The sequence below is a fragment of the Rosa rugosa genome, chromosome 6 (genome assembly GCF_958449725.1).
Source record: "Rosa rugosa chromosome 6, drRosRugo1.1, whole genome shotgun sequence".
NCBI lineage: Eukaryota > Viridiplantae > Streptophyta > Magnoliopsida > Rosales > Rosaceae > Rosa > Rosa rugosa.
In genome coordinates this window covers 50,595,630-50,737,190 of record NC_084825.1, presented here as the reverse complement: position 1 = coordinate 50,737,190, position 141,561 = coordinate 50,595,630, and the positions used below count along the sequence as shown (strand labels likewise).

The following is a 141,561-nucleotide window of genomic DNA, read 5'->3' as shown; positions in this document are numbered from 1 at the left end:
ACGGCTCGTGTAGGCAGCATATCGTGGACTGGTCAAACATCACAGGCGCCACCCTTGATCCGGCCAGTTGGTGAAACAATATTTCACGACCCTCCTCTGCCCCCGGATCCAGGATACATAAGGAGAGAAGAGGTAGAGGAGATGATTAGGGCCGCGAACCAGAGGCCCAACTTGGAAGAGACCTATCAGGGTCCCTTCCCACCACATATCTTGCAAACTCCTTACCCCAGAGGATACAAGACTATCAAGTTTTCTACCTTCTCAGGAGAAGATGTCGAAAGCGTCGCGACGCATCTGATAAGGTTTCGGGTATAGTGTGGCCAACACCAGAATGATGACATCTTGAAGTGCAAGATATTTGTGACTTCTTTGTCAGGGACCGCCTTCACTTGGTACACCAGATTGCAGCCAGGGTCTATCGCGGACTAGCAGGCGATGGAGAAGCTGTTCAGAGAAACTTTCGGGACCATCGAACTCGAGGTAGACCTAGCTTCACTCACTCAGATGGCTCAGCAGCCAACTGAATCTGTCGTCGTATATCTCCAATGCTTCCAGATCCAAAAAGGGAAGCTGAACATGGTTTTGCCGGAAAGAGAGTTGGTGAAACTGGCAATCAAGGGCTTAGAACCTCGCCAGCGTAAAAAGCAACATGGCTGTACGTTCAACTCTATGGGAGAATTAATCACAGAGGTGGGAAGCTTTGAGCATCTGCTCAGGGAAATGGACACCATGAGGAACTCCTCCAAAGGAACATACATGCCTGGGAAGCGTAGGACAGTGGCGGCGCTGAGCCAATACTTAAGTTTCTATGACCCTTACTTTAGGGGGGAGGAACCTGGCGCGGCAAAAGCTGAGGAGTCAGAAGAAGATGAAGTAGCAACGCTGGAACTTACAAGGAAAAAAGCTTCAACGCTAAAGCAACTGAAGTTGTGCAAAAAGCCGATGAAGCTCAAGTTGGTGGTTTTCACCAAACCAGAGTTCGCGAGTTATACTTACGAGTTACGACGCGAACAAAGCGCATGAAATCTTGGATGAAATGATCGCCGCTAAGATGGTGAAAACCGACTTCGGCCCATTTCCCAAACCAGAGCAGCTAAGGGGGAAGAAATACTGCAAACTCCATAATATGTGGAATCATAATACAACCGATTGTGTTAAGCTGAAGGATTAGATTCAAATCTGGTTAAATAACGGTAGTTTGCAAGTAGAGGCGCCGACAACAGCAGCAACGTTGGTGGACCTAGATCCCTTCCCAGATACCGGCATCAACGTGGTGGATGTGGCATAGGGTGCAAAAGATCAGCAGAATCAAAGTCCAGACCACGCGGCTAAGGATTTGAAAAAGGGCAGGAGACAAAGCCGCGAAGCAGGAATCCAAGACTCGTTTACCCATCGTCCTATGCTCGCGGTGCAAGGAAGAATATGACACTCAAGTGCTGCATGAGGAAACATCCCAGACCAGTGGCGGATCCAGGAATGAAACTTCGGGAGGGCTTGAGTTTCTTAATAGAAAAAAAAAAAAAAAAATTACGGAGAATCTCGACGGTTGAAACCATGTAGTAATGAATTTTGACTGCTTCAATTTTGGCTCATGATTTGACATTTTGGCTTAACCTATAATTAAGAAACTAACTTTCAAAAACCAAAATAAAAGCCACAATATTACATGCGCGCACTGCAATAAGAGAAAAGAAAAAGAAAGAGAATACCTTGAAAGCAGTAGCTTTGCTCAATTACTAAGTTGATTTCAGCCTTTAAACAATGCTCTCCAAATAGGCTTCGACGACATCATCAAGATAGCTATAGCTCTCTGCATCTCTGACAAAAAAAAAACATAAGTAAAATCTAGATAACTATAGCTCTCCGCCCGTGAGATCATCATAGATTCATAGTGTGAGCTATTTGCAAAATTAACAACGAAGATCCATTCCTTCCAACCAAAACTAACAGGAATATTAATTAAAGACTTGCAACGACAAGTCAACAACCTCGAAAAGTCGAAATAGATGCAGCATATCAGTGATATCACCATGACAATAACAACTATCACTCATTTACTTTATTAGGATTAGAAATAAGCCTTCTTCTGAACCACTGTTCCTCACACTAAATTGGAAGGAAGAAGCCATACCACTTTCTTCCTTTCGTAAGCAAGTTTGTTAGCATTGAAGCCACCCTCAAGTGCAAGAGGTACAAGTTATAGAATAGGGGATTAAGTAAGGATGTCGAACCCACGAGGATTGGTAAATCCTTTCCTAGCTAGGGAAAACCTAAGGAAAAACTAGAAGAATATGCAAATGTACAATCACAAACAAAGGCTCACAAGTGAACCAAAGTTCATGGTGAGTATCTGCAAGATGGTGTGTAGAGATTTGATTTTGATTTTGAGATTGGTTTCTATTCAAATTGAAACAATGAAAGCAAGTAACATAAACTAAGCTAAACTAAACAAGTTGTTATCAAATGGATGGGAGTTAGGGCATCGGGTTTCACCTTTTGTCCCCCTTGCAAGCATCAAAGCAATTGAATATGAATGATGCAAAGCTAATTGTCCAACTACCCTCTTAGCATCCGGATAGGACTACTAAGGCTTAAACCCCTTTCATTTTATTAACTCTAACCGGATAAGTCTAGAGCTAACTACCTAGAGACAAATTCAATTACCGGATAGGTCTCAATCCTTTGTTCCTAAATGCATAAAGCTTAGAGTTTAGGTAACCAAGCAAGCAAACCAATCCTATCTCTAGGTGATTTTAGCTCACTACCCTCACATGCACACATGGTGTGCTTTCATGCTCCCTTTTTGCCTAAAGGTAATCAATCTCTAGGAAAAACTTCATGTCATGGCAAACACATAACTCAAATTGATTAGGTCTAAGTAATGCATTCAACTATTGACTTAGCATGTGAGAATGACAACATGAATTTGCATCAATTTAGAAATAAAAGCATCAATACAAGCAAGTTTGGCTAGGGCTTTCAACCCTAGCCCCAACTAGTTCACTACTCACACATAGCTAGATACACAAGCTTTAACATTCTATTAAACATCAAATACATAAAGAGATAGGGAGTAAATGGTGACTATTGATGATGCCGGAAGAGGTGGTGGAGATGGGTCTCCAAGAACATGATGTGGTGGTAGTCACCTCCTTCTCCTTGCTCCAAGCTCTTGATATTGGTAAGAATAGTGAAATTTGGAATCTCTAAGGTGAGTTGTGGTGTTGAGTGGTGGAGGAAATGGAGATTGTAGTGATGGAAATGGTACGTAGTTTTTGTGGTGGAAATGGTGGTGTCTTCTCTAGAGAGAAAATGGATCTTGGATAGGATGAAGATGATTGAATGGAGTCAAGAATGCTGAAGAATTGGTCTTTGTCATCTCTTTGATCAACTATGTATGTCCTCTTTTGTCCCAAAGTGTGCAAGAGATGCTCTTACACCATTGTCCCCCAAATGGTCCCAAATTGGCAAGGTGACAAAAGGACAAGGTGTAGGGAGATATTTGAATTTCAAGTGATGGGATATTCTCACCACCATGGTCCTCCTTTTCTGGAGAAAAGACCCTCCATGAGTGGCGGCTCGCCGGAAAAGTCGCCAGAAAAGTTCGCCGGAAAAGTCGATTTGCAATTTTCTTCCAATCTCCGTGTCTTCTTCCCCCAGCTTCAAATATCTGCATTTCAAGCCTCAAATAGTCATTTTATTCTCAATGCAAGGTTTCCTACAAATAAAAGGAAATGGATTAAAAAGGGTAAAATAGCATGGAAGACAAATCAATTTTCATAATTATGGGGCATAATTGCATAAGTAATTTGTGACTCAACAAAGTTCTAGTGTTCCACACTTCCACAGTTCCACAACAAAGCACATAAAACAATCTTCAATCCACTGCTAAATGCCTAAAGCAAAACCCACAAAATTGAAATTGACATCAATTCTTAACCCTAAAAATTGCCCCAAATTGAATTGAATAAATAGAACAAAATTGAATCCTACTTACATTCAAGGGGAAATGATCATTTACCCAATTTCAGCTTAAAAATTGCCTACTTGCCCGACTAAGAGTTTAAAAACCCCATTTACCCAAAACACTCTAAGGGATTATTTCCCTATTACCCAATTAATTCTTTTTTTATTCTTTTTATTTATTTTTAGGACTTTTTTGCCCTCTCCTTCTTTCTCACTTAGAGAGAGAAGTCGTTGGATACCTTGCTGGACTCCGGTGACTAGTGGCCGGCCGCGGACTCCGGTGACCGGTGACCGGAATCCGGCGACCTGTGACTGGAATCCGGCGACCGGTGACCGAAATCAGACGACCGGTGACCGGAATCCAGCGACCGGTCCCTAATAATACTCATTAACCATATTATTGCCCCTAGTAATCATATTATTTCCCCCCAATAATCATATTACTGCCTCCCAAAAATCATATTATTACCTCCAATAATCCTATTATTGTCGTCCAGTGAATTGTATGAACTCCCAAAACACAAATGAATACACTACAGGCACAATTGATCAATTTATAATCATATTATTGGCTCCCAATAATCATATTAGTGCCTCCCAATAATCATATTATTGCCCCACAATACAAAGTCCAATGTCTCTACTGCCTCCCAATAGACCACCAAAAATGCACCATTTTGTAGGATTCATAGATAATTTGACTTTAATACACAGAAAACAACATGTAATTTATCAAAACACCACACTATAGTGATCCCTGTCCCTCGTATCAAAGTCTACTGGTGGCCAATAATGTGTCTACTGCCCCCCAGTAGACCATCAAACAAACCCTACAGTTACATTGCAATCTCAAGATACCGAAAAAAAAAAATGCTATGGGCACCCATCAACGTGTGAGGCCGGCTGTTTTTTTCGCCGGTGCTTCCCTGCGGCGGGTTGGGGTCTCTTTGTTTCGGGTTGGGCTTCCCCTGTGGACACCCATGCTTCTCTAGCCTGATTCCGGCACGATTCCGACCGGACTCTTCTCCAGTCTCTCACCTGCTGCCCTTCTTCGACCGGTCCCAGCCCCAACGCAGCCCATCTCCAGTCGCTCACCTGCAGCCCATCACCGCAGCGCATCTCCGACCGGTCCCATCTCCGCCTTTGTCTTCCCCAGGTCCTCTTCTCCAGTCTCTCACCTGCAGCCCATCTCCTACCGGCCTCAGATCGGTGATCCGTGATTGAGGATGGTCGGCACCAGACCAGTGATCGGCACTAGAACGGTGTTCGGTGATTGGCAGAGGTCGACGAAGATGGGGATTGGGATGTGCTAGCCGGCGCCGAGATCGAGGTCGACGAAGAAGGTGTTGAAGGCGTGGTCGCCACTGCCGGCTGGAGAGAGAGAGAGGAGGTGGAGATCGGGGGGAGAGCGAGAGAGTTTGGGAAGGAGAGAGAGACTGAGAGGAGATGGATGGGTTTAAATTTAATTAATAGGGGCAAAACTGTCACTAGAGGTTAGATTGGGTAAATGGGGTTAAAAAACTGGTGCGGGAGTAAGTGGGCAATGTTTAGTCTAAAATTGGGTAAGTGGTCACGGCCCCTACATTCAATTGATTGATTGCCCAAATTGAAGAAGAAGAGTAGAAGAGAAACTGACTTTGATCTCTGAGAGAAGAAGAGAAGGTGACACTGTCTGACTGTGAGAAACTGAGAAGGACTGAAGGAGTGAAGCTGCGAAGCAACGAAAGGAACGCAGCAGAGAGACGATCGTGGTCGGGACTCGGGAGTACTTGGATGGGCTTCACTATGGACTACCCTCAATTAAAAAATCAAAAAAGAAGCATACATCTATTTTTTTTTTTAAACCCAAAAATCTCGGACGGGCTTGAGCCCGCCCCACCCTCTACCTAGATCTGCCGGTGTCCCAGACTGTCCGCTTGGGATCTCTGCCGCCAATAAGGTTAGTATCATCTTCTAGAAACTTCCAACCATGCAGCCCAAGAGTGCACAGTGGTTCAGAAACTCCTTCTCCAAGGGACTCAAACTTATTCAAAAAGTTGAAAGCCGCGAGGGAAGAAGGGCAGGAGGATAAGCGGCAAGGGGTTTTAACCAGACCTTACATTCCGCCGGTGTCGACGTCCTCCATCAAAGAATGGAGATGGTATACACAGGAGAAAGGCAAAGCTGTGGAAATTAGCTCCTCGAGGAAGAGAAAGCTCCAGCGGAGATTTGGAGAAGCTAAACGAACCTTGGAAGCACTAGATCAAGGAATAATTAAACCATCACAGAGATCCCCAGAGGAGTACCAGAGATAGTTAGAGGCACTGACCTCCAAAAGATTCATTGCCCCGCGGGTTTCCCTGCGGAATCCTAAAATGTCGCGGCAAGCGCCAAAACCCACTGCCCCCAAGAGCAGCGTTCAGGAGAAGTCCCTAGTTCCGGCAAGGCGAGAACCACCGTCGGCTCGGAAAATTAGTGTTTGGCGAAGAATATCGCGCGCAGAAAGGGTCAGCGAACCTTCTATCTTCAAGAGACTGGGGGGCAAAGAGAATCCTCAGACGTTCATGCAGTGGAGGCCCAAGAAAGTTTGGGACATAGCGTCTACGAGCCTAGGAGAAACTTCTGAGGACCTACAAAGAAACGAATCTCCCCGTGCAGCAGATGAACAGGAAAAGGCTATGATCCAAGAAGAGGGATCATCAATCGAGTCTGTCGTAAAGAGATGCGTTGAACAAGTAAATTCGGACTTTACAGGGAAAGAAGCAGTAGAGACTGAGATGACGGAGATTGCATGCAGCATGGTATACGTACTATCAGCGAAATACGCACTGCCAGTAGCAGCTCAAGAATGTCAGACAGTAGAAGGGGAAGTGCTAGACAAGCAATCACGCGAGATAACCTCAGCAGCTTCAGCGTTCCCGAAAGTGGTTACATCAAGAAAGCTCTAGGGAACAAACACGGAGAACGCTGCGAATAGAAGCCATGATATGGGTTTCAGTAAGCCAACGCCAGCAATGGTGCAGCACATGAGGCCATTGTACGTCACCGCAGACATGAGCGGCACTAAGGTGAGCAAGATCATGGTGAATACCGGCGCCGCGGTAAATGTCTTGACCACCAGAACTATGCAGCTGCTAGGGATCGAAAGAGAGAAGATCCAATCTACCTCCTTGACTCTAAAAAACTTCGCGGGAACAGTAACCAAAACACTCGGTTTGATTTTCCTACGAGTCAAAGTGGGTCCAGTCGAAGGGGTGTACTCTTTCTTCGTTACAGACTGCTACGCGGCTTATAGTGCGATCTTGGGCCGCGATTGGATCCATAGGAGTTACTGTGTCCCATCCACCCTCCATAAAGAGTTGATGGTGTGGGACAGAGTCGCAGATAAGGCGGAGGTGATCAAGGCAAACCCTCGACCTTTCCCAGTATCCGCCAGCTATGTAGATGTGAGGTACTACCTGGAACCAATTTCTCCTTTACAAGTTGTTGATATTGATAACAAGGGCCGCCCCACAAGGGTGACGGCCTCCGAATTGGCACAATGGGGGCTCGCAGTCGCGAATGACGACCTCGTGAGGCCCGGACATGCAGTGCCATCCTCAAACATCGATTAATGGATCGCAACCTCTCAGAGGAAGAGGTAAAGGCCTTTCGCTCTTTATACGAAAGATTCTCTTCATATTTGATCGAAAAAGAGGCCTATGCACAAGTAGCGACATTGGAATACATCGACGAAGAATTCTTCGATCAGGAGGAGGAAGAAGAGCCTATCCGATTGGCTCCAGCAGCATACACCGCCAAAGGTTAGAGATCCTACATAAAAGGTAAATTTGGGCAGTGAGGCGAAGCCAATGGAAGTGGCAATAAGCGCAAAATTAGAGCCTGATGAAAAACAGGGGCTCATCAATTTATTGCGGGAATATAAGGATTGTTTCGCGGAGAAATATGAAGATATGCCCTGATTATCTCCTGACTTGGTCTGCCATAAACTGCTGACTATCCCATATCAAAATCCGATGAAGCAGGAGTCCAGGCGAATGAACTCAGAAACCCAGGTGTTGGTTAAGGAGGAAGTCGAGAAGATGCATAAGTCAGGAATCATCAGGGTAGCCAAGTATAATCAGTGGCTATCCAATGTTGTTCCAATTTGAAAGAAGAATGGCAAAATGAGGGTGTGTGTCGACTACAACGATCTCAATAAGGCCACTCCTAAAGACGTTTACCCCATGCCGGTAGCAGACATGTTGGTGGACACAGTAGCTAGTCATGAACTTCTCTCCTTTATGGACGGAACTGCCGGTTACCATCAGATTCCAGTCGCGGAAGAAGATAGACACAAAACTGCTTTTAGATGCCTAGGTTTCGCAGGAGTTTTCGAATACATGGTCATGCCTTTTGGTTTGAAGAACACAGGAGCCACGTACCAGCGAGCAATGAACCTAATCTTCCATGACATCTTAGGGAAGATTCTAGAGGTTTATATAAATGACGTAGTCATTAAATCCAAGCAGCGGTGTAATGACATTGCGGATTTGCGAAAAGTTTCCGAACGTATGCGGCGTCACAAGCTAAAGATGAACCCTGCGAAATGTGTGTTTGGGGTTCAAGCAGGTGATTTTTTGGGATTCATTGTACATCAGAGAGGCATTGAGGTATCAGAAGATAAAGCTAAAGCAGTTAGCAATGCCTCGCCGCCGCTAACAAAGAAGGAGTTGCAAAGGTTGTTGGGAAAAATCAATTTCCTACGACGGTTTATTTCCAATTCCGCCTGCAAGATTCAGCCTTTTTCTGCTCTACTAAATCTGCAAGGACAAACAAAATTTGTGTGGGAAGTGAAGCATCAAGAGGCCTTTGATAGCATAAAGGCCTACCTAACCAATCCACCAGTTCTCGTTCCTCCGAAACCAAACCAACCGCTCAAACTCTACATCTCAGCGGCGGAAGCTTCAATAGGCAACCTGCTGGCACAAAACGAAGAAGTGGGAGTGGAGCATGCCATCTTCTACCTTAGCAGAACGTTAACAGATTGCGAAACCAGGTACACACCAATGGAAAAGCTATGTTTAACGTTCTTCTCTGCATGTAAGCTGCGCCACTACATGTTGTCATTTACTACATGCATAATCGCTCAGACTGATCTGGTCAAATATATGTTATCGCGGCCCATCCTTAGGGGCCGGGTTGGCAAGTGGGTTCTGGCCCTTTCAGAATTCTCTTTGCAGTATGTGCCTCAAAAGGCTGTTGATGGAATTCCTGCAAGTATACAGGGTGGATGTAGTATAGTAATGGAAGAGAATGGGTTGTCGTTCCCACGAGGATATTAAGTCAATTCACAATATGAAAACCTAAATTAGTTAAAACCAAAAACACACAAAACAAGAAACACAAATCGACTAAGACACACACAATGACTCAAACGAAGACTTATGATTTTCACTGTTTTGAAAGAGTTTATGATAATGGGAAAATAACTTGAAAACAGAAACTTAATTAAAAAGTAAATCTAAATAAATTGAAATTGAAAAGAGTCTATAATATGATAAGAATATGATGATGATGAGCCTAGGGTGTCGGAATCAACCACAAGCAATCTTATCTACGTTTTGAACCAACCAATGAATTCTTTCGTTTATTTAGATAACAATTCCGGTATCTAAGTTCAGGTACGACACTTAGACCATAGTTTTCCTTAAGTGTATGATTCTCTCCAGGTACGGCATATGTCGTATATCCTAACATGCAATTTATCCAGGTACGGCATAAATTTAACACACAAGACTCATTATGTTCTAGAAAACAAGGGAATCATGCAAACCATTACTTCATGTACGACAATAATGTAATTCACAATTCTTTATCTCATGAAGCTAATTTGAATTATATTGCAGGTACGCCTCAAATTCATCTTCTGATAACTAGATGCAAAGCCCTAAAGGTCGCGAATCAATAGAAGCTTAACATAAGCAACAATTCAAGCAGAGATTAAGAATTTATCAAAAAGAAACTATTAATCCAACAATTGAATATCAAAACATGTAAACAATCATGCTAGGGCCTCATCCTAGCCCTAGAAAAGAGGTTTAGAAAAATAAAACTAAATAAAACATAGGAAAAACATGAAAAGAATGGAAAGGGAAAAGAAGGGGAAGATGGGTGAGTCGTCTCCACTCCTTAGGAATCTTCAATGTGCTCCCGAGACTCCTTTCTCATGTAAATTCGTGCTCCCTTATATAGGGAAGATTTCTGCTCATCTTTGGCTTCATGTTTTCTTGTAAAACTTGGGTTTAGATTCCTTTCTTCATTTGGAATGGGAAAACCTTGAAATATCTCTTGTAGAAGTAGGAATAAGTTCATCATTTAATCCTCATCTGAATTAACTTCCTTGAAACATTAGGATTGACAATCTTGTGCCATGGAACTTGAGTTCTCCACGAATGGTTGTAAATTCCCGAGCAGATTTCCTGTCCGACCTATCTTCACTCAAATAATCATAACTTTCTCCAGAAATATCGAAATCAAGATCCGTAAAATTCTACAGAAAGTAGACATCCGTAGATTTCCAATGATATAAGGCTCATTGTATGATTCGATCTGGATAAGTCCCAGTAATTCGGCGAAGTTGGATGTTCTGCACAGGCAGATTCTGGGACCTAGGCGTCTTTCAATCCTAGTTAGCTCATTTTAGCTTCTTTTCTTTTTTCTATAGAACAAACCTACAAAAACACTAAAAGATGTAAATGAATCATAAATAACGAGAACTAAACATAAAAACCAAGATTACGAGACATAGAAATATAGGATAATATGAGCACATCAGCTGTAAAGGGCCAAGCCATCGCGGATTTTCTAGCACATCACCTAATGCTAGACGCTCCAGAGATTCGCAAGATAGAAGTTGCAACAAACTCATGGGGAAAGCCTTGCCATATACCCCGTCCCGAGTCCTTCATATGAGATTAGGCGGCAATCATGTTACACCCATGGGTGTTATACTTTGATGGTTCCAGAACTGATACCATGGCCGGAGCCGGAATCGCACTGGAGAACCCGGCTGGAGATCACTTTTCATACTCATTCCAGTTGGAGTTTCAATGTACCAACAACCAGGCTGAATATGAGGCCTTAATCATAGGCCTAGAAGTACTGCTGGAAATGGGAGTCAGAGATGTACAAATACTTGGAGATTCTCTCCTGGTCATCAATCAGCTGCGCGAAAAGTTCAGATGAGTTAGCTTTGCGCTGGTCCCTTATTTAAACAGGACACTAGAATTGTTGGACCAGTTTGATGACGTGGATCTTGAGCACATTCCTCGCAAACGAGTTGGCCCAGCTGGCAACAGGGGTTACGCTGAGATATGGCGTGCGCGAGAGAATGTTGAAAATAGAGTGTCGAACGCTTCCTTCTTGGATGGCGAGAAAAGATCCTCCTGACAACACGTCAGTAGCGACTTTGGAGCCCATTGATGTGGATTGGCGCATCCCTTTGATCAATTATATCAAACATCCTGATCAGACCACGGATAGAAGGATTCGCTACCTTGCCCTCAACTATTTCCTCAGAAATAATGAGCTGCGTAGAAGAGGAGAAGATGGCATAGATTTCAGGTGAGTTTATGGCAGCGAGGTGAAACAGCTCATGCGAGAAGCTCACTCCGGCATATGCGGCGCTCACCAGGCAGGTCCAAAGATGCGTTGGTTAATCAGACGACATGGATATTTTTGGCCCAGTATCTTGAAGGATTGTATCGCGTTCGCTAAAGGTTGTTTGGACTGCCAAGCTCATGGGCCGGTCCAACATGTCCCTAATATTCCAATGCAGCCCATTATAAAGCCTTGGCCCGCAAGTGGATGGGCGCTGGATTTAATTGGAATGATTCACCCACATTCATCACTTCAACACAAGTTCATTATCGTCGCGACTGATTTCTTTACAAAGTGGGTTGAAGCAGAACCTTTGAAGGAAGCATCTGGCGGCACGTTGTGACAATTCCTGTTCAGAAACGTCATCTGCAGATTTGGTATCCCAGAAGTTTTTGTTTCGGACCGGGGGGCAGCTTTCATGGGTGGTGAAGTTGATAAACTGGCAAGAGAATGGGGAATACAGTTCGTCCATTCCAGTCCTTATTATGCTCAGTCTAACGGTCAAGCAGAGGCCAGCAACAAGATCATTATCGATTTGCTGAAGAAAATGTTGGAAGCTAATCCGCGACAATGGCATGAGACACTTTATGAGACTCTTTGGGCCTACCGCACATCTAAGCGGAATCCCACCGCGACAACACCTTATGCTTTGATGTATGGCCATGATGCAGTCCTGCCTTTGGAAGTCAACGTCTAATCATTACGAGTTCAAGAGCAACATCATCTCATTGGAGAAGACTATGTTCAGGCTATGTGGCAGGAACATGAAGACCATAGCGAAAAGCGCTTGGAGGCTTTAGATAGTTTGGTCATGGAAAAGCAACGAGTCAAGCAGACGCGGGGAAGGAGTTACAGCGAAGGAGAGTTGGTTTGGAAAGCAGTCCTCCCGCTTGGCGAAAAGTTAGACGGTCGCAGCAAATGGACTCCAAGATGGGAAGGCCCGTACATCATCTATAAAATCTTAGCGAAAGGAGCTTTTCATCTCAAGGACTTGGATGGAGATGTCCATCATAACCCTATCAATGGCAGATACTTGAAGAAATACTTTCCCAATGTCTAGGTCTCAATCCTTTGCCCCTAAATGCATAAAGCTTAGAGTTTAGGTAACCAAGCAAGCAAACCAATCCTATCTCTAGGTGATTTTAGCTCACTACCCTCACATGCACACATGGCGTGCTTTCATGCTCCCTTTTTGCCTAAAGGTAATCAATTTCGAGGAAAAACTTCATGTCATGGCAAACACATAACTCAAATTGATTAGGTCTAAGTAATGCATTCAACTATTGACTTAGCATGTGAGAATGACAACATGAATTTGCATCAATTTATAAACAAAAGCATCAATTCAAGCAAGTTTGGCTAGGGCTTTCAACCCTAGCCCCAACTAGTTCACTACTCACACATAGCTAGATACACAAGCTTCAACATTCTATTAAACATCAAATACATAAAGAGATAGGGAGTAAAGGGTGACTATTGATGATGCCGGAAAAGGTGGTGGAGATGGGTCTCCAAGAACATGATGTGGTGGTAGTCACCTCCTTCTCCTTGCTCCAAGCTCTTGATATTGGTAAGAAAAGTGAAATTTGGAATCCCTAAGGTGAGTTGTGGTGTTAAATGGTGGAGGAAATGGAGGTTATAGTGGTGGAAATGGAGGTTTTAGAGGTGGAGATGGTGGTTTTAGTGGTGGAAATGGTGGTGTCTTCTCTAGAGAGAAAATTGATCTTGGATAGGATGAAGATGACTGAATGGAATCAAGAATGCCGAAGAATTGGTCTTTGGTCTCTCTTTGATCAGCTATGTGTGTCCTCTTTGGTCCCAAAGTGTGCAAGAGATGCTCTTACACCTTTGTCCCCCAAATGGTCCCAAATTGGCAAGGTGACAAAAGGACAAGGTGTAGGGAGATATTTGAATTTCAAGTGATGGAATATTCTCACAACCATGGTCCTCCTTTGCTGGAGAAAAGGCCCTCCATGAGTGGCGTCTCGCCAGAAAAGTTTTCCAGAAAAGTCGATTTGCAATTTTCTTCCAATCTCCGTGTCTTCTTCCCCTAGCTTCAAATCTCCTCATTTCAAGCCTCAAATAGTCATTTTATTCTCAATGCAAGGTTTCCAACAAATAAAAGGAAATGGATTAAAAAGTGCAAAATAGCATGGAAAACAAATCAATTTTCATAATTATGGGGCACAATTGCATAAGTAATTTGTGACTCAACACGCATCACTAGTGGTCCTTCATTTTTCATCACAAACTGTCACGCCCCGAATTTTGAATAACACATTCAAAATCCGAAACATGAATTAAACAACTTAAACAAATAAACGTTCTGAATTCTTTTCTCAGAAACAACTCCACCACTTACACAAAATTTCCAAATCGGTAAACTTCGAGTTAATTATTACAATTCCCTCTTACAAAGTAAAATTGTAAAACTCTAAACGAGCATAACGAACCTCACAACATAAAATCAGAGTATCACAAGCAGCTACTCTACACAGCTCGATCACCTTCCTGATTCTCCTGTCCTGTAGGATTACCCGCTACACCGTTTGAATAGTGTACCGGGAATTGCAACAACACAAAACCCGGTAAGCTTTTTGCAAAGCTCGTATGAGTAAACAAGAAAGAACTGTTGATTTATTAAATTACAATTCAAGTAAAATTCAACAGTATTACGTCTGCAAAGAGACATCAAACCACTCATGGAAAACCACAAGGAATACATTTTCACAATCCTCAAATCACAATACACCACACTGGTCCTGCAAACACCCAACCCACATAACACCACTCTGGTCCATCCCAATAACACGTTAGAGCTCTAACTGCCTCGTTACCTCTGACACCTTGGCCTAGGGTCAAGCAACGGCAAAAATACTTCGGTTAACACTATAACCGTCGCGCTTTGGACATCCCCGTCCTCAGCACCATATACTTCGGTTAATAATAAACCGTCGCGCTTTGGACATCCCCGTCCTCAGCACACAACTTCGGTTAATAATAAACCGTCGCACCTTGGACATCCCCGTCCTCAGCACACAAACACTCCGGTTATCCTTAACCGTCGAACTTCGGACACCTCATCCTCAGAACCCTACATTCTCTAACTCTATACATACTCCAATGTAAATCATGAATATTAACAAGAACTCATCAATCATGATCATCACATATAAATATGATAAGTCAAATTTCAATTCATAGTATTTTAATCATCCCAAATTCCACACTCATCAATGTCACACCATTCCACATATAATCACGTAAATATATATATACGTAATTATCCGCTCAGGGATAATCACTATTACCAACTATAGTTCACATGCAATAAAACCGAGAAATTCATTTGTATAGTAAAAATCATTTTACTTATCCATGGACCGTAGTTGATCAAGTCCATATGATTTTAAAACAAATATTTATTCCATAAATATTTTCACGCAATTACGACAAAATAAGGTAATTAAATTTATTCGGTTCGTAATATGAACCACGTGAGGTTTACTCACCTCTAAATTCCCGCTGCGTCTTCTTAACAGCTCAAAATACAATTTCACGAATCGTCCGCCAAATCAAACCGTCGATCACCTAATCAAACATGACCTTAACTTAGCCAATAACTCAAAAACATAATCAAACGACAATCCAACGGTCGGATTGAAATTAAATGATGATCCAACGGTCGGATCCTCACGGATCGCCTTCCTAATCACTGTTTTGCATTTATACGAAGATCCAACGGTCGGATCTTCGCCCATGACCACACAAAGCCAATGGGACAGTCATAAGATCATCATATCAAAACTACAAGTCCATCTGACGGTCCTAACTTCACATATCATGAATCAAACGATCAAAATCGATCGAAACGTAAAAATTCATAACTTAATCATATGATATCCAAAAATTGCGTATAATATATCAAAATGATCGTATTGAAATATAGAATCTGAAAATGTACAGAAACCATATTTTTGATCCCCGGAGGTGGCCGGAAAGGGCCGCCGGAGTTAGTGGCAGAGCCGCCGCCGACCACCACCAATGGTGTCGGGGCCGGGCTGCTCTTCTTCCTCTCATCATGCTTAACAACTTTCATAACTAGCACGAAGTCTGAAAATGACCGGAAGGGGTCGAAAATTACCTTGAACAGTATGAAGGTGGCCGGAATTTTCCAGAAACCGGCGAGAAACTGCAGAAAACGGCGAGCTCTAATTCGACGTAAAAACGTCAATTTAAGGCTTCGATTCCTTCTGAAGAGTTGTTAAGAAACTCAAGAAGAACTCACTGGTTCAAGAATCACAGAAAAATATGGTCTGTAGCTCGAGATATCTTGATCGAAAGCGTCGGTGGCCGGAAAATTTCCAGAATCCGGCGAGCTTGAATTCCGACGTAAAAACTTCAATTTCTCGCTTCGATCCCTTCATGAAAGTTGTTCAGAACTTCAATCTGAGTTCACCAGCTCAAGAAACACTCAAAACGACGTCCTATAGCGCGAGATATATCGATCGAAAGCCTCGGTTTTCGATTTTGATCGGGTCTGGCTTCCAGCCGCCACCACGAGTAGCGCCGCCGTGCAAGGCCACTTCTGGGAGCTTCAGGACGTTGAGGCGAGCTCGAGGATGAAGTTTGGGGGGAATTGGTGGCCGGAAACACGAGGAGGATGAGTTAGTTCGGTTTCGGGTGCAACCGGGTTCGAGCTGGTTTGCCAAACCTTGAGGCCGTGCCGGGGAAAAAGACGACGTCCAGTAGGTAGAGTAGCCTCAGGCGAAGCCAAAGGGAGTGATCCGACGTCTGGAGGTGGTTGATGGAGGAAGAACAGAGTTAGAGAACTAATGCTCTGTTGTTTTTTTGAAGTGAAACAGAGTGAGTGAGAGAGAGATGCTAGTCTGCTTGCTAGCTCTCATCAATTATGCATAAACAGGAAAATAAACAAGTCTCCGAGCTTTACTCCCTAAAATCAGAAAGTTGTCTGCCACCCTTTTTCTTTTATTAACAGTAATTCCACTAAAAGTTGTCAAAACAGGTTATTACAATCTACCCCCCTTAAAGGAATTTCGTCCCGAAATTCAAGCGCAAGTTAATTGCTCTCGATTACGGTTAACCTAACCGTCGAATCTCCATCTTTCCCAAAACTGTAGTAATCTACAAAGTCTCAGCTCTTTGTATAAAAATACATTCCTATGGCCACTAAATCCTTTCATCACAAACGTAAACTCACACAACAACTGCTCAACAACACTCCACATCACATACACAAAATCGTCACATGGATCATCTCATAGATCATCACATAGATCTTCACTTAGATCATCACTCTGTACTGGCATACAAGCACAGTAAACACTCCCACAAAGTGTTTCGCTACTCAATTAGCATCACGGTAAATCTCCATAGTAAAACTTAAGCATGCACCACTCTTCACAACCATAGAGATGCATCACTCAAAACAAATCATCCCCAAAAGCACGCCAATAAATTATGTCACCCAGTGATGATGACTTGAGCTTGCTCAATCCTTGGGCTAAGCACTAGGGCTGGCCATTTGGGCTAAAGAAACCAAACCATCCACATTTCGAACCGGCCCGTACCAATTTGGGTAACATTTGGGCCTACCAATCGGCCCACCAACTTCCAGCTCGGTTACGGTATGAAATTGTACATACCGTATATACGTATGCATACCGTACAGACCGTATATACGTATGCATACCGTACAAACCGTATATACGTATGCATACCGTACATACCGTATATGCGTCCGTATATCAAGCATATACGGGATCCAAAAATATTTGTAAGAGGTAAGGTTCGAACTCCAGACCCCCTAAACCAATGCTTCTCTCCCAACCACTGAAGCAAGAGCTGCTTTCATTAATAGAAGCACACGCGTTATATTTATTATGTCCTAAGCGAACATAAATAAAATATATCGGGAGGCAAGTCTCGAACTCCCGACCCCTTAAACCAATGCCTCGCTCCCAACCACTGGAGCACAAGTTGTGCTTAATATAATGTGTACAAATTTTATACTTATTATGTCATAAACAAACATAATAAAAATAAACGAGAGGCAAGGTTCGAACCTCTGACCTCTTGTACAAGAGCTTTGCTCTTCAACCACTAGAGCACCAGCTGCTCTCGTTACTATCCATGCAACTACTTTTATTTATTCTATCATAAGCGATAGAATAAAAACAAACTGTCGGTACACTCCACGTGCCACGACACGTCTCTTCCGTGATTTACGGAAAGCAGATCACTTTCGGCGAAAGCTGTCTGCCACAGCGCCTCGAGATTCGGCCTGTCCTCTTACGCGCTCAACACGCGCCAACAGCTTTTCCGGGTTTCGGGGCGACTTTAATCCAACGCGTGGATTCAAATTCTGAGATCGTTCATCCAACGGTGGAGATCTGCTCACCTTGTTCTATAAATAGGTGCATTCTGGAGACACGACTGTTCACTCCAAAGGAAAAGAAATTTTCTTCCGAGCTCAAGCCTTTCTCTCTCAACTCATCAGCCTTTCTCTTCTCAAATCCCCAGTTTTTCACTCTCAGATCTTCAATCTTTTCCTCCAAATCTTCAATCCTTCTTTCTCAGATCTTTTCTTCCATTTGAAGATTCGATCTCTTCTTTCCTCTGAACTTTCAGATCTCCAACACCCCTTCATCGACCTTAATCCTTCTAAGGTCAATCTCCCACCAACACTCAACAACTTCGTTCTTCAATTTACACTTCCTCTCAACTCATCACCATGGAACCACGAACTCTGCAACTAATGGAGCTACAAACCCAGCAACAAATCGAGGATGGAGGAAACAACCAAGCAGCCGGGAGTAGTGCCAACATAGATTTCTGGCGAAGCCGTGCCAGGTGGGTTCCTACTCCAGATCAGATAAGGATCCTCAAGGATCTTTACTACGACAAGGGAATTAAGTGCCCAACTACAGAGCACATTCACGAGATCTGTCTCCAGCTGAACCAGTATGGATATGTTGAGGGTAAGAACATTTATTTTTGGTTCCAGAACGTCAGGGCTCGAGAGAAGCAGATGAAGAGGTGCAATCAGGCTGCTCAAGTGCCCATGGGAACTAGTTCTCCTGGTACAGGTGGATCCATCGATCTCAATTTTGGGTCCACTGGTTCTACTGGTGCTGGTGGATCCATCGACATCAATTTTGGGCCAACTGGTGGATCCATTGACATCAATTTTGGGTCCACTAGTTCTACTGATGATGGTAGATCCATTAATCTCAACTTTGGTTCCACCGATTCTACTGGTAATGAAGGATTTCTTGATTTAAATTTTGTTTCATATTCTTCCTCACACTTCAACACTAATACCAGTACAACTCTTTTGGCACAACAGGAGGACAAACATCCCTGCAACAACGAGGAGGAGATCACCAGGAGGTTGAAACTCTTCCTCTGTTCCCCGTGCACGGCGAGGACGTCTTTGGTAACCCGAAGACTACTTCCGAGGAAGGTAGCGCATTTGGTTACTATTCTGGTGGCTCAGGCGGTTACCACAGTGGCTCAAACGTTTCTCTTGAGCTCAGCCTCAACCCATCCGGAGCTGCTGACTAGGCTTAGTATAGCATAGTCCTCGTTTCCCTTTTTGTAATATAAAATCAATAAGATAATTGTGTGCATGTTTTCTTTTCTTTTTGTTTAACCAACAACAACACCAAGGATTGAACCTTGGTCACTCAATACTCTTTTCAAAACCATCGAGAACTCTGCTGCACACATCTTTCAAAATGATTTATCACAAACAAACATTCAACCTAGCAATCAATTAAGTCACACAGAGGTCAAGCTAGTATCCTCTGAGTCAAACCAAACACAATACTTTCGTCGCTAGAATTAGGGATTAATAAAGCTAAACACTTCCTGAGTTAGCTAGGAAAAACCCACGTCTTTAGAGTTACTCTTACAACTCTTATAGAATCTCGATAATTCCATCTATCAATCGCTTCAACAAAAACTCACCACAATTCAATCCCTAACATTTAGCGATTCAGAAATCGAATCAAACTCCATATCACATAGTAATTCACTTGAACCACTATGGATACCTAACAAAGTCACTAAAATCAATATCTGAAATTGCGTTTAACTATATCACTTAAAATCAATCACCAAAGGCACACACTCTCATCCAACATCATTCACAAGAACTGATTCAAACTCTCCCAATTAATTACACCAAAATCAACTCCATTGCAAAACTTTAAGTGTCCCGCCTACTTAAACTTAAAACACACAACAACTTCAAATTCACTGCAGTCCATCTCCATACTACGATCCAAAACTTAAGAAAACTAGTTCACCACACAAAGGCCACAAAATTCAATTTCATTCACTTGAACAAAACTATATTCACAAGTCACGGTCAGGTCATCAACCCATGGTGTTCAAATGAATAAATTTCAAATCCAGTTTTCCTTGTGAATCGTAACGTATCGTTCCAAAATGATGCAAGCAACATCAACCACGTATATAAGACACATCTCGCGAACTCAATTCAAATTCCGAATCATCAAAACTACTACTAATTCCAATTCTACCAACAATCCTGATTCTGAAGGAATTATAGTACTCAACGACAACCCAAAACAATGGTCTCTCATCTCTAACCATCGAGCACAAAATAAAATTCTTGTCTCGCACCTTAAATCCTGCTTAACAACTTACAAGCACAAGGAAGAAGTAACCACAATAATTTCTTCCCTAACCTCAACCCTACTAACAAACTCCACAAGGACATCTCATTACAAAACAAGGTATTTAATCCTTGATACGTACATCCCATCCAAACATCTGTACGTCCAACTTAAGAAGACAAAATTTATAACAATTCATACCCGTATCCACACTAGGTACGTGCATAGGTCAACATCATGCCTTCAACCAACACTTCAACATCCAAAAGGACCTCACTTCCATAAAACAAATCTCACCGACTCATCAGAGTTAAATCTAGAGGTCTCTATTCCTCGAAGATTACAACCTGCGGAAACTAAACTTATTCTAATACGAACTTAGAAGACAACTCTACCGTCCTACAGACATACACGCTGTCTAGACCCCATACTAAGACATACCCAATGATTATACCAGTACCGAAGAGTATATGATGGGGATCCGCTGCAGACGGGCCATCACTCGGGGAGTACTGATTATCACCAAATATGTACCTTACGCTCTGATACCAAACTGTCACGCCCCGAATTTTGAATAACACATTCAAAATCCGAAACATGAATTAAACAACTTAAACAAATAAACGTTCTGAATTCTTTTCTCAGAAACAACTCCACCACTTACACAAAATTTCCAAATCGGTAAACTTCGAGTTAATTATTACAATTCCCTCTTACAAAGTAAAATTGTAAAACTCTAAACGAGCATAACGAACCTCACAACATAAAATCAGAGTATCACAAGCAGCTACTCTACACAGCTCGATCACCTTCCTGATTCTCCTGTCCTGTAGGATTACCCGCTACACCGTTTGAATAGTGTACCGGGAATTGCAACAACACAAAACCCGGTAAGCTTTTTGCAAAGCTCGTATGAGTAAACAAGAAAGAACTGTTGATTTATTAAATTACAATTCAAGTAAAATTCAACAGTATTACGTCTGCAAAGAGACATCAAACCACTCATGGAAAACCACAAGGAATACATTTTCACAATCCTCAAATCACAATACACCACACTGGTCCTGCAAACACCCAACCCACATAACACCACTCTGGTCCATCCCAATAACACGTTAGAGCTCTAACTGCCTCGTTACCTCTGACACCTTGGCCTAGGGTCAAGCAACGGCAAAAATACTTCGGTTAACACTATAACCGTCGCGCTTTGGACATCCCCGTCCTCAGCACCATATACTTCGGTTAATAATAAACCGTCGCGCTTTGGACATCCCCGTCCTCAGCACACAACTTCGGTTAATAATAAACCGTCGCACCTTGGACATCCCCGTCCTCAGCACACAAACACTCCGGTTATCCTTAACCGTCGAACTTCGGACACCTCATCCTCAGAACCCTACATTCTCTAACTCTATACATACTCCAATGTAAATCATGAATATTAACAAGAACTCATCAATCATGATCATCACATATAAATATGATAAGTCAAATTTCAATTCATAGTATTTTAATCATCCCAAATTCCACACTCATCAATGTCACACCATTCCACATATAATCACGTAAATATATATATACGTAATTATCCGCTCAGGGATAATCACTATTACCAACTATAGTTCACATGCAATAAAACCGAGAAATTCATTTGTATAGTAAAAATCATTTTACTTATCCATGGACCGTAGTTGATCAAGTCCATATGATTTTAAAACAAATATTTATTCCATAAATATTTTCACGCAATTACGACAAAATAAGGTAATTAAATTTATTCGGTTCGTAATATGAACCACGTGAGGTTTACTCACCTCTAAATTCCCGCTGCGTCTTCTTAACAGCTCAAAATACAATTTCACGAATCGTCCGCCAAATCAAACCGTCGATCACCTAATCAAACATGACCTTAACTTAGCCAATAACTCAAAAACATAATCAAACGACAATCCAACGGTCGGATTGAAATTAAATGATGATCCAACGGTCGGATCCTCACGGATCGCCTTCCTAATCACTGTTTTGCATTTATACGAAGATCCAACGGTCGGATCTTCGCCCATGACCACACAAAGCCAATGGGACAGTCATAAGATCATCATATCAAAACTACAAGTCCATCTGACGGTCCTAACTTCACATATCATGAATCAAACGATCAAAATCGATCGAAACGTAAAAATTCATAACTTAACCATATGATATCCAAAAATTGCGTATAATATATCAAAATGATCGTATTGAAATATAGAATCTGAAAATGTACAGAAACCATATTTTTGATCCCCGGAGGTGGCCGGAAAGGGCCGCCGGAGTTAGTGGCAGAGCCGCCGCCGACCACCACCAATGGTGTCGGGGTCGGGCTGCTCTTCTTCCTCTCATCATGCTTAACAACTTTCATAACTAGCACGAAGTCTGAAAATGACCGGAAGGGGTCGAAAATTACCTTGAACAGTATGAAGGTGGCCGGAATTTTCCAGAAACCGGCGAGAAACTGCAGAAAACGGCGAGCTCCAATTCGACGTAAAAACGTCAATTTAAGGCTTCGATTCCTTCTGAAGAGTTGTTAAGAAACTCAAGAAGAACTCACTGGTTCAAGAATCACAGAAAAATATGGTCTGTAGCTCGAGATATCTTGATCGAAAGCGTCGTTGGCCGGAAAATTTCCAGAATCCGGCGAGCTTGAATTCCGACGTAAAAACTTCAATTTCTCGCTTCGATCCCTTCATGAAAGTTGTTCAGAACTTCAATCTGAGTTCACCAGCTCAAGAAACACTCAAAACGACGTCCTGTAGCGCGAGATATATCGATCGAAAGCCTCGGTTTTCGATTTTGATCGGGTCTGGCTTCCAGCCGCCACCACGAGTAGCGCCGCCGTGCAAGGCCACTTCTGGGAGCTTCAGGACGTTGAGGCGAGCTCGAGGATGAAGTTTGGGGGGAATTGGTGGCCGGAAACACGAGGAGGATGAGTTAGTTCGGTTTCGGGTGCAACCGGGTTCGAGCTGGTTTGCCAAACCTTGAGGCCGTGCCGGGGAAAAAGACGACGTCCAGTAGGTAGAGCAGCCTCAGGCGAATCCAAAGGGAGTGATCCGACGTCTGGAGGTGGTTGATGGAGGAAGAACAGAGTTAGAGAACTAATGCTCTGTTTTTTTTTTGAAGTGAAATAGAGTGAATGAGAGAGAGATGCTAGTCTGCTTGCTAGCTCTCATCAATTATGCATAAACAGGAAAATAAACAAGTCTCCGAGCTTTACTCCCTAAAATCAGAAAGTTGTCTGCCACCCTTTTTCTTTTATTAACAGTAATTCCACTAAAAGTTGTCAAAACAGGTTATTACACAAACGCTACCCCATTCTCTAGCTTCGTGATTGATCATTATTATTTATGTCTTTGTTAAAAGTGATTGATCATTATTCTATTAATATCTTTGTATTTAAAATGTCTTTTTTTTTTTTAAACGAAGAGGTCAACTCGGTTTTATAGTTCAACAAGCAGTACCAAACGATACACTCCTATGGGGTCGAAAAAAAGAGTCGTTCTTTAGGACATACAGACATCTTATTCTACATACAAATAGAAACCTGCATACCCAGAGTACGCCCATCTTTTAGGAAATACATGCACCATTTTTCTAACAAAAACCTAAGTACTCAGAAGAAATAAAATAATGGAACCAACAGAGTATCGATTTTTGCGACCACACTATTGGAAGAGGATGCAAGTGTACCATCCGCTCCGTCTTCATCCATCAAAGCCACTCAAATTGAAGACAAACTTGCGGCCCAGCCAAACCGGAATCCACCAGTCTCTGCCCCCAGCCTCTAGCTTCCAATCCACACCAGGTGCTGTCGGCCAAGCTAGCCTCTGGCTTCCAAGCCACCCCAAAGGTTACCAATCACGATCTCAGCTGCGATCGAAAACTTGATGACGTAGAGGAACTCTGCGAAGAAGAAAGCACGGCATAAGCCGGTCTTGATTTATCCGACTCCGATAAAGATGTCGGAGCAATACCTCATCGAAGATGAAGCAAGGTGCAGAGACGCCGGCGCGCTCCCTGTATTTAAATGCTTAAATTATCTTAAATGTGTGGACTTTAAAAGATTCAATTTTTGGAGAGAAAATTACCTAAAAGTTTCAGGCCTAGATGATTCCACTTGATAGTGAGAGTGTCTCCTTATAATTGGAGTGAATCCAAATACATAATATCTTTTTTTATTAGAACCAAATACATAATATTTAATGTACAAAATTTGATGCCAACATAAATACGTGAAACTATTTTTTTTTTTGGGCAATGAAAGTACATTTTCTTTAATAACATTAATCGATGAAAATTTTGTAGTCAAATACATCCTGAACTATAGTTAGCATTCCTTCAAAGAAAAGAGCCTACATTGTCCCTGATAAAGCTCTGGCTATGATGTTTGCGGAGACGTACACCGTTGGGTCTTTAGGTGTTAATGCTTCGTTATAGTTGCTTTGTTTCGGGTTGTGTAGGTTTGTAATTTTTTCTTTGTTTTCTTTCGTTTTTGTTTTTGCAGTTTGCTTCCTAAGTCTATACTTTTCTTGAATGAATTCCATTCTTGACTGGTACGAGGTTAGGGAGGTTTATTTTTCCTTGCAGTTCCTTTAGGTTTTTAGTCTTTTGGTTAGGAGGTTTTGGCTGCTTTGTGCAGTCTGTATTGTGCTTGATCTTGTACTATGAGTGGTTTCTTGAAACCCTCTAGCTTGATGCAGTGACGTCGTTTATTTATTGGAACATGATTCTTTCCCCTCAAAAAAAAAGAAAAAAAAAGCATACATTCGATTTTTTTTTTTAAATGTCGAAATAAAACATTCAAGACCATTTCTCGCTATATTACTAGGACAGCCGTGATCATTATGCTAATGCAAGGTGTTTGTTGGAGTCCAAAACAAGGTTGATACTACCAATCTATCAAGCTTCTTATAATTGTTCGTATCAAATTTCTGAAAGAACAAAACTTTATTTCTACCACAATGCATAGAGAAGAGACCTGCTAAATCGGTGCATCATTAATTAAACTCTTAATGGAATTTAGATAGGTAGGAATTATATTCGTGGATGTCAATTCGGTGCACAATCTTCGTGTCACCATGCGTACCATTGGGTTCGAATGAGTTGGGTTCTCAAAATACGAAACTTTGAGACGGAAAACTTTTGCCTACTCCATCTTTTGAAAACATTGCTCAAAGTGGGAATAATTCTTAGGATAAGGTCTTATACAATTATATCTCATTCAGTCGAATAATATGTGTGGATGGATAAAAGGCATGATCGACCATCTGAATCATATTGTAGAACATATCCTCACGTTTTGGCTTTCCACTGTAACAAAGTTCTTGGACAGAATGCTAAAAACTGAGACAAACTCGAATGACCCAAGTCACCTAACCTAGCTAGGTCATGAGCATCCAATGAAATCCAATAATATATCATTTCTTGTTTACAATTTTTTTTTTCTGGACTAGTTTACGAATTATTAAGTGCCTTATAATCCCCTATATACTGATTTGACCCTACTCAAAAAGGCCAGGAAGCCACATTGATTAAATTACACATTATATATATACCTGCATGCAACTTAATTGCTGTAAGATACAATACATGAATAATTTCAGGGATGCCAAATTGCCAAGGCCCTAATTGGTTGCAGCTGCTGAATCACGCCCGAACTGTTCATGTTTGAAAATGAATCAATGTTTAGGGTTAGGGTTTCTGCACTGTGTTAACTAAGGTGAGAAGTTTCAAATTCATATACAGGAGATCTTTACCATATTCATAAGTGTAAGGTGGGCTCTTGCTGATTAGCATTTGCGCGCAGAGCGCGTTTTAGTAGAAATGTTTTCATGAGAAGCTCTAGAAGCTATAGTAGGCTCTCCTCCTGGACGACCTTGAATTAATGCTTCATCATTATCATTGTCGCTATGTTTTTCCCTTTCTTCAAGCTGACAAATTCCATAAACCCAAAATTTCATATACCAGAAGCTATTATCACACATGGCTCAATGACACACACACTAAAGTAAGAGTACCGTACCTCAGATTTTAGCTGATTATGTATCTCTTCAAGATCATTCTCCTGCCATTTTATTTATGATAATAATATTAAATGTGGTCAAAATTAGAAAACGAGAGATCTATATGTAAAATTCCATTTCTAATATATTCAGGTGTAGTAGAAATCTTCAACCGATTCTGTATTTACCAAACATGGAGATATGAAATATTTTCCGGTTTTCAAACATCTGATCCAAAATGTCTCATTGTACTTATAGCATCAGTACTCTTTGAAGAACTATATGCAAAAAGTTTTAATTGGCCAAATTTCCAAAAGATAAAAATAAAAATAAAAGAAGAAACAATAGGATATTTAACTTGATTTGGAAAACTAGATAGCATGCTAGAATATGTTTGCATGTAGTTATGTACTGAGCTGCTAGCTAGAGAATCAATATTATATCTCATTCTCAAGTCTGTTAGAAAGCTGCTGATGACTGGTTTTCTTTTCTTATTAGAACAACCAAAGGGAAATTCTACGATACCTACATGTATGTCATACACGTTTACTAATATGAGTACAAATTTGTTGTCATTGTGGTAATAATAATCATTGTTTGTGTAATTTTAGTTCTATCAAAGGTAACTACTCCACCCATGATATTTCTACAAGTTTATGAACAAATTGTTGTCAATGTGGTAACTTGGTTCAATTATATGTAAATAGTGTAAAACAAATGTGGTAATTTTGTTGTCAATGTGGTAAATTTGGTTCAATTAGATTGTAATTTTGGTTCAACTTATATAAAATGAGTATATAATAAACATCTCTGTATCATTGACAACCCCACAACTTAAGCTTGGTGATTTTGTATAAAGCTCGATCATGGAAATTATAGATGGAATGTCTCATACCAATATGTGTGTGTGTGTGTAAGTATAGCAAGACATATACTGTTGATTAAATTTATTGATAATATATGGTAATGATATTAACATTTACCTTTCTGCGTAGTGCTTCTAATTGATCTAACATCATCTGCATCTGCATATATAAACCAGGAAATGTCTGCTGATCATATATATATATGTCGTGCTGTCATGGTTTAATTACCATTGAAACAATCATACTATAGTGAAGACTGTTCATGATATTCTTACAGCTTAATTTCCCTAATATCCCACCGCGAAAGATAACTAACAACCTAACAACGTGGTGAACAAGAGGCGAAACAAATTCATATATTGTGGCACTTGCCTTAACCTCCATGAAATGTAAAAGCAATTGAGCAGGTTGCTTATTGTTTCTTTTATTCTGGAAACTGTTGATTTTTGCTCACGGTTGCTTTTGCTAGTGATCATTCTACTGTACAAAGCTATTTGCATCTGTACATGGACTTTCACATATATAGCATGAAAATCAATGTTATTTGTGAACTTTTAACTCTACAGGGCCTTCAAATTAAAAGAATTGAAAAGCATGAAAATCAATGTCATTTGTGAACTTTTAACTCTACAGGGCCTTCAAATTAAAAGAACTGAAAAGCATGAAAATCAATGTCATTTGTGAACTTTTAACTCTACAGGGCCTTCAAATTAAAAGAATTTAAAAGCATGAAAATCAATGTCATTTGTGAACTTTTAACTCTACAGGGCCTTCAAATTGAAAGAATTGAAAAGCAATATTCCAAACTGTCCAAGTTTCCTCCATCTCCCCTGTACTAATCTAAGTCTTAATCTATTCAACATGTACTGATCACAGATAGTTCCTCCTTTCTTATCTCCATTTGGCCAGCTAGCCAAATAAGACTCCGACCAATTATATAATGTAAATTAGCTAGACATTTTAGCAATTCAACATGGGGGTTTTCTACCGTACTTGAATGTTTACCATACACTCATTTACATCTAATTGAACTAAAATTACAATTTATTTGAACCAAATTTACAACATTGACAACAAAGTTATCACATTTGTTTTACACATTTACATATAATTGAACAAAGTTACCACATCGACAACAATTTGTTCATAAACTTATAAAAATATCATAGGTGGAGTAATTACCTCTAATATAACTAAAATTACCAAAAAAATAACTCTATTTACCTCAATGACAACAAAATTGTTATTAAATCTGTAAATGAGTGTATCACATACATACAGGTACTGTAGAATTTCCCTTCAACATGTTAGAATGTTGTAAAAATGTCAAGCATAGATCACTTTATATGCACGCACATATGTAAACTATATACATATACATGATATAGTAATGTTAATACCTTCCTTTGTCTAGCTTGTGAAAGAGTTCTGTCAAGCTGTTTCTCAAGATTTTCCAATTCTTTCAGACGAAGTTTTTCAAGATCTTCTCCAAGAAAATGCCTAAACATGTTCAACTAAAAAATTGATTAATATACTAAAAGAGGCAAAGCGCTATATTTGCATCATTGATTACCAAACTGAAACATCAATGTATGGTATTCACACACACCTTTGCGAACGCTGAAGAGATTCATATTTGACTTTCAATTTTGAGACTTCTTGATATAAGTTCTGCACAATGAAATGTTTTATGAAATTTTGAATAACAATTCTCACAGTTAATAACAAAGAACTGGAATACAAATGAATTAGAGCATAGCCAAATTCGCAGCTATTTTTGGGACAAATTTCAAGTGATTAGCAATCAAAGCTCAACTAATTATCATCGATGTATTAGTTACTACGGATTATAGCCAATCAATTCGATCATTTTCAGCACACTTTAAACATAGATTCCCATGATTTTTGCTGCATCATCCTGCTCCGTCATCATTTATTTCATGATTCAGCTGCGATAGATCCACTAGCATACCTCTCTAACTCTCGCTCAATCATGGAAAACTAAATATCCATATATATGACGGTCCATGGTAGAATATTGTTACTGTACATACTATACTAATTTGAATAGCCATATATGAAACAAGTGCATGCAACTACGAAAACTGAGAAAATAGATGTATGCATATAGAACTGATATCTAGATTAACAAGTAGATTAAAAAATTGCATTAGGATTTTGAGAGAGATAACTATTCAACAACCTGTGTTTCATTCTCAGCAACATTGTCTTGTGAGGAATAGCAGCTTTGTTGGTACCGGTTGAGAATTTCGTTTACACTAGCAAAAGGATGACAGCCGGTCAATCTTAATTCGTATTGTTGACAATTTAAAGTTGATGAATAGAGAGACTAGAGTGAGAGAAGAGAGAGGAAACTAAGAATTGCGCCCACACACACATATATATCCATTAATCAATTGTATGTCTTAATTCATCAATAAGAAGAAGAAAAAAAACATTGTTAAAATACGAAGTTAATATAAACATATATAACAGCTTCATAGCTCCATCCTTCTTTACAAGTGTTACTGTAATAGGTACAGCAGTTGAGTCATATGAAAGATGAAATTACAGATCACAAAAATCCTAATATATGTATAGCAAATAACACACACACACCCCCCGGTCCCCATTTAGGGATGACAATAATCCCCATCAGGTATTCGACCCTAACAGGGAAAAATTCGGGGATAATCGGGTAATAGGGATGGGGATCCCCAGTATTAGAATTCTGAAATCGAATGCAGAATTCAAATACTGGGATCCCCATATCCACCCAATTAGAATTATCTGAAATATATATATATATATATATATATATATTATTTATTATATATATTTTTGATATTATTTATAAATAAATATTTATGTAAATTTCATCTTTTTGTCAATATTTAAATTCTGTCAATATATCACCTTGTTGGAGTAAATGAGCAAGTTGTTAGGTTACACTAAGTAGTTGATTGTGGAATTTTTTTGTCGGATGCAGACTTTTATTGTTCTTTTCTAAGCAAGACTTGTATTTTTTTTTTGTTTGATTGAAATAAAAAATTTATTTTATTTTAGTGTTTGATTTTAACTTCATGCTCTACAATTCATAATTATCTATATGAATTTTTATATAATAGATAAGTAATATTGTTAACGGGAATTGGGGCGGGTAAGGAGATGGGGATTGAAGTCGGATATGGGGATGGTAATTTAATCCCCTTCCTCCCCATTGCCATCCCTATCCTCATTCCATGCCCAATATTTAGTTTGTCAAATCATCTAACGTGCGAGTTGTACTATTTATGTATTTATACAGGATTAACGTAGAGAAAACTAAGTAAGTATATATATTGCATTAAACTCCTTTGATCTAATTTAAAATCCCTCCTTAACACTTAATTAACCACTCTTCGATTTGATTGTTCTTGTTTATAGTAATAAAGGAAATCTACAATGAAATATCTCAGATATATAACTGATCTTCATATACAGCAGTCTACAATTCTACAGAAACCGAAAACTGGACATAGAAGATTCATGGCAAGAGCTCGTAATTCATTTCTAGTTTTCTACCGTACCTTATTAAATTCTTTTGTGTATGTAGTTTTTCTTATAATAAGAAGGATCTGAAAGGAACTTAATCAAAGAAAAAAAAGTAAACTCTGAAGGAAAATAAAACTGCATATCGAGTTGAGTTTATCGATGAAAATTAATTGGGAGACCTATATATGTACTTTTCTGATCATAAAATGATGGTGAATGAGAGAGATAGAGAGAGGGGTCAAAAACCCAGAAGTCATTCAAACCAAAGCTGCAGATAGATACTAAAGAGAGACAGAAACCCTAGCTAATTCTAAAGCCACGTACGGACGTACACACCATATATATCATCATTCAAAGGAAGAAAAAGCAATCCAGAAAATCTATTAACAATTAAAAATAAAAGAAGAAGATGATCAGATATATGTACTCGTTGGTGCTGGCAAAGTCGAAGACCTTGCCGCGGCTGCAGGAGACGATAAGGGCAACTTGGGCATCGCAGAGCACAGAGAGCTCCTGAGCTTTCTTGAACAGACCGAGCCGTCGTTTCGAAAAGGTCACTTGCCGGTTTATCTTTGTTGAAAAACATATCTGATGGAGCAAGCTTTTCTTCTTTTTGATATGATTCAATTAACATGATCTTTTACAAGGAGAAAACATATATACGGAAGGGAAGGGAAAAGGAAGACAACAAAAGGTTAAAGGGGAACAGCAAAAGGAGAAAGGAGAAAGACAAAAAAAACGGAAAAGAAGGAAAAGAAGAGACAGCAAAAAGAAAGTGAAAAAGAAGAGAACAACAGACAAAAAACAATTGCTGGCAATATGCCAAACTAATTGCTGGTAATATGCTAAACTCCAATACTCCCCCTCAAGCTGGATCAAGGGGATTCATTGATCCAAGCTTGCCCAAAATACTGTGAAATTGAGCAGTGGAAAGGGATTTGGTGAAAATATCAGCCAATTGATCATGGCTTCGAGTGTAGTGAGTATCAATGATCTTGGACTGAACTTGAGCTCGAATGTAGTGACAATCAACTTCTATGTGTTTGGTTCTTTCATGAAAAACCGGATTAGAAGCTATGTGCATTGCAGCTTGATTGTCACAGAAAAGAGACATTGGTTGACTACTAGGGAACCCCAAATCAGAGAGGAGACATTTTAGCCAAATAAGCTCACAAGCAGTGGAGGCCATAGCTCTGTATTCTGCTTCTGCACTAGAACGAGCAACAACAGTTTGCTTCTTGCTCTTCCAAGTAACCAGATTACCACCAACAAATGTGCAGAAGCCAGTAGTGGATTTACGATCAAGAGAGTTGCCTGCCCAATCAGCATCAGTGTATCCCATTATGTGAGTGTTTCCATTGTTTTTCATCAAAATGCCTCTACCAACAGAACCTTTGAGATAACGAAGGATTCGCTTTATAATGTGAAGATGAGCCAAAGTTGGAGCATGCATGAATTGGCTGACAATGCTTACAGCGTAAGCAATGTCAGGTCTAGTGATCGTGAGATAAATAAGCTTACCAACTAATCTTTGATAGGAAGTTAGATTAGAGAGAGGCTCACTCAATACATCAAGTTGCAGCTTACTATCAAGAGGAGTGCGAGCTGGTTTGCAATCCTTCATATCTGTATCTTGCAACAAATCAAGAACATACTTTCTTTGGTTAAGAAAGAGGCCTTTATGAGAAGTAGCCATTTCTATACCAAGAAAGTACTTAAGAATCCCCAAATCTTTGATAGCAAACCTGCTTCGAAGTGATTGTTTGAGCAACTCAATCTCTTCAACATTGTCACCTGTTACGATCAAATCATCAACATAGATAAGTACCAGCAGTTTGCTGGTTGAACCAATTCGAATGAACAATGAAGAATCTGCATTGCTTCTGTGGAAACCGACTTCTTCAAGTACCGAACTAAGTTTGGCATACCAAGCACGTGGAGATTGTTTTAAGCCATAGATGGCTTTGTGAAGCTTGCACACTATATTAGGATCATGAGACTGAGAATGACCAGGAGGTAACTTCATATAGACCTCCTCTTCAAGATCACCATGTAAGAAAGCGTTCTTCACATCCATTTGGTAAAGAGGCCATGCATGATTAACTGCAACTGATAACAAAACTCTAACTGTGTTCATTTTAGCAACAGGAGCAAAAGTTTCCTTGTAATCTACCCCATAAGTTTGAGTAAAACCACGAGCCACTAAACGAGCTTTATGTCTCTCCACAGTGCCATCAGAGTGAAACTTGGTCTTGTAAATCCATCTGCAACCTACAGCCTTCTTCCCTTTTGGAATTCGAACAATACTCCAAGTATTATTATCATTAAGAGCTTGAAGTTCATCTGCCATAGCCTGCTTCCATTCAGCAAGATGATTGGCTTCCTCAAAACTTTGAGGTTCATGAGTATTATCAAGGACACTCAGAAATGCAGAATGAGCAGATGAAAAATTCTTATAAGAGATGAAGTGTGACATCGGGTACCTTGCATTGTAGGTTACATAGTCCTTGAGCTTTGATGGAGGACCTCGTTCTCGTGGAGGGTTTCTACGAAGAACAACTACAGGTGGAGCAGGAGGCTCGACAACATATTGCACGTTATGAGGTTCAGCAACAGATTGCATATCAATCTCTGGATCAGAAAGAACAGCTGGAACTTCTTGAACTGGAACAGCAGGATTGATAGACGGATTGCAATCCTCAACAGTAGGGAGAGCTGGAGCTTCTTGAACTGGAACAGCAGGATTTATAGAAGGATTGCAATCCTCAACAATAGGGAGATTTGGACTTGGGAACAGATCAGATAGGAACTCCCCCTGTCCAGTATCACATGATTTCCTTGTGAAATAAGGAGTAACTTCATCAAATCTTACATCCCTGGAGACAATGAGTTTCCTAGTAGCAAGATTGTAGCATTTATACCCTTTTTGAGTAGATGAATATCCTAGGAAAACACATTTATCAGCTCTAGGATCAAGTTTATCACGTTGATGAGCTTGAATATGAATGAAGCATGTGCAGCCAAAGACTTTCAAGTGAGACAGATCAATCTTTCTACCTTTCAACACTTCAAGAGGAGATTTGAAAGCAAGCACTCTGCTAGGTAATCTATTGATGAGATATGTGGCAGTGAGAACACCTTGAGACCAAAATTTTTTGGGAACATTCATTTGAAACATAAGAGCTCTGGTTTTTTCAAGAATGTCTCGATTTTTCCTCTCGGCAATCCCATTCTGTTGAGAAGTACCAACACAGCTAGTCTGATGCACAATGCCTTGTGAGCTCAAGTATTGTGACATGTTATTGGACATATACTCAGAACCATTATCAGATCGTAAAATATGAACAGATGATGAAAATTGAGTGATGATAAGTTTATGAAAATCCTTAAAAACATCCACAACTTCACTTTTTAGTTTCAAAAGATACAACCAAGTAATCTCGTAAAATCATCTACAAATGTTACAAAATACTTAAATCCATCATAGGACTCAAGAACTGGACCCCAAATGTCTGAATGCACGATTTCAAAGGGATTACTAGCCCTAGATGAAGAAGAAGTAAATGGTAATCTAGAGGATTTTGATAAATGGCAGACATCACATTGATTAGCTACTTTGTGCATATTTGGGAACAAAAAAGACAACACTTTCTCAGATGGATGAGCCAAACGTTGATGCCAAAGATGATGATCTTGAGCTAAATTTGAACTAGCTTGAAAAACCTTGGAGGCAAATGAGTTTTTTGACAAATAATAAAGTCCATTTAAGAAAAAACCTTCACCAATAGTTTTCTTGGTGATAAGATCCTGAAATATAACATTATAAGGAGAGAAAATGACAAGACATTTTAAGGTATGTATAATTCTTCCAACAGACAGAAGTTGAAAAGGAAAGGAAGGAACATAAAGAGCAACTGAATCAATGAGACTGGAAAGTAATTTTAGTTTTCCTTTCCCTAAAACAGAAACACTTTGGCCATTTGCTACTGATACTTTAGAAGGGGTGGACAATTTTTCAAAATCATGCAAGTTTTTAAGCTTATTTGTCATGTGATCTGAAGCTCCTGAGTCTATAATCCAATAATCATCCACATCACAAACATTTAGAGCAGTTGAGAAGGATTTTAGAATACCTGAGGCTTCTTCATGTGGGACACAATCAGTTTCTGTAAGAAAGCCAGCAAATTTTCCAAGGAGTGGAGTGTGGCTTTCACTCCCAGTTATAGCTGATTCTTCTTTTTCACGCACCTGCCTCTTGTTGAGATAGGCAGCAAATTCATTAATCAAAGCAGCGGGATTGGAGGTGAAATTCATCATACTCCCAGTAGAAGAAGCATAGAGTCAGGCTTTGAATTCCTGCTCTGATACCATGTTGAAAAACATATATGATGGAGCAAGTTTTTCTTCTTTTTGATATGATTCAATTAACATGATCTTTTACAAGGAGAAAACATATATACGGAAGGGAAGGGAAAAGGAAGACAACAAAAGGTTAAAGGGGAACAGCAAAAGGAGAAAGGAGAAAGACAAAAAAACGGAAAAGAAGGAAAAGAAGAGACAGCAAAAAGAAAGTGAAAAAGAAGAGAACAACAGACAAAAAACAATTGCTAGCAATATGCCAAACTAATTGCTGGTAATATGCTAAACTCCAATAATCTTATTCTCGATTCTCTTCAATTCCACTTTCCCTCTCCCCATCTCTCTCTGTGTTTATTTTTCTTGCTCTCTTTCTCAGTTTAGTTTTCAGTTCTCACACCCTCAGTCAACATCAGTACTCCACTGTAGAATTTGTGGTTGTGTCTCTGACTCTTAATTCGTGCTTGTAATAATGGTCCTTTAATCCAAATTTTAAGCAACACGTGTCGGCCGGAGTACAGCGGCTACGGCCACTTTCAATCTTTTAAGCATAAACAGTGACGAGAGTGGGGTTGTTTGCCGAAGAAAACGAATCAGATGTGGCTCGAGCCCAGGGGAAGCGAGTAGTTTTTTGTACCTTTTTCTGTCGAGTCAAAAGATTTTGAGTGCCTGATTAAGGAGAAATCGAGTAGGGTCTCGACACGTATCCGGGCTCCAAGGGGATTGACTGCACCGGATACTGTTTTTCTTTCGTTTTTGAATGACCAATTGGCAGTCCATAAATAAAGCGAAGGGCCACTTTCAATCTTTTAAGCATAAACAGTGACGAGAGTGGGGTTGTTTGCCGAAGAAAACGAATCAGATGTGGCTCGAGCCCAGGGGAAGCGAGTAGTTTTTTGTACCTTTTTCTGTCGAGTCAAAAGATTTTGAGTGCCTGATTAAGGAGAAATCGAGTAAGGTCTCGACACGTATCCGGGCTCCAAGGGGATTGACTGCACCGGATACTGTTTTTCTTTCGTTTTTGAATGACCAATTGGCAGTCCATAAATAAAGCGATGGGACGGTTTTGTAATTTAAATTTTTTTAAATACTCTGTTTTTTGTTTTTTTGTTTTTAATAGCGGGAGGAGTTTCCGAGCAACTCCAACAGCTTCCCCATATTTTGATTTTTCTCCACTTTAGCAAAAAATGAGCCTCTTTTGCTCCAACAGATTCCCTATAATTATCCCTATTTTAAGAAAAATGAGGAAAGAGAAAACCAAATTCCCTATATTTACAGCAATCTCTAAAAATTTAAGGAAGAATATGAAGATTTTAGAGATTGCTGTAAAATAGAGAATCTGTTGGAGTTGGAGAAGAAAAAGATGCTAAAGCTTTGACTTTTGCTTCCCTATTATACAAAAATTATAGGGAAGCTGTTGGAGTTGCTAATATCATTATTACTCAAAAATGGAAAGTACAACAAGGGGGACGAATAGCCTAAACCTCGGGTGACATTACAATAATCTTCAATAACAACATCTAGAATGATCAGTGTATCATCAACTCAAAAATCATCAACAAAAGAACTCTTAGCAAGGTGAGCAAGCCTATTTGCTGCACCATTTACTTCCCGGAAGACATGCCTAAGAGAAATAAAGCTGAGAGACGTTAAATAATGACGACAGTTTTGCAATATATTACTGACCTCAGCCAAGTCCTTCCCTTCCTTGCACAAGGCACTGATCAGTATAGCATAATCAATGTTTTCTTTTTTGATTGAAATTCTTGAAAAAAAAAATCAAATGAAATTATTAAAGACAAATGTTATTATACAAAACAAAAGAAGATTAGATTTATAAAACTTCTCTAAGCCATAGTGCAGTCAGAGAGCGAATAAACCACGCAAATTTTGTTTCTTGCTATCGGACGGGTAGTTCTTTTGCCATGGCCTTCGGGGTTGATGGTTTGAAGGCAATTGTGGTTGGTCCTTGATCTCTATTTCAATGCTTCTCGGTGGCAAGGCAGACTTATACATCAGTGCAAGGAGCGGTGACTAGCGGTGGAGGCTGGGTCAGATTCTGATCCATCCCGGCTCCAAGTAGCGGCATCAACAAAGATGGCATCGATAGAGGTGTTGACTGTCGGGTGTAGGGATGGCAAATTCTCCCGAACCAAACCGTACCAACCGCATCCGAGCCGAGCCAAGTGAATTGGTAGCCGAAAACTTGGTAACCGAAGTCTTGGTACGGTACAACCGTACCGACTCCACATACACGGTACGGTAATGGTTTCAATTTTCACATATACATGGTATACCGTACCGTACCGAAGACAAGTATCATACTCATTTTTTAAATTTTTTATTCTTCGGTCTTCTTCTTTTGGACTCTTATTCTCTCTTCTGAGTCTTCTCTCTTCTCTTTCTTCTTTCTTCTTTTTCTTTCTTTTCCCCGTCTCTTCTGTCTCTCTTCTTATCTTCTTCTTTTTAGTTTTTTATTCTTCTCTCTTCTTTTTGGTTTCTCTCTTCTCTCTTCTCTTTCTTCTTTCTTCTTCTTTTTCTTTCTTTTCCCATCTGTATTAACTGCTCTATAGCCTGAGCCTCCCTTCATGTGCTAGCTCAATTTTTTATGTTCGTTTCAGTCTTTCTTTCAAACAGAAACATTTGGATGTTTCAATTTCTGTACAATACAATTTTCTTATAGTACTGAAATATTATTGATCAACCCGTATAAGAATTGTTGCATTCTACGGATTTTGATCGAGTGAAATTGGAGTTCATGAACTATTCCTTACAAGCATTACAGGTATTCAAGTCAGATCCAATTATGACCCGAATCAGAATTCAGGCTCAAGATGGTAGATGGGAGGAGGAAAGAGAGTTCAGGGGCGCTGAGGGGTGGGGTTTCGGATATTGTAGACCTAGAGGGGTTGGGATTTGGAACTTGGTTGCTGGTTTGGGGTCGGAGGAGATTGAAACGGATCTCGACCTTCGGTTTGGGGGAGTTGTGACGACCAAGCCTCGACGAGCAGCAGAGGTTGGATCATTGTTGTTGGTTTGGGGTTGGCGACTGAAGTGGCGGACTGGGTGGTGTTGAATTGGATCTGCGGCGGCTAGGGATAGTTTCCTTGTGCTAGTCCAACAGTGGTGGGCCGGCAGAGGAGTCGGTGCGATCTGGGCGGTGGTGGAGGGATGGCAGTGGTGGTGGTGGTGTCGGGTTAGGGTTGACTCTGCAAGATCTGGGCTTGCCTTGCCTAGCAGGCTCAATTTTTGGGCTCTGGCCAGATCGTGGCCCAATCTTAAACTCAGTTGGAGGCCCAACCAACCGATACCGAGAAGTTGGTATACCGACTTTTGTGGCCGGTAATGACACTTCATTTTGTGTACCAATAAACTCTGGTACGGTAGGTGGTTTTAGACTTGAAGGCCCGGTACCATACCGAACCCAGCCCTAGTCGGGTGCATAGGTTTCAATTCCATCTAAATTTGGGAACCGTTTGCACTGGGTTTCGGTGATGCCTTCGGAATGATGGCGTCAAGACCATGTGGTGGCATTTCTGTGCGGCGTGGCGGCAGCAGACAGTGAGATCTTGATGGTGGCGGCGGTGCTCGGTGCTCACACACCCTTGAGATCTTACTGGACCATTTGTTGAAGATATATTAATATTCATTCATTGATAAATCAGTAAGTCTACTTCATACTGGTTTATCAATGAATGGAGTCAATTTACCTTGATATTAAATTAATCCACTCTTAACATATTTTAATACATTATTATTGTACGGTAAACAAACTTACACGCAGAATACAGAATACAACAACCAAAGGCTAACCCAACGTGACTCAAAAGTACGAAAATGGCAAAAGGCCGAAAATGAAAGCCAAAAAAAAAAAAAAAAAGGTCACATGATGACATGAAACTGGAGATAAGTGTTTCCCAACGTACATGTGGCGACCATGGATTTTCAAATCAAACTCCTAATTATCAGGCAGCATATAGTCCAAGAATAGATCTTCCCAAATTTCTTCTTCTTCTTCTTCTTCTGTCTGCCAACACACACGCACACACTCAGTCACAAACACAAACTCAAGAATGGCACTTTCTCTCAGACTACACACCCTTCTCTCCACCACTTCCAGACCCAACTTTTCATCAAATGCCACTCTCACTCCTCCAAACCCATCTCTCTCTCTCTCCTCCTCACTTCTTCCCCACCACCTCCCTCTCAGAACCCCACACTCCCTTACCATCAAAGCCGCCTCTTCTCCAGCAACCGTAGCAGAGCCCAAGGGCATCAAGGTCCTCTCTTTCAGTCCATTATATGTGTGTTCTGCTGATACTCTGTTCGTGTCTTGAATTTAATGATTTAACAAATTGGTTTTCTTTTTGTTTCAGATTAATTTGGTTCCCACCAAACCGATCGAAGGCCAGAAGACCGGAACCAGCGGTCTCCGAAAGAAGGTATTTATCTATCATTTATTGTTTTTGATGTGCCATTCTGTTGAAATGAAGAAAATTGTGATTCAAGTAAGCCAATTGGTTAAGCATGCCTAGCTGAATAGTGTTTGTATTGGAAAGACCTGTCATTGATCACTTTCGTTTCTGCATTGTATCTGCAATGAAATTGAATGAGGGGCCTTAACTCGTTTTCCCCAAAATGTCTGTTTTGTAGGTGAAAGTTTTTCAGCAAGAGAATTACCTTGCCAATTGGATCCAGGTTTGAGCGCTTGCACTTATTTGCGGTGTGGAATTCATCTTTGCGTTCAGTGCATTGTGGCTTTCTGAGTGATTTTGAATTTTCTGTTGCGTAGGCGTTATTTGATTCATTGCCACCAGAGGATTACAAGGATGGTTTACTGGTGTTGGGAGGTGATGGTCGTTACTTTAATCGTGAAGCTGCACAGGTTCTCTTATAAAAGTTTCATCCTTTATTTTTCACTCAATGCTTGCATTAAATTTGCTGTTTTCATTTGATCTCCATTCATATTGGAAATCCTACTTTCTGTTTTTATGATCATTGTTTTGGATCTGTAATGCAGATTATCATCAAAATTGCCGCAGGGAATGGTGTTGGGAAAATTTTGGTTGGCAAGTAAGTGCCTGGATTAGCTGCTGTCTCAAGTACTAGTAGTTGCCTTTACATAATTGTTTCAATTTCGTGTGATGGCTGATGTGGAATTTTAGATTTTCATGCATCTAATTGCATGTTTTGATCATTTCTACTTTCTCCTCAGGTAATACCTTTAAGCTTTAGTAATATGAGTTAATGATAGGATTTCTATAAAATGCAGGGAAGGAATTTTGTCAACACCTGCTGTTTCTGCTGTTATCCGCAAGAGGAAGGCAAGCTACTTCTGCTTGATTCTTTTGTATTTCATCATCATGGCCGATCATTATACAGTGTACTTACTAGCCTTTTGTCTTCTTTGTAATGTTTCAAAATTTACAGGCCAATGGTGGTTTTATAATGAGTGCAAGCCACAATCCTGGTGGACCTGATTATGATTGGGGTATTAAGGTGAGTTTCTCATGCACACATAAAATGGAGAATGCATAGTGCAATGTATAGTATGACCGGATCATAGTCCTTACACTTGCCATTTTTCAACTTCTTATATTATTTTCAACTTCTTCTTATATTATGACACATTACAATGTTTAAAAAATCGACGACTAGATAAAATCTGACTCAACATCTATGATCATTTCCCAGTTTAATTACAGTAGTGGACAACCTGCACCTGAGTCCATCACTGACAAGATTTATGGAAACACTCTTTCTGTAAGTATCTGATTTTGTATGCTTATTTGCTACCCTTCTTATCCTTGTATTCACATTTGTTGAATTTGGTTTCTGTGTTGTTGCTCCATAACCTTTTCTAACTCACCCAAAAGAAGAAACAACTTATAATTTGTCTCAGTCAGATGTCAAATTTAAGAAACACAGTAAGATCTCTTTGATTCAAAATTCACTTACTTTGCAAAACAGTTAGTTTCCTCCTGGCAGTCTCTGTAGGAGAAGTCTTGACCTCTAGTTATATATCTTGAAGTATAAATTCCAAAACTTAAAACTTTTCGTATAATTTTCATATGCTTTTTACCTATACCATTTCTGAGTGATTAAGTTTGAATCCTGTAAATGCCATGCAGATCTCGGAAATAAAGATAGCAGACATCGCTGATGTTGACTTATCTTCTGTTGGAGTTATAAACTATGGAAACTTCACTGTTGAAGTTATTGATCCAGTTACTGACTATTTGGAACTAATGGAGGTGCAGACAAAAATCATGTTTTTTGTTATTTTTTATGACAAATAATCTCGTTTGGATACCACTGACTGTTCAATATTTCCTGCAGAATGTATTTGATTTCCAGCTTATCAAAAATCTTCTGAAGTTAGACTTCAGGTATACTTATCTGCCCTCTATCAAGAAGAATTTTTACCGTGTGCTAGCTTATTTTGGTTGTATAGCTTATTTATTAGCAGATTATGAATTGCTTCATATTCAATTCATGCCATATCTGTGTGTAAGGTGCTCAATATGGTAGATGATATTTCCATGATTCTAGACTACTTAATGGCTGGAACTTTCCAGGTTTCTATTTGATGCCATGCATGCTGTTACTGGTGCTTATGCAAAACCCATCTTTGTGGATAAACTGGGAGCCACTCCGGTATGTTAGACTAATTGGAGAATGATTATAATCTATTTCAGATCTGTTTTCCTCATGACAGCTGTTAGACATGTCATGTAGGATTCAATTTCAAATGGAGTGCCTCTAGAGGATTTTGGGCATGGTCATCCAGATCCTAATCTCACGTAAGAGTTTAATGGTATTGATGATGCTCAGTTCATAACTTTTTATCATATTAGGGCACTGCTAACATGTTATTATGTTGTCAAACAGGTATGCTAAGGATCTCGTCGATGTTTTGTACAGTAAAAATGGACCCGACTTTGGAGCCGCAAGTGATGGTATGTTAACTAAGGCAGCAGAACTTGTACTAATGACTTTATGAATTAGGAGGCGTAAAGTTTTATTAGTATAATTTTTGATGTTCCAAACTTAATTGCGCTCAGATAGTAAGAGAAAATCACAATGCATGGAAGTGCTGAAGTCAGAGATTATACAACTCCTTTTCTTTGTTGTTTTAGAAGTTGCAATGGACATATCAATTTGTTGAATAACAAAAAAAATTCTTTTTTTTTTTCCTTTTTAAATCAGGGGATGGTGATAGAAACATGATTCTTGGTAAAGGCTTTTTTGTTACTCCTTCAGACTCTGTTGCAATTATCGCAGCCAATGCTCAAGAAGCTATTCCATATTTTCAGAGTGGCCCCAAGGTGTGCACTTGTTTTCAACTTTGCAGCTTCTTACTTATCTCATGTGACTATCTTTAGAACAGCAGTATATAACTCTTTTTCATCCATTTAAAATTATTTAGGGATTAGCACGGTCCATGCCAACAAGCGGTGCACTTGATCATGTTGCTGAAAAGTTAAAGCTTCCTTTCTTTGAGGTTTATCTCTCTTGACTATTGTACTTGAAGCAGTGATTTATGTCTAAGAGATGCACTTCTCATAACATCTTATGTAACCTCAGGTTCCCACTGGTTGGAAGTTCTTTGGGAATCTTATGGATGCTGGGAAGTTATCTATATGTGGGGAAGAGAGTTTTGGAACAGGTTCTGACCACATCCGCGAGAAGGATGGCATATGGTATTTGACTAAAAATCTATACTTTCGGGTTCTCATAGTGTGCACCTTTTGCCTACTTTGAATAAGACTTATTTACATATTCGAAAATGGGTTTATTAACAAAAGGTGCAACTCTGCTGAAGTTTTGCTTCTTGAATGTTTTGTTTGATAGTGTGAATTCTCTCATATCTAAGTGAAATGTGTGGAGTTAAAGCTCTTCCCTCCCAATAGGCTCACTTTCTAATGTAGTTATTGTAGTTTCTTTTATCAAACCCTACTTGGCTTTGATTCTACTGGTACAAAATGGTTTCTAACAGCTTGCTATTCTTTTCCAAAATCAGTCCTTTAAATGAATTGTCTGATGCTTCAATTTTCTTGGACAAGTTGTAGCTACTTATGGGCATATCACACTTTAAGTAGATTTTTTTTCTCATTGCTTCATCACAATAATTGTCACTTCCAGAGTGAGACCTGAGTTTTTAAATGACAGGGCTGTCTTAGCTTGGCTTTCTATCATTGCATATCGGAACAAAGACAAAAAACCTGGCGAGAAGTTGGTCTCTGTTGCAGACGTTGTGAAGGAACACTGGGCAACCTATGGAAGAAATTTCTTTTCTCGATATGACTATGAAGTAAGCATCGTAACTGCAATTTGAACCATACTTTCATAATCACCGAATGCACTTTACTTTCAGTTCTGGAGCTTTGTGATCATCCGTTTAGATTAACTTATCTTTTACTGGGGTAGCTTCAATGTTTTAATTAGCCTTTATCCAGGAATGTGCATCTGAAGGTGCCAATAAGATGATAAATCATCTTAGAGAATTAATCTCTAGGAGCAAGCCTGGTGAAAAGTTTGGTAAGTTTTTACATGTATTTCCCTTTGTTGCTACCATGACCTTTTGGATGCTGAAAATATCACAACACAGGAAATTATGCTCTCAAATTTGCCGATGACTTCACCTATACTGATCCTGTAAGTTCCAGAGCGCTACATGTTTTCCATCCTTTCCCAATTCTGTGGCTTAAAGCAAATGAATAAAGTGTTTGGGATCAACATGTTTAAATCCAATCTCCTATGATTTTGTAGGTTGATGGAAGTGTGGCATCAAAGCAAGGTGTTCGGTTTGTTTTTACTGATGGATCGAGGATCATATATCGTTTATCAGTAATAAGCTTTTCTTCATTCTATAATTCTTTTTATTTTAAGAAGCTCTTCTTCTGCAGAATGTAATTGACTTTCAAATATCATATATACAGGGAACAGGTTCAGCAGGAGCAACTATTCGAATATACATTGAACAGTATGAACCAGATGTCTCCAAACATGATGAGGACGCCCAAGTGGCACTGAAACCCTTAATAGGTTAGTGTACTGCCATTTACTTCAGTAACAAAGGACGTATATAACTGTAACTTATACATCCTTTTCTGGTTATGCTTTAGATTTGGCATTGTCTGTATCGAAGCTGAAGGAGTTCACTGGAAGGGAGAAGCCCACAGTCATCACATAAAGCACAACTCCATAACTGGTATCATCTGTCATAAGAATCACCCCAAGTTAGTAGTGCCAGGGGCCAGTGAGTTGTGGTACATATCCCACCTTTTAAGTTTTCGTGTACGGTTGGTAATCTGGCTTGTTTTCTTGAAAAATAAATCATGACCCTTGTAATATGTTGGAAGGAAAATATATGAAAGTGAAAGGCATTTCCTTGTTGCTTTAAAGCACCTGATTGGAATAAAACTTGAACTCCTAACTTATACACAGAATAAACATCCCATCTCAAGTGGAAAACCGGTTACTCTGTTTGAACCTTCAATGTGTTTTTTTTTTTTTTTTTTTTTTTTCACTTTGGAATGCAAACTTATTAGAAAGAGCCTTGAAACGGAGCTCAAACAGAGGAGCAGGAACACAATAACGTCTGCTGGAACACCAAAACGCTAAATAGCACATTTGCCCCAAAAATAAAGAAATGGCAAGACCCTAAACCCCACAAGGCCCAACTAATATCAGGAAGTCTTCATCCAAGAAAAGCATTGAAAGAAATAAACTTGCTTCTAACAGTATTGATCATAGTGTACTTGGCCTAATCTCATTTCAAAGTGAGACTAATCTGATAAAGTTTCATACAGAAAAGGGGTGCTGTCCGCTTCGGTGATAGGAAGCATTTACTCTTGCAACTACACTAGATCCAGTTCGAATCTCCCATCTCTTTTGGCTTCTCACAATCTGAGGCTCGTCACTCATCATTGCCTTTGTTGAGAGGCATACCAGGCTTTTCAGAAAGGCAGGGTGCAACCTAGTAGCAACTGACTAGTTCAATGACCCCAATATGCCATCATTCATGTTCGTCTCGTTTGGAACATAATGAACAACAGCTACTTGTTGATTTCTGATACTTGAGTCTCCTATGGTTCATGTAGACCTGATCAGTTCTCCACAATAATTAAACAGCATCCAATAGCCGCTTCCCGACCCTTTTACATGGGAGCTGACTGTAAAACTAAACGAGCAGGACCACCATCCTCCTCACTTTATAGACTGGATTATGCATAACGGGAAGATGAAAAGACTACTCTTACAATTAGATACCTCCTCCTAGCTAGTCCTGTACTTCTCTCAGAGCGACATCTGCACCGCTCGACTTTCCTTTCTAGGGATGTGACATTCTCTTTTTTCTAGCTGCTTCTACACTTTGCTCTGTCCTTCTGTTTCTGATTATTGTGGTTATATGATTTATTTCATATTGGTGAATGTTGTGTCAACGATGTCACCAATGCAAATCCATGATGGGTTTTCCCACTATACAATCAATTTTATGCAACTAAGACCAACCATTCATTTAGATTCCACACTTTCTCAGATCAAAATACTTGAAGACTGAAGATTGGTTGTTAGTGCATTTGGGTGAGGTAGTAACAGGAATCAAGAATGACAGGATTTGGGTCCCCTTAGCTGTTCTTGTACCTTCTTGTTGCTTTTATTGGTTCAAGGGTAATGCTAGTTCTACTTTTGCCCAAAGTTTTCTGGAAAAAACAAGTTCCCATTTCTTGTTGATAACTAAATTTATAAGCTATTGATTTTCCTTATTCTCCTGCAAATATGTCGATTGTAATATAGGGAAATAAGGGTCTCCCGCAGAGGATTAAGTTAAACTAAAAGCTTCAACAAAAGTCACAAAACGTGACTGCAGTTCCTACTGAACAGCAGTCGGAAAACAAACTAAAATCCTAACCAAAACAACCCAGAAAAATATGAAAATTTACAGAGACGTACTAGGCACACAAGGCGTCCAGCACACAAAATTTGGGAATTTTTGGAGTTCGTTTACTATGAGAATAAAATACGTTAAAACAGAGAACAGAACGTAAAATAAAGAAAAGCTGATTTGAGATTGGTTGATATCAAGATGATGAAACTAGCTAGGAAGGAAGTATCCACCTCCAACAATCACACACAACACACTTTGTCCAATTTACTTCCACTTAACTTAGTTGAAGACGCTCAGATTGGCTCGGTACGCTTGAACACAACCTATTACTCTTTCTTACTTTGTACGCTAGGCAGGAAGTGCTCTACACCTAGACTATTCCCAAGCAATGCAACCTAAAGGTACGTTTATTAGATTAAACATGCAGAGATCATTAAGTTTGAAAAGAGTTTGAGCAATCACTAGGCATCGCAAATAACTTAGAGCCTTGCTAAACCTAGGGTTTTGTCTACTTGATAGTGAAAACCACCAATTACTTCTCTAGACAATTTGAGGAATCCAACTATTGATCCAGGCATCAAATAATCAAAGTATTAGAACCCTAGCATGCATACTAAGTAGGCCTCCAAAGCATACAAACATAGAACTCATCAATGAGAAATCGGTAAACTAAACCTCAACTTTATTAATTGGAAAACAAATTGAATGTCAAAGCATGTTGTGGATCATGTCTAGGGCTTCAACTACCCCCTAGCTACTGGAAATTTAGTTACACCTAATGGAAGTCAAAAACACAGTTGAGTTCATGGAGAAAGAAGACAACAAAAACCAAGAAATAGGAAAAGGCTGATCGGCGATCGATCGTCGGCAGGCAGCGATCGATCGTTTTCGGTGATGGTTGTAATTCTTCTTCTTTTTCAGCTCTTCTGCGTCTCTCCTCTTCCGTATGTGTGATGGTATGGTTCTTCAACGTCTAAGGAGAGATTTTATTCAGTTTGTAACTCTTTTCTTCTTTCCTTTTGGGACTCTAATTCCTTGGCTTCCACGGAAAGCTCCTTTATTAATGTTCTGATTGATTTTGGATTCATTGACATCCTTCTATCCAATAAGAGCAGCCAAGATAATTAATTGCTGAATATCTTTTTCTTCATGTTGCCGTATGCTTCCTTGACTCATCAAGATTCCACACTTCTCCATTATTTGCACAAATCTCCTTCCTTTTGCTCATATTTCTTTCCTTGCTTTGGCAAACCTAATAAACATAAAAATAACTAAATTAACCAGAAAATAAGATAAACTAACAAAGTAAATATGGGAATTACCAACATTATTATCGCATAATTATGCTCCGATCAAATACCCCCACACTTAAGCTTTGCTAGTCCCTAGCAAACAAAGAACTAACTAGAACAAACGACACGAACCTAATGTCTTCCAAACATCTCAGAGAACTTATAATGCCCACAAGTATGGTTAACAAGATTCACACAACCACATGTCAGAATTCATAACCTCACTTAAAAGCTAATTTATTTTGATAACCATAGTGCTAAAGTTATAATACATGAACAATCAAACTAGTGCAACAAAGGAGAACCAACTTATTCATGGGTCAAACATGCGTCAACTCAATTTCTCACAAAGATGCTCTCAATTTCTTTTCACTCATGATTTTCTAACTTGATGTATAAGCATAGATTTCACTCAAGTTATATGTGAGATGAATGATATAGTAAGACAAACAAATAGCTCACATATGATAACAAGAAAGAAAGGCTTTTTCTGAAATTTTTTTTTTTTACATATGATCCCATGATTGGAATGCCAAAACTCGGACGAAAGGCCAGTGACACCATATGCTCACCCCTCCACACAAGTCTCCACAAATCGAATGCACAACTTCAAAGATCAAAAAGGTCTTTATTCAAGGTTACAATGGGGCCAAGGGTTAAGGTTAAATGAAAGAAAGGATAGGAAATTCAAAGATCCTAAGAACCTAGTGGAGCACTAGAAGAACATAAGAGATAAAAGAATCTTGAAACTCTTCAAGGTAATCAATTTTCGAACACATGAAGCACGCAATTTTTTTTTCAAGGCCAGATGTCATCTTTTTGGGCCTTTGCTTCATTATAACCTCAACAGCTACAACATGAATGTATCAAATCCAAGGAAGTATTTTGCTTTTTGATTCTTTTGATTTTTCTTTTTCGGCTATCACATATTTTTTTCTCTGTTTTTTTTTTTTTTTTTTTTCAACAGCCATAAACACATACTTTTTTTTTTTTTTTTCTTCTTCCTTGGATCGATGTACAATGAACTCCCCCACACTTGCTTACAAAAGTACCTTGAACATACATATATCTCTAAAAATATTTGCTCCACTAATTCCTTAGAATAGGGTAAGGATAAATCTATACTAAGCTTAGGGTTAAGGAATTTGTGGGTGATGAAACAAAAAGGCTTAATTAGGCTCAAGGGGGTTAACTAGGGGATTGCACATCTTGTGTGCATAAAAGGGACACAGGTTAATTTGGCTATGGTGGTAATCCTAGTGCCTTTATCCCTTCCCATCCATCATGCAATTCAACCATACGCTTCAAGAGGCTTTGGGGCAAGTTCTAGCATTTGTCCTTATAAAATATGCAAGTCGAATCCGAGTCTCAACCAAGATGAATAAAAGATGAGATCATGCAAAATCCTCGTCAAGAAAATAAGATGATTCTATACTAAGCACTCAGAAAAGAAATAGCACATATACAGGCTCAAAAGCTCACAAGGGTTTAAATCAAGTTTAACCTGTCATAGCATGCATCCATCAATTCTCAAGTGTTACATTAATCCAACCATCAATGTATATAAATCAAACACAATAATCATCAAAATCTATTAACAATTATTTGAAATCAAGAATCCAACACGTGCCTGCAATCCTTTTGTGACCAACATATAAATCCGAAAGTTCATGCTCATCATAGAGTTGGAAGACTCCTAAGACTCAAAGAAAAATAAAACCTAAAACTAGACTCTTTTTTTTATTTTTTATTTTTATTTTTATTTTTTATTTTTTATTTTTTAAACAAAGAATGACTCAAAAACAAATTGACAAATTTGTATTTCCCTCCCCCACACTTAAACTAGACATTGTCCTCAATGTATGGCAATATAACGCACAATGCACCAGGAAAGCATAGAGAAAGAAAATCCAAAAGAGGGCAAGTAGGAAGATAAGAAAGGTTATAGAAAAGCTCCCCCTTGTAGACCTCCAGCTGCTCACAACCTTTGGAGAGGACTGAAATTAGACACCATCTGCAAGGCACAAGGCCTTGACTTCCACAATGGAAGCTCCGTGCTATATGGACTCCAAGAGGTCGCAAATTTGCGCAGGTCCCTGTTTTGCTGGACTGACCTTTCGGTACTCAAAGTGGAACTGGGAACGCAGCAGAACTCCGAATCCAGTGCTGTAAAATCGTACAGAAACTAGACTCAGAGAGCTTTCTATGCATATATGGCACGTCTCCTGGTTCCATCGGAGCTAAAAACGGCAGCCAGCCAAAGTCGACTGACTGCGCAGCCAGCACTCTGTTTTCGAGCAGGAAAGGAAAACTTCCTAGCCTTTCTTAATGGGTACACCTGCACACTCACAAAACACATTAAAACGAACTAACAAGACTCAAATTAAAAACAAAAAAGTTTGGGTTGCCTCCCAACAAGCGCTTGTTTTAACGTCCTTCCAGCCGGACGTGGACCAAGAAATTTACTCAAGGGGAGGGGGTTCATGGAGGGGTACATCCTCCACTTCTTGCTCCACAAATGACTCATAGTAAGGTTTGAGTCGATGGCCATTGACCTTGAATTTCATTCCGGTCTTTGCACTTTGAATTTCTACTGCACCATGATGAAACACATTAGTAACAACGAATGGACCAATCCAACGTGAACGAAGCTTACCAGGGAATAATTTAAGGCGGGAATGGAAAAGAAGGACTTTTTGTCCAACATCAAAAGTCTTCCTCATTATCATCTTGTCATGAAATGCCTTAGTCTTCTCCTTGTATATCTTAGCACTCTCATAAGCTTCATTGCGGATTTCCTCAAGCTCATTCAGCTGAAGTTTTCTATGCAAGCCCGCAACGTCCAAGTCCATGTTAAATTTCTTGACCGCCCACCATGCTCGATGTTCCAACTCCACGGGTAAGTGGCATGGCTTACCATAAACAATTCGGAAGGGTGACATGCCAATGGGTGTCTTGAAGGCAGTCCTATAAGCCCATAAAGCGTCATCTAATCTCAAGCTCCAATCCTTCCTATTTGGTGCCACAGTCTTCTCTAAGATTTGCTTGATTTCACGGTTGGACACTTCCGCTTGCCCACTTGTTTGGGGATGATATGGTGTAGACACTTTGTGGGTGATATTGTACTTCCGAAGGAGAGCTTCAAAGGTCCTATTGCAAAAATGCGATCCACCATCACTGATTATGGCTCTTGGGGTCCCAAATCTAGAAAAGATGTGAGCTTTAAGGAAATCTGAAACCACTTTAGCATCGTTAGTCCGGGTGGCTTTTGCCTCCACCCATTTAGACACATAATCAACTGCAAGTAGAATGTAAAGAAAGCCATATGAAGAAGGGAATGGACCCATGAAATCAATGCCCCAAATATCGAATATTTCAACACTTATGATTGGAGTTTGAGGCATTTGATCCCTTGGACCCAAGTTACCTGTACGTTGACATCTATCACATGTCTTGCAAAAGAGATAAGCATCCTTGAATAATGTAGGCCAATAGAATCCACATTCAAGGACCTTCAAGGCAGTCCTTTTTGCTCCAAAGTGTCCTCCACAAGCATAAGTATGGCAAAAGGTTAGTATAGAATGAAATTCAGATTCATGGACACACCTTCTTACCAATTGATCTGCGCAAAACTTCCATAAGTATGGCTCATCCCAAACATATTGCCTTGAGGTTTTGATCAACTTATCCTTTTGAGCTCGAGTGAAATTTTCCGGAACTAGCTTGGTTGCCTTATAATTGACGATGTCTGCGAACCATGGCTCAAAAGAAGAAGAAGAAAATTTCGGGTTCCTGGCGAGATCGATCGTTTGGACGGTGAGATCGATCGTTTTGCTTTCTGAACCTGAAAACGATCGATCGTTGAAATGGGCGAGATCGATCGTTTTGCTTTCTGACCTCTCTGTATGAGCCAACGATCGATCGCTAGAAAGGCTGAGATCGATCGTTTTTCCTTCTGATCCCAATTTTTGTATTTCAAACAATTGCTCGTCTGGGAAAGTTTCCTTCAATGGTAGTGCATCTTCTTCCTCCTTTGAGCTATGCACCAACCTACTCAAATGATCAGCTACCACATTCTCACATCCCTTCTTGTCCTTGATCTCCAAATTGAATTCTTGAAGGAGGAGAATCCATCTAATTAACCGAGGCTTTGCTTCCTTCGTTGTAAGTAGGTACCTAAGGGCTGCATGATCAGAGAAAACAATAACTTTAGTACCCAAAAGATATGAACGAAACTTTTCCAAAGCAAACACAACGGCTAATAATTCTTTTTCTGTGGTGGAATAATTGAGTTGGGCATCATTGAGCGTCCTTGACGCATAGTAAATAACATGAGGGATCTTTTCAACTCTTTGGCCCAACACAGCTCCCACGGCATAATCAGATGCATCACACATAAGCTCAAAGGGAAGGCTCCAATCCGGTGGCATGATAACAGGGGCCTCAGTCAACATCTTCTTTAGCTTCTCAAAGGCCTCCATGCACTCCTTGTCGAAGACAAAAGGGACATCTTTTTGAAGTAGTCGACATAATGGTCTTGTGATCTTCGAGTGGTCCTTGATGAAACGTCGATAGAAACCTGCATGACCAAGAAAAGAACGCACCTCCTTCACGGATGTGGGAGGTGGTAAGGAGCGTACAAGATCTATCTTTGCTTTGTCTACTTCTATCCCTTTAGCAGATATAATATGACCCAAAACTATACCTTGTTGCACCATAAAATGACACTTTTCCCAGTTTAAAACAAGATTAGTTTCTTGACATCTCTTAAGAACTAAAGATAGATTAAATAGACAAGAATCAAAAGAGTCACCGTAGAGAGAAAAATCGTCCATGAAGACCTCGATGATCTTTTCAACCATATCAGAAAATATGCTCATCATGCACCTTTGGAATGTCGCAGGGGCGTTGCATAGACCAAAAGGCATCCTCCGGTATGCGAATGTCCCAAAAGGACATGTGAAAGTTGTCTTTTCTTGGTCCTCCGGGTGAATAGCAATTTGATTGTAACCGGAGTATCCGTCCAAGAAACAATAATATGCATGACCTGCAAGTCTTTCCAACATCTGATCAATAAAAGGCAAAGGAAAATGGTCCTTACGTGTAGTCGTGTTGAGTTTGCGGTAGTCAATGCAAACCCTCCAACCGGTTTGAACTCGGGTTGGAACCAATTCATTGTCTTCATTCTTCACAACTGTGATGCCAGAACGCTTAGGTACAACTTGGACCGGACTCACCCATTCGCTATCAGAGATGGGATAAATGATGCCCACATCAAGGAGTTTGAGAACCTCCTTCTTGACTACCTCCATCATAGGCGGATTGAGACGTCTTTGGGCCTCTCTTGATGGTTTGGTGCCTTCTTCTAAGAGAATTCGATGCATACACATGGAAGGGCTTATTCCCTTTATATCTGCTATGCTCCATGCAATTGCTGATTTGTGTTCCCTTAGAACTCTCACCAATTTCTCTTCCTCATTCATAGAAAGATTGGCTGCAATGATGACTGGTAATGTCTCATTCTCTCCCAAAAAGGCATACTTCAAGTGTTCGGGCAATGGTTTCAGTTCTAATTTGGGTGCCTGGATCACAGAAGGAGCAAGTTTTTCATCAGTTAATGGAAGAGGAATGAATTTAGAGTTAAACTTAGCTGGGATATAAGGTGGAGCATCAAGGGCAGCAGCTATTTCAAGCAATTCATCATCAAAAACCATAGAAGAAGAAGCAGCGATTTTTATGGCAGACGACAAACGATCGATCGCTGCATTCCCTGCGATCGATCGCTTCTGGGAGCTTAAACCAAGTTCCAATGTTTTCTTGAGCGGGTCTTCCCCCACACTTGCTTCAAAGGTGTCCTGCACTAAAAATTCAAGAGCATCAATAGAAAAACAGGAATGAATGTCACTAGGGTACCTCATAGCTTCAAAGATATTGAAGCTTATAACATCTCCATCGAATTCCATGGTCAAGGTTCCTTCAAAGACATCTATCTTTGTGCGAGCAGTCCTCAAGAATGGACGACCAAGAATGAGTGGTAAGTCATATGGCACAGGCTCGGGTTCCATGTCAAGCACAAAGAAATCCGCGGGGAATATCAAATGATTAACTTGAACCAAGACATCCTCCACAAGACCCTTAGGAAGAGCTATTGAGCGATCCGCTAATTGGATAGTTACCGGTGTTGGTTTGAGCTCACCTAGATTCAAAGACTCATAGACAGAGAAAGGCATTAGATTAATTGAAGCACCTAAGTCTAATAAAGCCTTACCAAACCTTTTATCCCCAATGATGCAAGGGATTGTAAACCTTCCGGGATCCTTCAACTTAGGAGGTAGCTTTCTCAAGAGCACAGCGGATACTTCTTCACTTAGAGCAACGGTTTCCTTCTCCTTGTACTTCCGTTTGTTAATGCACAACTCCTTGAGAAATTTAGCATATCGCGGTATTTGCTTTATAGCATCTAAGAGAGGGATGTTAACTTGGACTTTACGAAAAGTTTCCAAGACATCCTTCTCTTCTTGCTCTTTCTTGGAGCTCATGAACCTGCGAGGGAAAGGAATACATGAAGTAACCAACTTAGGAGGATTAAGATCTTTTACCTTTGGAGGGGAAGAAACATGAACATTCTGATCAACCCCCGTGAGATCGATCGTTGGGATTGGAGAGATCGATCGTTTGGCTTCTGAGGTCATAAACGATCGATCGTTTAGATGGCCGAGATCGATCGTTTTCTCTCCAGGGATGATTCTCTCTTCCTCCCTTGAACTTCTCTGCGCCTCCTTCTCTTCTTGATCTTTCTTGGATGTTCTTTGGTGCCCAGAGATTTCTTCCAATTGTCTACCACTCCTTAGAGTGATTGCATTAAGCTCAGCCCGACGTCCATCCCTTGGATTTTGAACGGTTGTGCTAGGGAGGGTGCCAGGAAGTCTAGTTTGCATCTCGGTTGCAAGTTGCCCAACTTGCCTTTCCAAATTCTTGATGGATTGACCATGCTCTTTGAGTTGAGATCTTGCCTCTTGTATGAAGGATGCGGCATCCTTTTGGAAGGATGCAGTGTCCTTTTGGAATGATGCAGTGTTCAAAGCCATCTCCTTCACTAGTTCTTCCAATGACTTGCTTGAGGATTGTTGAGGAGGATTTTGTTGATAGACTTGCTGCTTGGCCCCTTGTTGGAATCCAGGTGGTCCATTGTAGACGCCTTGAGTATGTCGAAGCACGTTGTCATTACCGCCCCAACGGAAGTTTGGGTGATCCTTCCATCCCGGATTGTACGTGTTCGAGTAAGGGTCATATTTGGGCCTTTGTTGCCCCATGTAATTCACCTGTTCCTCAGACATAGCAGACATAGGACATCTATCAGTAGTATGATCAGAATAGGAACAAATAGAGCATACCTGAGGTGTTGCCTTAATGCCATTGCCTAAGGCATTCATTAACATGTCAATCTTTCTTTCCACAGCCACCATTTGGTTCCTTGAATCAACTTCATACACTCCACGTCCTCTTGTACGTTTATCCCTTGTGTAGAATTGTCTATTGTTGTCGGCCAAATCATCAATCAGATTATATGCTTCTTGACCGGTTTTATTCATGAAAGTCCCTCCACACGCAGAATCAACGCTGCCCCTATTAGCTATGTCCAATCCATCATAGAAAAATTGGACAAGGTCATTCAGACTGAAGTTGTGATGGGGACACTTCCTTTGCAACTCCTGAAATTCCTCCCATGCCTCATATAGTGTATCTCCATCCTTTTGAGTGAAGTTTTGAATCTCCCTCCTTAGTCGTTTTGTCAGTTGAGCGGGGAAATATTGTTTCAAAAACTTCTTAACCATTTCATCCCAAGTTGTGATGATACCTGCAGGTAACGAGTACAACCAACGTTTTGCATCATCTTTTAAAGAAAAGGGAAATAGAAGTAACCTGAGTCCTTCTGGTTGGATGTTCTGAATGGTTTGCAGCTTGCAAATATCTAAGAATTCCCTAATGTGAACATTAGGATCCTCAGATGGTGTGCCCGAGTACTTAGGCAGTGAGTTCAGGAGCTGCACAGGAATGGAGAAGGCTTGATTGCCCGGTGGTGTGTAAGCTATGCATGAGGGGGATTCCGAAGCTGTAGGAACAAAAGCATCCTTCAGTGCCATGTCGCGTCTTGGGGGTTCCTCTTTGTCCTCGTGAGTTGAATGTGCAGGTGAGTTTGGTGGTGTTTTCTCGTCCTCCTCCCCTTGTGAAGAAGTAGAACCCGCCGTTGTGTCGTGAATTGGCAAACTAGTTCCCTTCGTTTGCTTCCTATTCGACTTGCAAGTGCGTTCTATCTCTGAATCCAAGGGGGTAAGATTGCCTTGAGCAGTTCTACGAGTAAGCATACACCTGAAAACACAAACCAAAGAAACACTAAGTAAGAAACTAAAACAAAAATCAAATTAAACAAACTAGTAGAAGCAATTAGAATAAAAGTAATCCCCGGCGACACGGCGCCAAAAATTGATAACTAAATTTATAAGCTATTGATTTTCCTTATTCTCCTGCAAATATGTCGATTGTAATATAGGGAAATAAGGGTCTCCCGCAGAGGATTAAGTTAAACTAAAAGCTTCAACAAAAGTCACAAAACGTGACTGCAGTTCCTACTGAACAGCAGTCGGAAAACAAACTAAAATCCTAACCAAAACAACCCAGAAAAATATGAAAATTTACAGAGACGTACTAGACACACAAGGCGTCCAGCACACAAAATTTGGGAATTTTTGGAGTTCGTTTACTATGAGAATAAAATACGTTAAAACAGAGAACAGAACGTAAAATAAAGAAAAGCTGATTTGAGATTGGTTGATATCAAGATGATGAAACTAGCTAGGAAGGAAGTATCCACCTCCAACAATCACACACAACACACTTTGTCCAATTTACTTCCACTTAACTTAGTTGAAGACGCTCAGATTGGCTCGGTACGCTTGAACACAACCTATTACTCTTTCTTACTTTGTACGCTAGGCAGGAAGTGCTCTACACCTAGACTATTCCCAAGCAATGCAACCTAAAGGTACGTTTATTAGATTAAACATGCAGAGATCATTAAGTTTGAAAAGAGTTTGAGCAATCACTAGGCATCGCAAATAACTTAGAGCCTTGCTAAACCTAGGGTTTTGTCTACTTGATAGTGAAAACCACCAATTACTTCTCTAGACAATTTGAGGAATCCAACTATTGATCCAGGCATCAAATAATCAAAGTATTAGAACCCTAGCATGCATACTAAGTAGGCCTCCAAAGCATACAAACATAGAACTCATCAATGAGAAATAGGTAAACTAAACCTCAACTTTATTAATTGGAAAACAAATTGAATGTCAAAGCATGTTGTGGATCATGTCTAGGGCTTCAACTACCCCCTAGCTACTGGAAATTTAGTTACACATAATGGAAGTCAAAAACACAGTTGAGTTCATGGAGAAAGAAGACAACAAAAACCAAGAAATAGGAAAAGGCTGATCGGCGATCGATCGTCGGCAGGCAGCGATCGATCGTTTTCGGTGATGGTTGTAATTCTTCTTCTTTTTCAGCTCTTCTGCGTCTCTCCTCTTCCGTATGTGTGATGGTATGGTTCTTCAACGTCTAAGGAGAGATTTTATTCAGTTTGTAACTCTTTTCTTCTTTCCTTTTGGGACTCTAATTCCTTGGCTTCCACGGAAAGCTCCTTTATTAATGTTCTGATTGATTTTGGATTCATTGACATCCTTCTATCCAATAAGAGCAGCCAAGATAATTAATTGCTGAATATCTTTTTCTTCATGTTGCCGTATGCTTCCTTGACTCATCAAGATTCCACACTTCTCCATTATTTGCACAAATCTCCTTCCTTTTGCTCATATTTCTTTCCTTGCTTTGGCAAACCTAATAAACATAAAAATAACTAAATTAACCAGAAAATAAGATAAACTAACAAAGTAAATATGGGAATTACCAACATTATTATCGCATAATTATGCTCCGATCACTTGTGTTGAAAGATGGCACCAAAGTAGTTGATGTTGAAGCCTAAACCGCAATATAAATTTTTGACATAATTGCCACAAGCAAGCCAAGCAAAACCGGCTTTTCTTGCTTTAAAGTCCAAAACCAAAATCAAATCCAGATTGTCTTTGCCCCCCATTGTCCAATACGATCTTAAATCTCTATGCAGAAGAAGACCCACCAGCAAATAATGGTAGAGATGCTGAGAAAAGTAAGCAACCTTTTAGTGGATATATAGTAAGAGATAGAGGCCAGATTGATGGACACTGTGTTTGTCCTTATAGAATTATGACACTGCTACTCAGCTCAGCTGTTTTGAAAGTATTTAGATCGAGCAGACCCTAGTTGTTGATAGATCCAATCTTCTTGGGTCTATCAGTTTCATGGGAGAAGAGCTAGAACTCCAACCATCATCTTCTTCTTTGTGTTCATGTTCATGTTAATGTGCCTCACTCGTGGGCAGGGACCTTCATGTCTCTCATTCCCACCTACTATGTCTTCTTCTTCTGTCCTGTAGATAATAGGGAGTGAGGAATGTTTGAATTGTTATTTGGAAAGAACATTATGGGACAGCATTAGTTATGGTGCTCCACAATAATAACAAGAGTCCAACAATAATTTTGGGACAAACTTATAACTTAAGGCCACACATCAAAGATATTTTAAGGAATAAAGGAGTTTAAAGAGTGTAAGCATTTGATATCTGCATTGTTAGTGTGATCCCCCATTATACAGACAATGAATCAAAAGAATCGCACGCATGAAAAATCAAAAATGGTCAATACTATTTCTTAATATTTGCTTTGCTTTGTAACACGCTTTTTTTAACACGTTGTTTGGCTTCCTTGAGAATGCCATTTAGCCATCGACTCTTAAACAAGTCAACATCATACTAGAAGTACTAAAAGAAAGAAGAAAATTTCCACAAAAACTGAGGCAGTGAGAAATCGAAATCCAACAGAGGTTTATACTATGATGAATATTGAAATCCAACAATAGAATTCACCCACAAATTCTCAATAGTGAACCAAAGCACTCCTTATACATGCTTCGAACTCTAATCCTACTGCAACCTTTACACTCGATTTTGACTGGGTAAACAGCATTGGTAGAAATGGAAATCGAAGTCCAAATTAGTTACCAAAACTGAAGTTAGCGGTCCAAACTCACGCGTACCCGACACATCCACAATATACCACATTCTTCAAATTTTGTCCAGCAGTTTGAAACCACTACTTATCATTTATGCTTTCGCCCGGACACATCCGATCTGTTGCGCTATGCCCCAATGTCATTAACCTAATTTCTACATTATTATTTGATCTGTTATTCTGGCCTTCCCACTTATCAAAATATCCATGAAACTGATAATGGAGGAAGGCATAGACGACATGCAAGTCAACTCGACAAACAAGTTAAACACTACTCAAGATGTGATGCGATCTCAGTGCTCCAATACAAGCTTCCATTCACTTCTGCACATAAAGAAATGGAGTTTTTTTTAAATTTTTTTATTTTGATGCGAAAAGATTATATATATTAAGATAGACGGAAGCCCCGGAGGCATCCACTGTTTACAGAGTCAAAGAGCAGATCTCTAAAAACCTCAGCCGGATACCTATCTATCCAAGTGGTGCCATCATAGCACCCATTTGCAAAAAGATCCGCTACAAAGTTTGCTACCCTAAAAACATGTTTGAAAGAGATAAAGCTAAAACTGGAGGCGATAGATTTGATATCTTGTATTATCTTCAGTAAACTCCATAGTGGTTGGCAGACTCCATTTACCGCATCAATAACAAGTTTGGAGTCTCCTTCCACTTCAATCCTGGTGAAACCTTTTATCTCGAGCAGTGATAAGACTGTTTCGCAGTGTAGTTGCCTCCGCCACCGGAACTGTAGTAACACCAGTGCACTTTGCAGTTGCGATGATTGGTTTTCCATAGTGATCACCAATTATGTAGCCAGTTGCTGCTAAGTTTGCTTTGACTGAGCCATCAAAATTGATTTTGACTGCATCTTGAGCTGGCAGTCTCCAAGAGATATGAGCAGTATTAACAGGTGTCGAGGTATAACTTGTACCTTGAGTGGGACTGTTTGCAGAATGCAAAGCAGCATAGGAGGCTGCAAGTACCATGTGAGGTGTAACATTCTTGCCTTGGAAGATCTTATCGTTTTTGGCCTTCCAGATATGCCAGTAGAGAGTAAAGATCTTTGCAAAAAGATGCTGGTCATAAGGTTGCAGAATAAACATCTGCTTGAAAACCTGATAATAGCCCTCATCCCAGTTTGTTGATGAAGATATGCCTGCAAGCCTCCAAACTGTCTTAGTGAAATCACAATAACCAAATAAGTGGTCAGCTGTTTCATTGTCACTATTGCATAAAGGATAGGAATTATCATTAATTAGACGAAATCTGGAAAGCCTATCCCTGGTTTTTAGTCGTCCCCGAAGAAAGATCCAGCCGAAGATCTTGATTTTTGGATGGTTGTTTAGCTTCCAAAGTTTGTTAATCAGTTCAGTACGAGTATGCTTCTGCACATTGTCTAACTGCAGCCAAGTAGCTGATTTAATGGTGAATTGTCCATTGGAGGATGGCCCCCAGACAAAGTTATCTTCCTGGTCAGTTGAGGGAATAGGAATACCAATAATTTGATTCACAACATTGAGGTCAAAGTAAAGGAGCAATTTTTCTTTGTTCCACCTACCATTGCTAATATAATCAGCAACAACTTCATTCCAGTTAACAGTGGCCTTCTTATTTTCATTTAGTAAATTATAAAGTGGGAAGTCAAAAGCCTAGTTGAAAAACCAAAAGTTAATAGACTGACCTTTGCCAATGATCCATCTTATGCCTTTGAGGATGAGTTCCCTTGCCTCCAGCACCCCCTTCCAAGCCATTGAATTGGTCTGTTTCTTCTTTACCTGGAAAAAAGAAAATTTCCTGAGATACTTTTTCCTCACAATTTGAGCCCACCAGTTATCCTGGTCAATAAAGATTTTCCAAGCCAATTTGGTTAATGCTGCCTTGTTAAATAAAGCCGAGGGTCTAACTCCCAAACCTCCTAAAGATTTAGGCTTATAGACTTGATCCCAAGCTATTGGAGGGCATTTCATATCAGAGCACCAGAAGAAGTCTTAGGCTAATTGGTCAATTTTGTTAGTAATTTTCTGCAGACATTTGAAACAAGACATGGTCTGATTAGGTATGCTGGCGAGATTAGATTTTATCAAAGTCAATCTGCTAGCTCTTGAAAGTGTTCATTTCTTCCAACCACTAAGTTTTCCTATCAACTTCAGGAGAAGTTCCTTTGCATTAATAGGGTCTTTCCAAAAAATAACATTATGAATACCTCAATACTTACCAATGGTTGTTTTATGTTGAATGTTCAGGACATTTACAATATCCTGTTTTGTAGAACTTGCCACTTTGGGAGAGAAATAAATGGATGATTTGTGGAAATTGATCTTTTGTCCTGAAGCTGCAGAAAAATTGTCTAGTACCTTGAGGATGTTCCTAGCTCTTTTCTTGGTAGACATAAAGAAATGGAGTTGACAGTTGAGACTGTGTATGAAAAATTTGCATGTCATGCCAAATTGGAGATCTACGAACTACTGATACACCCAATGCATGAATTATGACTAATTTTATGAGGATATTTATTATAATCTTTTTCTTAGTTTTGTAAAAATTTGAGCATCCAAATCAAAACTAATGGAGGTGTAATATGATATATTGTTACATAAGAGAGTATTCAGTGTAATGGCGTGTACTTGCACCAACATAAATTGACGGTTGGATAACATCAAGTATATATTTTTATTATTAAAACAAAGTTGTCTATAAATATCAACAGCTGAGATATATTAAATTTGCTAATTCACTTGCACCGCCGGTGCATAGAAAATTTTCCATTGTTACAATAACTATTTATAACTTTTACCCTTAAACTTTTGAAGTTGGTGATTATTATCTAATAATGGTACTTAATTTGAAATCAGTTACGTTTAATCTGCACTTAAATCTAGTCCGTGCGGACTCATGCTGTCATGCATGCGTTTTATTACAAAGCTTATGAATTGCATATTTCATTAGACCAACTAGAACTATGAGCATCTCTCTTTCAGACTTCACCTTCAGTACTAGTTCAGATAGGTTTCATTGAATCTTCAAGTTGGTTTCTTTCAATTAGTCTCAACCACAGTTGACAGACAAAGGTATATGAACCTATTGCAGTTACACGAGTGACTATAGATGAGGCTTTTTCTAAAACTTGAAAGCTAATTAAACTCTAAATTCATGCTTGGAAATTATATATCTTATTTAGTTGTTTTTTTTTTAATAGGAATTGATATTATTAGTAAGCAAAGCTATTAAATAAGGGGTGATGCTATTCACACACCCATTTTCTCTATTCGATTACACACCCCTATAATTTTTTATTATTTTAATTCAATTTGTTTATACAAATTACCCTAACTACCCTCCCTTATAATTATGTTTCTTTTTCTTTTTTCTATTTGGCAAGTCACTCATTTTTTTTTTAATCAAGTACGATAGCCCTTTATTGAAATGAAAAAAGTTCAAACATTACAAATCTTTGCTGCAATAGCAGATTGAAGAAAAGCGGGAGTAGAAAAATAAAAAGAATCCTGCCTAAGAGTACAGGCATGTGCTGCTAACAGATGCGCAACTAGATTGCCTTTCCGACCAACAAAGGACACACTGACTCCCAGTGATTCCAATAAACTGCCTACATCATCAAAGAGTCTTCCCAACACCGATGTGTTGGAAGACATGTGTTGTGTAAGTTTCCTCTTCACTTCCGACGCATCAGTCTCCAAAACAGCCGGTAGGAAAGCATGATCAGCTGCAAACTCTGCAGCTCTCTCCCCCCCCCCCCCCCCCCCCCGCTAGCATATGACCAAAAGCATTCCGAACCACAAAACCAAGGCCTCCCTGCCTGGTAATATGGTTAAACGATCAGTCGACGTTGATCTTCAAAAAACCAACTTCAAGTGCACACCACCGAACTACTCGAGCTCTGCTAGTAGTGGATTGAGTTTGTTTCAGATTATGAAACCTGAACTCCTGAAGTCTCGATACAAGAAGGAGACTAACATCACAAGCCACAGTACATTTCTGGTTCCACACTCTTTCATTGCGCTCCTTCCAAACTCCCCATAAGAGAAACATAAACTCCCCAAAATTCCTCAAAGATAATTCCTTGGCACAGAAATTCAACCAACCAAGTAAATCACTCTGTACCACCTGTGGGTTATAACATACCTGCTTCAGAATGGCCCTGGATTACACAACTTCTTGCGTAAAGGGACAGTCCCTGCACAAATGGATTGTCGTCTCCCTATTAAACCCACACAGCATGCACTCCGCCGAGTCCACTACTACTCTTTTCAATGCCAGACTCCCTAGAGAGGGTAATATATCTAAACAGACCCGCCATATATGAATCTTAGCCTTATTCGGAATCGAAGCCTTCCACAATTTCTTCCAAAACAAAGCTCCCACCGGTAATGTCAGGGGACTATAGCTCGAAGAATGGGCAAAAGCATACCTATAAGCAGATTTAACTGAGAATTTACCATCTCTGGACAACCTCCAACTCAATCTATCCACCACACTTCGTCTACTCAAGGGAATCGCCATGATTGCAGCAGCCTCCTCTCTTGAAAATAGCCGAGCAATTAACTCAACATTCCAACCCCCTGTACCTAACATCAAATCACTCACAATGTGAACCTCATCCACTGCCAGTCTTAATCCCGTTGGTTTCCCCAAAGGCAAAGCCGGAATCCAATTATCCGAGAACACAAAAATGCTAGTACCATCCCCCACCTGCCAACAATAACTACTCTGTAACAGTTCTTTAGTGGAAAAAATGCTCCTCCACGAAAAGGAAGGAGACTCATGAGATGGTGCATCCCAGAAAGTACTATCCGAGAAATATTTAGCCTTATAGAGACAAGCAATAAGTGAAGAAGGGTTGTTGAGGACTCGCCAAGCTTGTTTTGCCAACATCGCTGTATTAAAATTAGAAAGGCTTCGGAACCCTAATCCACATTCCTCCTTCGGGTTACATAAGGCATCCCACTTCTTCCAATGAATCTTCCGTTTATCCAAAGTGCTACCCCACCAAAACCTTGCACACATCTGTTCAAGGTCCTCGCAAAAGCTTTGGGTCAGTTGAAAAACACTCATGGCATATGTGGGTAACGCCTGAGCCACCACTCGAATTAGGATATCCTTCCCAGCGCCACTTAACAACTTCCCTTGCCAACCAGCCAGTTTCTTGGCCAATCTGTCCTTTATATAGTGAAAGGTCGAAGTTTCTTGCGTCCCACATATGTGGGTAACCCCAAATACTTGTCATGCGAAGCCACTACTTCAACGCCTAAAAAATCTGACACCTCCTCTTGCACCTCCACAGTCACATTCTTACTAAATACTACGAAACTTTTACTGAAGTTAATAAGTTGTCCCGAAGCCCGTCCATAGGTTTCAAAGACATCCTGCAACTCAGAACAAGCCTCCAATGAAGCCTGAGCATAGATCATACTATCATCCGCAAACAATAAATGGTTGACCAGAGGAGCCCCTGAACAAACCCCAATTCCTGGTAACAGTCCTGCAGACTGTTTTTGCTTTAACAAAGCAGAGAAGCCTTCAGCCCCAATGAGAAATAGATAGGGAGACAAAGGATCCCCTTGTCGTAGTCCTCTGCTTGGCTTGAGAAATCCCCATGGCTTACCCCTCACCAGATTAGAGTAACTAACAGTACGGACACATTGCATAATCATCTGAATCCAATTATGAGCAAAGCCAAAGCGATACATAACCTTTTCCAGAAAAACCCACTCCATTCTATCATAGGCTTTGCTCAGATCTAATTTCAAGGCTATGAAACCCTCACTGCCCTCCCTTTTATTATGCACAAAATGTGCAATCTCGTTCGCAACTAAAATATTATCCGTGATCAGTCTACCTGGGACAAAAGCACTCTGAAAAGGTGATATCACAAAAGGTAAAACTACCTTTAACCTATTTGCAATTGCCTTAAAGCAGATTTTGTAAATAACATTACATAAAGCTATCGGTCTCAGAGCAGACATATGTTCGGGATTATCAACCTTGGGAATGAGACAAATATGAGTGAAATTGATTTGCTTAAGAAGCTGACCCGTCTGCAAAAAGCTCTGAACTGCCTCAAAAACATCATCACCAATATGTTCCCAATTGGAAAAAGAGAGGAGGCATACCATCCGGCCCTGGTGATTTAGTCGGGTACATCTGAAAAAGTGCAGAACGCACCTCATCCCGAGTATAGGGTGCACAAAGTTGAATATTCATCTCCGGAGTTACAACCGGGATAATGGCCTCCAAAGTTTTGTCCACAGCTTCATAATCAATCTCCGAAGCCATGAACATTTTAGCAAAGTAGTCCGTAACCACCCCTGCAATACCAGAATCATCATCGTGCCACTGCCCATCTTCATCAAACAAGCCCTGTAACATATTCTTCCTCTTCCTATTCTCAGTCTTCCGATGAAAATAGCTCGTATTGCGGTCCCCCTCCTTTAACCAGGTGACCTTCGATCGCTGTCTCCAAAATAACTCCTCCTGGTATAATAAATATTGAAGCTTGTCCATCAAAGTCTTCTTTTCATTCTGCACTTCCACTGAGATTGGTACCTCCAACAGTTCCTCCAGTCTAGCTCGAATCCCTCTCATCTGTAATTGTTTGTCTACCTCGAAACACTTGCTTCTGCCACTTATCAAACTGCATCCTAGTGTGTACAATCTTCTTCGTAACACAAAACATAGGTGTTCCGGCAACATCCGTCCTCTATGCCTCTTTCACCACTCCGTCGCATTCAGGATGTTGTAACCAGAATGCCTCAAACTTGAAATTATGCTTTTTGGACCGCACCACCAGAGGGGCTGTGCTAGCCTTCAGAAGCAGAGGTACATGGTCAAAATCTGAAGGCGGAAGGTGAAATAGTTTTGAATGCCTAAACAAATCAAACCAAGATGGAGTGCAGATCGCCCTATCTAGACACAATAACGTCTCCGAATTCCACCAAGTGGCCATAGCGCCATGGAACCCTAGGTCCAACAAGTCGCAATATCCTAAAGCCTCACGGAAGCCTCTCATTTGTCTTTCCGCTCGTATTGGACCATATATCTTCTCCCCATTGTTCAAGATTTCGTTGAAATCTCCTATCACAATCCAGGGAAGCGAATCCAGGTCAGAAAGATCTCGTAATAATTGCCAGGAGCGATCTCTTTCACTCGTTCTGGCATACCCATAGAACCCAGTCACTCTCCAAGACGAAACTCCAGACTCGCCAACCACGGCGTCAATGTGATGTGCTGACGTCGTCCCTAGATTCAGATGCACATCGTCATTCCAAAACAACTCTAGCCCACCAGCTTGGCCTTCACTGAGCACCGCCTTTGCGTTAGCAAACCCTAGCGCCTTACGTAGAGTTTCGAACTCCCTCTCTCTACTTATCTTCGTCTCACACAAAAAAACGATCTGAGGACGATTCTGAGAAATCAAGTCCTTCAAAGCCCGTATTGTTGCATCATTGCAGATCCCTCTATAATTCCAACTAAGCAAATCCAAATCCATGGACGCCAAATTTTGCTTTCTAGCCCTAGAAAGTATTCCAAGCGCCGAGAGCGACTAGGTCAGACGAATAGTTTAGTTTATTACTTTATTCTACACTTGATGAAGAAGATGCTTTGTTATTTCTATATTTTTGTTCCATCTTTGTTGTTTCATTTCATAGTGTTTTCCTTTTCCTTTTATTTGGCAAGTCAATCATAAATCAAATACTCATTATACAATAAATCAATATTTTTCTTTTACCTATATAAATGAATGAAAAATATTATGTTCATTAAGTGGAATGACCTGTATTATTAGACAAGGAATATGTTCCCAGGTAATTATGTTCATCTAACTGAATCTAACTTGCAAAGTTTGTCCTCATACAAGTAAGGGGGGTAAGAAGCATGCTTTACTCCCTTGGTTTCTCGGGTTCCAATATCGCACCTAGCTTATTTGAGTTTCTCGTCTCTTATAGATTGGCAATAAGCCATTTACAAATGCAGTCTGCAAATTTGGGAAATTTCTAGGTACCAAAAAAAAAATTTGGAGTATAATTCAAAATTAATTATTTGAACAAGACTTGCCTGAGGAGCTAGACAAATGCAGACACACACATAATCAACGGTATGAAACTCTTAATATAATGTATTTGATTACACGCATTTATATACGTGTAATTATATCTAAAACACTAGAATTAAGTTAATTCTCATGTCAATTATTATGTAATTAATCCACTTTTATTTATTTTGTAGGAAATAAGCAGAGTTACGGAAATTGTGAGAAGATGGTGCGAATTGAAGCAAATTGAATTTTCGACAAAAAGATGAAAGTCAACCTCGAGTCAACATATTGAAATGGGCGAAAATGAGACAAAGAAGAAATTGGCAGCAAAATTAATCTAATTACACGTGGGTTTATATTGAAAAAAATGGGTGGTAGCTTAATTATTAATTAAACCAAAAATTGGTTTAATTACAAAGGGAGCTGCGCATGTTCCTTTTGGTTTAATTAAGTTACATAGTCGCACCATCTTTTAGTCATTCTCTTCTGCCACACGCGACTCAATCCACTCTTTCCTTTGCCTCTCTCCCTCTCTTAAGCTGCCACGTTACCACATCTTATCTCATCCTCTCTTCTTTCGACCTCAAGACCCCAGCCACCGATATAAATGATTCTCTCTCTCTCCGAAACAGAGGGCTAAACCCTACATACCTAGCACAGAGCCGCACCACAAAACAGAGGCAGCCCCTTTAGGCTGCTCTCTTTCTCATTCTCTTCTCCCATCCTCCTTCTCCATTTCCATTTTAGCTTTAGTTTAATTTCTTTCGGGTATTTGAGAATTACTCACCCAAAACTTCCAAGCATCAAAGGACTTCATCATCATCAAGATTTGAAGATTGGGTAAAAGTGGGGAGCTATAAATCAAGGCTTGTCATAATTGCTTCATAGCAATTGTGACTTGTTCTTGTTACTTCTCACTTCTTTTCACTTTTTCCTCTTTAATTGATGTTTGTTGATGTTAATTTAATTATGGGTTGTGAGTAATTCTCTTGTTGGGGGTTAGGGTTGTGTGCCCTAGCCCAAATTTGATGTAATGGATGCTTAATTTAATTTATATATGGAATTTGTTAATTATTGGATGCTTGTGTTTTGTGATAATTGATTAGAATGCATGCTTAGGAATTGTCAACTCTTGGGTATGTGTTTTAATAAGTCTAGATTAAAATTTAGGGGATGACATCCTTAGATTTTAGAGCTAGAACCCCGATTTAATATTCGTGAGAAGTACAAGCATGGTTCACTACATGATTAGCTTGATCGCAATTATGGTGAGCTTAGTTGCCTAATTTCTCGAACTCTAGGCCTCTTGATGTGAATTAGTGACCCTTGAACCGGCTCTAATTCATGTCAAGTGAATTCCTACGGCCCTTGAACCGGAGTAGGAATACCATGAAAGGGAATTTCGGCCTGATAGGAGCACAAAGTGTGACGTTTTTAATATATATTTTCCCTCATTTGGCTAAGTTATTCTCTTAAAATTAATAATTATAACATAGTTTATGTTTTTAGGTACTTCAAGGACTGAAATGGAGAAAACAAGCGAAAAAGAGCAGAAATGAGAGTAAATTAAGGACAAGTCATTTTAGAAACTTTCCTCTTTCATTTTAGGAAATATTTCCTATTTTGTTTTAGGAAACTTTCTTCATTTGAACTTTTCTATTTCTGATTTTTATATTTTAATGAGAGTCCATCCCATTAGAAACTCTTGAGTGATTAAATCAAGAAAAATTGAAGGATTAATGAGGAATAATTCGAGGAGATAAAATGGATTGTTTTTAATCAATATTTATTCCTAATTATCTGATTTCTTATTGATTATAAACTCTAATTAAATTCTGATTTTTCTTGATTGTAGGAGTTCATTATGTGCAAAATTGGAAGAAGAAATCAGTGCAATTCAAAGGAGAGGAATAAGGGATGTATCTGGTCATTATTCAAGGAATATATAATGAGTCATTAAGGGGAAAAGAGATCAGAAAAATCAAGACTTTGTCATGAGCAAATCAAGCAAATTTGGAGGAGAAATCACCTCGAGATGATTGGCTATGATTGCATCACAAGAGATGAGAATTCCACTATAAATAGCAGCCATTCTCTACTCCAAAATCATCACTTCTACACACAAAATTCAGTTCATTAGCCTAGCTCTCTTCTCTCCAAAACCCTCTCCAAATATTCAGAAAAAGCCTCTCAGCGTGAAGAGCTTTAGGACTTCTCCAAGGCTGTTCGTGTTCTTGAAGGCCAAGCCCTGTGTTCTCTTGACGTTCTCCAAGCTTCCTTGAAGATCAAAAAGTGTAATCCATGGCCCTTATTTCTGTTTTCATACTCTTTAGTATTGAATTTCAGATTTTGATTATGAACTTTATCATTGGAGTTGGATTTTTGTTACGAACGAGTTTATGTTAGTAATTTTCAGATTCATTTCTTTATGTTCTTGAGTTGTTTATGATATCTTTGCAATCTGATTTTGTGCCATCCTTTTATATCTTTAAGCATATGATTTTGGTTGAACAATGATGTTAATCTGCAGGTTAATAAAGCCAAATTTGTGTTCTAATTCACCTAATCGTTTTAGGGCATAAATTGAAGTGGTAAAGGCTATGTACAATGGTCGAGATTATATGCTACATGTTTGTGCGTTTGTAACTTCTTATGGATGCATACATGTTTGAATTCAGAATTCTAATTGCACTTATGATTCATATTTAATGTTGACGGATGCTCTTCAGTATTAACGTGATGTTTTATATGAAATATTTTAAGTTACGGACTTTTCCTAACTTAGGAGATTCAAAAGAAGAATTAAAGTGGTACTCGATCTCTTCAGACTTGTACTTCGAATTCATTTATGATATTTAGTGTTGGCACGATTTTAGGTTGTTTAGATTGAACTAATTCGTTGCATATTGATATGGATTGAAAATTCTGAATTGAGTGTGAAGAAGTCGATCACATGTATATAATTATCTCTTTGTTTTATTTTGTAGGAACTTAGAAACCCAAAAGTTGAATCTCCCCTTTTTTATGGTTGTTTCTTGTGTAAATTTGTAGATAAATACTTGTTAATACTTGTTTTAATAATTACTAATTTAAATTGACCCATCTTTGCAGGAGTACCCTCAATCCCCGGTTAGAACGATCCCTACTTGCTTATATACTAACGAATGACAACAGGGTTTTAAATTGAGTGTCTATTTTGGCCGCATCACGGCCCTTGAGCCTTGAAAAGCCTTGGGTACGGCTTCTACCATCTTTAATAAATAGCACATAAATCAAATTAGCATCGAGAGCATTGAATTAGGGTTAGGAATCATCCCTAGCTACCAACCCCCAATTTATCTCAATTTCTTACTTTGCATTACTTTATTTAATTTAGTTGTTATTTGAGTTTTCATTTAAATTGTTGCAATTTAGTTATTAGAAATTTAAATTACAATTTTTGGTGACAATTTCGACTCATTGTAAATAACCACCACTAGGCTCATAGTTTTGATTAGGCTTTGGTGAGAACCAAAGCCGAGCATTTCTAAGGCTTGGTGCTTTAGAGTAGAATTTTTATTTATCTTCTTTTTCTTTTGTTTGCTAAGTATCTTTATTTCCGATTACCCAAGGATTGTGGGTTAGCCACTAATCCCCGTGGTACGATAAACTTTGGACATAATACTTCCCTATCTTGACAATGATACGTACGCTTGCGTAAATGTGTATCAAGTCAGTATTTTAGATAACTGTATTGAAAGAACACTCACCCATAAATAAAAGTTCAACATTAGGCTGAGAAAAAATACTAGACTTTGGAACGTACATTATTTCCAGTATGTAACAAGTAGATCCTATGCAATAGTATCTCAAATGTTGCAAAATAGCATAGTACACTGATCAACATGGAATCAAAGCATCTCAACTGGCCATAAATCCTCAGCCATATATACATAGTAATGAGTATATGATTGCTAAACTCGCAATCAAAAAATAATAAGAATGTATTATGCAAGGCCAGAATAATCAAAATATGATCAAACATAGTCAAATGTTAGTCAGATGGAAAAGTAAAGAAAAGAAGCAATCGCAAAGAGTTTGGAAGTCCTTGTCTACGGGAAAACAAGGGTTTAGGATTTGGGGATGATTGACTTGCCAAATAGAAAAAAGAAAAAAGAAAAATAATCAGAATTGCAAGGGAGGGTAGTTAGGGTAATTTGTAAAAGAAAATTGAATTAAAGTAATAAAAAAATAGAAGGGGTGTGTGAATAGAGAAAATGGGTGTGTGAATAGCACCATCCTTAAATAAGCCAAAGTCTAACATGCACTTACACAAGAAATCCAGTAAAGAACCAAACAACATATCTAAGACAAAACTAAACTCATTAAAATCTAAACGGACGCTCAGTAGAAAGCAAGCCTAACCAAGCAAGAACAACCTCTCTTCCTAAAGGAAAAATTATTTTTCTAGTCTAATCTGCCAGCACATAATTTTGGTACAAATAATAACTAGAAACATCTTAGAAAAACTCATAGAGATTACTCCTACTTTAAGAGGCTTGTAACCAGATGTCTAATAGCATAGAGACTTAAGAAAGTGCTAGCTCCTTCCCATTTGGGTTGGAACCAGCCTCATCCTCAGCCTCTTCAGCAACCAACAATTTGGGCATCAGGTTAGTCTTCCTGCTCTTATTCATCTTTCCCGACTCAGTATCACTCTTGGCGCCATTCTTGCCCTTCCTCGCCGTACCATAAGGCAGCTTGTTCAAGCTTCCCATAGGCCGGTCCTTCTTCCTCTTAGATTATTCAACATTACCAGAGGGTACCTCTAACCCCATTGTCACTGCATCAAGATTCTTTTTTTCCGATAGCTAAGCTCAAACGCAATTTCTTCAAAGAGATGGTTACCTCATCACCTTCCCTTAGATGTCTCTGCCCTATAATTGACACAACATTTTGACACGACTCCTCCAACTTTCTAATTTGTACTTGCCTCTGGGCCTGTTGCATTTCTGCCACTGATTGAGGAAGAAAAGCCTCCAGGATGCAAGAAATTTTGGCTAGAAAAACCAGGGTTTGGCCATTTGCCAAAACCCTATCAGTATTAGAGCTCGTACCCTGGTCTTCAAGCAACACAGTCAGCCCAAAAGGCTGTGCCACCGTGCCCACAGTCTCATCGTCATCATCCTCCTCATTCAGTTTTGGCCCTGAGCATGAGAGGCCGACATGGGTGACAAAACCAAAACATCTGCAGCGGCCATACAGGTTATCATACTTATATTTCACCATGAACTAAACGTCGGCATCCACCCAGAAACGACTCTTGAATAGTAACGGTGTGGCATAACCAATTTGCACCCTTATGCGCAGCACCCTCATCTTGAAAGCCGGTTCATCATATTTCTTAAACTCACCCAACGTGCTGCCGATGAGCCTCATGATTCGTTGTGATCTGAATGTAGGAGGCACATCAAGTAGAGTCATCCAATAAGACGACGTCTTCAGTTGCACCGCTGTCACTTGGCTAACCCCATCATAGTCCGCCATTGCAATCGGAGCTTGGTTGAAACCCCATGGCCCTCCCTTCCAGACCCTAGCTTTATCAGCCGGATCCAAGAAAGAGAAGAGAACCTATCATTCTCACTAGTCTCTTCAACCATAAGCGTGCCATTGACTCTCCATGCTGATCAAAACATTCCCAGAAAAGATCGATATGTGTAATCCCTCGATATGAAAAGATTGCCTATCATGAAAACCTCCGACTGTCATAAACCCTTGGACGGACGCAACTCAACTAGCTTCTTCCCTTCCACGATGGCAAGGGAGGAGGCTAGACGTGCAGCCATTGCATCAGTGGAGACCATTACTGTTGAGAAGATCTACGCTGATGAAAAAACCCTAACCTTAGAGTTTAGTGAAACAGCACGGTTGTGACTAGTTAGTATTCAGGTTAGAATCTAATGTATCTTGTACCTTATTTAGTATTGATCACACACTATGCCAAAAAATGCTTCAGACCATACCCCTCAGACGACAGAAGAGGTTTTTTCTGTTGTCTGATTTTTTTGAACGTCTTCAGACGACAGTTTTAACTATTTCTGTTGTCTAAATAGTATCAAAATCAATACTAGATCAATTTTTTCAAGTTTGTTGTAATTTAGAAAACTCAGACAACAGAATCTGTTGTCTGAGTAAATGAAGAAATTATTTCTTCTTGTGTGGACAAAAACCTATTTTTGGCTGAACTAAAACAGATCTTTTAATAGACCTAGACCCGGCCCCGTGCTTTCCCACACTTGGTGAAAAAAAAATCAGAAAACTCATTTTCCATCTCCCAAACCTAGTAGCACCTCTTCTTCGATGCTCTTTCACCCTCGTTGCTCTCTCATATCGCTCTACAAACCAACAACCAAAGCCGGCCGGGTCAAGTCAAGTTCTTCAAGGAAATAGAAATTGAAGCGTAGAGATGAGAGAAGACAGTACGAAGAGAGAGAAAGTAGATCTGGTTTCTCAATTCTCCATCTTCTACCTCCGAGCATCATCCGGCTACATCGCCATTACCAATGGACTCTTCGGCCTCCAATTAGTTGACCCAGGCTGCGTCATCCAACGATATCGAAAGTCAGCACCACATGCTTCCGACTGCGAGTCCGGATCTACACCCAACAGAGATCACAAAATCGGGAGCGATTTGGGGATTTAGGGTTTCGAAATCGAAAGCGTCGTCGTTTTTGAAATGGCGTTGGGCAAGGTGAAGGAGCTCGTCTCGTCCAATCCGGTAGTCATCTTCAGGTTCTCTCTACCATTTCATCTTCTTCTGTGTGTCTATATATATAGAATTGTCGATCGTTTTGAACCAATATGGAAATTTGACAATGAGATTTTGTTTCGCAGCAACAAGCTTTGTCCTTACTGTGTTTGCGTGAAGCAGCTCTTCGTTCTAAAATTGGGAGTCCAGTACAAGGCCATTGAATTGGACCAAGAGAGTCAGTACCCACTCTTCTCCTTTCAAATTTGCATTGGATTCTACACTAAAGTTTCAACCTTGATTTCAATTGGGTACTTTTGTTTTTATTCTTTGATTCCTGTAAATTTTATTCAATTGGGTTATTTAGCACAACAAGCAGTTGGTTTTTGAGGGAAGCCAGAAGCTACAGCCATGCAATATAGCGATTAGATTTCAATTGGTGGATGGATAGTTGTAGTTTCTGTTTGAAATTTGATTTTGGGTAGTGCTTAACATCATCTGGGATTTGCAATCGTCTTCTTCTTGCTCTGTATGCTTTTCAATCTGTGTATTGTAAATTGTTCAGGCGCACACACTGCTCTGTTTCCAATTCTAACCCCTGTATCTGCTCTTCCGTCTAAAACTTGGAGAGTCGGTACCACTGGTGTTAGGTACTTTACTCATAGCAGATACCGTCTTCATACCATAGTTCTATTGAAAAATCTAAACTTTGTTACATAAAGAAACTTTTCTAAAGTTATTTGTTTCTCTAGGATCCAAGTTGAATTTAATCATTTTATTTTGTAGGAATGCATCCAATTCTTCAGGCGTGCCTGCTCAGTTATTGTTAACTATGTTGATACTGTGAATATTTACCATGATATATTTCCTGAGTGCTTATAGTTGTTTAAAAATTTTGAGCTTGACTTGAATCTTTTTTCCTTATGATTTTCTCGCTCTGTTTCAGAAAGAATAGGTAGGATCAGAGTATAAACTGAAAATGGTTAAATATAAATTGACTTTAAGACAAGTAGCATTTTATTTGATTTTCTAATTCTGGGTTTTGGTTGCAGAGATTAGTATTTTCTTTTGGGATTTAGTTATTCCCCCAACACAGAGAAAGGGACGAGACGAAACAAAAAGAGAGAGAGAGAGAGAGAGACAAGAGAACAGGCAAGAACGAAAAGAAAGAGAAGAGAGAGACGGGAAGCTCTTGCTTAGATTGGTAAGATTTTGGTTTAGTAGAGTCAATACCAACGTACTTTAAACTGATTTCCTTGAATTAGTTATTTGTATGCAGTTTTCTAGCTATCCTAATCGGTCTTTCGTTTGCTTTGTATCCAGTACTTTTTGCGTTTTAAACAGCTCCAGTTTTTAACAAGAAGGTCGGGTCAGTTTACTTTATTACTGCTAGGCATATCCATGTTTTATTAGTCACTATCTATCTGATTTACATATCAATTTGCTGTCTTTGTATTTGGATCAAATAAAGCTTGCAAAAATCGAAAAGGCAAATTACTTTGTTGGCTTGGGACAATAATAGGGAATGAATCATAGTAGTTAATAGTTATCTTTTTTTTTTTCCGATATAATTAGGATAGACACGGTTGGCCATTTATCCCAAGTATTGCTTCCTGCTTTTCTGATTTGTCACTTCTTTTCCCAGCTGCCATGTAACTTTTGGTCTCTGGTTTTTCTTCCTTTTTAGTGAGACCTGTCTTCATTTATCTGTGTGCAGCTACTTTGTCTATGTAATTTTGCTGATGGAGATCTTCAACATCAGCGGTAAGTTGTAACTCATTTCATATAAGAACATGTTGTAGACAATGTCTATTGGAAGCATGTAAGGTTGTGATGCATGGACATGCTGAGTTTGAGGCAAGTGATGTTATCTTAAAGTTTCGTTTAAACAAATATTGTGAATATGCAAAGAGGAAAACAAAAATTCTTCAAATTTTTTGAATTTCAGGCTCTTTTTTGCCCCTTCAAATTTTGAATTTCAGGTGCTTTACTACATATTTAGTTTTACCAATGTGTAGTGGTTTTCAAGAGGAAACATTAGCTAAATGCTTTTTAAATTCATTTTCAGTTTCTCCTGTAATTCTGATTTTTTTTCTTTCATGTTAGTAGGTTATTTGTTTGGAACAAATAAACACTACAGACTGAAAGCACACTGGAAGATCACATGATGATAGTTACTGATGTTGGATTTAGAACAAATCTCCTGAACAGAATAAGGACAAGTATGATCGTAGAGTTCTACGAGTTCAGAGTCGATGAGTAAAATAGAGGCAATGTTTGAAGCTGAACTTGAGAGGTTAGGGCTAAACAGCAGTACTTCTACTTTGGAGCGAAGATTAATTTGAGAGGTACAAAGCCTATGCTGATCATTGCAATGTTAAGTTTAAGCAGCACAAGTAATTGTTATGTTTTACTTGAAACATATAGTGAAAAAAACCCTCATTTTTGTTCTAGTTTACTTGGTATGTTTATCTTCCTTTTTCCTCAATTCCAATAGCTCTGTTCTGTAACATTTCATATGATTATAAGCATCAAATAATTGTGTTCATCATGAACTGATTGAATTTGTTGCAGCTTCCAAACAGTGTTCATCAAGTTTCTGAAGATTACATTTGGGAAAACTCTAATACTTTACAGGCCAGTGTTTACATCAGAGGAAGTCGAGGTAAAAAAAAATTATTAGAAAAGAGATGAAATTTCATTTGTGGTTTGATCCCTCCCAAATATATGTGATGCTTTATTTCAGTATAACCACATGTTCATAATGCATGCTATTTTACACACAACTTCGATTTATGGTGTCCTACCGTCCTCACTATATACCTCACTATATACCATCAAAGTTTTGATTTCTCTCAGTTTTGGCAGCCATAACATCAACAACGTCTAGAACTTGCCTGGTGGCTCCAAATGATCACAGAACACTAAGCCTAGATGCTTTACAAAAAGAATGCACCAACTGTGAAGAACAGACTGCTGCTATTTGATTTGTAGCACCATCGAGGTGGAAGCAGCTTCTCAGGATTATGCTCATGTCAAAGCGTCCTAAAATCCCCCCTTCTGGCCCAAGCCACAGGACCAATAAGACACCTAATCCCTCGAGAGATTACTAAACACTTCTATTATTTGTATACAGAGAGCAGCATTTCCAACTGAAGTTTGGTTGAATTTTTTGGCTAACTTCTTCATGTGTTTCTGATTTTGTTTGATGGGTTTGATTATTCTTCTATCGTTTCTTGAACGACTATATTCCCGCAGCAAAGCGCGGGTACGCTTTCTAGTGATCATCTGTTGTTTCTACCACGTTTAAACAACAGAAAAGTAGAGTTCAAAGAGCTCTCAGACAACAGAAGTAGGTGGTTGATATGTTGTTTCTACCAACTTCAAACAACATAAAAGTATATTTCTAATCATTCTCAAACAACAGAACATAACTAAAACAATGGTTTAAAGTCCAAACAAACAACAGAAAAATGAGATTGAATACTACTTCAGACAACAGAAATTTGAGTAAGACTATACTCCAAGTGACATTCAAACAACATAAAAAAACTAAAACTGTAGTTGGAAATCAAATCTAACCACAAGAATCACAATTATCTGTAGTCCAAAGAAATCTCAAACAACATAACTCACGATATAAATGTTGTTACATATGAAATCAGTCGACATATAACTGTCATTGTTCTTCAAATCAGACGACAGAAACAACATAAATATGTAGTGGTATGGTGTTTCAGACGACAGAAAGACCCTGATTCTTCAATATTAGGTACTTCAGACGACAGTACCTTAAACTGAATCTGTCGTCTGAGTGCGTTATCAATGACGGAGAATATCTGTCGTCTGAGTGGCTAAGAGACGGCAGCCACTTAGACAACAGATTTTTACATCATCAGACGACAGATATAATCTGTCGTCTGAAGGCTTTTTTGGCATAGTGACATATCAAACAACAATTCGTCTAATATATCCATAAATATTGTTATTTGCAATGGATAAATTAATTTTTTTCACTTATACCAAAACATTGGATTGTGTCCATATCAAGATTAACTAAGCATACCGAGAATACTGTACAATTGGACATCGTTATAGATGAGTGCATGAATAATGAAATTTCTTGAATTTGTCTATGTGCATATGTTGTACATGAATGTGAGCACCCTAATATATTTGCATCAACATTCGTGTCGTTTTTTATGAAAGGGAAATTCTTATTTTGGGTAAGAATGAGAGTGCAACGGAGAGTGATAATGAAACAATAAGCACGGATGCATAGATTATACATTGCATTTATTTTAATTTCCATTTTTGCCATACTAGAAATTAGTGGGGAGTAAGACCCATTATCACTCTCCATTGCACTATCAATCTTACCTAAAATGGAGAGTGATATTGTGACAGTAAGCACGGTAGCATAGGTTATACATTGACGTCCATTTTTTGCCATGCTAGAAACTAGTGGGGAGTAAGACATAAATTTGGACAAAAATAGGTATACATTATCACACTTGAATTTCCTTTGCCTACCCATTTTTGTCCCATTAATTAGTGGTTGCACATATTGCATACATCAATCACACCCTTGTTGTTGTCATGCACCTAGCTATTTTTGTTAGGCTGAATCAATTAGAGCATCTTTAGCATATTCTATTTTAGCTTCTTAGCTATTTGGGAGAGCATGTTTAGCTTTTTATCTATCTTAGTGGTTGCACCAGACTCCTAAGTGGCTCTCCATTATAATTTTTAGCTATCTCGCTCATAAATATAGAGAGCGAGATGAGACTCTCTATAATTTATGTTAATTTAAAACATTCCTTTTGACCCCTCAAAAAAAAAAAACATTCATTTTGAATTTTTTTTGTGATATATAAATATATTTAAACTATCTAATCTTTATTCGAAAAACAATATAAATTCAAAACTAGCTAAAATAGATAAAACTGATGCAAACATATTTTAAAAGTAGCTAGCCAAAATAACTTTTTAGCTACTTTAACTAAAATTTAACTCAAATATAGGTGGTATTGCTAAAGATGCTCATAGTTTCTGGGTAGCAACGGTAGCTAAAGCTGGTATATTTATGATGTGAAAAAATAAAAAACGGTTGTATAGCTACTACTCCTACAGTACGTGCGTGTATATTCTGCGGCTAGTAACTAGTTTTTTTTTTTTTTTTGGGTTATGCACAAATGGGGAACAAGAAGTAGCCCCATTGAAAATGATATCACGTACCTAAGCCTAGCTAGAAAGCCAATATACGTATTTTTGTGGTTATACGTTTTACTTTTGCCACATCTAAGATCTAACAGAGGTAAAAACAAAGAGCGGAGATGAACAGAAACCATGAAAGATTAGATTTCTCTTTACCACATAACCTTTTGTCCCTTCTTTTGTCTGATACGTTGGAGCTTCTTCTCAAGACAAATATTCAGTTTGCATGTCCCTTCTCTTCTTTTCTTCTTTTTAAAATTAATAGAAGCACTTACAGAATTTTAGGGTTTTACCAAGGGTCACAGAACAGAAATCAGAATACTTGTGATATAAGAGAGACAAGTTCTAGTCTGACGATTGTTGCGGCAAAAAAAAAAGAAGATGTCTTTTGGGGTCCATTTTTTATAAATCAACTTTCTCCACTCCACTCTGAAATCTTAAATGTAATCAGTTTGACTAATATGTATGGAGGCACTGATTTTCTTAGCTAGAAAACCCTAATACAAAAAGGTCCCACCAGGATTTGTCTGATGACGGCACATATATGAGCTACATGGGTCAAAACTCAAAAGGAGAGCAATCTTTTAGTGGATAATGAAAGGAACTGAAATGTAAATGTTGCCGACGATATGTCACTCACATACTATATATCACTTTCTTCTAGTTCATGGTTGTTGAGTCCCATCGATTTTCCGAGGGAATTGAAATTTGGTGCAAACTAAGAGGCTGGTTATAGTGTTATGCATGACAGTGTTTCAAACTCCACTACCCTCCACCATGCCAGTTGCCCCATTCACTTGCTCTTGATTGTCGATCACCTCCTAATCCCACCTAATTAATGGAAACGAGATAATTTGAACTTTCATTTTTATTTTTATCTCTTGAAGAAAATTACATAATGTGAATAAGGCGATACCTCAACGAACGTTAATAAAAGCACATAGGCAAACGGAAGACATAGGTTGGGGGACTGAAAGCCTAAGATTTTATTCGGAGAGGAGGTTTGAGAAAACTAGAGTTTATGATTGAATCAAGATTTTAGAATTTTTTTTTTGCTAATTTATTATAATTTATAGATATAATAATTTTTAGACAATTTATACAATTATTTAAAATTACGCATTGAGTAAACCAACAGAAGTTACATGAGTTGATGACCCAAAAACAATATAAAGAAGTTTGCAAATTAACTATCTAGTCAAGAAAAATGATGACATCAAACAACAACAAACAATAAAAATATAAAGTAATCAAAAAATAATAATAAAAGATATAAACTCAACTATAGAGTTGAGCGTGATGTTGTGACATATTTTTGATAACTTTATAAAAAGTAAGAATCTAATATTTAAAATGTATCTCTCATGACTTATGGGAAGTTATAGCCAATTAAGTAGAAGAAATTGGCTTATATTCTGTCAACTCTCATTGAGAAGTCTTGAAATCTACCCTTGTTGTACATTATTTGCTTTAATTTTAAGGCAGCAATTAACCATAAGTAACCCTGCACTCTGCACTCTCAAACTGTTACAGTGATCGACTGCAAATAAACACTACCCCAGCCAATTTCAATAATTTTGTCTCTTCACTTTTCCTTGTTGTATTGTCACTTCGACTCAGTCGTGCATGTCGAAAACGCCATGTCGCTTCGATCATTTCAATAATTAACCCTCATGCATGCAGTTGGCCATGTTGTAATTAACAGCAAATGCTGCTTAATTATACGGATGAGATATGCCTTGCTTATTCGTTAATCATGTTTAAAGTAGAAGGATTAGCTTTGCTTCATCCATTAAATAATAAGGATCATCAACTCCTTGAATTACCAGTGAAAAAATCTTTGTTAGTCTGTGTCTTTAAGATATATTTCTATCTTTTTTTCTTTTGGTCAATTAAGAATTCTATCTATAAAAACAAAACACACACACGATGGTCATAGGGTTTTCTTTCACTTCATGTTCATTATCCAAATATTCGGGTGCCCGTCCAAATCGAAATCCATATTACCTAGCTAGCTAGTGATCGAATCGACCATGAGTCATGAGCTGGTGTGGTGAGATATACATATCTGATATGATCATAATCTATCAACTTGTAAACAAATTAGACCCTACTGAGTATAAATATCGATGGTGATTGTTAGTCCCCCCATTAATTCAATACCATCCTAGGCAAGCCTCCTAGTCTCTCTCATTCTGTTCTTGATGTGGCAGACACTGGAGACATATAACTACGTGCAAAACCCCCGACCCCCACACTCACAAATAGATACTCGTTTGTCCTCTCCTCTTTACGTTGGAATATTTGCAATCATGGCCAACATAGCCACCTGATACTCCACAATTCACTCGCGCTCATTGGTCATGCTAAGTACTTGTTACAAAACAAGTCTGCTTTCAAGTACTTTGTTGTTGCTCTCTCTCTCTCCCCTCTTTTCTTCTTTGGAACTGCTTTAATTAGAATGAATGGGAAAACAAAAATTTCTGCATTTTTCAGAGGTACACAAAATAAATGCTGAAGCTTTTTGTACAGAAAGAGTACCTTCTTGTTAATTTACTAAAAGGATATGACCCCTCTCTTTCGAAAAGTTTACCCCCCCCCCCCCCCCCAAACACACACACACAACACACCAAAAACTTGAAACAAAAAATTATCAAAATTAAGTATCTAATTTTATATGAACAATGTAAAATGTGGAGAAAAACTTCATTTTATATAAAGTTGCACGAAAACTAAAAGTATCTAATTTGCTGTATATTCATATCTATATTTTGAGTACTTTATTTAAAATCCGATGTCTTCTACCAAAATTTAGATTGTCTTTATCAAAAGAAACTTTTGAAGGAAGGGTGAGGGGAGGACTAATTATGTTTTAGGTGATAGGCTTTTCCTAATTAACGTAAGCATGTAGACCTCTAAAAAGGGTTGGGTGCTTCTTCTGTGTTCTTTTGCTAGAGGGCTCCACGTTCCGAGCACCGGAAAATTGTTGGTCTAATAACATTGAGTGCACGATTTTACTATATAAACCCATACAAAGTTACACGCCCTATGATTTTGTTTAAATAAATTTAGAACAAAATATTAGGGAGACTATGAAATAATATATTGCTGGTCTGGTAGTTCAATGGTAGCCATTAACATTTTCTTCCCCAGAAGGAAATGCCAAAACGCCATCGGGAAAAGCTTTCGTGGCACCAACAATAAAGACAAACAATCCCCCAGATGGTAATTTTGCCAATTCAGAAACCCACTTCTGCAAATTTGACCTCTCCAAGAGTCCTCTTCTGCAAACCTTATAATTTGAATGAGAGAGAAGGAGAGAGCTATAAGATTCCAATTTTTGTTCACTCATCCACCCAATAAGCGGCCTTGGCTTTTCTCTCATCACACTTCTCAAACTTATATCTATCACAGTTTCTCCCACTACTTTGAATACTCTGTTCTCTCTCTGTTGTCCCTCCTCTGTTTCTCTCACACATTTGTTAATGCAATGGCAATTGAGTGCATGAAAACCCTAAATCACCACAAAGAAGATGACCAAAAGCCACTAGTCTTCGACGCTTCGTTGCTCCGGTACCAAACTGACATACCCAAGCAGTTCATTTGGCCCGACGACGAAAAGCCATGTCCTAACGCACCAGAATTACAAGTCCCACTCATAGACTTGGGCGAGTTCCTCTCCGGCAACCCCGAGGCCGCAATGAAAGCCTCGAGGCTCGTCGGAGAAGCCTGTGAAAAGCATGGCTTCTTTCTCGTCGTGAATCACGGCGTTAAAGACAGTCTCATAGCTGATGCACACCAATACATGGACGACTTCTTTGGTTTGCCCCTCTCTGAAAAACAGAGGGCTCAGAGGAAAGCCGGCGAGCACTGCGGCTACGCCAGTAGCTTCACCGGAAGGTTCTCGTCAAAACTCCCCTGGAAAGAAACTCTGTCGTTTCGCTACACCGCGGACCAAAGCGAGTCCAATGTTGTTAAAAATTACCTCTGCAATGCCATGGGAGAAGACTTCGAAGAATTCGGGTATGTATAACTGAAACAGAGCAAAAGTAAAACAGAGCAATGTTATGTTATTATCTTCTAATTCTTCTATTAAACTCTGTTCCGGCCTAATTAATCTGATTTTTGCTTGTGTTGTTCAGGAGGGTGTACCAAGACTATAGTGAGGCCATGAGCACACTTTCCATAGGGATTATGGAACTTTTGGGAATGAGTCTCGGCGTGGACAGAACACATTTCAAGGAATTTTTCGGAGACAATGATTCGATAATGAGGTTGAATTACTATCCACCGTGCCAGAAACCAGACCAGACTTTAGGCACCGGACCTCATTGTGATCCGACCTCCTTAACCATTCTTCACCAAGACCAAGTGGGGGGACTTCAAGTGTTTGTGGACGAAGAATGGCGCTCGATCAGCCCGAATTTGAACGCCTTTGTTGTTAACATTGGTGACACCTTCATGGTAATTAAGCTCGCCCCTCGATATTACTAAAATTATTGATTAGATATTGATGAAAGAAACTTAATGAATTGGTTTCGGATTTTATACAGGCTCTTTCAAACGGGAGGTACAAAAGTTGCTTGCACAGAGCAGTAGTGAACAGCAAAACTCCGAGGAAATCACTAGCGTTTTTCTTATGTCCGAGAGATGATAAGGTGGTGAAGCCACCGAGCGGGTTGGTGGATAGTTCGTACCCGAGAATATACCCGGATTTCACATGGCCGATGTTGCTGGAGTTCACACAGAAGCATTACAGAGCTGACATGATGACCCTGAAAGCCTTCACAAACTGGCTTCAAGAACAGAGGAGCAGCTGAAGAGTTTTACCTAAAACAGAAACTTGGGTTCCACATGGGTCTTTCGGTCCTGTGCCAAACCTAAGAAAATGACATTATCGGATGGAGGTGGTGGTAGGCCTGGGAATTTTGCTTAAACTTCGACGCAAAAGAATTGAGACAAAGGCAAAGTTAGAGGAAAAGCCACTTTTTTTTTTTTGGTACTGTTTCCGGCTCTGGTAATTAGGTAGCTAGTTCTTAGGAGAAGAACAGAATGCAAGACAAATTGGGACATAAGGAACCAATAAATTAAGAGCTCGGTTCAGTCTTTTTTTAATTTATTGTACTTTGGTTATGTAGAAAGATTATCTATAGCAATTAGTTAACTCCTTTCCTCCTCTTCAACCACATATACATTGCATAGCATAGTAATAGGTTAATTAGTTTGATATTAATCAATGAGGTATTCTCCAGTAAACTTTTAAAGTTCTTCTTTAATGATGATTCCGCAAAAATCGAAAATCGTACAACCATCATTATCAGCAATTCAGCATTCCAATTTTAGGTGAAGTAGATATTACAATTTAAATGACCAAATAAGTTACCAATATAATTATTATCTTCTAAATATCATTCTTAAAGAAAGATACGAAATTCGATTCTTGATGATACTAGTGAATTAACTTTCCTTTGTTCACTTTACGATTCACTTTAGTAGAGAAGCCTTCTTAAGCGGTGAAGAACAATCTGATGATCTCCTGTCTGCATATGAAATCAATATTACTGCTAAACCCATCATTAGCGATCTCAGTAACCAATTACACTTCCTTAAATTGAAAGCTCTCAGACCTATGTGGGTTTAGGTTAAAAGGTAAAAAGCAGCAGAAAACTCCAATGAAGGAGCTGGCCCACGTCAATGGATGATTCAGTGTAATAGGATGCTAGAATCCATGGAGGGATTGACAGAGCTTCTTTTGTCTGGAAGAGAAACTTTAATTTTATGTGGTATTTTTTTATACCTGGAGATTTGGAGGATTGTGGAATATATATATAGAATGCAAAGGAATACTAGCTATGCAATTGTCGTGGTGTTTGTCCTCAAATGCTGCAACATTCTTCTGATGGTATTATAAACATTAATCCAACGATTTTGAAAGGGTTTTTGTTCATTTACTCTATTTTTAGGAATTTTTTTCCCACTTACTCTATTAAATTTTTTTAAGGGAAAAACTCACAAACAGTACCTCAACTACAGGCCACTAATAACTTTCGTACCTCAACTTCAAAAAATATCATTTTGGTACTTGAATTTTTCACCCCGACCCAAGATTCATACCTGGAGTCACTAACGATGTGAGGGCCGTCATCTTTTGAAGGGTAGAATCGTCCATTCGGTGTTCATCTTCTCCAAAATTGAAAATTCTGTCCTATGTCTTTGCAATCTAAAATTCTTTGGCTGGTTCCAACTTTGCTCTCCATCGATCATTCACGCTTTCTCCAAATCAACTGGGCTTTTGCACTCCTTCATAATATTGCATTTGGAAGAGAGTTGAAGAAAGTTAACCCACATGCATGTTGTTGGGTTTATCTGATCTGGATGGGATCACAACGATATCTTCTTCTCTTTTCTCTAAACTTGCAGAGGAGATAGTGGTGGGCTTTATTGCCCTTTTGGTCGTCAGGAAGAAGAAGAAGAAGAAGAAGAAGAAGAAGAAGTTGGATCTTGTTCATAGAGTCTCTTGTTCGTCTTGTTTTGTGTTTCTTATTTTCTCAGTTTGGGAGTTTTGTGACTTGGTCTAGCTTTTCCAATTGATCCCAAGGCAATATTTCCATCAGGGGAGTACTTTCTGGGCCTCCCTCGCTTCTTCTTCCTCGCGGAGGCCGTTGAACAATCGATGTTGAACCCTCCGTTGCCACCACAAGGCCTCAACGATCCGTCAAACGAGCTTGGGCTCATGGAATCCAGCGACTGTGGCTTCAATGCGAGCTGCTGCTACTGAGCCACCGTGTTGAACTGGAATCGACACGAATTCGGCCCGCTACCTAACATCGCAGTCGAGTTGTTGTTGGGGTTTATGGTGGGGTTGGGCATGAGGGAGGGGTAGGAATTGAGACCCACTATCATGTTTGGCTGCGGCGGAGGTTGTGGTGGGGCTTCCCGTGAATCCAATCAAGGAGTGTAATAGGGGAGCTAAGAGAGACTGAGAGAGAGAGAGAGAGACGTAATTTGTTTCATGAGACAGAGAGAGAAGAGGTGATGGAGAGAGCTTTGAAAAAGATGAACAGTGAACGGACAAATTTACCCTGGCAAAGTTAACACAATTAACGGCGAAGTGGATCCCAGGTATGAATCTTGGGTCGGGGTGAAAAGTTCAGGTATCAAAATGATATTTTTTGAAGTTGAGGTACGAAAGTTATTAGTGGCCCGTAGTTCAGGTACTGTTTGTGAGTTTTTCCCTTTTTTTAATTCCCTCTTACCCAAAACACTTTAAGGAAGTGTTTCCTAATACCCTATTAATGTTTTTTTTTTGTTTTTATTTTTTTTAATACCATTTTACCCTCACCCCTTTGTTACTTTTAGAGAGAGAGAGAAACCATAGGAGACTTTGCCGGAGCAGTGGGATTCCGGTCAACTTCGCCGGATTCCGGATTCCGGCCCCAGAGCCCCATCACCGGCCGCCGGAATCCGGTCACATGTCGCCACTCACCGGACTTTTCTGAAAACCTCGCCGGAGGTCCCCAAAGAGGTCACTGGAAAGGTTTATTGCCCCAATAGACGTCTATTGCCCCCCAATAGAACTTTCGGTGGCCGGAATGGAAACTAATTTTCCTAAAATTAGACAAATAAAACTTTGATTAAAGAAAAAAAACGAGGAGATTACATCAATTCAAAACGTCTATTGCCCCAATAAATTTTTAACAGGCCTCTATTGCCCCAATAGAACCTTTTTTTTTTTTTTTTTCATTTTGGGCTTCTGAACCAATTTACAGAAAAAAAAAAATTTGATTTGGGCACTCAGAGAAAAGCTCTGGGCACCAAATTGTCGTTCTCCTCCGCTACCGGCATACCAGATCAATGTTCTCCTTTGCCATCGACCTGTGTCGAGCGCCAGAGAGCCTGGGTCTAGCACCGGAGGTCGAGCTCGAGCACCAAATCCCGCCGGAGAGATGAGCTGCGATTTTGATTTCGTGATCGGCGAAGCCAAGCAACCGACGACTTCCGTCTTTAGCACGAACTCGCCGCCGGGAATGGATGGAGCGAACTCCGAGCTCGCTGCTCGAACCGGAACTCTAACTTAGCTGCACGGAGGTGACATAAAGGAACTCCGAGCTCGCTGCACGAGCTCGCCGGCTACACGAACTTGCCGCCGTCTTCTGGGCTGCACAAACTCGCCGCTGACTGCACGAGCTCAGGCTTCTGGGCTGCACGACCATCGTCGGCTGAGAGAGAGAGAGAGAGAGAGAGTCAGATCCGAGGGGAGAAAAGAGAGAGAGCTCGATGGCATATGGTGTAATTTATTAATTTGACTGAGGGTAAAATTATCTTTTTAAGTTAAATTAGGTAGTGGGGAATAAAAATCTGTTGCTGGGGTAAGTGGAATAATTCTGACTCATTTTGGTGCTTTTGGTCAAGGACCCATTTTGAAATTAAGACAGCGGAGGAGTTGTACGTCTTACCGTGCAGTACAAGATGATCATTGCTCGCGTAATTATTTTTTAAGGGAGATGATTACTAAGGTTGAACATATTATAGCTATAGCCTGTCAATAGTAAACGAGGTAATTTACCCAAGGAAAGTGAATGAAGAAGGTGTATTGTTGTGCTTATGCATGTGATAAGTTGTCATGCATTTCTGGGTAAAAAATTGATGTTCAAGTTCATCTTCTAATTAGCTATTGAAAAATCTTAAAAATAAAAAGAGGAATGAGCGAAGTCCTTGGATTAGCCATAGTAATGAGGGAGAGTGGAAATTGGGTTAACATTAAGCTATATACGTGAGGAAAAAATGAGAAATGTTATATAATATTCTTGTCTCTAAACATGGCCATCCAAACTCTCTTGCATATGCATACATTTTCATCATCTAGTTTTGTCTTGTAAATAAAAAATAAACATGAATAATCGTTCATTTGTTTTATACAAATTAATTACTAAATAATTTTTGTATGAGTGGCTCTCTAGAGAAATGGTTTTAAAATGACGATTTTGAAAATAACGGTTCAAATTATGATGTCACAACACTACATAATGAAGAAGTTATGAAAGATTTAGAACGTATTTCATCCAAATTCATTAACAGAGACATCAAAACAACATTCCACGTACCATAGGGTTCATAACTGCTCAACCTACCCATACATACTTGTGGTTTGTTTTTTTTCCAAGTTTTATCTGGCACCAAATGATCCGAGAAGTAAGGCAACTTATCTACCTCATATATATTACAACAATAACAAATTAAGAAGAGCTGGATATTTCACATAAATAAGGTTAAGGGTCACAGCCGCCACAGGTAAGGACAATGACAGTCCCATTCCCCGTACTCGGCTTCAAAAGGCCCGCATCACGTGGAAACCATCTGTAGTTTGTTCTGGCACCACCACACCACACGCACCCCTTCGATCTCTTCCATATTAACATTTCATTTTCCGATATCCATTTTCTTTCTCTTTCTTTCTTTCTTTCTAGGTATAATTATGCATTTTTGTTTCTGTGTTTGCAACCACAACTGTTCGAAAACTATTCTCTCCTCCCCTTAAACGACAAAGTTTCGGATTTCTCTCATGGATACCCACCTGCTCTTCGCACTATCTATCTGTACCTTCCTCTGTCTTCTTCTCTTACGCACCACCCCACCACCATATATAACAGTACTATTTCCCCCGCTCGGTTTCCCCCTTCTAACTTCCTGCCATGGCCACTAGGCCATTTTATATATACCGGAATACCGTATACATAAAATTTTCTTAGTTTTCTCACTCTCTGCTGTCTTCAAGAAACAACTCCCCACATCGACAAAAAACGAGACGTCGCAAACCTAGACATCTTCCTTTACATGCAACCCTAGCCTGCATCTCATGAGAACCTTGTCCTCAAAGACCTCAACACATGCCTCACCCTTCTACCCCCAAGTACCCCTTCCTGATCAAACTTGGACCGGGGGAGTGAATTAGGGTTTAGGTAACACGTGAAAAGTGCGGCCTTTTCTGCTTCCCTTTCTCTGTTTCAAAAGAAAAAAATCTTCTTGTTTTTATTCATTATGATATGCACCAATCAAGAGGTCAATCAGAGAAGAGATTATAACAGGTTACTAGTAAATATAATATAATCCACTCCCGTAAACAAAAGATTAAAAGTAAATAAAAAAAGCTCTAGTCCCTCTCGAGCTATTGTCCAACAGAAAAAATAAGCTAGTTCTAGCTCTAGGACTACTATTATGTTTTATAATGTATAATACCTCTTCCCTCATTTTCATTGTGCATGTAGGACAAAGAAGAATACGTTCTTAGCTATGGTAAAAATAACAGTTGGAACCGGATCATCTTCTTGATTGATAAAGATCATGATAATATTGAATTGCTTAATATCGATGGAGAGCTAGACATCTTTGAACCACTTCCACTTGGCGACAAAGATCAAATATCATATATGATCAGATCGAGTTGGGATACTACGTCGTTTCTGCGGAATAATAATTTAAGTGATATTTTTGAGATGAGGATACTGTTGAAAAATTACGTGCCAGGATGTCGTACACAGAAAACGCTTTTAATCAATCGCACAGAATCTTATTTCTTCCAATTTTCTTGTCTTTTGCTTCAGCAATATGTACACTGTGTCGTGGATCAATATCTGTAATGAAAATGAGCATGCAGTTGAGTTAGTAGTGCTCGATTGTCTTTTGCTTCAGCAATATGTACACTGTGTCGTGGATCAATATCTGTAATGAAAATGAGCATGCAGTTGAGTTAGTAGTGCTCGATATCGATGGGAAGGGGGAAGACGACGAGGAAGCCCTCATGCATTACAATCACCCCTCAGATTTCTTATCTTCTTCGACTCACTCAGCTAGCAAAAAGTCATTTACTACGACACACATGCATGCATGTTACATGTTTACACGTGTGACATTGTTTTCTTCTGTATTTCTCTTTGATTTCCTATAAGTTAATAAGCGATAATTCTAGAAGAGAAGAAAACGTACAAAGGTCAAAATAAAGATACACATATATTCAACAGATTGCTTCAGAAAACTAATTTAGAACTCTAAACAGATGCTATGTATATGAATTACGTACATGGAAGTGAGGATTGAGTTTAGTATTTATGTTATTGTAATATTGTGGATTCAGATTTTAGTATTTTAATTGCTTGGTGTATAGATTGATACTTTTCTAATGTAAAATTTAGGATTAGACTAACGTGGGTTAACCCTAAACTCAGAATGAGATTGGTGATTTTGTTGCGTGACCTTGTTTTGTTTCCAATTCTTTAATCTTCACTTTGTTTGCTTTTTGTCACATGAATGATCGGTTTAGAGCGCATAACACGACTTAAGTCCATATCTACACGTCAATGCATGTAGAGAGATAGTGTCGTATATGAAAACCAAGCTTTCAAACCATAGTAGATATATTAGGGTTTGAAAGGTACTCGGAACGTATGGTTGGTGGAGGAGTCGACTCCTATATGAGATTTTGGTTCTTTTAACAACTTTTTGTACTTTACAAGCAGTACAATCCTAGCTTTCATGTCACAATGACATATGGATCGAGTAATACATATAGTATTAGAGAGCTCAAACCCCAATATAGCAGTTTTGCCTAATACTACTAACCCCATATTGTGGGTTTTATAATCATGTAGATGAACACTAATTTGTCATCGTTTGGGTTTTGTCACCATGCATGTTCAATCAGGTGTCTATAAAATCAGACAGGGAGATCGTTTTGATTCAATTAAAGGCTTCTTGGCGTCTTTGTTTTCATAGTCGACCATATATGAGCAGCTGGAGGTGGTCATGTAAGTATGTAGGGCGTGGATAGTATATCTAGGTCCACCACCACGTAAGCTTGTTGTTGCAAGTGTGGCCACTGGCGGCGTGGGCAAGCGGCGGCCTTGCCTCCCTTTTTCCCAGCCAAAGTTTTAAAGCCTCTAGCTATACTACGTTTCTCATCTCAAAGTCATCTACAGCTCTAATGAGGCGACCCTCAGCCCTATTTCCCCTTGATCTCGATCGATAACAACTAACAACTTGTCAAACTGTTTCCCCGTCATATATACATAACCTAGTTGTATTCCGTTTCTGGGTCTTACAGTACTCTTCCTCTCCCGATAATGCAAATCTATAATTTGAATCGTCTCTATTCAAGATTTGTTTCTTGTTAAATCAGAAAATATTTAACTACTGTTACTCACATATCACACATGACCAATTAATCTAATTTTCCTAATTAACACTAAATTTAAACCCGGACTTCAGGGTTTTGAGACTGCGGAGATTCACTATTGCTGCAAATCGAGAAAGAAAAAAAATAAAAGCCAATTGTTGGGGTTTGGGATCCCTAGGGTTGTTGTCTCATTACTCATTAGGCTCCCTTGACCAAGTCCCGTCAAATTTGATCGTGGGACACTAGATTCATTGAAACAAATAGATCTCAGAATAATTACGTAAGGTAACCAAGCAAACAAAACGACCGGTCTAGATATTTTTCAGTTTGTATAACATTAATTCTACAAATAAAATGTTAAAATTTTAGTATTACATTTTTTTTTTTGGCTTAAAGATTGTGGATAGGAGAGGAAAAAGCCTCCCTATCGCATTATTTTATTAATCAAAGAAGAAGAATGAAGGAGGGGGACCAAAACCAAAACATCCTAGAAAAAAAAATAAACAAACAAACAAACAACAGACTAACTAAAATGAAATTGAGGCAGACTTCTAATGTCACTATTACAATACGATACTATAAAAGGTGGAGGATCATCCAACCACACCAAATTAGAATAAGACATACCATGATTTGCCAAAGCATCAGTTATTTTAATTCCTTCCTGAAAAATATGAGAAGCTCTAAAGTTCATCTGAGAGATTTGGTATAAGCAATTCAACCAGCGAACTCGAAGAGACCAACAAGGACAAGAGAATTGATATAGTGCATACCTTTAAATCAGTTCTCGAGAATGAATGCATTCGTGGATATGGAGTCATGGGGTTATGGGAAAGAACTAAAACTGTTGGGACGTTTATGATGAGTGAATAGTGAATATTGCCCCCAAATCTCTAGAGCTTGATTCTTATTCCCCATGCCTGACTATTTTTATCGTTATTTCAAATATGGAATGTAGTTTTGATTCCAAAAATGATAATATGGAATGTGGTTGATCACTACCATTAGTTAGATTTTCTTTTGTATTGGGTTCATCTGTAACTTCTACCTTTGGCATCAGAAATGCGTAGTCTTGCTAGTCATTGTTTAGTACTCAAGTAGCTCTTCGGTTGGTTAGTAGTGTTACTACTCATCAGTGTTCTTCTCCAATAACTACGCTCATTTAAGAAACAAAATATGAGTTTGATCAATGCTGTTGTTTTCCGCTAAATCTGTGGGCTTCCCATGCACACTGGACAAGCCTACAATAATGGGGGAAATGGAGGGGCCAAGTCCAGGCCCGTCAATAAGTGAATCTATTAAAAAACCTAGAATATGAAAGCAAATTATAAATGGTGGTTCTAGTTGAACCTCTAAATTTGCTATTTGGACCTCCTATACTTAGTACACATTTAATTTACTTTCTAGAATACTTGAAAAGCTAAGTAGACCTCCTTATTTTTACCAAAACACCCTTGAATATGAGATACAATAATCTGTTACTCTACTTTTTATCTCTATCTTCAACCACGAGAAGAATATTGAATCAAAATCACATGATATTGCTCTCTTATGAGTACCTCCACCAAAATTAATCAGAGGGTTGGTTCTTGATCTTGATATATTGCTAGAATCCCTTTGAATTTGTTAAAAGAAGGATTTCAAGGGTTTTGGGTTGGAAGATTTTTTTTTTTTTTGACAGAGTATATAAAGATTTCATTTAATCCCAAAGCCAGAACGGCACATATATACAAATAAACCCTATATGCTTGTACCCTAAATCAGTGGTCAAGCAGGTAAGGGAATACGGGTACCATCCACTAGTACAATGATGCTCATTTGAATTTACGAGCCTACACAACTACAAATCTCAGCGTACACTAAGAAAACTATTTCGAATCTCCCTTCGTCAATGCACTCAATTGTGGTACTCCAGGAGATTCATTAACTTGATGTAAGAAGAAACCATAGCAATATAGACTAAAGCCCACTAAAAAAGCAAGCCTAAACTGGGCCAAAACCCACTACCTTCCCTAGACAAAACTAGGGAGTTATTGGAATTTAAAAAGAAAAACCCTAAAAACAAAGGTTAAAGCCAAAAAGCAGCCCCAAGATATTGGGCTTAGCTCAAAGCCCAGCAGCAGAAAGATGACCCGAGCCCACCACACTATCCCCAACCTCCAGGCGTCGACCATGATACCCTGATCAAAACAACGCCGTGACCTTCTTCACGAAATCGCACAGAAACTGATTAGCCACGCCGCCACCACGATCCGCGCAAATCCATCGTAGCCACGCCACCCCAACGATCCTCCCAGACCACTAGAGCCTCGCCGCCACACCGATCTACCACAAACCGCCATAGCCACGCTGTCACAGACCCTGGAAATCCCCTGCCGAAGAGGCGCGCCGCCACAGATCCTGAAAACACTCGACGCCCACCGTACCTGCCTAAGCCGACCAAACCGAACTCCACCGTCGCCCATCCCACTCAAAGCTTTGAACGTCACCCCACCCATGAGACTACCCAGGCGATAGCATTCAGGTCCCCGCCCGGCAGCCACCTAAGACCGGCATGGCGAAAAACCAACGCCGATCTCAAGCGCCGCCGGACGAGAAGGAAGTCTCGAAAAAACCTAGACGCTCCCTGCTGCTAGTGTGGAGATCAAGCGAATTTTCTTCCACAATTACCAAGCTTATGAGTTGGAAGATTGAATAATAACTATATCATAATATTCAATTAATTTAGTTTAATAAAATTCCAAATCAGATTTTTTTGAATTTAATTTTGTATTAAATGATGGGCCATGTATAGAAATTATTATTTTTACTTAATTATTTTAGGTAAATTATAAAACTATATGAAAATATAAGGAAATTCCGGAAAAAGAAAAAAACAATTTAATTGAATGTTATATTTGGGGAGGCAAGAAGAGTAATTTTTTTTTCATTTTCCTCACTTTGTCCTTATTTGTCTTTTCATATGACTTGACAAAGTCTATTAATAATTGAAAAAAGTTGGAGGTCCAACTAGAACCACCCAATTATAAATATGTAGAAGAAATAGAAAGAAAAAAAAAATTACCTAGTGTGGTAAGGTTAGTGGAGTAGCCTAACATGGAGCTCTCATGTCTAGTGTTCGAGTCCTAACTCCCAACAGGTTGTGGCCAGCAGATTTTGAAAGCTTGAAGAAGAAAAGTAAGAAAATTAAGAGAAAGAACTTGTATTGAAAACTTTAGGCTCTGTTACATGCTCGAGAATGAAGACTTGCAGCTATATATACCAAGTACTAGAGTAGCAGAGTGATATCATGTGTGTAATTACACTTTTACCTTTAACAGATTTAAGGATATGTACATCTAATGTATTGATATTCCATGTTATATGACGTAATCTTAGCCGTTGGTGTTATCTTAAGGCTCTTATTTTTTTTAACACAAAATGGTAATTCCATTCTTACTTCCTCACAACCAAGCAAGTAAGTCTAAAACCAGCAAACCCTAGGATTTTGAGCAAAGAGAGCGATGACGACAGATCTAATCCTCTTCGTTGGATCTAGTAGAGGCAATGTCTCTCGTCGTCGCGTCTGCCTTAGGGTGAGGCAAGGTTGCAGCTTGGTATTGCCTTTGGGGTCATCGCTTAGACTATAGAGGAGGAGTCCGCATGAATTGGGTTTAGCGGAGGCGGTTTGGAGTCAGTGAGAGTCTGGTTTAGCGGTAGCCGTCGTGGCTTGGGCTGCAAGTGAGGTCTCTGCTGTTGCGGCAGTGGTTTGGAGTCGAAGTCGTGAGTCTCTGGTGTAGCTAGAGGTTGGTTGAGATCGTGAAACCGGTCAAAGGCCGAATTTGACTGATCTAGGCGGTTCTGATCGGAGCTTGATGCTATGGTGGAAAGGACGGCCTTCGAAGAGCCTGACCGCGGTGGAGAAAGATTGGCAGCAGAGAGTTGAGGCTACTGCTTCTTTTGCACAAGTTTGGACATGGGTCTTCGGGTCTGGGCTCAAATTTGGGCTGATGGGCTATATGTTGTGGGCCGGTAAGGAGGGTGTCTTGCCATCCTTATTTATCACTTAGTGATGAGGGTGGGCCTGGCTTAAGAGGAGGACCTTCTTGGGCCTTCAGGTTGATTTATGGTTCAGGACCAATTTAGTTCACGACTTCTATGGCAGTTTGGTAATTATTTGGAATAAGATTGGTTGTCAAGTGGATTATGGATAAGGAGTTACTCCTATTTATTTGCTGGGAAGTGACATTTCTGTTGGTACCATAATTGTGTGATTGGCTAATGGGAAGCTAGCTTCTAATTTTGCCCTAGGAGTAGTTCTTTGTACTATAAGCTAGCTGCTATAGTGAGCTTAAAATACAGTTTGAAATGAGTTTGTACTTACTTGATAGAATTTGAGATTTGTCTGTTTCCTATTCAAGTACATGGTAGACTCTTGTTCATGCTAATGGCTATTCAATCTAATGAAATCAACCTTCTTCAAAAAAAAAAAAAAACAAATTACATATAAGTTATTGACAAAAGATGACTTGACAAATACATCATTTAAAGATTGAACTAAATATATAAGGACTAAATTTTACAAATAAGGACAATTTGCTCTCCACTTGCCACATGTCATGAGTTAATTTACTTTTTAACCCTTAACTACTTTTTTTTACTTCTAATCCCTTTATAAGAGCAAGTTCACCCGTAGTCAAGAAAAGACAAAGTCGAGAAGTCAAGAATTCGACCAGTCAAGTTACTATTCACTGCCACTGGACATGGGTTTCCACCCGTTTTTTTCTTGCCCGGTCAACACTGTTCATTTTTACTAGTCATGTAATTTACTGTTCATTCCCAATGTTCATCTCGTATTTTAACTGGTAAAAACTACTGTTCACTTTTTACTGTTCATTTTTACAATTAATATATACATACATATTAATTCATCCACCGTCAGATTGTTCACCTTAATTGAAACCAATGGCCCAGATTAAAGGACCGTTGGTTTCAAATTTTATGAAAAGCCAACGGCTCGATGCCACCTGTCCCCTGCCGCAAAAGCAATGTCGCTACGCGGCAAAATACGGATGCAGAAGGTGCTGGGCCACATGGCGCTAGGTGGTTGGTCCGTGTCCTCCACTCCCACGTCTGTCTCTTTGCGTCCGCACCTGACGTCACCCACGTTCTCTAGTGGGCCGAGCTGGCAGCTCCATGACCTTGGGCAAGAAAATAGTCACAGGCTTGCCCATTTTTTTGGCCTGGGTCATGCAAAGCCAAAGTTTGGCTGGTCAAGCAAGGCCCGGTGGAAGGTGGTTTTTCATTATACCTGGTCACCACATCAACATTCCATGCTTTTGCCCGGTCAAACACATACCGGTGGACTTGCTCTAAGGATTAAATCTTACAAATAAGGACAATACGCTCTCCACTTGCCACATGTCATGAGTTAATTTACTTTTTTACCCTTAACTATTTCTTTTGACTTCTAATCCCTTTATTTTATTTAATCCAAGCTCTTTTTGGTTCAAATCCTGCTATTACACTAGTTGCACTCATACTCGTCCACACTACAAAAAAGAATTCATTTGGCTTCACCAGTTAGCGTCAGCATGAGAATGCCGTCGCCATTGGTCTAAAATTCGCTACGGCAAATGCGGCGTCGCAAAGAGAAAAATTACTTGCCATGGCATGGCGTTGCCGTCGCATAAATATGCCCTCAATGGCTACGGCATATTATTTCCGTCGCCAAATTTCTTTAATTTTAGCTACGGTAACATGTGGCGTTGTATATTTTCATTTTATACATTTTCTAATATTTTGACGTTCGGGTGGAAATAGGTGCCAAAATTAAACATGTCGGCAAACTTTTTAGGTTTTGGGTTCATAAACTTTGTTCTTGTTCCCGCTCTGTTAATGTCTAAGAGTTCGGCGGTAGCTGAACCTTTGTTAACGCTGATCCGGTGGGCGGATCGATACTTGTGAAATTCTCAAAGCTTCCACTACCTGTCAAGTAAAATACAAAGGGCGTCAGAGGGAGACCACGCCGGGCGGTCTTCAACTCTCCGATGCCTAAGTTAGTCAATGTATTTATGTTGACAAAGTAACAGTAGGTAAGTATTGAATGCGTAATTAATGAGGAGAGAGGAGAGAACCTTTTATAGGTGAGGAAGAGGTTGATCTTCTCTTTGTTTTCGATGTGGGACTGATGTGCTTCAGTCCCCAGCTCTGGGAGCTTCTGATGCTATCTTGGCGCAGCGCGTGGCGGCGCGTCGACGGTGATCTGGGGGTGATCCAAGGCCCAGGATGTGTCCCGCCTGGCTGTGCATCTGTATGTTATTCCTTTGGCGGGAATTAGTACATTTAGCGGTACAATGAGCGTAGCCCATTATAGCTAATTATGCTTGCAAATGTACATGTATGTACATGTATGTACACGCTCCCTCCATCTGCTATTTCCCGCTCACTCCATCCAGTCCCGACAACGAAGTCGACCATAGCAATCCGCGAAATCGACATCTACTAGTTCAACTCCACCTCCTTCCTATTTTTCTTCCTCTTTCTGCATATTCAATCCGTCGCTCAGACCCTAAACTCTAAGACCCAGAAATCAATCAGATCTGTCCGTCTCTTGCATTGTGCCCTGCATCTTGTCTTGTGCTTTTGAGTGGGTATGCATATTATCTCCCTTGTTAGTTCAATTTTGTTAGTTTTTGGAATCAATTTTGTTTATTTTGGAGTCGTGGGATTCAGGAAAGTTTCTTTCTAAAATAAGCTATTAGAGAATTAATTACATGTATTTCTATGCATGTAATTGTATCTAAAACACTATAAATAAGTTAATCTTCAAGTCAATTATTATGTAATTAATCTATTTTTATTTATTTTGTAGCAAATAAGCGGAGTCGCGGAAATTGAAAGCAAAGTGTGCAAAATCATTATAGCAAAGATGGAGTTTTCAACAAAGATCGATGCAGTCAACTCCCTTGGTCAAAACATCCTTAATTAACCATGAGCTGCATGTTAGCTTAATTGAAAGAGTCCAAAACCCATGATTTGGTGACACATGGCAGCAAAACAATTAAACATTAGGGTTTAATTATGCAAGGAGGAGCAGGTGCATTTCTTTGTTTCTTTTAGTCTTTTACTGCCAAAACACATGCAGACCACGTGCCCCTTATCCCATCAGACCCATCCTTTCCTCCTTCTGACGAAAGCAGCAGCCCCATCATGTGCTCTTCTCTCCAGTCAATCCTAGCCGCAAGACACCATATTTCTCCCTTTAATCACAGCCATCCATTCATCATCCACTTCTTCCTTGGCAAACAGGCACACACTGAGACCACATATATATTGATAACCTCACCCATTAATTGACTGACCCTAGAACAGCCGCACGATACCAAAAACAGAGGCAGCCCTTTGGGCTGCTCTCTTCTCCCATCTTCTTCCTCCATTTTTCATTTTCCAAATTTTCTTTAGTTTTTATTTTAGGAATTTGAAGGGCTACTCACCCAAAGCTTCAAGGAGCTCAATGTCTACAAGATTCAAGATTTAGGTATTTTGTGAGGTTGTAATTCAAGGCTAGTCATGCTAGCCTCATAGCTATTTGTGACTATCTTTGTTTTCTCCTACACTTTTCTACTCTTTGCTATTTGAATTTTGTAATTTTGATGTTCATGAATATGGGTTGTGAGTAGTTACTTTTGGGAGCTAGGGTTTCTATCTCTAGCTCAATTTTGATGTAATGAACATATTTTTCAAGTGATAAATAATGTATTTTCATATGGGTGCACTCTAATTACTATGTTAATTGATTCTTGATGCATAAATTTTAGGGAATTGACCATTCTCTTTGTTATGTTTTGAGATTTGTGATGTGTGATACAATTGGTGGTTCTTTTGTTCACTAACTTCATGTAATTAGTGTGGTGTGTCAAGTAGTTGCTTAATCGAGAATGAATGATTGCCTAAGTTTCTATTTTCTTGTGCCATTCGCCTTTAATCCTAGACGTTGTGGCCCTAACAAGGCATAATGATTAGGGTTAGAGAGTTCATTATTGCCTTAACCGGAAGAATGGATACCAAATAAAAGAAATTGACTTAGTGGCCTTAACCGGCATTAGGTAGAGAACTAAGCAATCGTTAAATTTTAGGTTGTAACTATTGCATGCTTAAATCCCTAATTTCTAGAGCTCTAGGCCTTTAGTTCATGTTTTGGTAGCCCTACTAAGGTACTAACTCATGAATTAGAGAGTTCATATTTGTCCTAACCGAAAATGTGAATACCCTTAAGGAAATTCGGCTTAGTGGCCTTGACCGGCATTAAGTACGGGATTTGGTTCTCATGAAAATATGTTTGTTTGCTTGAAATGTGTTCGTTGCATTGAAATTGCTAGAGAGTGATTCCTAGCACCAAAAATCTATCTCTCTTTTATTTTTCTTCATTTTTAATTGTTGTTGTTAATTTAGTTTTTGACGTAGTCTTTTAGATAAATTAAAATCACAATTTTGAATGACAATTTCTACCTCATTGTAAATAGCCATCACTAGGCTCTTAGTTTTGATTAGGTTTCTGTCACGCCCCGGATTTTGAATAACAAATCCAAATCCGAAACATGAATTAATACAACTCACATAAATACAACCTGAATTTTTTCTCAAAACAACCACACCTCACATCGCTCGATATTACATAAACCAAATCTCAAATTTGTTTATTACAGCACACTCTCACCAAATTATAAATGTAGCTCAAATGAGCATAACTCACCTCACAATTACAATTGCTGTAAAACTAAAACAAATTCTCTAACCCGCACGATCACCGTCCTGATTCTCCTGACCTGTAGGATTACCCGCTACACAATTTGAATAGTGTACCGGGATTGCAACAACACAAACCCGGTAAGCTTTTGACAGCCCGTATGAGTAAACAAGGAATTGCACGATTTTAAAGTAACAATTCAATTTCAGTATCTCTTAGCATAATAATTGAAGTGCACAACGTCACTTCAAGCATCAATCAACACACGTCTCATCATGACTACACAAAAACAAACAACTGTTTACTCAATATATACTCACAGGCTTATGATTTATTTATATAAATCATCCCATGCAGTATATTATACTTACAGGCTTATGATTAATTATATTAATCACCCCATTCAGTATATCATACTTACAGGCTTATGATTAAATATATTAATCACCCCATTCAGTACGTATATCATACTTACAGGCTTATGATTAAATATATTAATCATCTCATACCGTATATTATACTCACGTCTCAACATGACTACGCAAAAACAAACAACTATTTACTCAATATATACTCACAGGCTTATGATTTATTTATATAAATCATCCCATGCAGTATATTATACTTACAGGCTTATGATTAATTATATTAATCACCCCATTCAGTATATCATACTTACAGGCTTATGATTAAATATATTAATCACCCCATTCAGTACGTATATCATACTTACAGGCTTATGATTAAATATATTAATCACCCCATTCAGTATGATGGCAGACAGACTAGAGCTCTAACTGAATCGTAGAGTGTCACCTTGGCCAAGGTTCACCCTTACGAAAATATTTGCCTCAAATCACTCGACTCCTCATTTAACTCATCTCAACGACTCAACTATAGCACTTTACTCAATTACTCTTTATCACACTCAACTCAACCTATGAGATAAATTATATCTTCTAGAGAGTAATGCTCGAATTGTAAATCAATCGCATCAATTCCACACTTCACCAAATACCACACATCCAATATATATTCCACGTAAATATATATATACGTAGTCACCCACACAAGAATGACCACTAATACCAACTATAGTTCAAATGCATTTAAAAATCGATAAATTCATTTTTATACTTTAAATACATTTTACTTACCTATGGACCGTAGTCGATCAAGTCCATATAATTTAAAACAAATATTGATTTTCTTAAAACAGTTTTCACAAAATCACTATAGAATTCAATCACTGAATTTCGGTTCGTAAATGAACCATGTGCGATTTTACTCTCCTCGATATTCCCGCTGCGTCTTCAATTCAACACAATACACACCGAAATCGCTCACCCAAGGGAGACCGTCAATCACCTAATCACACATGACCTTAACTTAGCCAATAACTCAAAAACATATTCAAACGACAATCCAACGGTCGGATCGAAATTAAATGATGATCCAACGGTCGGATCCTCACGGATCGCCCTTAGGATCACCCTCCAAAAATCATCACGAAGATCCAACGGTCGGATCTTTCTGAATCGTCCTTACTAACATCTTCACAAATTTATACGAAAATCCGACGGACGGATTCTCACGAATCGCCTCCCTAATCACTGTTTTGCATTTATACGAAGATCCAACGGTCGGATCTTCGCCCATGACCACACAAAGCCACTGGGACAGTCATAAGATCATCATATCAAAACTACAAGTCCATCTGACGGTCCTAACTTCACAGATCACAAATCTAACGATCGAAATCGATCGAAACTTAAAAATTCATAACTTAATCATACGATCTCCAAAAATTATGAATTATATATGCACACGATCGTATCGACACGTAGAACACAAAAATGGACAGAAGCTGCCCTTGGAGTGGCCGGAGGTCGCCGGAAACCACCATCACAGTGGCGGCGCAGCCGCCCATCTAAAGTCAAAATTTGACAAAACTCCCAACATCAAAGTCCTTCATCTCAACTCCAATTTCACTTTTCATAACTACACCAAAGTCAGATTATAAGCCAAAAGAGTCGAATTTTACCTCACAACATTTTCAGATCGGATGAACCCTAGTTTCCAAATCGTGCGAATTCGATCACCACAGCTCGATTTGATGCAACCCACCTTAGGATAAATGATCTACATCCTCAGGAGTGCATAATCCCTTCAAGAAAAATGGCAAAAGGTGACCGGAGGAGGGAGAACAATAGTGGCGAAGTGAGGCGATTTCCAACTCGGCTGCACCATGTTCTTCGACTTGCAGAGACCACCACGATGGTTATTTCCCATCGATGTCTTCTTGAAAGTTTTAAAGGACTTCAGGGCGAACGAATTTGCTTTTGGAAGCAAGTCGATTAGAGGTCTGTGGAGGGAGATATGGCCGGACAAAGGAGAGCCCAGAAAACGGTGGGGGAAGAGCGATTTTGTCGTTGGCAGTCCCACTTCTCGGTCTCGATTCTTCTTCTCCAGCTCGTTTCAAGTTCGATTGGTTGCCCAGACTTCATGTATAGACCAAGGCGAGCAAAAGCCCTCCAAGAACTCGGCCAAAGGTGGCCGGAGTTGGGAGAACGATGGAGGCGAAAGGAGGAGGCGCGGCTGGGCTCGGGAGAGAACTGGGGAGGGATTTCTGGAATTCTGGAAATTCTGTCCTTGTTTGCAATTTCCGGAAATAGAAATGTATTTATACCAAAATGGAAATATCTTCAAAAATCCATAACTAATTCACACGAACTCCGATTTTCGCGTTCTACATATGCACGAGTTCGTATCGACGAGCTCTACGACTTTCATGAAGGAAAATTTCCCAAATTCCGTAAGCATAAAAAGTCAACTTTTCACGAGCCCCTAACTTATGTTCGTTTTCGAATAAAACTTGTTTGAACTAATTCCACCACTCCTCCGAGCTTCGTACTTTCTCCCATGACCACAAAATCATTTCCAAAATGTCATCGGAAATTAAGTTGAATTTTCGGGGTATTACATAGGAAACATGGAAACAACAACAACAAGTCTCTTCTTTCAACTTGGAGTGATGATGAGTCTCAAGAAGTGGAAAACCTGGCTCTTGTGTCGTCACTTCTACCTGATTCTGACAGTGATGAGGCATTTTCTGATGATGAAACAAATATCTGCTGCAAGCAACTCTACAAAGCTTCAAAAGCCACATTACTATGGAATTTAAGCTTAGAAAAGGAAGTTGAATTTCTAAGAACAGAAAAAGAAAGAATGGAACATTTGTTGGAGACTTCACAATCTACATGGGAACAGGAAAGAAGCAATCTTGTTGAATATCTCAAGTGATCAGGGCTCATCAAGTTGGAAGGCTGAAAAGGTTGAATATCTCAACAAAATCAAAATGCTAGAACTGGACGTGAGAGGACAACAAGTTCTAAACCTTGAGTTATTGGCTAAAAATGAGTCCCTACAAGTTGAGCTAAAATCGACTCAAGAAAAATTCACCAAGTTTGAGGTCAGCTCTAGCGCTATGACAAAATTACTTGGGGCAGGAAGAGCTCTACATGACACCTTCGGGCTAGGTTACACAGGAGAAAATTCTAAAATCACAAAGTTTGTTAGAGCATCTGGATCACCTGTCAAAAAGGAGGAAGTCACACATGATGATCAAGTCTCAATACTGAGAAACATGAAGGAAGGTCAGCCAACATACACCCCTCAGGTAAAAGTTGACCAAGGATCTTCCACTGGTAAAAACAGGTATCCTAACTCTAAAAATTTTATTCCAACTTGTCATCACTGTGGTAAGATAGGTCATATCAGACCTAGGTGTAAAGAGAGAGAGTTAATCTCACATGTTTCTCAAGAAAAATGTACTGTTGAATCCTTACAATGTGAACTTAGAGAACAGAAGGAACTTCTTAATAAACTAAGTAATATGTTCTCTGAGAAAGACTTTCAAATCAGAAGGGGAAAGCCTGTCTGGACCAAGAAAATCACAAGTAAGTGTCTTTTAGCCCGCACTAAAGAAACTGATGATCATTCTTTGTTGACAGGTGCTAGCTCAGATCAGCAAACTATTCATATAGAGGCCACATGCCTGGTAGCTTTAACATCCTTGGCAGACAAGCAACGAGATTTCTGGTATATAGACAGTGGATGTTCCAGACACATGACAGGAGACAAAGCCTGGTTTACCTCATTTGAGGATGAAAGCACGACCGGTTCAGTCACCTTTGGAGATGGAAGAAAAGCAAATATCATAGCTCGGGGCACAGTAAACACTCCAGGTATACCAAATCTTAAAAATGTGTTGTATGTTGAAGGCTTAACTGCAAATCTAATCAGTGTCAGCCATTTGGCTGATGACTATGAAGATGTTTGGTTCAACAAACACAGGTGTTTGGTGATGAATCAGAAAGGATAAGGTATCATGGGAGGTAAAAGATCTTTTGATAACTGCTATCATATTCAAGCTAATGAAAATTTCAACCTGCAATCATGTTTATCTGTAAGATCCACAGATGAAACATTTGAGCTTTGGCACAGAAGAATGGGACACGTAAACTATCAAGATTTGCTGAAGCTATCCTCCAAACAATGTGTAAGGGGTCTACCTAATCTAAATGGTAAAACAGACAAGATGTGTGGTGATTGTAAAATTGGAAAGCAAACCAAGGCACCTCACAAGGTGGTAAACTCAGCAACGACCACAAAGGTACTGGAACTATTACATATGGATCTGACGGGGCCTGCTCAATCTGAGAGCATTGGAGGTAAGAGCTATATACTAGTTGTTGTGGATGATTTTTCAAGATATACTTGGGTAAATTTCTTAAAAGACAAAGCTGAAACATTTGAATCTTTTAAGAATCTGAGTCAAAAACTGATAATCGAAAAGAAATCATTTGATACTTGCATAGTCAGGGTAAGATCAGATAATGGCACAGAATTTAAAAACACTTCCTTTACTAACTATTTTGATGAGCTTGGTGTGTCACATGAGTTCTCAGCTCCAATTACGCCACAGAAAAACGGCATTGTGGAAAGGAAAAATAAGGTTCTGCTGGACATGGCTCGTGTTATGCTACATGCAGCAGGATTAAGCAAAAATTTTTGGGCTGAAGCTATAAGCACTGCATGCTATACCATTAATCGAGTGTTCTTGAGAACAGGTACTGATCAGACAGCATATGAGATATGGAAAGGAAAGAAGCCAAATGTAGGACATTTTCATGTTTTCGGAAGTCCTTGCTACATCCTACGAGATAGAGAACATCTCGGGAAATTTGATGCTAGAAGTGATGATGGTGTATTTCTGGGGTATTCCTTGAATAGTAGGGCCTACAGAGTCTATAACAAACGAACCCGTGTTGTTATGGAGTCTATTAATGTCTCTATTAATGATGAATGTATGAAACAGGAAGAAGCATGTGCAGATACATCATCCTCTTCAATCACCACAACTACAAGCAGTGATATTCAAGCTGAGGAAGAGGAAACAATCGATGGCATCTTTGAACCTGCTCCCACCTTTAGAAGAGGATACAAGCAGGTACTTAAAGATCACTCTAGTCAGGACATCATTGGTGATATTTCAGATGGACCAATAACAAGAAGGCAAGCTGCAGCTCAGGTAAGTCAGGACGAGGTAAGTAAAGGAAATGTTCTATTATGCTTTATCACTGAAAATCTGATAAGTATGAATGTGATATCTCATTTCGGTTTCGTGTCCTTAATTGAACCAAAAAATGTTAAGGAAGCTTTGTTAGATGATCACTGGATTAGTGCTATGCAGGAAGAGCTAAATCAATTTACTAGGAATGATGTGTGGTACTTGGTATCACGACCTAGTAACTGCAACATTATAGGAACCAAATGGATCTTCCGAAACAAAAGTGATGAAAAAGGAAATGTGATTAGAAACAAAGCTAGACTAGTGGCACAAGGTTATTCACAGATTGAAGGTCTCGATTTTGATGAAACCTTTGCCCCTGTTGCAAGATTAGAATCAGTGAGATTGCTTTTGTCTGTTGCTTGTCACCTAAGATTCAAACTGTTTCAAATGGATGTCAAAACTGCCTTTCTAAATGGTGTGTTGCAAGAAGAAGTCTATGTGGAACAACCTCAAGGTTTCAAAGATCCACATAATTTGAACCATGTTTATAGACTCAAAAAGGCCTTGTATGGTTTAAAGCAGGCTCCACGAGCCTGGTATGAAAGGCTATCCACCCATTTGGTGGAAAAAGGGTACTCAAGAGGATCAATTGATAAAACATTCTTTGTAAAACATGTGAAAAATGATCTTATCATAGCTCAGGTGTATGTTGATGACATTGTCTTTGGCTCTACGTCTAAATATCTTGTCAATGAATTTCAATTGGTCATGGAAAGTGAATTTGAAATGAGCATGTGTGGGGAGCTAACCTTTTTCCTTGGACTGCAAGTAAAGCAACTTGATGCAGGTATCTTTCTCTCTCAAACCAAATATGCGGAGAATCTCATCAAGAAGTTTGGGCTTGAATCCAAGAAAGTGGTTACAAATCCCATGAGCACCACTACAAAGCTGAGCGAGGATCTAAATGGAAAATCAGTTGACTCCACTCTCTATAGAAGCATGATTGGAAGCTTATTGTATCTAACTGCCAGTAGACCTGATATTTCATACAATGTGGGAGTGTGTGCTCGATTTCAAGCAAATCCCAAAGAATCACACTTGGAAGCCGTCAAAAGAATCATTCGATATATCTCAGGTACAATTGACTGTGGCATTTTCTATACCTTTGACACTAACGTAGAAATTGCAGGATATTCTGACGCTGACTGGGGAGGAAACTTAAAGGATAGAAAGAGCACTTCAGGGGGATGTTTCTTCATTGGCAACAATCTAGTTGCCTGGCATAGCAAGAAACAAAATTGCATCTCTCTCTCTCTCTCTACTGCAGAAGCTGAGTATGTTGCAGCTGGGAGTTGTTGCACGCAAATGCTTTGGATGAAGCAAATGCTTCATGATTATGGCATCCCTCAAGGTAAGTTGTCTATCTTTTGTGACAACACTAGTGCCATCAACATCACCAAGAATCTTGTTCAACACTCTCGAACAAAGCACATTGATCTTCGATATCATTTTATTAGGGATTTGGTTGAACAAAACATACTTGAGTTAAGCTTTGTGCCCACTGAAAATCAACTTGCTGATTTGTTCACTAAGCCTCTTGACACTGCTAGGTTTGAGATGTTGAGAAATGCCCTAGGGATATGTTCTAAGCATTAAGGCACAAGAATGACTGTCCACTATTGACTGAGAAAATTGTGATCCTAGTATCCCTTGACCACAGTCACTAGTGAAATGTACATATTTTCAGCTATGTATCTTTTGTTGCCATGCCTTATTCTGGACAAATAAAATTGTGTACTCATGTTTCGTCACTGAATCACGTAACCCTACTATGCACTTTCACTTATAGCCTATGTGGTGGCATGCTGTGTGTTTCCTGTCAAAAGAGATTCGGTGAAGTAGAAGAACTGCTTAAAATGCTCAAATGATTCATTCCCTCTTCTCAAAGTAATCAGGTCCTAATTATGGTGAACTTTCTAGGGTTTGTAAGAAACGAGAATGGATAACTATATCCCATCTCTCCGAGTAATCAGGCCTTAGTTGTGGTGAACTTTCTTAGGTTGGCAAGAAATGAGTTGGTGAGTGATCTTTGCACGTAAAACAAAATATTGCTGACAACTACTCGAGACTCTCTCCATGGAGCATCCTTGTTATGTTTAGTACCCTAAGAACATCTGTTCTGGGAGTTGCTGAGAAGATTCTTGTTACATGAGTTCAAATTGTCACAAAATAAAATAGGTCAATGACTCAAATTAAATCCGTGCTTGGGAACACTGTTTCCTACTCCCTCTAAGGAGATATGATGAGCTTGGTGTACATGGTTAGTTCACCTACTTCACTCCTTTTCTCTGTCACTAAACTTATTTCTAAGCCCCACATACTGGTTATACTCACTTTTATCACAACGTTATTCCCTAAGGTCTGAATATGTGTACCAATTCTTTTTGTTGATAGAATACATCATGCTTCGTACTCTGAACTATGTTCCTTTCACTACGTGATTTGTGCTTTCTGTGATTGAACTATGCTATATTTTCTCTCTTCAATATGACAAATGCATTCATTGCCTTGATACTTAGCAAAGGAAACGATCATGTGATATAATTGCAGATTATGGGCATATTTTTGTCTTTTCGTTTCCTTTCCTTACTTACCATCTGGTTGCACTTAAATTCCTTATTGATTAAGCCTAAGTTAAGGGGGAGAAGTAAGTTGCATGCGTGTATCTCGGAAAACTAATTGTCAAAATTCCTCTCCCCATTTGAGACGCTATCCCAACCGGTGTAACCTTTGGTTTTCTAACCCTACTGGTTCAATATATATAGCCTCTCTTGTCTCCCTCGGATTTTACTCTTGGTTGTCTCTGTGTGCAGGTTCTTTCACAAACTGTTCTCTCACCTTGGTTCGCACAAAGCAAACAACTCGACTTGGTGGACATCGCCGCCTGCCTCCTCCAGAGGAAGGCCGTCAGGCCGCTGCCAGAGCCGGTATTCTCCATCCCGGCATGCATCATGCACGCAGTCGGAGCCCTCCTCTTCGCTCCTCTTCTTCTGGTGCATCCTCTGCTGCTCCTCCTCCTGTCTCTCTGGCTAGTCTCCGTGACCAGATCTTGGTGGCCGACTGGCGAATTGCCTGCCTTACTACGGACATGGATGACATGCATTCCCTTCTGGTTCGTACTCGTCATGCTCTGACCACCCCCACACAGGAGATCCAGAACATGCAGCGCCACCCTCCCGGGTTTGACGCTCCCCGTCCTTCCAACGCCATGCAGGAATATCCGAAGCCTGTCGCCCCAGAGGAGAGCTCGGATTCCATTGATGAAGAAGAGTTTCTGGACAATGTCACCAAACTTATTGAGGAGTTCGACGTGCCCTCCCATTCAAAGGGGGAGAAGTAAAGATTTTTCCTTGCTATTTCTGTTTCTGCATTTTTATTTTTTATGGACAAAGTTATTTTCTTTTGAAGTTGTAAGTGCATAAGCACAGATACTCTTGGGATGCTTATTATTATTATTATTAAGTATTTTTATCTTGGCAACTTGGATAGGAAAAGGATGGAAACTAATTCCTTTTTCCAAGTTGCACTTTTCGTTCACAATATGTGTGTGTCTGTTAGGATACCTAACATGCAGGAATACCAAGATGAAAAATGGTCATGTGTTGAATGGGATTGCCCAAAGGGGGAGATTGTGAGTACTTGGACTACTCCCCTCAACACATGACTTTCCTAAGATCTCAAGGAAAACAGACATGCAAAGAATAAGGAGGGTATCTCTCCTAATTGCTCGGTGACTTAAAGCAAGGAAAAGAAGATCGCAGAATCATATCATGAAGAGAGATTCAAAGAAGTTAATTCACTGATCTTGAGATAGAGGTGTCTTTAATTCATATCATATTTGCCTGATTCTAAATTGATATGCATTGATTGTACTTATGCTCAAAATCTCTATATGTATGCATATCCGATTACTTGTTCAAAAAAGTTTTAAAAACCTTTCTATATTTATCTTATTTTGTAATTAAGATAAGATTTGATTGAGGGGGAGTTTTGCTTCCCTATAAAGGTTTTGAAAACTATTTTCAAGGTAGAGATTTTTCGTTGCAAAAATTGTGTCTATTGAATCACTAGTATTCGTGTTTCAATTGTTTTCTGAAAACTCTCATTATGTGTTTCATATGTTCACTTGCATAATCAATCATGCTCATAAATCATTCTCAAGATCAGTGATTCGATCGAGTGCAAGGAAGGATTGAAGATAGATTGTCTAGAAAGGTCTATTGATTTAGTTAGGAGTTAGAACAATTATAAATCAAGTTAGGATTTGTTGTTAAGTGAAAGTGTTTGTTATGAACAACACTACTTGTATATTGTAAACTCCTTTGATTCATATTGGATTGATTATTCGTGTTGGCTACGTTAAAAGCCACGCAGTGAAGTTTCCTCAGTGGAGAGGTTTACACTGCGTTAGCAAATCTCGTATTGTGAATCGTATTTTCTCTAGATAAATTCATAGAAGTAAAACAATTCATCAACACTTGTTCCATCGAGTATTTTCACCATTACGACTTCAAACTCTTATACCATGAGCTCAAAAAGAACATAGGTTGAGAAAGTTATAGGGACGATAAAAATTCTAAACATATTGATAAATAAAAATTCTAAACATATTGATAAATATGCAAATGGGGTTGCAAAGCTCTAAATTATGAATATTCATAACTTTTTGTGTAGATATCTAGCTTGTTCGAGGACAAAGCTTTTGTTGAAGAGATATAGTGAAAAAAGAATGAGTTAATTGTCTTCAAACAATACCAAAACATATGAGGAATGATCAGCTACTAATGTATAAAAAGATATTTGGTTGGTTAAACAACACAAATATCGTTTAAAAATCTCTAGGAACCCGAACACAAATCTCGAGAAACCCGAACTCGGCGGCGGCCCAGAATTGTGAAACCATTCTCGTTCGGCTACGACCCTGGCATCTCAGCTGGCCTTGGCCTCGCTGATGCCACACAGTTTTGCTGCCGAACGGGGACTAAATGCGATTGTTCAAGTATTCCCTTATGAATGGTGTTGCTCAAGCTCCTAGCAAAGGGTGTTTGGCTTCGGGTTTTGGTGCGACATCTCTGGGAGGTGGTAGATCTCGTTTTGATGGTGGCTTGGATTGACGACGTGGCTCGAAATCGGGGGTGGAGTGAAACGGAGTCGCGGAAAATGAGGCGGGTTTGTGGTGGCGTTGCTTGTGGCGGCGAGGTTTGTCATGATTTGGGTCGTGGTGGCGGAATTTCCTCGTGATTTGGGTCATGGTGGTCTTGGCTCGGGGCAGCAAAGTCATGGGGTTGGGCCGGACCAGTCACGGTGGCGAAGGGGCGTTGGGATAGTTTGGTGGTCTGGAGGTGGAGGCTGCATCTGGACCAAGTTGGGCTTGCTGGTCCTTTAGTGGGCCTTTTCTTGGGCTACCTTGGACTGCATAACATTGGGCTGGGGCTTACCTTGGGCCCTAGATCCATAAAATTTTTCTTTGTTTTAGGGATACTATGTTAGTAGTTTTACTTTCAATAATTCCCTGAGTATTTAGGGATCTATGCACTTTATGTGTCTATAGTGCCTTCGGAGTGGTACTGAATGAGGATTTACGCTAGTCTGTACGAATTTGATGTATAATGAGTGGACCTATTTCTATGTACCACCGTGGGTACTACCACACCTTCTTGATCTGTCTAGTTGAAGGCAGCAGAAGGGTATGTAATGGCCATTCTGGCATGTGATGAATGATATGGATACCCGTTTTGGGTTTGATTAAAAAAAAAAAGATAAAAATAAAAAAATAACAACACAAATATCTTGATTATGAAATGTAATTAATAATTGAAAATAAAAATAAAAATATAATTAACGAGGATGGTTCTCCCCTATATTTTAAATCTGTCAAATTTTTAGAATGTATTCCAATTGATGGAACACAAAAAACTTAAACAACTTTTTTGTTTATTATTAATTTTATTGTTTTTTGAATATGAAAAATCGTAAAAAGTATTTGCGACATGATTTTTGAGTTTCATCAGTTCGAAAAGTGATTAAAATCATTATTTGAGGGTAAAAAGTTTTGGAGCGAAAATCAGAACATGTGATATTGGCCAAAAATCATTTGCTATAGTCCACAATTTTAGGTAGAAATCATGATATGATCTTGAAGAATCTTTTTTTTTTTTTTGATAGTTTTTATGGAGTTGGGATATGAATTGTAGTTAGTTCATAATTTTTTTAACCTTTTCTTTTTCCTTGTGATTTTGAGAATAAATAAACAATTTTGTATTTAATATTATAAATTACTATTTAGAGCCTAAGTAATAGGTTAAAAAAATAATGGGGTTTTTTTTATAGAAAATTACATATAAATAACAGACCAGAGATGTAAAGACAAAAAACCCACTTTAAAAAAGATTTATATAAATAAAGACACGAGCTCAGGCCCAAAAGCCAAATGAAGCAGACCTGGCTCTGAATTTTAATGGAAATTGACCAAAATGTTTAGTTTGATGCAGAATTTACGTGCATGCCATTGAGTGAATCCAATACCCAACCCCCAATACAGAAACCCCAAAACCCAGAGCTTAAATGTTACCCAATCATGGCGACCATTAGCGAAGCCCAAGCCCAGACACCGCACCTCGTCATCCTCGAAGCTCGGCCACCTCTCCGACTCCTTTAAGCTCGAGCATCAGTTCCTCTGAGTCCCCTTCGAGCACTACAAGAACACGATCTGAGCCAACCACTGCGTCTCCGAGAAAGAGATGTCCGCCGTCATCAACGGCGTCAATGAAGCCGCTGACCGCAACGACATGCTCTGCGACGACGCCGTCAGTCACCTCAATTCCCTTATCTCCAGGCTCCAAAGCCTCAAACTGTAGTGCCCCGGAAATTTGTTATTATTTTCTGAGGATTTTTCGGAATCTAATTTGTGGTTATTGGACAGTTTCGTGGCTCGTGGACGGAGTGGAAGCGTTTCGGACGAATAATTATTCAGGAAACGTCATTTTAGGGGGGTCGCAAAGGTTGACTTTTTATTCGTTGGGTTTCTCCGAAAACTTCATTCACAAAAGTCGTAGAGCGCGTCGATACGAGTTCGTGGACATGTGGAACGCGGAAATCAGACTTCGTATGAGGAAGTTATGGATTTCGAAAAATGTTTCCATTTTGGTATAAATAGGAATTTTCCGAAAATATGTTCATAATTTCCAATTTCCATTTTCGGAAGTTTTCTTCTCTCTCTCTCTCTTCTCTCTCGACTACACCTTCAGAATCGAAGAAACCCGGCTGACCCGACTGATCCGACCTGACTTTTCCGGCGTGCTCCGGCGGTGAAACTTTCCAGATCGACTCGACTCCACCGTGCGCTCCTCCCTGTGGCATGCTCTAGTGGCGATATTCACCGTGTGCGGCACAGCAAGGCAGCGAAGTTTGGTGTATTCGGACCCGAACGGTTCTTCGATCTCCGACGTCGGTGAAGCTTCAAAAACAGGCTTGGGGAGCTCGCAGCAGCTTCCTTCTTCGATCCTTGGGGTTGGTTTGGATCGATTCAAGTGGAAATTTGTTCAGCTCGGATTGAACAATGATTCACGGCTTGCGAGGTAGTTTTTGACCCTTTTCACTTCGATTCTGACTTCATGCTAGTTAGAAAGTTGATAAGCATGCTGAGAAGAAGATCTTTGATGTTGGGAGTTTTGTGAAATGTTGAGTTTTGGCCGGCGGCGGTGCGCCACTGCCTGTGGAGCCATTCCAGCCATGTAAGGGACTGTTTCTGGTATTATATATCTTCTACTCGTCGATACGAGCGTTTCGATATATAATACGCAATTTTTAGAGTTTGTATGAATTTGTTATGATTTTTACGGTTTCGAACCGTTCGATTTATTCGATCCGTGAGGATTCGAGCATCTGATCGACTTGTGGTTTGGACATATCGATCGTGGAAGTATTCCGGCGACTTTGAGAGGTCTCGGATATGGTTTTGCCTCAATTGGCGTTACTTTGGGATTGTGGTTCGATTTGGGGATTCGAACTTTGATTTTTTTTAGATTTGTTGACTGAATCAAGGCTGTGTTTTTCCTTAGGTGCTTGATAGAGTGCATTCTGTAAGTAGTCTAGTGGTGTGAAGACGAAGCGGAAGTTTCGAGGTGAGTAAATCTCACGATATTTGTTATGAGCATGATCGATATTCGTTATGAGCAAATTTACCCTATTGTCTTGGAGTTATTACGTTAACTATGACTATAGTTGGTATTAGTGGCATTCTTGAGTGAATAACTACGTATATATATTTATGTGAAATATATATGTATTGGTGCAATTGTTGTGATATGGGCAGTATAGGACGTACTGAGTTCAGTATCGTTGGAAATAGTGAAATTAAGTATTGAATCGTGATAATAGAATTTCATTTGTTGAGATACCATGGGTCCAGTACGACCATCTTAATTGGTGATTAAGATATGGTAGCTTGTGTAGGAATATCTGTGTAATGAATCGTTGAAATCAATGTGATGAATCTTTGTGATCATTGCCATGTAAAGTTTGTGTAGGAATATCTGTGTAATGAATCGTTGAAATCAGTGTGATGATTGCTATTTGTGTGATGACCGGCGAAATCTGTGTGATGACCATCTGGATAATTGATATCTGTGTGATGACCTGCGAAATATGTGTGATGATCAGCTGGGCAATTGCTATCTATGTGATGACCCTCAGAATCTGTGTGATGATCAGTAGGATGATGACTATCTGTGTGATGACCGGTGGAATCTGTGCGATGATCAGTGTGATGACTGCTCGGTAGCGGAGTTGAATTGTTATTAAGTTAACAATGATCGAGAAGACTGCCGTGATGGTCAGGGCTACCTACAGATGACATAGTGTGGGGTTACGGTGACCACTATGATTTTAATTGCTTGACTTAATGTGACTCCTGAACTAAACTATATGGAGGGGTTACTATGAATTGTTGTGCTTGTTTGAATTGTGATTGCCTTGTTTTCTTCTTGCTTTTATTGATTGATGGCTTGATTTATCTTAAGGACCATAGTGGTGACAAAAGGTACTCTGTGGTGAGGATAGGAAGGTGATTCACTGGTTTTCACCTTTGATGTCATGTTGATGACAAAGGCTTCTAGTGGAGAGGGAATGAGTGTGATTTTGGAATTCGCCATAGGGCGTTAGAATGGCATCAAACATTGCTTGAGGAAGTCTTGTTTGACTGAAATTTGTGTAATTGGATGCTAGGTTAAGAATATGAGCATGTGGCTTTAGTCACGAGTTGACTTATGTAAGCACGATATGGAAGGAAATGGAATTGATGGCTGTAGGTGTGAGATATGTGCATATCATGTTTAGGTTGAGGTGACTTAAGAATGTAATTCTGCTTTGTGGTTTTGAGTTTACTCATACGAGTTTTCATAAGCTTACCGGGCTTGTTGTGTGGCAACCCGGTGCACTAATTTGTAAACTCGTGTAATATTTGACTCTGCGGATGTTGAGTCACAAATTACTTATGCGATTGTGCCCCATAATTATGAAAATTGTTTTGTCTTCCATGTTATTTTACCCTTTTGAATCCATTTCCTTTTATTTGTAGGAAATCTTGCATTGAAAATAAAATGACTATTTGAGGCTTGAAATGTGGAGATTTGAAGCTAGAGGAAGAAGACACGAAGATTGGAAGAAAATTGCAAATCGACTTTTTCGGCGATTTTTCCGGCAAACTTTTCCGGCGACTTTTCTGGCGAGCCGCCACTCATGGAGGGTCTTTTCTCCAGCAAAGGAGGACCATGGTGGTGAGAATCTCCCATCACTTTCAAATATCTCCCTTCACCTTGTCCTTTTGTCACCTTGCCAATTTGGGACCATTTGGGGGACAATGGTGTAAGAGCATCTTTTGCACACTTTGGGACCATAGAGGACACACATAGCTGATCAAAGAGAAGAAAAAGACCAATTCTTCAGCATTCTTGACTCCATTCAATCATCTTCATCCTATCCAATATCCATTTTCTCTCTAGGGAAGAAAACCACCATTTCCACCACTAAAACCACCATCTCCACCTCTATACCCTCCATTTCCACCACTACAACCTCCATTTCCTCCACCACTCAACACCACAACTCACCTTAGAGATCCCAAATTTCACTATTCTTACCAATATCAAGAGCTTGGAGCAAGGAGAAAGAGGTGACTACCACCACATCATGTTCTTGGAGACCCATCTCCACCACATCTTTCGGCATCATCAATAGTCACCCTTTACTCTCTATCTCTTTATGTATTTGATATTTAATAGAATGTTGAAGCTTGTGTATCTAACTATGTGTGAGTAGTGAACTAGTTGGGGCTAGGGTTGAAAGCCCTAGCCAAACTTGCTTGTATTGATGCTTTTGTTTATAAATTGATGCAAATTCATGTTGTCATTCTCACATGCTAAGTCAATAGTTGAATGCATTACTTAGACCTAATCAATTTGAGTTATGTGTTTGCCATGACATGAAGTTTTTCCTAGAGATTGATTACCTTTAGACAAAAAGGGAGCATGAAAGCACACCATGTGTGCATGTGAGGGTAGTGAGCTAAGATCACCTAGAGATAGGATTGGTTTGCTTGCTTGGTTACCTAAACTCTAAGCTTTATTCATTTAGGGGCAAAGGATTGAGACCTATCCGGTAATTGAATTTGTCTCTAGGTAGTTAGTTCTAGACTTATCCGGTTAGAGTTAATAAAATGAAAGGGGTTTAAGCTTTAGTAGTCATATCCGGATGCTAAGAGGGTAGTTGGACAATTAGTTTTGCATCATTCATATTCAATTGCTTTAATGCTTGCAAGGGAGGCAAAATGTGAAACCCGATGCCCTAACTCCCATCCATTTGATAACAACTTGTTTAGTTTAGGTTAGTTTATATTACTTGCTTTCATTGTCTCAATTTGAATAGAAACCAATCTCAAAATCAAAATCAAATATCTACACACCATCTTGCACATACTCACCATGAACTTTGGTTCACTTGTGATCCTTTGTTTGTGATTGTACATTTGCATATTCTTCTAGTTTTTCCTTAGGTTTTCCCTAGCTAGGAAAGGATTTACCAATCCTCGTGGGTTCGACATCCTTACTTAATCCCCTATTCTATAACTTGTACCTCTTGCACTTGAGGGTGGCTTCAATGCTAACAGCGGAGCGAGTCTGTATTGATTAGTGGGTTCAGGGCATTAGTATGTACTTGTTTTAAAAAGAAAAAAAAAGTTTTCCAGGTATTTTGTATTGATAGCTGAACCATCACACATGTATAATTATGAGATTATATATCGATTTTTATTATGTTTAAAAATCAGGGGAGTGACACAAACGAAAGGTAAACGAATCACAATTCAAAGAATTAGAGTGATCCGGAGTATTGAATCGTCAAAATTCGAGATGATAATTTTGAATGTTAGGCATAATAAGTAGTTATTCTGATTATATTGCGAAACTGTGATTGAGATTTTGTGTGGTGATTGATGTTGAAGCTGGAAGAGCGGAGCAAGACTGAGCACTTACAGGCGTAGAGGTGCCTGGCGAGGCTGGACCATTTAGAATCAGCAGATGTGGAGAATTTGTGAGAATGGAACAATGTGAGGTTGAACCGGATCCTTGTGAACTATATATATGTTGAGCCTTCACTTGAGATTCATGATGTCTTAGCTTCAATTCAAGCTCTTTGCCCTGCTTTCAAGTTGCCTCTCTTCCATCTGGAGTCTATGGGAGAGTGAATCCAAATGCTCTTTCTGCTTTTGAACCAACTTTTGGAATGCATTGAACTGCTTTTCGCGTTCTTGTAAGGACTTTTCAAATAAATCAAGTTGCTTTTTTTTTTTTCTCTCTCTCCTTTCCCGGTGCATATGCTACAAGTTCCATGAAGTTTGGAGTATAAGATTGTTGTATTAAATTGTTATTCGGTATAAGGTTAGATGATCATATGATCTTGTAGAGTTGTAGGAATGGTGTTTGTGTACTTTGGATGATGAGAACTGCTTTTTCCTAATTGGGAATTCTCTATTTCGTGTTTGGGATGATTGTTGTATTGGGATCCTCACTTACCTACATTTCTGTTCAATTTGGATTGTGATTTGAATAGGTACTCTTGATTAGTATAACAACTGCTGCGTTCTTTTACTGAGCATTTTGATACTGACCTGGGGGAGAGATGACAAAGGTATCATTATTACTATCTATATGAGTGTTATTTACTCATTTTCCTTGTCTAGATGTACTGATGGGGGTGCAGTAGCTGGATTAAGCGATGACGAGTGCAGTAACAGAACACGAGTACAAGTGCAGTAGCAGAACTTGATGAGTATGAGTGCAGTAGCAGGATTAGACGATGACAAGTGCAGTAGCAGAACACGAGTAGCAGAACTGGATGAGTACGAGTGCAGTAGCAGGATTAGACGATGACGAGTGCAATGGCAGAACATGAGTAGCAGAACTGGACGAGTATGAGTGCAGCGCGGCGAGTGCAGTAGCAGGATTGGACGAGTGCAGTAGCAGGATTAGTCGATGACGAGTGCAGTAGCAGAACACAAGTACAAGTGCAGTAGCAGAACTAGACGAGTATGAGTGCAGCGAGTGCAGTAGAAGGATTGGACGAGTGCAATAGCAGGATTAGTCGATGACGAGTGCAGTAGCAGAACACAAGTACAAGTGCAGTTGCAGAACTAGACGAGTATGAGTGCAGTAGCAGGATGAGATGATGATGAGTGCAGTAGCAGAACACGAGTACAAGTGTAGTAGCAGAACTGGACACTTCAAAAAAAAATTCATTTGGCCACGGCTTTGTGCCGTTGCGGAAAGTCTGTTTGCCGTCGCAAAAGACCAATGGCAACGGCTAGGCGACGGCAATTACGTCGTTGTCGTTGGTGGCGTCGCCACTGCTCATGGCTACGGCAAAATGTCATCGCAACCGTATTTAGCGACGGCAACGAGCGTAGCAATGATTTGGTCGCTTATTTGGCGACGACATGTAGCGACTGAAAACGCCGTCGCAAGTAACCTATTTGCTACAGCAGATGCCATCGCTTGTAATAAACTATGTTTTTTTTTTTAATGAAATTTTCCCTCCACATTTTATTAGAAATAACCGGGAAATTGATTTTCCCTCCATAATTGCGACGGCGTCATTGCCGTCGCCACCCCAAGTATTTTCCATATGAAGCTTTAGCGACAACCAATTGGCCACCCAATTTTTTCTGCCATTTTACACACAATCAAAAGATATAGTAAAACAATATAAAGCACCAAAATAATCCTTTCATTCATAGCTATCTCACAACTGATCGATATGTGCCAAGTTATATTCATTACCAAGTACAAATTGAAATTAACCAAACAAACCACATAGTCTTTCATAATTATAAGAATCTACCATACTAGATAACTGAAACTCTGGAAGAAACATTCCCAAACTTAACATTGTTCAAAAGCAGACTTGACCACAATACTATTTATCATTAACTAGAGGGCTTGGTGAGTACTGGAGTGTGCTCAATTTCTTGATCAATAGTTGAATCTGAATGAACTCCTTCTCCTATGGACTCCCTTCTAATTTCATGGCCACAGGAACCTATCACATAATGATACAGTATGTATATTAGATTAACATCTAATTAATCCAATGTGCACAGGTATATACAAATTCATAAAACACATGCACAATAAGGGAGCCTCATTACTTTGGAGAAGACATTAAGTAATAAAAATAATAAGAATTATAGAATTCCTGTCATAGATTTTATATCAGAACCTAACATACCAATTAAAACAAAATGCAACAGAGAAAGATCAAGGGCACAACTTTCCACCACATTTACAACCAAATATTTTCATTGACAACAATATAACGAAAATAGGAGCCTTACCTGGAATCAAAACACAGTAGATAGAGCTTATGGTAAGAGGAAGACAAATGCCACAGATCGAACACAAAGAGATTATAATGCAAAGAACCTGTAACCAAAAACAATAAAAAATAATTTAGGCAAAGTCATGTATGGAACTCTTCATCAAAATCAAAAACACTAAGATATGATGAAGAGTCATAACTAAGGTTTTTCTTTTAACATGGCGGAATAATGTCCAGACAAGAAAAAAGATATGTTTTCGAACTTGGAATATACATAAGTAGACAATCTTTAGATTGAACACATAATTAACTAGCTAGTTTGACAATCTGACAGGTAAGATATCTAACATAAGAGATTACATAAGTACAATTGAGAAATATAAAAGGCATCGTACATACAGCAGCTGTACTATAAGCAAGATAAACGCAGTTCAAATATAGTGACGTGAACTGACCTGAATGACAAAGAAGACGAAAGCTCAACTGGGGCATATATTCTACCTTGATCAGGAGGCATTAGAGACCAAAAAGCTGGAGACCAGTAACAATAATACATGAGTTGCATGAAAAAGAAATCCAAGAAAAGGCAAAACTTTTAAAGAGCTTATCTCAGTCATCCTTATTCTTAAGGCAAGGTTTATTGGCAGTAAAAATTAAAAAAAATATAATAATAATGATGGCCTACATCATCTTTTTCCCAGCAGTAGAGTAAGCTACCTAGATATCAGAGTCTTAAAAGACAAAGAAAAAAAAATACATACAGTTTTCTTCAGAAACTTCTTTCCAGAAATAATTTTTGCCTTGCAAATGTAGAAGCAACTACAAAGCTATAGGTACAACAATAATTAAGCCATGCCTATTAATCTAAAAGGAATTTGAGAAAAACAACCCAAACAAATTACCAGACCATCCTGCATAATGAAATTAGCATAATTCAAATTACATTCAATTATCTATCATTTGGTTCTAATGCTCTGAGCACAATATGTCTCAAAAAAGTTAATGGCAAAGAAGCCCATGTGATTGGTTTCTGGTAGCTCAGTTCCTATAAAAATATCATGGCTCACCTCTTCCATATGCTGAGACACATCATGAACCGCATCTGCATGACACAATCACATAGTCAGATAAATATAGGACTCTAAAGCAAGATAAAGTGCAGGGGAAACCAGAAATATACCTAAGATAACTTTAATTTCGAAGAATATGAAGATAATTCTCTAATCTTAAAAAGTTGGTTACGATTCTTAAATCTTCTAAGAGAAAACCTCCCTTTTCCTTGAATAGTTCTCTCTCATATCCAATTAAAACTCATAAGCAAACAATAAAACAAAATTGTAGCTTCCAGTAATCACACATATCTCATAATCTCATAATAAAAGAAATCCAACATATCCTGCGACAGGTAGTGAGACAATAGCTTTACAGGGTGATGAGTGACAAACAATACTGACCTTGGAATTCTTGCACAAGTTTCTGAGGCACAAGCTATGGCATTTAGCTTCCCGCACCACGCAACAGCACTGTGATTTTAAACAACAAGAGTATGAATTAAGCCAACAGTATGTAACTGCAAACATCAAACTATGACAAAACCATGTATATCAGTACTAGATCCCAAATTTCGTTCAATGCAGTAGAACCATGTCAGATGATTAAGAACTATAATTACTTCCATGCAATTTTCATTACGTCAACACTTTCATGACATAAGACGAGAAAATAATTAAGTACATTTTCTAAACTATACAACATAAAATATTGTTCATTTAAAGAAGTCTATCTAATATCTAACCCGAAACTGACATGGAACATGGATAAAGTCAATTCAGAAAGACATACCCTTGAAGGCTTGGCTGAGGAAGTTGATCTATTTAAAGCACTGCTTCTTGCAGCAGCTAAGATTGGTTGAGATTCACTTCCATCTGATGAAGGGAAAAGTGGAGTTTCTGGGGGAGTGAGAAGCCTAATGACAGAAAGTTGAAAAAAGAAGAAGTCAGAAATATGTAGTTTTATTGAATACCAATTTAACTTCATACAGAATTATCCAATTTAGCAATTCAAGCATGAACTAAATGTATCAAATTCTTGTTCACTTGAGTTTAGGTAAACATTTCAAGAAATGAAAACAACCAGACTCTAGCACAGTAGCAGGCACATTTGAACTAATCAGGCTAATACAAACACTAAGCATAACTGAACTAACATGACACAAGTTTATATTGAGCAGGGAGACACTTCTTTCAGTCTATTTATTAAAGGATGCTTACATTATGGTTTGAGGTATCTCTCACAGTAATTTCCTCACCAAGGTTACCTACCTCTCACACGTCTTCACAGGAACATATCTATCTTTTCAGCGACTGACTTTTCTTCTTCTACTTCCCATCTCAAATGTTTCACAATTTTTTTGTAACCTTATGTACCACAAGTCTAATACTTGACAACATTACCACAGCTTGACAGAGATGTAAATTAGATTCTGAAATACTGGAAATACAAAATGCACTCAGAGTCTATAAGTCCATAAAATCTATCTTCTTTCTTTTTCGGACATTCTCTACTGGATACTTCACTCAATCAATTTCAATGTGACTCTAAGGCGATGCTTTTCTTGCCTTGTTCTACTCAATACTGCAAATTCAGCTATAACTTCAGAAAAGCTATCACTACTGGTTGATTCTCTAATAGCATATTTTAGAAAGAAACTTTCATGAATCCCACAACTCCAAAATAAACAAAATTAATTCCAAAAACTAACAAAATTAAACTAACAAGGGAGATAATATGCATACCCACTCAAAAGCACAAGACAAGATGCAGGCCACAACAAAAAAAACGGACAGATCTGATTGATTTCTGGGTATTAGAGTACTCAATACTGTAGATTCAGCTATAACTTCAGAAAAGCGATCACCACTGGTTGATTCTTGACTTGGATACACATTTACGCAAGCGTACGTATCATTGTCAAGATATGGAAATATTATGCCCAAAGTTTATCGTACCACGGGGATTAGTGGCTAACCCACAATCCTTGGGTAGTCGGAACTAAAGTCACTAAGCAAACAAAAGAAAAATAAAGAAAATAAAATAAATAAAAATGCTACTCTAAGACACCAAGCCCTAGCAATGCTCGGCTTTGGTTTGCACCGAAACTGTAATACCCCGAAAAAAATCCAAATTAAATTCCATGGATTTTTAGAAATGATTTCACGATAGTAGGAGCGAGTACGAAGCTTGGAGAAGTTGTGGAATTAGTTCAAACAAGTTTTATTCGAAAACGAACATAAGTTAGGGGCTCGTGAAAAGTTGACTTTTTATGCTTACGGAATTTGGGAAAATGTCCTTCATGAAAGTCGTAGAGCTCGTCGATACGAACTCGTGCATATGTAGTACGCGAAAATCGGAGTTCGTGTGAATTAGTTATGGATTTTTGAAGATATTTCCATTTTGGTATAAATACATTTCTATTTCCGGAAATTGCAAACAAGGACAGAATTTCCAGAATTCCAGAAATCCCTCCCCAGTTCTCTCCCGAGCCCAGCCGCGCCTCCTCCTTTCGCCTCCATCGTTCTCCCAACTCCGGCCACCTTTGGCCGAGTTCTTGGAGGGCTTTTGCTCGCCTTGGTCTATACATGAAGTCTGGGCAACCAATCGAACTTGAAACGAGCTGGAGAAGAAGAATCGAGACCGAGAAGTGGGACTGCCAACGACAAAATCGCTCTTCCCCCACCGTTTTCTGGGCTCTCCTTTGTCCGGCCATATCTCCCTCCACAGACCTCTAATCGACTTGCTTCCAAAAGCAAATTCGTTCGCCCTGAAGTCCTTTAAAACTTTCAAGAAGACATCGATGGGAAATAACCATCGTGGTGGTCTCTGCAAGTCGAAGAACATGGTGCAGCCGAGTTGGAAATCGCCTCACTTCGCCATTATTGTTCTCCCTCCTCCGGTCACCTTTTGCCATTTTTCTTGAAGGGATTCTGCACTCCTGAGGATGTAGATCATTTATCCTAAGGTGGGTTGCATCAAATCGAGCTGTGGTGATCGAATTCGCACGATTTGGAAACTAGGGTTCATCCGATCTGAAAATGTTGTGAGGTAAAATTCGACTCTTTTGGCTTATAATCTGACTTTGGTGTAGTTATGAAAAGTGAAATTGGAGTTGAGATGAAGGACTTTGATGTTGGGAGTTTTGTCAAATTTTGACTTTGGATGGGTGGCGGCGCCGCCACTGTGATGGTGGTTTCCGGCGACCTCCGGCCACCTTAAGGACAGTTTCTGTCCATTTTTGTGTTCTACGTGTCGATACGATCGTTTGCAGATATAATTCATAATTTTTAGAGATCGTATGTTTAAGTTATGAATTTTACGATTTCGATCGTTCAATTTGTGATCTGTGAAGATCGGACCGCCCGATGGAATTATAGTTTTGATATGTTGATCTTATGACTGTCCCAGTGGCTTTGTGTGGTCATGGGCGAAGATCCGACCGTTGGATCTTCGTATAAATGCAAAACAGTGATTAGGGAGGCGATTCGTGAGAATCCGTCCGTCGGATTTTCGTATAAATTTGTGAAGATGTTAGTAAGGACGATTCAGAAAGATCCGACCGTTGGATCTTCGTGATGATTTTTGGAGGGTGATCCTAAGGGCGATCCGTGAGGATCCGACCGTTGGATCATCATTTAATTTCGATCCGACCGTTGGATTGTCGTTTGAATATGTTTTTGAGTTATTGGCTAAGTTAAGGTCATGTGTGATTAGGTGATTGACGGTCTCCCTTGGGTGAGCGATTTCGGTGTGTATTGTGTTGAATTGAAGACGCAGCGGGAATATCGAGGTGAGTAAAATCGCACATGGTTCATTTACGAACCGAAATTCAGTGATTGAATTCTATAGTGATTTTGTGAAAACTGTTTTAAGAAAATCAATATTTGTTTTAAATTATATGGACTTGATCGACTACGGTCCATAGGTAAGTAAAATGTATTTAAAGTATAAAAATGAATTTATCGATTTTTAAATGCATTTGAACTATAGTTGGTATTAGTGGTCATTCTTGTGTGGGTGACTACGTATATATATATTTACGTGGAATATATATTGGATGTGTGGTATTTGGTGAAGTGTGGAATTGATGCGATTGATTTACAATTCGAGCATTACTCTCTAGAAGATATAATTTATCTCATAGGTTGAGTTGAGTGTGATAAAGAGTAATTGAGTAAAGTGCTATAGTTGAGTCGTTGAGATGAGTTAAATGAGGAGTCGAGTGATTTGAGGCAAATATTTTCGTAAGGGTGAACCTTGGCCAAGGTGACACTCTACGATTCAGTTAGAGCTCTAGTCTGTCTGCCATCATACTGAATGGGGTGATTAATATATTTAATCATAAGCCTGTAAGTATGATATACGTACTGAATGGGGTGATTAATATATTTAATCATAAGCCTGTAAGTATGATATACTGAATGGGGTGATTAATATAATTAATCATAAGCCTGTAAGTATAATATACTGCATGGGATGATTTATATAAATAAATCATAAGCCTGTGAGTATATATTGAGTAAATAGTTGTTTGTTTTTGCGTAGTCATGTTGAGACGTGAGTATAATATACGGTATGAGATGATTAATATATTTAATCATAAGCCTGTAAGTATGATATACGTACTGAATGGGGTGATTAATATATTTAATCATAAGCCTGTAAGTATGATATACTGAATGGGGTGATTAATATAATTAATCATAAGCCTGTAAGTATAATATACTGCATGGGATGATTTATATAAATAAATCATAAGCCTGTGAGTATATATTGAGTAAACAGTTGTTTGTTTTTGTGTAGTCATGATGAGACGTGTGTTGATTGATGCTTGAAGTGACGTTGTGCACTTCAATTATTATGCTAAGAGATACTGAAATTGAATTGTTACTTTAAAATCGTGCAATTCCTTGTTTACTCATACGGGCTGTCAAAAGCTTACCGGGTTTGTGTTGTTGCAATCCCGGTACACTATTCAAATTGTGTAGCGGGTAATCCTACAGGTCAGGAGAATCAGGACGGTGATCGTGCGGGTTAGAGAATTTGTTTTAGTTTTACAGCAATTGTAATTGTGAGGTGAGTTATGCTCATTTGAGCCTTACAATATAATTTGGTGAGAGTGTGCTGTAATAAACAAATTTGAGATTTGGTTTATGTAATATCGAGCGATGTGAGGTGTGGTTGTTTTGAGAAAAAAATTCAGGTTGTATTTTTGTGAGTTGTATTAATTCATGTTTCGGATTTGAATTTGTTATTCAAAATTCGGGGCGTGACATCCTATTTCCACAGTCAGTAGAGATATGGCCATAGCCACCACACTCATAGCATTTAGGTTTTCCAGAGTGAGTTCCTTTGAAGCTTCCTTTTCCACTCTTGCCATTGTAGTCACTGCTGGTACTACTTCCGCCATAGATGTTTTTCCTAGAAGCATTTGGATTTCTAGAGGAGTTCTTGCTTTTGAGAAATCTTTTGAATTCCTTTGTCAGTAGAGCAAGATCTAGTGTTTCTTCTTCCTCTTCAACTCCTTTTACTGCCTTGAAGGCTACACCCTTATTCTTCTTCTCAGGTTTCAACCTCATCTCATAAGTTTTGAGATTGCCGATGAGCTCATCAAGAGGGTACTCATCAATATCAAACGAGTCCTCAATACTGGTGACTTTTGAATGGAATTTTTCTGGCAAGGCCATGAGAATCTTTTTGACAATCTTATCTTCATCAAAAGGTGCTCCCAAACTACGACACTGACCGGAAATTTTAAGAATTCTACCATGGAAATCATCAATGGTTTCATCATCTCCCATGGTCATAGTTTCGAACTCAAAAATCAGTGCTTGTAATTTCTTAGCACGTACCTTTTTATTTCCTTCATATGTAGTCTGAAGAAGATTCTATGCCTGCTTGGCAGTATCGCAGTGACTGATCCTCAGTTTTTCCCGTTCAGATAGGGCTGTGAAAATGCTGTTCTTAGCTTTGAAATCTGCTTGCAGATCACGAACTTCTTCCTCAGTCCAGTCCTTCCTTGGTTTGGGAGTGGTAGTGGAAGAGCTTTCTCCTTTTGCTTTTATCATAGGTATGGTCCAGCCATTTTCTACAATATTCCACACATGTTCATCTTGAGCATAGAGATATGATTTCATGTATATCTTCCACTGAGTATATTTTTCACATCCACCTTCGAACCATGGAGGACTATTTATAGATCCACCAGCAACCCTATCCCGTGAATGTTACATCTTTCCTGGGATCACTAGAAATTTCTAGAACCCGCTCTGATGCCAAGTGAAAATACTCGATGGAACAAGTGTTGATGAATTGTTTTACTTCTATGAATTTATCTAGAGAAAATACGATTCACAATACGAGATTTGCTAACGCAGTGTAAACCTCTCCACTGAGGAAACTTCACTGCGTGGCTTTTAATGTAGCCAACACGAATAATCAATCCAATATGAATCAAAGGAGTTTACAATATACAAGTAGTGTTGTTCATAACAAACACTTTCACTTAGCAACAAATGCTAACTTGATTTATAATTGTTCTAACTCCTAACTAAATCAATAGACCTTTCTAGACAATCTATCTTCAATCCTTCCTTGCACTCGATCGAATCACTGATCTTGAGAATGATTTATGAGCATGATTGATTATGCAAGTGAACATATGAAACACATAATGAGAGTTTTCAGAAAACAATTGAAACACAAATACTAGTGATTAAATAGACACAATTTTTGCAACGAAAAATCTCTACCTTGAAAATAGTTTTCAAAACCTTTTATAGGGAAGCAAAACTCCCCTCAATCAAATCTTATCTTAATTACAAAATAAGATAAATATAGAAAGGTTTTTAAAACTGTTTTGAACAAGTAATCGGATATGCATACATATAGAGATTTTGAGCATAAGTACAATCAATGCATATCAATTTAGAATCATGCAAATATGATATGAATTAAAGACACCTCTATCTCAAGATCAGTGAATTAACTTCTTTGAATCTCTCTTCATGATATGATTCTGCGATCTTCTTTTCCTTGCTTTAAGTCACCGAGCAATTAGGAGAGATACCCTCCTTATTCTTTGCATGTCTGTTTTCCTTGAGATCTTGGGAAAGTCATGTGTTGAGGGGAGTAGTCCAAGTACTCACAAATGGGATAAAGAAACCTAATTTGGCATTGCTTCATTCGCCCTATCTGCACGCCAATCATTCTAGTAAGAACTTTATCATTTGCAGTTTCTTCTCCAGTGTCCTTTTTTTAGTCTCGTGATTTATGATTTTAAAGCTCTTAACAAGACGAATAATTCTCACTTGTGTGAATATAAGAACTTGCCAAAATTCAAGTTTGATGGTAACAAGCCTGTATTCATGATATATTATCTTTCTAAACCGAACGCATGGGCAAAGAGTGATGAAGACTCAAACTTTAGTCTTTTGCCTGGTCCTCTACGCTATATGAATCGAGTAAGAAATTTTATAATTTGTAACTCTACTTTGGGTGTCATTTGAAGCTCGTGATATACCATAGTTCCAGAAGCATGATCATAACAACTTCATACATCATGAAGAATATATGTATTTTATTTTTGATATCATAGCATTATTGAAAAGAACAAAAGTTACAAATTAAGGAAATATGAAATGTTTTACAAGCAAAAACACTGCCTTGGCTTTGGAGGGTTCAACATCTTGAGCCCCATGATAACCTCCTTCAATAAACTGACCACTTGTACACCCTTCCCCTCCATCATCTTCACCAGCTCAATCTGACGTCGATCAGTGGGTCTCCATCGGAGCCACTCACCAAAACTCTCCACCCAAGTGCTTTCACTTGATCAAATACATTAGAATCGCCACCCGCCATCGGATTGCAATACTCGTGATCACGGTCAACCCCCAAAGGCAGCGACAAGTCCCACATGAGATCACATATTCACATACACTCATCCCCAAAATAGGGTCGTTCACTAGCGTCAACTCTAGGATACCGAAACCCTAGCAAAGCGCTAGATCATGACTTTTTTGTTGTTCTTTTCATCAAAATATTTCAATCCTCAAGTCTTAACCATATGTATCGATCCTTAAACACATACATATTTTTAATCTTAATTTTTTGTTGAATACATACCAGTCTTTCACATACATGCATTGTTATATTCTTTCAGTTTTTTATATGACATACAAACGGTCAAACGTGCATAGTAAAATTTTGACAGTTAGTATATGAAATTTTTCAAGTCGACAAATAAACCCGGAGCTTTGGACGGGTCAGTTATTTCCAAACCATGACAACCATAGCCAAAATGAGTCACCGTTCGTACACCCTTCTCCTCTACCATTTTCGCCAACCCCATCTGTCGCTCAATCATCGGATCTCCAAAACAACCCAGAACCAAGACCCTACAATCCATGGCCCGAATCGCAGCCCAAATACCATCTCTATCGCCCACCGCTGGATTGCAATACTCATGATCACGGTCAGCACCAATAGGCAACGCCAATTTCCACGCTCCATCGCTTGCCCGTAGTGGCAAAATTCGATCATGCTCCATCTTCAGTTCCGACCCGGTCCTCTCGGATCCACCAAAAAAGGGATGGTGCAATATCAGTCCTTTGATTTCCAAAGGGCCAAGGTGATCTCTAACTTCACAAGCAAGAAGCCCAGCATGGTAAGCTAGGTTTCCACCAGAACTAGTACCCATTAAAAAACAGCTTGAGAAATCAGCAAATTCTCTTACCCACTCTTCCTCTGTGGTCTTGATCCAGTGCAACGCATCTATGGCATCCTCGTAGGCTGCCGGGAGGCGGTGTTCAGGGGCAAGACGGTAGTCCACGGAGACAACAATAGCTTGGAGTTCCAAAGCCATGTTGAAACAAAACTCATGGAAAACAGTTGTAGTTGCGCTGAAATAGAGAAACGCACCACCGTGGTAGTAAAATATGAGAGGGAGTTTGGTTTTTGAGCCAAGGACATTCCGAGGGAGGAAGAGTCGGACCATGGTTTGGGTTTTAGGGTTTACAGGGATGTCTTTGGAGAGTACATGGTTAGTGGCTGAGGTAGAGTCGGCCTCGGTGCTTGGAAATTTTAAGAGGCGCGTGTAGGTTCCATCTGGATTGGAGATGATGTTGGGTTTGAATTGACTAGGTTTTGACATGGTTCAACTTATTTTAGTTGAAGGTAATCGAGAGGGTTTTTACCAGTTTATATGAGTCTTTATGTATTCTTCTTATATAGAATCGTAGTTCATTTGATTGAGATGATGAAGAAGGTGAGTTCAAAACAGAATCTTCGAATTGGTCATCATGTCCAAACAAAGTTTTACAATGACATTTGGGGAAGATATATATGCATAGCGGAGATACTTAGAATTGAAGAAACTATATGCCACTAAGTGTCGACCCATATATAACAAGCATATAGTTTTCCCACAAAACCGACATTCCAGAGAAATTCAAATAATATTGCTATTTCAATTCGTTTCTGGACACTTGTAGTGAAGATGACTCTTTTGGAACGATTCAAAATGGACTATAGTATATGTAGCTATTTATTTGTCTTGCTTTAGTGGTAGAATAACAATGGTAACATGAGGCTTTTAGCAATTAATCTGACTCCTTACTACCCAAATGAAAGAGTAACTGATAAAGTAATTTGGGGTTCGCATTCAAAACTAATTGACAATAGATGGAGTGACCCAAACTCTTATAAATCCATAGGCAATGTCCCAGTTTTTCCATATGGGATTTATACTCTCAACAGTAACCTTTCACAATTGTCTACAAACTAGGTTTCTTCACAATTGGTCTTTTCAATATTGAAATAGGTCTCAAGCGTGAATCTAGCTACTACTTGAATAATAATTGTTGTAGAGCAAATACTGAAATAAATCACCTTCAAATAATCTAGTCGTTGACACATATCAAGCACTAAATCCTCGGCTGTTATATAGTATAAAAACATTATATCCAGACAAAATATGCATGTGAAAAATGTTACATTAGTCTGGATGTGCTCCTTAAGATGCTTGATGAATTTCACACAGTCTTCAGGCTTCAGTCATTCTGTTTCCCCGACGTACTCTTTTTTTTTTTTTTTGGTCTTTCTAAATGTACCCAGCAAATTTCTATGTAGACCCAACAAGTTTTTTACATTCAATAAAAAAATAGAATTTATAATTGTACTTAACAACTTTTCCAACAATACCCTTAGCAAAACTCACACCCAGCAAATCTCACACCCAACAAAATTTGGATTATCTCCGCATTACTACAATTGGGTTATAATCTAAATAAATTTACAGAAAGCAAACTTACAATTATTCCCACTAACCAAACTGAGGTATAATAAATTAGACCCAGAGCAAAAGCAGTGTTTATTAGCCGATGCTTTGTGGGCATTTTATTAGACTAAAGATTCTAACCATTGTTTTCTAGCCAATGCTTTATGGAGCATTCTATTTGACTCTAAGATTCTAGCCAATAACCAACAAATCTCTTTGTAATTTAGTCATATAAATACCATCTCTGAGAGTTGGAGTTTATCAGTCAATCATCTCTACTCTTTGCTTAATGGGTGCTCTTAATTATCTTTCCAACTTTTGCACTCCCACTAGAACAAGGACCAAGAGGAAAACAATGCAGGTACTCATCATGATTATTACATACCAATTGGGCAATAGTAGAATCATGAAATGAAACACTTCATCCTTGTGCTAGTTCTCTTCCTCTGCTTTAATTCCACTCTATCTGTATATATGTATCAATAAAATAGGTGTAGATGCCGTAGATAGTATCCTCTGAGGAATTGTTTACTGAAACATGGATTCTGTCTTCCCATTAATTCCCAGAAAGTTGAGATCAAAGTCAAAATGGATTGTGATGGCCGTGAAAGAAAAGTTAAGAAGGCTGTTTCGTCATTGAGAGGTCTCTCCCTCTCTCTCTCTCTCTTCTCCCCCCACCCCCTCCAATTACATATATAGTCAACAAATAACCATACACTGATGTACGCAGGTGTAGAAAGTGTGGAGGTGAACCGAAAACAAAGTCGGATGTGAGATTTGCTGCAACAATCAACATCAAAAATTGATGCGGAGATAATCCAAGTTTTGCTGGGTGTGAGATTTGCTGGGTATGATTTTTGCTGGGTGTGAGTTTTGCTAAGGGTATTGTTGGAAAAGTTGATGAGTACAATTATAAATTTTATTTTTTTATTGGGTGTAAAAAACTTGCTGGGTTTGTTTGGTACATTTAGAAAGACCATTTTTTTTTTAAGGGACGTACTCATTTTCTTATGAGCTTGAGAATCGAGCCTCCTTGGTCCATAATTTTTTTTTTTTTTTTTAAAGGACAATACTTGGCTGACCAGCCATGGGCAGCCCGTCCTGACGTCACTCATGATCCAACACGTGTTTTTTTGGGCCCCTCTCTTTCTGTTCTCCTTCTTCCTCTCCTGTTCTCCTTCTCTCTTCTCCATTCCCTATCGGCTGCTCACCCCGACCAAGCTGACCATCCCCAAACCTCATTCCTCCTCCTCGTTAATCTTCAACCCCTTCTCCACTCCCTATCGCCGGTTTCCAGTCACCACCACCGCACCCAGCCTCTCAATCAAAGTCTACACCGTGGATCGAGATATCTCCTTACTTGTCTCCGGTAACGGCACGTCTCCGGCAACGGCAAATCCTCCTCTGTGGTACTACCCTGCTTCGCAGCAGTACTATGCTTGCTTCCTCCACCTCCATCCCCGTCATGAAGCACAGCGCCACCGACGGGATCAGCGCGTGTAGAAGGCTTAATTGGCTTAGGGGGACACGTGTCTCCCACTTAGTGGTTATGATCAGCCAAAGCTAACCAGGTATGGTCAGTGAAGTATCTTCCTTTTTTAAATATGAAAGTGGTTTTGGGCCTCACCGAAGCTGGCCTTATGGGCCAAACCTGTCAAACGAAGTTAAATAGATGGCCGAAATTATCCCCATCATTTTCTTAAGAACGGATTCTTAACTCGTTGCCCAATTAATAAGGTATTCCTATTGGATTATGGTAAGCGGAAAAATTTGGTGACCTAGATATTTTTAGGCTCTACGACATAAAACTTGCAACTTTAGGTGTATGTTCCACCAAAAGGAGACAGTCTTCAGGCCTTGTACTGGACAAACATAGTATTGCCTAATAAATTTAGTTGCAAAAGAGTCAGAAAGCACACAGTAGAATAGTATATGCTATGAGACTTCAGCGAGTGTAAAGATTCAATGGTATGTAGAAATTTGAAGATGGTAACAAGTGTTGGGTTTATATTGGGGCAGTGGAGCTGAAATGGAGACACAGTTGGCCCGCAGGCAGAGTTTTGCTAGCATTTAGTGCTAAAAGGTTCTCCCACTAATGAAACATGGGTTGATTTCCACTCATTCTCTGTGTCAGAAATTTTCGATAGTTACAAAGATGGCTGGAGAATGACTACAAACTCATTTTAATTTGAAGTGAAGGGATAGGTGAGAGATAAAGAAGAGAGGATATGTTTCTTCGAAGTATGTAAAGAGAGGGGCAGGCTATAGATGCGATTGATATATGCTACTCATCGCATCTCTCTTTTAGAGGAGTGAAATCCACACTCTCTATTTTACAATCCACACTCTTTCTTTTTATTTTTAATTATAGTTCTTATAAATATACAAAAGTTAAGTTACTAAAGACAAAGTTGAAGTTACCAAAAAAATAAATATGAAGTGTGTATTGTAAAATAAGGAGTGTAAATTTCAATCTCTCTTTTATCATCAGCGCGCAGTATTGTCTATGTATGAATGCATCAAGATTACAAAATAAAGGATAATTATTTTTGGTGATTTTGAGAAACAATATCCTAAGAGAAATTTAGAGGGAGCTAAATTTCACTAGCTGTCTATACTATTATTAAAACCCTGAGAAAAGAGGTTTTGTTAGCTATTTATTTTTTATTTTTTTTGCTTTTATACCTTCAAATTAAATATTAGATAATTTTATATATCTATCTAATTGTCAGCGATAAAAAAAATAAAATTTATTTAAATAATTTAAAAAATATATATTATTTTCCAAAAATTAACCACCCACGGGTGTGAGCAGTTTCTAGTATATTTTATGTTAGCGTTAAAGTTACTTTCAAGTGCGATGGTTACAAACTACAAAATAGTGGATTAAGCTAGAAATTATTGAACCCACAAGGATAAAAGTTCATCTCCTTAACTAGGGCTTTCGCCTATAGAGAAAATTAGAATGAATGTACAAATATACAACTGAAGGGACAGGAAGTTTTGAATAATAAGAATTGGTCTTCACTTCGGAAACTATCAAGAATTGAAAACCCAAAATGAATTGGTTTAGTCTTTTTTTGGAAAAATTAGATGCCCATACCTTAATGTAACTAAGCTGGACTTGAACTTCCCACTACACTAACCCAACCTTCTAGTAATTACGTGCATTGTGGTATGTAGTGATAATTTTTGTTGGCACATGGAAATTATGGATAGTTTTGAGGCACAATTGCATATCGAAATTGTGACCCAACACTTTATAACATGAATTAGGTAATTTCACGATTTTGCGAAAGAAATGACAAATTCAAAGATAATTTAATTTCACCGTTTGTATGCTACATCCCTAATTTGGTGAATTATTGACGGTGGTGTGTGCATATAATCATTTTAAGATCTTTGCATTGTACAACTATTAGATTTAATTTAAGGTGACACTATTAAACAATTAATAAAAATTTGAACGGAAGTGTAAGTAATCAAAATTCTTACCTTATGAAAGTGTTTTACAATGCTCTTTCTAACGAGCTACATTTTAAAATTGAAAATTATTTACTCGGAAAATTTGTTAAAAATATGTAAGATCATTAAATCCTTTAATGCAAAAGAGAAGTTTTAAATACACACCTCTAATTACTTAATGCACACTCTTTACTCAATACACCAATCATTTAATTTCTCATTCTAACATTTTACTAAATACACAACCCAAATTACCTAAAATATCCTTAAACTTAAAAACCAAGAAATACACTATTATTTAACATTTGATTAGTATATATAATTTAATGCAAAAGAGAAGTTTTAAATACACACCTCTAATTACTTAATGCACACTCTTTACTCAATACACCTATCATTTAATTTCTCATTCTAACATTTTACTAAATACACAACCCAAATTACTTAAAATATCCTTAAACTTAAAAACCAAGAAATACACTATTATTTAACATTTGATTAGTATATATAATTGACCATATTAATTACTTGTGTTAGTTATTGGGAAATCGATAAGGATTCATTATTGTTCCCTTCAAAGTTCAAATAGATGCTTAGAAATAGGTTTTATATTATTTGAGTTCTCATCCACTAAACATCCTTTTGATCAAGTATAAAATTTTGAATCGAACATTCAACCAAAATTGTATAAGTAGTTTCTCCACAATGGCGGAACTACGAAGTTGTCATTGGATGGTCAAATACATTAACAATTACAAAGTTTTATACCTGTGATGTTTTATATTAGATAATAAATTGTCTAATAATCACTTATAGATAAAAAAAAAAGAACTAAAAAGTTGGAGTAAAGCGATATGTTTTAAAAACATTTAATGCTATTGATTTCGTAATTCTGAATTACATGGTATCTCACCCCATTTAATTACAATTCATTTAAGGAAAATTTAAATTAGATGGTTTCTAACTTTATTCTTGTTTTAAATGAGGATGCTGTTAGGGTTATAATAATTCTCTAGTTATTAGTCTGCTAATTAGGGTAATTAGTTTGTTCTAATTAGCGGTTAATTAACTATAGTTAGTTGCATTAGTGTCTTCATACTGGCCTACAGCTGTCCTCCACGTAGGCTAGCTTCTCTCTCTATCCTAGCTACTATATAAGCCTTGTCGGTGTGTACTTTGAACAATTAAGATCAATATCAGCTACTTTTCTTTCTTCGTTTTACATTTTCTCTAGATCTTTCAGATGTCATGTATAGAAATTCATTGTGTTTATAATTATAGAATAATATAAGGAACATATGATTATTATTATTATTTTTCTTTTAATACATAGATGTCTATTTTGGTCATTTAACTTACATATAAAATCTGATTTGAAATATAAAATAATAGGGATGTGTATTAAGTAGTTTGGGGTGTGTATTTAAAATTTCTCAATGCAAAAATCTCTCAACGGGTGAAAAAAATATCTTTGTAATCACGTCTTGAAAATAAATTGGTATCACATATCTTCACCCTACTCTATTATGGCCAATTTACACACCCTACTTAAACTCAATATGAGCATGATAAGGCTCTCCCTTTCTATACCTAGTCGACTTCCGCTGTTCCCAATCCAGATTTGTCCGGTGGTGGCTGGCAACAGTGTTGACCTTTGGTCGCGCTGCTGTCCTATGGCTGCTGCCGGACGGGTGATGATGGTTCTTAAGGCTAGGTTCCCAAGATGGCTATGCTCGGAGACCTGACAGTGGTGTTTCGGCTTGAATCTGTTTTTGATGCTCTGTGGCAAGTAAAGTCCTGTGTGTTGGTTTTCGATTTGTTGTCAGACGCGCGTGGGCGAGGCTTTTCCAGGCCCTTAGCAGTGGAGCTCCGCTGTTTGGTGGCATCAAGGTGGAGGACGGTGGGGCGCCTTTTTCTGACAGCGGTGATAGCGGATGTAGTCTGGTGTTCGTGACAGAGCTGCACGGAGGGTTGAGGCAGGGATAGTTGGGTTTGTTGTTGGGCTTCATTGGGTCTGGGCTGTTCGTTGGGCCATTTGGGCTGCTATTTAGATAGATTTTTTTCTTTCTAACAATTTCCTACTTTATTAGAGAGCTATGTACTGTTTTTTTTTTTTTTTTTTGTGCCTATTTTGCTATGTGTTGTGTTATAGCGGATAGGCTCGTTTTTTTCTAAGTGAGCACTGGTTGTATAATGAGTGAACTATCCCTATATATCATTGTGGTACCACCACAACTTCTTGTCTGTCTAACGAATGACAGCAGAAGGATATGTAATGACCATTCTAACTTGAGATCAATATATTGACTATGCCACTACCTATGTACGAAGTCATGGATTCGAGTCACCATGAGAGCAAGAGTGAAACCCTTTAATCATCTTTTATAAAAAAATAAAAAATAAAATAAAAATTATATATATATATATATTGGCTATGCCTTCATTAAAAAAAAAATTGAGCATGATAAGCTGATTGTCATTGAAACAGGCAACAAATTAGACTAAAAAATTGCAGCCAAAAATCATAAATGAGAGAGGTAGAGAAAAAGGAATTGTGAATTTATCCAGGGCTAAAAAGACTTTAAAATCCCTTGTCCATGTCAAACAAACCCATCCCCTATCCTGCCCTAAGCACACTTGCAGAGAGACGTATGCTCCAATCAAAACCGACATCTAAGCTTTCAAATTTTCCGAACTCTCTCTGCCTGACTTTGATTTGAGAGCAGTAGTCACTTTTAACCAGCCTGCAGTAGCCGCCGCCTATTCTTCTCCTCATAAACCAATAAATCCCTTTGACAACAAATCCTCCCTTCTCATTTTCATTTTAAGGTATCAAATTAGCAAACCAACAAAAACAAAACCCAAACAAGAAACAAATAAAGGGTGGCCATTTATAGAGAGCCATGTGATACCATGCACAACCCAATCCTGTAAAACTGTAAAAACCCAGTAGTCACATCATAGCGGTGACAACTGACAGTGACGACTGCAGCTGAAGCAGGTGGTGGTAGCAGTCGGCTGCAGTTGGCCTAAGCTCTGGGTTTTGGTCCAAACACCGATTCTGGAGCTCCCTCAGCATCTTTGGCACACCTGCCAACCCACAAGTCCTCACCAGATGACCCACACCCCACACGTCCACTTTCACCCCATGCAACGCCCTCTCCAGCTCCGGTGCGTGTTCGCCACGCTCCGCCGCAGCAACCTGGTACGGATTCAACTGTGGTGCCCCAACCGCCTCGTCGAACCCACAAAGGAGCCACTCGTTGTCCCTCTCCGTGCTCCTCATCACCTTGTCCCAGCATATGTCCCTGTGCATGAACGACAAGTCGTGCAGCGCCACCAGAGCTTTGGTCACGTACTTGAGCGCCTCCACGAGCTCGTCGCAGTTTCTTGGCTTGAACTTGCACCCTCTTGGCTTGAAAACCAAGGCCAAGTCTTTCTCCGAGGACCTGTGAATGTACTCTGCATGGGGTATTCTGTGATCAAGGAAATCGTAGATTTCTTTTACCGCTGACCACTTCCTTTGGTTGGAGAAAAATCTGGTCACTGTATTTGGGGTCAACTCAACAATATTTCCATTACCCAAATCAACCCTCTCAAAATCACTATAAGGACCGAACATAAACTTGTAACTTGCAGCGGCCCCATTGCTAGTACTAGTAGTCCCACTGTTTATGTTGAAGCATCTATCGGCTAGCAATGGCAATAACCCAGCAACTCTGTAACAAAGGACTAGGGCTTTGAGTCTATCCGATGGCAAAGATAGATCAATCGTGTGTAAATTAGTCTCAATAATTCGATCTTGTCCTCCTTTACTTAACGCACAAAATGTGACCGCATCACCTATAGAGTAGTACCCGAAAATGTAAGGAAGATCATTATATGTCCATTGAAGTTTCTCCGCTAATGATTTGGAAGGATGAATGTGACTGTCTCTTACTTGATCAATCTCCTCCCCTCTCCACAAACAATAGTTTTTAACGAACCCTGTCACATTTGGCCATTGATCTTGCAAAGCTTCAGTTATTGATATTGAAGAAGTAGCCTTTCGAATGAAGACCATGTCGACGCAACAAAACTTGGACACGAACCTATTGATGCAGTCATCCCAAAGGCCAATGAAGGAGTCTCTACTGGTGGCAGCACTAAGACCATAGTTGCTTCGAATAATGGGGCTTACAATATCGTACGTGATGGCTCTACAATCTAGCGAATCATTTGATGCAGTGAAGAAAGTCTCTCTCCCCTGTGGCAAGTCCCGGTAAACGTCTTTTCGGAGTGGAAATCGGAGCTCCTCGGGAGGTGGCTGTAGTAAGTAGCTTGAAAGCTCGGATAAGCGTGGAAGCGATGGGGGTGGAACTCGAAGACAAGTAATGTAGTACTCACTTGGGTCTTGAAATTCCCATGGGGGCATTGCTGCAAAAGATTAAACCAGGTCGTAATTAATTATATGCACGTTTTAAACATAAAATAACCCTAGTTATAATCAAGTTCCCAATTCTGAAAACACTTACATCTTATAGAGGATTCGGCAAAGGGAAGGGTCTTCTCTGTGAAGCCTTGACATTAATTAACGCAATGTTAGGTGTTGAACTAACCAAGATTTGATTGTCAAATAAGAATATCTGAATATGAAAGTAAAAGTCCCTTAACTAACAGTACAACGTCAGAACTACCAAGATTAAATTTGTAACATGGGAACATGAAAGAGCAGGACGTCGTCGTTTTCATACCTGGGGTGGATGGCTTTCGTCTGCCAAAGACCTTGACTTGTTGACCAGAAACAAAACGGTCAACAGAGAAACCTCTAAGAGTGCCATCTTCAAAAGCTTCCATGGTGCAAGCAACCATGGAATCATCAAAGAAAGCGAGCTCGTCCGCATTCAAGAAGCTGGAGCCGCCTTGAATCTTGACCCTCCCACGGTGGTGCTCACCTTCTTCAGCCCACAAACTAACGGATTCTTCCCATGTCATCCTAATCTTCCCAATTCGACGAAGCTCCTTCGTCAAAGATGAAATCGATGAAGAAACACCTGCAGCGTAGTCTAGTGAAGATTGGTGATGATAGGGAGGTAGATGATCAAACCCTAACAGGCTCCCCGATCTTCCACTGGGGTAAAAAGGTACTTCCCCACCACCGCTCATGATCATTAGCTGCCTTGCCCTACCTACATATCATAGATCATATCATCATCCACAGTAAATTCCCATTCTTTTTCTACGTGCAAACATATACATACATATGTTCTCTAATTGTTTGATGAAATACCTGAGAGAGGGAGGTCGTCGTCTCTGAAAGAAGGTGGTTGCGGCAAAATAGTACTTGTGGTGACATAAAGAGATTGAGTCCGTGTGCTATCACTGGTTCTGCTGATCGGAGGAGTCCTCATTCTGGACCCCATAAACTGTGCGAGCTCATCAAATACCTCTTCATCAAAAGAAGCAGGCAATCTGTGAAGCTTCCTCTCGTAAGGAGAAAGCCTAAAATAGCTCTTGTTCCCAATTTGTTCTCTCTCAGCTCCTCTTTCCCACTCATAGACTTTTCTAAACTCACCCAGCATGTTATCCCATTTTGTACCGGCTGTTTTCGCGTCTCGGTTGATCCCATTCTTCTGAAGAAACTCGGCTACTTCCTTGTCCTTATCAGCCCTTGTTTTGGCTCTGGTGGGTTGACCAGTGATATCTGAGTGGTGTTCCGTTCTTGAAGATGAACCGGACCCGTCTGAGCCTTGGCTTTGATAAACAGCCCTCCAAGCCTTGGCTAGCCACAACATCTCGTGGGGCTTCCAAACCGGGCTGACATACTTGCCTCTTCGGAATTGACTGCGGTGAAGAGATGGGTTTTGTTCTTCTCCTTCTGTTTTGGTTGTGTCTTGGCCTGAGGTTGCGGAGAGAGACGGGAGAGGAGAGTGCGGTGGGGATGAGGCTGTATCCGAGGAAGAAGCTCCGGTAGTAGTGTGTGATTGGGGATGGGTTTTCGGGTTCGGGGACGGGGTTTGGGTAGGAGTCTGTTTCTGTTGGGAAGACGGAGATGGTAGAAGCTTCCATTGGCCGGTACTGGTGTATCTAGGTCTCTTGGGATTCACCGCCTCAAATTGTTGTTGATCAAAGGGTAATGAAGAAGATGTTGCACCACTGATTGGAACATATAATGGAGCCGGAATGTTAAAGGGAGCAGTAGCTCCGGTCACAACTACGGTTAATGGTGATGCTTCTTCAAGGGGGTCATTTGGAGAGGCTGAAATTTGTTGCGGTTGTTGTTGCTGCTTATTGGGGTTATCTCCTTTGGTTTCACCCATACTCTCTCAAAATGGGCCCAGAAGAAATTTAAGACTTGAAAGCTAAAGAGAAAGTTAAGACATAGAGCAGAACCAGAAGAACTAGCTTTGGTTTTTGGTTGTTATATTGTTCATACTCACGAAGTCACAAGGGTGTTTGAATTCATGGTTAATGTTTGCAGCGAAACCTCCAACAGGGAAAGTCGAAAAGAAAGAATAGGGCTCATAGCTTAGCTAGCTCCCAGTTAGTTAAAAGTAATACGCGAGAGAGTAAAGCAAGAGAGGGAAAAAAGTCGTGGTTGTGGAACTGCCATGACTGCGACGCTTCAGTCCATTAATCACATAATTAAGAGCTCAAAATTTTGATTTGTCACATTGACAGCTTAGCGTGTGAGAGAGAGTGTATTATGTACAATGTGGTATGATTAGGGTGGGAGGAGGAGGAGGAATCATGATTGTACTACTGCGGCAGTGCTTTTGTGCTCAGTGCTTTTAGTGTTTGTGTTTCCTTGTTGTTGTTCCACGACTTCCCGCGTAGTGTGAGGGAGCGGAGGACTGTAAGAAAGATTGAAGGTATATTTTTCGCTCAGAAGGAGGGAGATGTGGACCAGACGAATCAATGGCTAACTCTGAAAGCCTTCAGTCACAGAGTGATTGGATCGCTATCGTGTATATGACTCTTTGCAAATCTTCTTGTTTTTGTTTTGCTCGCTCTCTCCCCCTCTCTCTCTCTCTACACTTATGGAGAAGTTCACTTGCATAGTACAGATTCTCTGCCCTCTTTAATCATTTCATCAATGAAATAAAATGAACAAATTAATATTTAGTTTTTCGTTTTAATGAAAATTAATAATGCGGAAAAAAAAAGCAAAGGCTACACACACATATATATGTGTGTGTGTGTGTGTAATTTCAGCTAAATTGATGGTTGTTAAGGCATTGATAGTTGTCTTAAAGCTAGTACGGTTCAGGTTGGACAGATTCAGTTCGTCCATTTATTTAAGTTAGTTAGATACCTTAAAGAGCATTAATTTGGCTGAAATTTTGTAGAGATGATCTATACATTAGTACTTAAAAGCTGAACGGTCGAGATGTGGATATGAGACCGAAAAGTGACCCTAAACTCCAACCTTGCACTTTAATTTCAAAGCGAGGCCTCGCTCTGGATAGGATCTGTATACTATATATACAGATCTGTATATATATAGTATATATATCTATACTATTATTAAGAGAAGAGGCTTTGTTAGCCAAAACTGAAAATTTTGATAGATTTAACCCTGAAAGATTAAAAAACTTTGATAATAAATTAAATTATAAGGGTAAATAGGACAATTATAAAATAGATTTTATTAAGAAAATTGAAAAGAAATTATCCCACAACCTCCACTTTTCTCTCCCACTATTTTCTCTCTGCAATAACAGATCTATTTTCTTTTGTAGATAACTTTTTTTTTTTTTTACAATTAAAATTTTTCTTACACATGCAGAGCATGTGATTGCAGACTATTATATATTAAGAGAAAAGAGCTTGCTCTCCATAATTATTTTTTTTACTAATTTACCCTTAATATATTAAAATACTTTGAATCATAAAGAATTAATAGGGATAATAAAGTCAATTAATAAAATATAAAATAAAAAAAAAAAAATTAAATGTGGTGGAAACATGGAGGGTGAAAACTCCCACTATT

General features: G+C 39.2%; 8 protein-coding genes, 4 long non-coding RNA genes and 1 other non-coding gene across 19 annotated transcripts; 5 read left to right on the top strand and 8 right to left on the bottom strand.

Annotated features, from left to right (window-relative positions):
* Positions 1-13,917: 13,917 nt before the first annotated feature.
* Positions 13,918-16,753, bottom strand: LOC133718596 (uncharacterized). Of its 2 annotated transcripts, XR_009850392.1 has the most exons (3): positions 15,731-16,753; positions 15,099-15,177; positions 13,918-14,126 (listed from the first exon to the last, which is right to left on the bottom strand). It is a non-coding gene; the product is annotated as an uncharacterized LOC133718596 (long non-coding RNA). The 2 variants fall into 2 exon arrangements; XR_009850391.1 differs by lacking the exon at positions 15,731-16,753 and having other exon boundaries at positions 15,099-15,662.
* Positions 16,754-20,885: 4,132 nt separating this feature from the next.
* On the bottom strand, positions 20,886-22,847 carry LOC133717602 (uncharacterized). The gene is made up of 3 exons (XR_009849789.1): positions 22,699-22,847; positions 22,067-22,145; positions 20,886-21,094 (listed from the first exon to the last, which is right to left on the bottom strand). It is a non-coding gene; the product is annotated as an uncharacterized LOC133717602 (long non-coding RNA).
* Positions 22,848-25,590: 2,743 nt separating this feature from the next.
* LOC133714591 (agamous-like MADS-box protein MADS3) lies at positions 25,591-35,479 on the bottom strand. 3 transcript variants are annotated; one of them, XM_062140738.1, is made up of 9 exons: positions 35,350-35,479; positions 31,118-31,263; positions 29,360-29,435; positions 28,766-28,827; positions 28,557-28,656; positions 27,274-27,339; positions 26,311-26,352; positions 26,045-26,218; positions 25,591-25,945 (listed from the first exon to the last, which is right to left on the bottom strand). In XM_062140738.1, exons 1-8 carry the CDS (start codon positions 35,386-35,388, stop codon positions 26,078-26,080), a joined length of 672 nt encoding a protein of 223 aa, XP_061996722.1. In that variant the 5' UTR covers positions 35,389-35,479; the 3' UTR covers positions 25,591-25,945; positions 26,045-26,077. The 3 variants fall into 3 exon arrangements, with proteins under 3 accessions (XP_061996722.1, XP_061996724.1, XP_061996723.1); XM_062140739.1 differs by having other exon boundaries at positions 25,597-25,945; positions 27,274-27,315; XM_062140740.1 differs by lacking the exon at positions 27,274-27,339 and having other exon boundaries at positions 25,592-25,945.
* A 3,518-nt stretch (positions 35,480-38,997) lies between these two features.
* Positions 38,998-44,453, top strand: LOC133714590 (phosphoglucomutase, chloroplastic). Its single transcript, XM_062140737.1, has 22 exons — positions 38,998-39,326; positions 39,423-39,488; positions 39,700-39,744; positions 39,839-39,931; positions 40,067-40,119; positions 40,319-40,370; positions 40,477-40,545; positions 40,741-40,809; positions 41,178-41,300; positions 41,386-41,435; positions 41,625-41,703; positions 41,785-41,849; positions 41,938-42,005; positions 42,256-42,374; positions 42,476-42,550; positions 42,634-42,749; positions 43,219-43,360; positions 43,506-43,587; positions 43,658-43,704; positions 43,819-43,896; positions 43,989-44,094; positions 44,175-44,453. Exons 1-22 carry the CDS (start codon positions 39,120-39,122, stop codon positions 44,240-44,242), a joined length of 1,872 nt encoding a protein of 623 aa, XP_061996721.1. The 5' UTR covers positions 38,998-39,119; the 3' UTR covers positions 44,243-44,453.
* A 4,914-nt stretch (positions 44,454-49,367) lies between these two features.
* LOC133716966 (uncharacterized) lies at positions 49,368-55,598 on the bottom strand. The gene has a single exon (XM_062143592.1). The coding sequence runs from the start codon at positions 55,596-55,598 to the stop codon at positions 49,695-49,697; it is 5,904 nt and encodes a 1,967-aa protein (XP_061999576.1). The 3' UTR covers positions 49,368-49,694.
* Positions 54,913-55,019, top strand: LOC133719103 (small nucleolar RNA R71). Its single transcript, XR_009850831.1, has one exon. It is a non-coding gene; the product is annotated as a small nucleolar RNA R71 (small nucleolar RNA).
* A 9,514-nt stretch (positions 55,599-65,112) lies between the features above and the next one.
* Positions 65,113-65,901, bottom strand: LOC133716965 (uncharacterized). The gene has a single exon (XM_062143591.1). The coding sequence runs from the start codon at positions 65,899-65,901 to the stop codon at positions 65,113-65,115; it is 789 nt and encodes a 262-aa protein (XP_061999575.1).
* A 7,192-nt stretch (positions 65,902-73,093) lies between these two features.
* LOC133717185 (uncharacterized) lies at positions 73,094-76,059 on the top strand. Of its 4 annotated transcripts, none has more exons than XM_062143854.1 (8): positions 73,094-73,218; positions 73,321-73,412; positions 74,227-74,378; positions 74,498-74,538; positions 74,892-74,938; positions 75,284-75,522; positions 75,749-75,839; positions 76,043-76,059. In XM_062143854.1, exons 1-6 carry the CDS (start codon positions 73,163-73,165, stop codon positions 75,340-75,342), a joined length of 447 nt encoding a protein of 148 aa, XP_061999838.1. In that variant the 5' UTR covers positions 73,094-73,162; the 3' UTR covers positions 75,343-75,522; positions 75,749-75,839; positions 76,043-76,059. The 4 variants fall into 4 exon arrangements, with proteins under 4 accessions (XP_061999838.1, XP_061999835.1, XP_061999836.1 ...); XM_062143851.1 differs by having other exon boundaries at positions 75,281-75,522; XM_062143852.1 differs by having other exon boundaries at positions 75,281-75,522; positions 76,034-76,058.
* A 5,678-nt stretch (positions 76,060-81,737) lies between these two features.
* On the top strand, positions 81,738-83,577 carry LOC133715445 (gibberellin 20 oxidase 1). The gene is made up of 3 exons (XM_062141942.1): positions 81,738-82,414; positions 82,534-82,855; positions 82,945-83,577. The coding sequence occupies exons 1-3, from the start codon at positions 81,882-81,884 to the stop codon at positions 83,209-83,211; spliced, it is 1,122 nt and encodes a 373-aa protein (XP_061997926.1). The 5' UTR covers positions 81,738-81,881; the 3' UTR covers positions 83,212-83,577.
* A 35,229-nt stretch (positions 83,578-118,806) lies between these two features.
* Positions 118,807-121,723, bottom strand: LOC133713607 (uncharacterized). Its single transcript, XR_009848149.1, has 5 exons — positions 121,588-121,723; positions 120,635-120,758; positions 120,247-120,315; positions 119,860-119,894; positions 118,807-118,896 (listed from the first exon to the last, which is right to left on the bottom strand). It is a non-coding gene; the product is annotated as an uncharacterized LOC133713607 (long non-coding RNA).
* A 513-nt stretch (positions 121,724-122,236) lies between these two features.
* LOC133718492 (uncharacterized) lies at positions 122,237-125,080 on the top strand. The gene is made up of 3 exons (XR_009850330.1): positions 122,237-122,893; positions 123,560-123,635; positions 124,834-125,080. It is a non-coding gene; the product is annotated as an uncharacterized LOC133718492 (long non-coding RNA).
* A 2,415-nt stretch (positions 125,081-127,495) lies between these two features.
* LOC133717642 (carboxylesterase 1-like) lies at positions 127,496-129,172 on the bottom strand. Its single transcript, XM_062144350.1, has one exon. The coding sequence runs from the start codon at positions 128,997-128,999 to the stop codon at positions 128,061-128,063; it is 939 nt and encodes a 312-aa protein (XP_062000334.1). The 5' UTR covers positions 129,000-129,172; the 3' UTR covers positions 127,496-128,060.
* A 6,967-nt stretch (positions 129,173-136,139) lies between these two features.
* On the bottom strand, positions 136,140-140,325 carry LOC133717319 (uncharacterized). The gene is made up of 4 exons (XM_062144009.1): positions 138,859-140,325; positions 138,323-138,757; positions 138,104-138,148; positions 136,140-138,005 (listed from the first exon to the last, which is right to left on the bottom strand). Exons 1-4 carry the CDS (start codon positions 139,886-139,888, stop codon positions 136,543-136,545), a joined length of 2,973 nt encoding a protein of 990 aa, XP_061999993.1. The 5' UTR covers positions 139,889-140,325; the 3' UTR covers positions 136,140-136,542.
* Positions 140,326-141,561: the final 1,236 nt, after the last annotated feature.

Bases quoted from the DNA above. Each gene is read 5' to 3' on its own strand.
- LOC133714591 (XM_062140738.1), bottom strand. From the start codon at position 35,388: ATGGGGAGAGGGAAAGTGGAATTGAAGAGAATCGAGAAT. The intron at 28,828-29,359 runs GTTGTTGAATAG...TTCATTGTGCAG, and splicing joins TTGCTGAGAATGAAACACAG to AACTTATATCAAGAAGTCTC. The intron at 27,340-28,556 runs GTATTAACATTA...TATGATCAGCAG, and splicing joins CACAAGCTAGACAAAGGAAG to ACATTTCCTGGTTTATATAT.
- LOC133714590 (XM_062140737.1), top strand. From the start codon at position 39,120: ATGGCACTTTCTCTCAGACTACACACCCTTCTCTCCACCACTTCCAGA. The intron at 41,704-41,784 runs GTATGTTAGACT...CATGTCATGTAG, and splicing joins ATAAACTGGGAGCCACTCCG to GATTCAATTTCAAATGGAGT. The intron at 43,897-43,988 runs GTAATAAGCTTT...TCATATATACAG, and splicing joins GGATCATATATCGTTTATCA to GGAACAGGTTCAGCAGGAGC.
- LOC133716966 (XM_062143592.1), bottom strand. From the start codon at position 55,598: ATGCTTACTCGTAGAACTGCTCAAGGCAATCTTACCCCCTTGGATTCA.
- LOC133716965 (XM_062143591.1), bottom strand. From the start codon at position 65,901: ATGGATTTGGATTTGCTTAGTTGGAATTATAGAGGGATCTGCAATGAT.
- LOC133717185 (XM_062143851.1), top strand. From the start codon at position 73,163: ATGGCGTTGGGCAAGGTGAAGGAGCTCGTCTCGTCCAATCCGGTAGTC. The intron at 73,219-73,320 runs GTTCTCTCTACC...TTTGTTTCGCAG, and splicing joins AATCCGGTAGTCATCTTCAG to CAACAAGCTTTGTCCTTACT. The intron at 74,939-75,280 runs GTAAGTTGTAAC...CTTTCATGTTAG, and splicing joins GGAGATCTTCAACATCAGCG to TAGGTTATTTGTTTGGAACA.
- LOC133715445 (XM_062141942.1), top strand. From the start codon at position 81,882: ATGGCAATTGAGTGCATGAAAACCCTAAATCACCACAAAGAAGATGAC. The intron at 82,415-82,533 runs GTATGTATAACT...TGTGTTGTTCAG, and splicing joins GAAGACTTCGAAGAATTCGG to GAGGGTGTACCAAGACTATA. The intron at 82,856-82,944 runs GTAATTAAGCTC...GATTTTATACAG, and splicing joins ACATTGGTGACACCTTCATG to GCTCTTTCAAACGGGAGGTA.
- LOC133717642 (XM_062144350.1), bottom strand. From the start codon at position 128,999: ATGTCAAAACCTAGTCAATTCAAACCCAACATCATCTCCAATCCAGAT.
- LOC133717319 (XM_062144009.1), bottom strand. From the start codon at position 139,888: ATGGGTGAAACCAAAGGAGATAACCCCAATAAGCAGCAACAACAACCG. The intron at 138,758-138,858 runs GTATTTCATCAA...TATGATATGTAG, and splicing joins CGACGACCTCCCTCTCTCAG to GTAGGGCAAGGCAGCTAATG. The intron at 138,149-138,322 runs GTATGAAAACGA...ATTAATGTCAAG, and splicing joins ACGAAAGCCATCCACCCCAG to GCTTCACAGAGAAGACCCTT.